The 144,179-nt window shown below is 38.1% G+C and overlaps 1 long non-coding RNA gene across 1 annotated transcript; it reads right to left on the bottom strand.

The window, feature by feature from the left end:
- Positions 1-44,839: 44,839 nt before the first annotated feature.
- LOC131875439 (uncharacterized) lies at positions 44,840-121,876 on the bottom strand. Its single transcript, XR_009372289.1, has 3 exons — positions 121,298-121,876; positions 121,070-121,173; positions 44,840-45,429 (listed from the first exon to the last, which is right to left on the bottom strand). It is a non-coding gene; the product is annotated as an uncharacterized LOC131875439 (long non-coding RNA).
- Positions 121,877-144,179: the final 22,303 nt, after the last annotated feature.

Below are 144,179 nucleotides of genomic sequence, written 5' to 3'. Positions count from 1 at the left end.
GCATATCGTTTAAATTCAAATACCCAACGATAAATATTTCACTTACTTCTCAATTACTCAAAAGATATGTTCTACGATAATATTTAACATCATCAATTAGTAATTACATCGTATTTCAACGATTTTCCAATAACATATTATTCTCTATAATTTTTAAACAATACTACCTCAATTAGCCAAATGCTCTAATCAGCTAGAAGGTAAGATCTAAATTTATTAATCCAAGATCAATCAGAATATAATCAATAATATTCAATTGCGAAAATTAACAGTTTTAGAACTTAATTAGGAAGAGTACAAAGTCATGAAATGAGATTGAATAATGATTAACCTATAAACTCCATTATAAAATTAATCAATACCAAAATAACATTTATCATGATATTGCCACCCTAATCCTAATTAAGAAACTAATTAAATCTTAACATTAAAATAGCTTACATTAAAATGATATTAAATATCATATGCATTTTTTTTTTTGAATAATAAAAAAAATACATTAAAAAAATTTTTTTTAAAAACTTTAAAAAAAAAAAACGCATTTTGAAAAGGCGAGGGCGGGGCCCACCTCCCAACGGGGATGGCTGGGCGCCCAAGCCCTAGCCGCAGGCGGCATTCGCGCGGGCGGCGCCACTGTGGTGCCCGCAGGTCCGCGACGCCCTGCGGCCACCACAGTGAGTCGCGGCCGCTGTGCGCAGCGAGCAAGAGAAAGGGGACGAGCGGGAGAGGGTAGGAGGAGCAGGTGGAGCTCGGTTCCCCGCCCTCCAACCCCAAACCAAGGGTTTCGCTGAAAAAAAAACGCAGAGTCCAGTTTTAAATATATATATTTTTTTTAAAACACAACTCAAAATTTGCTTTAAAAATTTCGGTTGAATAAGATCCGGTTTCAATGAAATTTGCTTTGGGTTTCCTAAATTCTTTGATGGTATTCAATTCCTCCAAACACAATGGGATTCAAACCACCCAAAAGGAAACATTAAGGGGTAACACAATCTCAAAACAAAATTTCCAGCCAATTCAAAATGGCCAAACAGGGAACTAATTTTACCACAATAATGCAACCAAAATTGTTTTCTTGAAGATCATAAGCAAATGAGCATAGATCCAAACCCATAAGTCCAAATCTAAAACTAAAATTCAATTTTAACAGAGTAGATCTTAACAACCAGCATTTGTTTTCTACCAACAGAACATATTTCCATGGCAACAACGAAGAACAGATAAGGTGATTCCTACCTTCATGCGCATTCCTGGAATAGCTGAAGGAGAGCCCAATCCTGTCAGGTCCAGAAGAACTTTCTTCCTCCCAAAACCCCCAAAATTTCTTTCCCAACCAAAAATTCTCCAAAAATGTCCATCCTCCAATTTTCCCCAAATTTTGGGTTATATGGAAGAGTTGACCAAAATTCCATTTTTGGAATTAAAATTCTTATTTACAAATAATTCTCAACATTTAATCCTTTTCTAACTATAACAACAAATTGACTTGCTTTTCAATTCAAAATCGATTTTCTCATTCAACTGAAATTTAATCTTTCTAATTTCAAAAGCCAACAGAATACAATCAGTCTATTGCGATAAAATACAAAACTTTCTTTTGAACAGCATATTCAAAATGCATTTAATATTCAAAATCAGTCATTTAATCGAACTCACTCCCAATTTAAAATGAGCAATCCAATATCAACGAAAATTGCATAACGAAATCCCGATTAATCTAGTCCATTAATCTCTAATGCACAAATACATATTTAATCAAAATAATTACTACGGACTAATTAATCAATTTATCCATACACACCAAGCACGCAAACCGAGAAGGTCAACCAAACAGACGACTCGCAAACCCAAACAAAAAAGGATACCGACGACGACTGACGATGCTCACCTGAGCACGACTAGGGTCAACTAGGGTCTTACGACCACCTAATCCAACTCTAAGGATTCAAGAGGTACACTCAAACCTGCAAATCCAGGTGAAGACGAACCTCGCACTCGTGCGACGTTGTACCTGAAATTTCCTGCAACCAAGAGTCATACATGCATACATATATAAAATTTAATGAAAGCGTTAGCCCGATATTAATACCACGAAATAGGTACACTAACAACTTGCATACAACTAGTGTGGAAACCACATCAACAGCTATGCGTTAAATCAACATTTGACTATAACATTATATTAAGATAATCTAACCAAGATTAAACCAAGATTAGAGATTGATTAGGGTAGGGGTACTACAGTCACAGGTGGAAGGGAATATCTACCCCCCTTCCCCAGCTTCCCCTTCGTCATGTTTTGGGTATTTCTCCCCCCACTTGAGTTGGGTTAGGTTGTTGCAGGTTTGACAAGTTGGTTTGTTTGGTCTATCCATCTTTGTTTGTTTGGGATTTGCACCCCTACTTGGTCTATTTAAATTTGATAGCCTTTTGGTTATGTAAAGGGTGAGCGCCCTAGTTAACGCTACTTTATTAATCAAAAACATATAATTTCTAATATATGATTGTATAAGGTCGAAAGGCCAATTAGACAATTATATTAGCTATATCGGCCCATAGAAGGAATCTGATCATAGCTACAAATATAAACACTCCCTCTTAGATAGAGAGGAATCCTTCTCGATGTCTAAGTCACATAGTGACATCCATCATGGATACTCCCAGGGGATGGGTTCATCATGGCCACTCTCATGTATGAAAAGAAAATGAACACAAATGCCCATCACGGAATCACTCAACGTGATGTCGTCATCTCATCATGACATTCACCATGGCTACTCCCAGAGGGTGAATAAATACAAGTGCTAAGTCATGAAACCTCTCACATGACATCCACCATAGCTACTCCCAGAGGATGGATCCACCATGGCTACTCCTAGAGGGTGGTGTAAGAATAGATATAACCTCACCGTGATATTAACCATCATGGCTTATCCATATATATCACCTAATGTGATATCCACCAATATGGCTTAAATAAAGATATCTCCTCACGTAATATCCACCATTATGGCTTGTCCACGGATACCACGTCTCATGATATCCACCATCATGGTATATCTAAAGATATTACTACATGGCATGTCCATGGATTTCACGTCACATGAAATCCACCATGAATATCTCTTTATGTAATATCCACCATTATAACTTATCCATGGATATCACATCTCATGATACCCACAATTATGTCATATCCATAGATATTACTCCTAGAGATATAAACCATTATGACATATCCATAGATATCACATCCCATGATATCCATCATAATGGTGTGATCGATCAATATCATAAGATCGTCACCTTACGATAATGATCAGATGTACAAGTGTTCACTATTGAGAGATCATCACTTCACAATAATGTTCACAGGGGCTCATCAAGCACTGAACCAATGTTGTCATGGAGTCACACACATGACACTAATCATGAACCATATCAGATTAATAAGACTGCATAATAAGAGTTCACTTTAAACATCTTAGAGGATACATTAGTACTATTAAAACAAATCAATGTTTTTGAGACTCAATCTCAACTAGGGCTACATTTTCTACCAAGCCAAGATTACCTTGAAAGTATGCAAACTTTAGTATAGAAAGAGGCTTGGTGAAGATATCTGCAGTTTGTTCATCTTTGCTAGTGTATCTCAACTGAATAGCATTCCTTTCGACCACGTTTCTAACATAGTGATGTTTGATCTCCACATGCTTCGTTCTGTCATGAAACACAAGATTGACAGAAAGCTTTCACATAGCTTTGGTTATCACAATGAATAACTGTGGGCTCCAATGATTGTACAAACAATCCTACAAGGAGCTTCTAAAGCCACACCACTTTACAAGTTGCCACACATGTTGTAACCCAATGAATCTATCTTGGTTCACACATGAACTTACTGAGAGTACTCACTACAAAGCAGATATGTGGTCTGGTGTTGACCAAATACATCAATGATCTAATCAACTAACAATACATAGAGGAATCTACCATATCTGAATTGGAAGGTGACTCGCTCAGCTTCTCCAGAATTATATCCATCAGCGTAGACATGGACTTACAATCCATCATGCCAAATCTCTTCAGGATGTCTATAGTGTACTTCCCCCGAGTCAAGAAGATATCATGCGGTCTTCTACCAAACTTTCAGTCCAGGAAAGTGTGCATAAGGCCAAGATCCTTCATTTCAAATTCAGAGGCTAACCTCCTCTGACACTGAATGATGAGCTTCTCTGCCCCAGTGAGAAATAGGTCATCAACATAAAGGACCAAAATCAATGCCTCACCATCAACAACCTTTATGTAAAGGTTGGAGTCTGCATCACTCTTGGTGAATCCCAAGTTCACCAAGTATCCATCTATCCATAAATATCACGACCTAGGTGACAGCATAAAACCTTCCAGCCTACACACATGGGACTCCATCCATGAATCATAGAGTCCTCTGATTGCTGATCACTAGAGAAACCATCTTGACATGGTCCACTCCCTCTAAACAAATATGACCAAGATCCTCGGAAGCCAATTGAAGCAGATCCTCTAGCTACTCCCTCTGTCATAGAAGCATACCCTTCGAAGTCCACTCCCTCTTAGTAGAAGAGCCCTCTTGTCTCAACTTTGCTTTGTAATCCTCGATGCTGCCATTACCTGCACAAATGCCTTAGCAGCATTCCTAATGTATTGTTCTTCTTTTTCTACAAAATCCATCCCCGAGGGCCAAGGAAAAGAACAAGAGCATAACTTTTATAGTACATATAGGAATATGGATAAGAGGTTGACTACGACAAGCAAATAAAAGAAATACTCGAGATAATAACCAAGAGAAAACATTTATCTCATTATCCAAGCTCCACCTGGCTTTGGATAAACTTGCAACCCTTGCAAGCAGTATAACAACAATCAAGCCTTAACTACTAAGTGTTCGAGTTTCAAGCAAATCCGAAGCAAATATGAACTAACAATTATATGCAGATTTAAATACAAAAGATAAAAAAATAAAACAGGACACAAATAACACAGAGATTTAACGTGGTTCACCCAGAATGAGTTACGTCGACCATACACAACCGTCCAATCTTTCTTATTATCCAGCAAAAATAGTACATCAACCTTACAATGCCTTAAGCATCTCAGCCGCTTATAACATATGTTTTTAGGGCAACAAACAAAGTCAGCATTTTTAGGGTTTTATTACAATGTCGATTTTCATCAACAAAAACGACAAAAAAAATTTCTTGGGGGTTGCCACCCTCGAACCCTCGCAGCGGGCTTTGGCCGCTTTCCCGGGGCCCGGCCTGACCCCGGACCCTGGTGAGAATATGTGCTGAGTGTACAGTACTTTGTTGATCAGTCGCCAAATATCAACAATCTCCCACTTGGAGACTGATCAAGCTCCACACCAAACAATCTCCCACTTGGAGACTGATACTAGATGACACCATTGTACTTGCAACATCCGCTGGATAAAACACTGGAACTTGACTGGTATAAATTCCACAATTATCAATCAAGAAGACCAACAGAAATTGATGAAGAAATCAGCATCTCCTGTGGAACTGCCTTCGTGAACATATCGACAGGATTCTCACTCGTGTGAATCTTCTCAAGCCGTAACTGACCCTCCTCCAAAACAGTGCGGATGAAGTGGTACCTGAGTTGAATGTGCTTTGTCCTTGAATGAAAAGCATAGTTCTTTGCAAGATGAATGGAACTCTAGCTAGCGGTATACAAAGGGCGATCCTCCTGTGTCTGACCCAATTCCTCCAGAAAATATTGTAACCAAATCATCTCCTTGCTGGCTTCTGTAGCAGCAACATACTCAGCTTCAGTGGTTGAAAGTGCAACAACCTTTTGCAGCCTAGAAATCCAACTGACTGCAGTTCCCCCTATAGTAAAAACATACCCTGTAGTACTCCTTCGTGAATCAATATCACCTGCCAGATCAAAGTCAACAAATCCACTTAGAGCAACATTAGATCCTTTGAAACACAATGTCTTTGTAGTAGTTCCTTTCAAATACCAAAGAATCCATTTCACAACATTTCAATGTTCTATACCCGGATTACTCATAAACTTGCTCACAACTCCCACTGCATGTACAATATTTGGCCTTGTGCATACCATTGCATACATCAAACTGCCAACAGCTGATGAATACGGGATGTTAGACATTTTATTAACCTCTTCCTGTGCCTTTGGGCACATCTCCTTAGTCAATTTGAAATGACTAGCCAAAGGTGTACTAACTGCTTTTGCATCCTGCATGTTAAATCTTTTCAACACCTTCTTTATATACTCACTTTGGGACAAATTCAAGGTTCTATTTTTCCTGTCCCGTGTAATCCTCATACCGAGAATTTGTTTAGCTGCACCCAAATCCTTCATAGCAAATGACCTGACTAATTTCTGTTTAATATCATTTATATGTTGCATGTTAGACCCAGCAACAAGCATGTCATCAACATAAAATAACAGGATAATATAACTGCCATTATCCAATCTCTTAAAATATACACAATAATCAGAATGACATCTATGATAATCGTATTCAGCCATTAAACTGTCAAATTTTAAATACCATTGTTGGGGTGCTTGCTTTAGGCCATACAAACTTTTCTTCAACCTGCACACCAAGTTCTCCTTACCTTTGACCTCATATCCCTATGGTTGCAACATGTAAATTTCCTCCCCCAAATCTCCATGGAGAAAAGTTGTTTTGACATCTAATTGTTCAAGATGTAAATCATCTGCAGCCACAAGACTAAGTACAGTTCTAATTGAAGTCATTTTTACAACTGGAGAAAATATTTCATCATAATCTATACCCTTTTTCTGTGCAAAACCTTTTACCACAAGTCTGGTCTTATATCTTTTCTGACCTCCTTCCTCCTCCTTCAGCCAATAAACCCATTTGTTAGGCGAGGCTCTTTTTTCTACAGGTAAAGGGACTAAGTCCCAAGTCTTTATTTTCATCAAAGACTCCATCTCCTCTTTCATTCCTAGCTCCTACTATTGTTTGGCATCCACTTGCATTGCTTCTTCATATTCTTCTGGTTCACCAGAATCAGTTAATAATATAGAATACAAAGAAGGATAAAATCTTTTAGGGGGTCTACTTGACCTTGTAGAACGTCTAACACTTGCAGGATTTTGTGGGACATTCTGTTGTTGCTGAGCATCAGGTACCTGTAGCATTTCATTTTTAAGAATCTCATCCAACACCACATATTCTTGCTTTTCTTGTTCATACTTCTTTTCCTGCATCTGTTCTTTATACATAACCTTCTCATTGAATATAACATCTCTACTTCTAATTATTTTCTTATTTTCAAAATTTCATAACCGATAGCCATATTCATCTATCCCATATCCAATGAAGGTACATTTCTGAGATTTAGCATCAAACTTGGTTTTGTTTTCTTTATCAACATGGACAAAAGATTCACAACCAAAAGTTTTCAGAAAAGAATAATTTACCTTTTTACCAGTCCATGCCTCCTCTGGAATACCACCATCCAAAGGGGTTGAAGGTCCTCTATTTATCAAATAGACAACAGTATGTACAACATCTGCCCAAAAATGTAAGGGCAATCCAGCATGCAATCTCATGCTCCTCGTGCGTTCCATGATAGTCCTATTCATTCTCTCTGACACACCATTTTCCTATGGAGTTCCTGGAACTGTCTTCTGCTTTCAAATCCCATTTAAGGAGCAGTAATCTTCAAATGTTTTGCTGCAATACTCACCTCCATTATTCGATCTGAGACACTTCAACTTTTTTCCTATCTCATTCTCAACCAAAGCTTTCCATTTCTTAAAAGTTTCAAAAACATCTGATTTTTGTTTTAGGAAATATACCCATGTTTTTCTGGTTGAGTCATCAATAAAAATAACATAATAACAAGAGCCACCAAGAGATGATACTTGAACCGATCCCCATACATCCTAATGTACAAGCTCTAACTTCTCATTTTTCTTTTATTTCCCAACCTTGAAAAATCTGACTTTTTTCTATTTACCATAAACACAGTTTTCACAGAACTCTAAATCAATCTTCTTTAGTCGTGGCAATAGATTTTTGGAGTGAATGGTTTTCATCCCTTTCTCACTCATGTGCCCAAGCCTATGGTGCCACATTATCAAATCTGTTCTTGCAACATCTATTGTTGTTGTCCCTACAGTAACTTTATCTGTAGCAGCTAGGGTAGAGTAAGTGTTACCAGTACACAGATATAATGTGCCTACCTTCGCACCTTTAGCTACTACTAATGATCTTTTAGTGACCTTCCACATACTATTTGAGAAGGTAACTATGCAACCTTCACTACCTAGTTTGCCCTGCAGAAATTAAATTTCTTCTTAAATTAGGAACATGTCTTACCTCATGTAGAAACCAGTCATTTCCATTCTGCAACTTGATCTTTATTTTTTCTTTTCCAACAATTTGACAGGGCTCGTCATCACCCAAATATACTTGTCCAAAATCACCTTGAACATAATTTAGAAAATATTTTCTATGGGGTGTAGCATGAAATGAAGCCCCAAAATCTATTACCCAGGAATCATTAACATTATCCAAACACAAGATTAAAGCATCTTGTAAAGTATTACTTGCAATATTAGCTTCCTTACTGTCATTTTCATTTTTGTCTCCTTCTTTGTTTTTTCAAGACCAACAATCTTTCTTTAGATGACCAGGATTTTCGCAGTACCAACAATCTTTCTTTCCTCTAGATTGATAGCGTCCTTTCTTTGACTTCCCTCGAGACTTCTCATTCCCAGGGTCTTTTCCTCTTTCCTTTTATCTTCTTCTGTTGTCCACATTCAAAACAATACCCAATGATGTTGGAGTCTCACTTGTGTTTTTCCTTCGCATTTCGTCGCTTAGGATAACACCAACAATATCATCATATACCAAAGTATTTTTACCAGAGACAGAGTTACTTACAGCCATAACCAAGCTATTCCATCTTTCTGGCAAAGAACATAAAATCAAGAGAGCCCTAACCTCTTCTGCAAAGGTATTTTTTGTCGAAGATAATTGACTAGTAATTGTATTAAATTCATTTAAGTGCTCCGCTACAGATCCTCCCTCACTCATTTTCAAATTAAACAAACGCTCCATAAGAAATACCTTATTCGAAGCCGAGGGTTTCTCATATAACTTAGCCATTGTTGCCATCAATTCTATAGTCGTTTTTGCTTCTGTTATATTGAATGCTACAAACGATGCAAGGCACAATCGAATGGATCTTAGTGCCTTTCTATCTAAAATGTCTCACTCTTCATCTGACATTGTGGTCGCTTTCTTTGCCTTTCCTTCCAATGGCCGCCACAAATCCTTTTGATACAGGTAATCCTCCATCTGCATTTTCCATAACTGATAGTTCTAGCCGTTAAACTTTTGGACATTGAATTTGGAATCCTCCATTGCTCCCACTCAAATCTGAAAGTCTTACCAATTTACAGAAAACCTCGCTTTGATACCAATTGTTAGAGTTTCAAGCGAATCCGAAGCAAATATGAACTAACAATTATATGCAGATTTAAATACAAAAGATAAAGAAATAAAATAGGACACAGATAACACAAAGATTTAACGTGGTTCACTCAGAATGGGTTACGTCCACCATACACAGCCGTCCAATCTTTCTTATTATCCAGCAAAAATAGTACATCAACCTTACAATGTCTTAAGCATCTCAGTCGCTTATAACATGCATTTTTAGGGCAACAAACAAAGTCGGCCTTTTTAGGGTTTTATTACAATGTCGGTTTTCATCAACAAAAACAGCAAAAAAAATTTCTCGGAGGCTGCCATCCCCGAACCCTCGCAGCGCGCTTTGCACGCTTTCCCAAGGCCCGAACCCGAACCCCGACGAGAATACGTGCTGAGTGTACAACACTTTGTTGATCAATCGCCACATATCAACACTAAGGTCTTCAAGTGTCCCCTACAATCACACATGCACTTGCACATACACTTGTAATAATCTGTTGTTAAATGTAGCTCATGATAATGATAAATTAGATGTCTTGAATTGTATGTAATCGTAGCTAAGGGCTACAGGACTCAATCTTGCACATGGGCAAATCTAGTCTCATGAACAGGAAGGCAACCATAAGTCCAAAGCATACAATAGATAAATAACATTAGCAGAAGCAATGCACCATATACTATCAGATAAATGTGGTCGTAGGTAGAAGACTTATCTGATCGATTTGGTTCTTTCATCCAATGAAGGTCCTGATCTCATATTTCAGTTGCCATCGACAAATGCAAATCTGCAGAGTTTCCAAGGGTGAAAATAGAAATGTCACTTCTATGAAGAGAATCATCAAAGTCTAGGTGGTAAGAAGTGGCCCCAAATTCCTTCTCATTATTCTTGGCATCGTCCTCAATTATAACCTGATTCAAGAATCTCTTTCTACTCAAACTAAAGATGATCTCTACCCCCTGTAATATCTTTCCACTCTTAAGCCAAATTATCAATATGATCACAAGCTTTGTGTTATTTATGTAGGCCCGTGGATTCCGACCACAAATACAATAAAATCAACAGGATTTTTCCTTCAAATATGTTATCGAGGCTTGGGGAATCTCTTAGAGAGAGATTGTTGGAGGAGGATCTTGGATCCCTCATTCTCCAATCATTACCTTTTCCTAGATTCTATTTTTGGAAGTTAATGACATTGGAGAAATGACACACAATGATGAAGAGGAACTAGATAGAAACACACGAGAGGAGTGTTAGATTCTGCAAGAAGCGAGAACTAAACCTTAATCTAATGTCGGTCGTAATCATATGCAACACCAAACAATAATTGATGGGAGATCAAAACAACTAAATGAAGAGAAATATAAAATGAGACAAATAGAGACAAAAAAAGAGAATTTTGAGAAGACTCTTAATAGTGTCACTAAGCTATCACTTAACTAGTGAAGGTGAGAGTAAAGTGCTAATTATATGGAGAAATAATAGCATATACATCCAGGGGGTGCATTAACTCCTACTCCACATTAAAAGTGAGAGGTTTTACCTACTTGGTAAAATGCCAAAACATGTGGCACAACCTCCTTACATGAAAACATGAAACAAGTTATGTAAGGTGGCAAATAAGGCTCAAAGAGGTTGAGAAATCCAACTACCCCATAAATCACTTAAGAAATGGCAAAATAGTGGTTATGTGAGCTGGTGCAACAAGCCAAAACAATGTGTGTAACACAACTACCCATGTGAGGGAGAGAGTTACACATGTAGCTGAAGTATTTCACCATGTGTTCTCATATTAACCACCCCTAATAACCTAAGGAAGCTTAAATAATATGTGTAGGATAAATAATTACCCCTTAACATAAAACAAAACAAAAAAAAAAAACATTAATAAGGAGATGGATTGGGAGATGATCTAGGTGGCAATGGGGAGGCCAAAGTAGAACAGATTGGAGGGAGTTTATCCTCTGAGGAGGGTGTGTCATCAATACCTAGAGAAAGCAAGATAAAAACACCAGGTTAAATCATAAAGAACAAAATCTAGAGGCAAGGGATGTGTTTTGACCTCGCTTGGGTTGTGAGAACAAGGCTTGAGTTGATGTTTGTAATCATTTTGCATAGATTGTAGAAATAAAATGCTCATTCTAGTTTTTCTAATTTGTCTCAAGATAGATATTGAAATGTTGTGTTGTGTTGCTCTATTAAATTTTTGATGTTTCTATCGCATTTATAAGTTAATGTCATTATTCCGAGTGCTTGTCACCATTAGCCGAGATAGTTAGCCCTTATTTTGGAAATAGCTTGCCATTATTTTGGTATCAGAGTAGTGAGATATTGGGAGCATGGCGATCAAACATAATACCACCAAAAAGAATGCACATAGGAGGTGCCAAAGGAGGTGGTCAAAGAGGTCATGAAGAAGGGATTCTTGAGTTGTTGCAAAAGCTATCAATGAGAATGGATTCTATGGAGCAAGGGCAAAGAAGTGTAGTCATTGATAATGTTAGTAACATTGAAGAAGAAGAGGAACCGCAAGCTATTGATGATGTTCAAGTAGAATTGGAAGGAGTTGAAGAAAGATTGATAAAAATAATCTTGGGTGTTAGATCCAAACCAAAGATAGATATTTCCACCTATTCAAGAAGCCTCAATGGAGAGGAACTCATTGATTAGATCAATGATCTTGACAAGTACTTTGGGTATGAAGCAGTCATAGAAGAGAGAAGAGTTATTTTTTCTTGTGCAAAGCTCAGAGGCCACACTACCATGTTGTGGGATTATGTTCAAAATCTGAAGTTGTAAGAATTTAGATATTCTTTTACTTTCTTATTGAATTACTTCAATGCTTAAGGAATATATTTAATCTTTTATTGTTTGTATTGACTATTCCTCCTTATATTGCAGATTGTTGTAGATAGCATTTGTTGATTTTGATGTTTACTACAACATCCTTCATGACAAATATATAGGCATAGCCTTGAAAGATCAAGGCATGCCTTGACCGGACATGTCTCTTGACAAGTCCAATCAAGACATGTCTTGATCAATCCAAGAGAGGTGCCTTTTCATTAAGAAAAATCGATAACTATAGGTTTATATAAATGTCGATAAATAACCGATCCCAATCGGTTTATGTCTAATGTTGTTTCAATCATAATCATAACCGATAACAAATCAGTTTATTTCCAATGCAATTTAATTATCATTTTAACCGATAACAAATGAGTTTATTTCCAATGCAATTTAATTATCATTTTAAATGATAACCAATTGGTTTATTCTTAATGCTATTAATGATAATCGATACCAAACATGGTAAGTGTAATTCGATTATGTAAATCAAATAGAGGATCTCTATAAGAGAAAAAGCAAGTTTATAAGATAACTATTATAGTTATCATATGACAACTATAATAGATATACAGATGCGATCACATTCACAACATAAGAAATATAACTGAAATCTCTACATAAGAAATATGATCATATCTTGATCGATAATACATTAGAAATACTTGAAACATGAAATGCATATAAAGATGATTATAACAAGTTCAATCAATCATGATGTCTACCATTAGCTTGTAGTCTCATCGACATAATAGATGACTGAATGAGAGATGAATGAAGTCTCTCATTCAATCATTTATTTTACCGAAGCTACATAGTCTCAACACTCCCTCTTAGCTAGGGAAGATAAATGAAGACCTACGTAAACATTGAAATAATCATCTAATTATATAGCATCACATTTCTCATAATAGAATGTATTACATGACCTCGTAATACAAAAGATCATGTCACATATGCTCATGACATGATGTATCACATAACACATGATACTGAAAATATATCAAATCATCTCATGATATAGAGATATCACATAGCACGTGATATCAACATCGCATAACATGTGATACCTTGGATATAGAATAATTAGAGAATATTGAATTCTCTTATATCCAGGTTATGGTATGTGCACTGACATTACGTCGCATAATGTCTACCATAACATATCATGGCACGTCCATGAGTCAAGATGATATCAAGTTAGCATGATATCAACATTACAAGATCGTCACCTTGCAATGTTCAGTACAAGTGTTCATTATCTAAAAGATCGTCACCTCTTAGAAATGTACACAAGTGGAGCCCATAAAGTCATAACATGACAAAAGAAGTTTACACATTAAGCATCTCATGTATTAGTACAGATTATAAAGCAAATTACAATTCAATCATACCAAGTCCTTTCCTAAAGTGTTCAACTTTCACTCTGGATAGAGGCTTGGTCAGTATGTCTATTGTCTGGTCTTCTGTACTGATATTCTGCAACTGAATCATATTCCTATCCACCATATCTCTCACACAGTGATAAGGAATCTCTATGTGTTTGGATCTATCATGAAATACAGGGTTCACGAAGAGTTTTATACAACTCTGATTATCACAATAAATTATAGTAGGCTTCAGTGGCTCTCCGAATAATCCCACAAGTAGTTTTCGTAGCCATACAACTTCTCGTGCAGCCATGGAAGTTGTGATATATTCGGCCTCTGTAGAACTCTGAGCTACTTAAGACTATTTCCTACTAATCCAAGATATCATGGTTGAACCCAAGCAGAAGCAACACCCTGAGGTGCTTTTACTGCCAGTCACACTTCCAACCCAATTTGAATCAATGAACCCGTGAAGATCCAAACCAACATTTTCATACTTGAGTCCATAGTTAAGAGTGCCTTGAAGGTATCTCATGATATGTTTTACAGCCATAAGATGAATCTCCTTAGGTTCACACATGAACTGACTCAAGGCATTTACTGGATAACAGATATCAGGTCTAGTATTGACCAGGTGCATTAATGATCCAATCATCTGTCTGTAGAGAGTAGGATCTACCAATGGGAAATTTGTTGTTGCCTCCTTCAGTTTGTGAAGATTAGTTTCCATAGGAGAAGTCATGGGTCTGCAATTCATCATAACAAATCTCTTCAATATGTCTAAGGTGTATTTTCCTTGATTAAGCATAATACTGTAAGAGTTTTGCCAAACTTCCAATCGAAGAAATTAATGTAGAAGGCCCAAATCCTTCATATCAAACTCTTTTTCAAGGTCTTTCTTACATTGAGCAATAAGGTGATCTTCTCCTGTAATCAAAAGATCATCAACATATAAGATCAATATCAGCATATCACCTTTTACTTTCTTGAAGTAAAGATTTGGATCTGCATCATTCTTTGAGAATCCCAATCCCAGGAGATAGCTGTCAATTATTTCATACCAGGCCCTAGGAGCTTGTTTTAGACCATATAGGGCTTTCTTTAATCTGCACACATGTGTCTCTGCATTGTGGATCTCAAACCCTTTTGGTTGTTCTAAGTATACTTCCTCCTCAATTTTACCATTCAAGAAAGCAATTTTCACATCCATCTGATGGACTTTCCAACCTTTGGTTGTTGCAATGGCCAGTACTGTTCTGACAAAGGTGTATCTAGCAACTGGAGAAAATGTCTCATCATAGTCTATTCCTTCTTTTTGTAAGAACCCCTGGGCAACAAATCCGGCTTTATGTTTCTTTATGCTACCATCTGCAACATGTTTGATTTTGAATAGCCACTTGGATGAGACAACGGATTTCCCTTTTGAACCAGGAACAATTTCCCACACATCATTGTTTAGGATGGATTTATATCCTTCATACTTGACATCTTTCCAAACTTGATGTTTAAGAGCTTCTGGTACACTAGAGGGTTCCGATTTGGAGAGAACATTCATTAGGGCTACGTAGCTAGTGAATCTTTGGGGCCTCTTACTTTCTCTAAAAGTCCCTGAAGGAGCTGCAAAGTCCCTTGCATCTTCCATTGTTTTGTGAGCCCATAGAGGTCTTTTCTTAGGGATTTCTTGGGGAGGAATTTGTATTTCATTTTCTTTTGAACACTCCCTCTGAATCTCAGGAGTGGGATCCTCTTCTAGGTCTGAAGATGGAGCATAGATTTTTGACTCAATAGAGTATCTAGCCCTTTTGAAGGCTGTCTTCGTCAAATATTACATCTCTACTAAGTTCAATATTGCTATGTCCAGGCACAAATATTATGTAGGCTTTAGAGGTTTCACTATATCCAACAAAGATTCCTTTTCTCCCAGAGGTATCTAGTTTTGTTATTTTCTCTTTAGGTATATGAAAGTAAATAGGGCATCCAAATATCCTAAAGTGGGAGATATCGGAATTTATCTCAGTGAAAACTTCTTCAGGAGTTGTGTGTTCAATGTGGGAGTGAGGACATCTATTTTGTATGTATACATCAATGTTGGAGGCTTCTACCCAAAGATAAGTTTCTAAGTTTTGATCAAGAAGCATGGCTTTGGCTACTTCTACAGTGGTTCTATTTTTCCTCTCAGCAGCCCCATTTTGTTGGGGGTTGTAAGGAACAGTGAACTCCCTCTTAATCCTAGCTTCTTTACAAAATTCCCTAAAAATGGCTGAAGTATATTCCCTCCCACTATCAGTCCTTAGGATTTTTATTTTCTTTCTAGAAGAGTTTTCAGAGAGAGATTTTAATTCCTTAAAGCTCTTGAGGATCTCTTCAGATTCTTTACGTTTAAGAAAGTAGATCCAGGTCTTCCTAGAGAAGTCATCAATGAATATTACATAATAAAGGAACCCTCCTAATGATGGTATAGACATTGGCCCACATAGGTCAGAGTGAACTAGTTCTAAAACATTGCTTGTTTTCCTAGAACTATTCGGAAAGGAACTCTTAGTATTTTTGCCTAGGGCAAACCCCTTACATGTACCCAAATGGTATTGTTTTAACTTAGGCAAACCAATTACTAATTTTTTCATTGAACATGAAGCACGAAAGTTTAAATGACCTAATCTTCTATGCCAAATTTCATTAGAATCTGCAATCTCATGAAGTAGGGCTAGGTTAGATTCAGTACATACCTCGTACAAATAGCCTTTTCTATGCCCTATGGTTATAGCCTTCTTGATGGAAGAGTTTTGTGCCCATGCTAGAACTTTACCATTCATGAAGGTTATTATGTACCCATCATCTTCAAATACAGATACAAAGATTAAGTTCCTCTTGATGTTGGGAGCGAATAGGACTCTGGTGAGTTGGAGGGACATGCATGTCTTCAGCTTAATGGTGCGGGTACCGACACCTTTCACTAGATGTGCAGAGTCGTCACCAATGGTTACTTCTTCATCAAATTCTTCTAACATGGAATCCAATAATTCTCTATACCCAGTGATGTGTCTTGAAGACCCACTGTCAATGATCCAGGTGTTAGATTTATTGGATACTTGGCTAGAGAGGGCAGAGTAAAATACATGCTTCTCGGAGTCATGTTCTTCCCTTTTCACTTTTGCAAATGTAGCTTGTTGTTTGATTCTATCCGGACATTTTGATGCATAGTGCCCATATTGATCACACCTAAAGCACAGAATGTGGGAGATGTCTTTCTTAGATGACCCTTTCTCATGTTGGTTCTTTCTCTTCTTGAAATGTTTCTTCCTTGTTTTCTTGTTGGAGTTTGTATTTAGAACATGGATATCTTCATCTATGTTCTTTTGCTTGATCCCCTTCTTATTTAACCTTGACTCCTCTTGAAGACAATCTACTCTTAGCCTTTCAAATTTCAGATATTTAGCCCTTGCACTAATGCCTTGGATGAATGTTTCCCATGTACTAGGTAACCCATCTAGAGCAATGAACGTTAGCTCTTTGCTTTGGATCTCATATCCAAGCGTTGCCAGTTCATCCCTTAGGGTTGATATCCACATAAAGTATGCATTGATTGACTCTCCTTTGTTCATACTTATATGATTTATTTCCCTTTTAAGAGCCAAGGTTCTACTTGCATAGGTTATCTCAATTGCACTTTCGAGTGCTTTGAGCATATGATAGGCAGTCTCATGCTTTGTTATTATTGGCATAATATGATTTCTCGCTCCATCCACTATGATCTTCATGGCGTTTTCATTTCCCTCAATCCATGTCGATTTTTCAAGTTCATTCTCTGGTTCTTTAGATTCAACTCTTACAAATGATTCAACTTTATTCTCTTTTAAAATCATCTTAATTTTGAATTTCCATGCTGAGAAATTATCGCCTCCTTCAAGTCTATCCTCAAATCTGATAGCATTAGCCATGGGAAATGTGATGTTTATATCCTCGATTTGAACTTCTCAAATTTGAATGTCTTAGGTTCAATCAACCGGCTCTGATACCATGTAAATGTAATTCAAATTTATGTTCAAAATCTGAAGTTGTAAGAATTGAGATATTCTTTTACTTTCTTATTGAATTACTTCAATGCTTAAGGAATATATTTAATCTTTTATTGTTTGTATTGACTATTCCTTCTTATATTGCAGATTGTTGTAGATAACACTTATTGATTTCGATGTTTACTACAGCATCCTTCCTGGCAAATATATAGGCATAGCCTTGAAAGATCAAGGCATTCCTTGATCGGACATGTCTCTTGACATGTCCGATCAAGACATGTCTTGATCAATCCAAGAGAGGTGCCTTTTCATTAAGAAAAATCGATAACTATCGATTTATATAAATGCTGATAAATAACCGATCCCAATCGGTTTATGTCTAATGTTGTTTCAATCATAATCATAACTGATAACAAATCAATTTATTTCCAATGCAATTTAATTATCATTTTAACCGACAACCAATCGGTTTATTCTTAATGCTATTAATGATAATCGATACCAAACATGGTAAGTGTAATTCGATTATGTAAATCAAATAGAGGATCAATATAAGAGCAAAAGAAAGTTTATAAGATAACTATTATAGTTATCATATGACAACACTAATTAGTGTTGTCATATGACAACTATAATAGATATACATATCTGATCACATTCACATCATATGAAATATAACTGAAATCTCTGCATAAGAAATGCGATCATATCTCGATCGATAATAGATTAGAAATACTTGAAACATGAAATGCATATAAAGATGATTATAACAAGTTCAATCAATCATGATGTCTACCATTAGCTTGTAGTCTTATCGATAGAATAGATGATTGAATGAGAGATGAATGAAGTCTCCCATTCAATCATTTATCTTACCGAAGCTACATAGTCTCAACACAAGAGTTTTACAAACTAGTGATTAGATCAAGCCATAATGAAGAAGATAAGGATAAGGTAGCAAGATGCCTAAATGGTTTGAGATATATTTTGCAAGATGAACTGAGTTTAGTGTCCCCTAGATCACTTGAGGAAGCATATCAATTTGTTATTAAAGCGGAAGAGAAGATAATGGGAAAGCAAAATTGGCACAAAAAAGTTAGAGGAAGAGGACAACATGCTAGTCGAGGATAACAACATTATCAAGATGAAGGGACCAATAGTTTTGGTATACTAGTCAATTCAGAAATAGGAGGTTATCAAAACAAAGGAGGAAGATCATTTGGAAGAGGTGGTTATCAAGGAAGAGGAAGAGGATTCTTTGGTAAGTGTTTTAAGTGCAACCAATTTGTTGGTCATAAAAGTTGGGAGTGTCATATTCCTACAAGAAGGATGCACAAGGCCTAAAAGAAGTAATCAGATTGTGCAAGAATACCAAGAAAGTGTAGGATCACCTTCTCATCACAATCAGAAACATGAGGTAAGAGAGTCTTTTTTGTTCAAAAGACTGTTGTTGAAGCCACTAAAGGAGAGTCAAAAGTTGGTACAAAGAAGAGATTTATTTAAGACAAAGTGCAAGGCTAAAGGTAAGTGTTGCAAACTTATTATAGGCAATAGTAGTATTGATAATATTGTGGTTATTGAAGAGTTAGGTCTTAATATATTCAACACAGGTTATGTGATGGATTATTATGTAGTTTATGGTGATGCAGTATGTGATGTTACATTCTTATCTATATAATATGGTATGATGACCTACCATGTGGTTTTACACGATGGATTCTACTACAGGATATGCACCTAGGACTTGTGTCCTTTTTGTCTGTCATTGTACTCAGAATTTTGGCACAAGACTACTTATGGAGAGACAAGAAATTATGGATGAATTAATCGATGAATAGATAGAAGAATGGAAATGATGTCATCTTGTGCTTATTGTAGTGCTATATCATCATGGAGCTTATTATGGCAAATGGACCTAACCATCTAAATATGAGTTAGACCTAGACGGCCCACATACCATTTGGAAGAATAGAAGACACTTTTAGACAATAAGGAATGCCCTTTTCCACACTAGACTCGTAGGTTCTCAATGAGCATAAACAATCACAACCTGGGACAAGTCATAACATTACTAGAGAACCCACAAACAACAATTAAATGATCATGCCCCATCCTTGCTCAATGATGATAATGTGTTGCACTACAAATAAAGGCAAAGAAGAGTATTCATCACCATCATTCACTATCATCATCAATCATATTAGTTCATTTCATTAAGATTGACTCATGTATCATCATCAATCGTAGCATTTCATTTTCTCATCTCATCATGTTGATTTTATCTCAACGATCATTTTCTCATCTAACATATTCTACTAGCAATGATTTCATTTCAACTTCTACTCACTCACATTTTTCTGATTCTATCTCAAATCATTTCCGCATATCAACTAATCTATCTATCAATCAATTATTCTTCACTTTCATCATATTTTGATCTATCATTTGTCTTACACAAGATTAGTCCTTCCTGAAACCAGACATGATCATCTATCTTCATCTTATATAGGATGTATCCTTCTTGAAACCGGACGTTTTAATCATCTTTGTCTTATACAGGATGTGACCTTCCTGAAACCTAACTTTATCTTCATCAGATCAATCCCATCAATCCTATCAATCTTATCATTCAGTCAATCTTCAAATCATTCTAATTATTTCTTCTATCTAATCAAACCAATTCATAAGTTAATCATTCTCCATCTTTCATATAACATTCTTCTTCTTTCGAGAGATCATTAATGCCTTTAATGCACAAACAATCTCCCAAGGGGGCATTATACCCATAACATTATTGGGGCATAATTTTTTTGTTTTCTTTGAAACAATGTTATCTCGACATTGTGTCAAAGAGAGCCAAATGTAGACACCTAAAAATGTCTCATTACTCATACACTAATTATTCGTCTAGTTAATTAAGTAATTCTTTAATTTTTTAATTAAGCTAATTATTCTTCTAAACTAACTCAATCATTATTATTCATTTTTCTTACTAATTACTAATTTTTATCTATTACTCAATTCATCATCAACTCCCTTTCTCAAATATTAATCAATTATTTATTATGATTAATTTCCTTAATTAAATAATCTTTATTATTTAATTAATTCTATTTCTAATGTTTAAATAATTTAATTTAAATTAATTAACTTATTCCTACAAATCTCCAAATTTGAATTTCAAATAATTCCATCTAATTTCATTTCTCTCAAATTCACAATTCCCCAAATTCGGATTTTAATTAATTTCATCTAATTTCAAATCATCAAATTCACATTTCACCAAATCTAAATTTCAATGAATTTCAGTAAATTTCATGTGCATTTCAACATTTGAAAACCCAAATTCAAATGCAAATTGAAAATGAAAATCAAATTCAACTTCAAAATCCTGCAACACATGTTGAAAATCATAGCTGATTGATCAAATCAGTTAACTCGGTTAACTCTTCAATCTCCCCTTTTCATTCTAAATCACCTTTTCTGACTAATCAATCAATTCAGTCATCTCCTCAATCTATCCAGTCAACTGACTAATCTATTCAATTCACTATCCAATCTATCTAGTTGACTACTCAATCAAATGAGTTAACAAGTCAATCAATCTAAGTTAACAAATCAATCAACTCTATTAACTGGTCAATCTAAATCAGTTCACTCCCAATCAGAACTTGAATTCAAAATCCCTGCCCATGTCTTATAAAAATCTATAAATTCAACCCCATTTCACATCAATTTTCCTAGAATTAAGAATCAAAGATCACACTCTTCAAAACAATTGCCATCTTTATGTAGGAAAACCCAATGCAATACCTGGGAGCCACCTACATCAACAATTTGGAGAAGAACAATGGAAGTACAAATCTGGAATATGGAGTTTGAATTTGTTTAATTCTTTCAATTCTAGCATTTATTTCATTGTCTTGTGTTTGATTGTAGCTAGATTAGTTAAGGATTTGTGATCGCCCTTATTTCCTAATTAGCTTATTAATTTACATGATTTCAAGCATGAAAACATGTGGTACCAATAATCCAATTCCAATACTGCGTCAAGGAGATGTACTCAGCTAGGGATAGGGCATGTCTATTATGGGAAAAGCAAAGGTTACAAATATTTATTATGGAAGGGTGGCAAGGTGAGATGTCGAATGATAGAACAATATCAAGCCATTATAGATGGGTTAGGTTTACTACAAAGTGGAAAAGTCTAAAGATATAGGATAGAATGGTCAAATGGAATCCCAAAGGAGGGAGGAGCGAAGTCACTACACATGGCATTGTTTGCCTAGTTTTCACCATAGTACTTGCTCAAGGCACCACTGAAGCGGTTTTCACCATAGGACAAAATATTTCTCTTTACTTTTTTTCTTTTTTTTTTGTATTTTATATTTTTTTTTTTATATTTGACATTTTTATATTTTTTTGTTTATATATATATATATTTATTTTTATTTTGCATTTCAGACATAAAATTGGGTTCCTGGAGTGTTAGGTGTAAAATATGCAAAGGTGCATGTTGTTGATGGGATTTACAGGTAGTTCACCTTCAAGAGTAGCCAATTGATATGCTCAAGAGCCATGAACTATTGTAATAACATAGGAACCCAACCAATTAGGTTTGAACTTGCCCTTCTTTTTTTTGTCTTGCTATTTTTTAGGATTAAGGATAAGATAACCTATCTCAAATGTTTGTGGCTTGACTTTGTGACTGTATCTCCAACACATGAACTATTGATATGCTCGAAGATGGTTAAAAGCATTTTGTTGATGCTCATCTAATAACTCTAAATCTTTTAGTCTAGAGACTCGATATTCTTCATCATTAATGAGATTATGCAAAGAGACGCATAAGATGATAACTCGACCTCAATTGGTAAGATGACTTCAACTCCGTAGACAAGAGAGTATCATATACCCACAAGGAAGGGCTGAAATAAATGTGTCAATTACGACCACCTTTAGTGATTGCCTTTTTAAGGATTTTGATGATGGTTTTATTAGAAGCCTCAACTTGACCATTACCTTGGGGGTAGTATGGAGAGGAAAATCGGTGTTGGATATGGAACTTATCACAAAGCTCACAAACATCTTGGTTTTTGAAAGGACACCCATTATCTATGATGATGGACATGGAAACACGATATCAACATATGATGTAATTGAGGATAAACGTAGAAATTTCTTTATAAGTGGCACGTGTAAGGGGAACAACTTCAATCCACTTTGTGAAGCACTCAGAGGTGGTGATGAGGAATTTATGGCCATTGGAGGAAGGAGGGTAAATCTTACCCACAAGGTTGAGTCCCCATTGACAGAAGGGCCAAAGTGTAGTGATCAGTTGTAGCTCTTATGCAAGCACATGTATCAAGTCTTTTTGAATTTGACACTGTTTGCATTTCTTCTCAAAGTGATAAGCATTTTTTTCCATAGTGGGTTAGTAATATCTAGTTCGCATAAGTTTCTTAGCCAAGCTTGGACTAGTAGAGTGAACCCCACATATACCTTTGTGTACTTCTTACAACATGTTTTGGACTTCCTCATGCTCTAGACATCATAGGAAAGTACCATCTAAGCTTGTTCGATATAGGGTATCGACAATTATTATATAACAGGAGTTTTGACGGATAAAGGTATGATGTTCATTGTTAGAAATGTTAGGTTGAAGAATGTTGTTGCGAAGGTGGTGTAGATTTGACCATACCAAGGGGAGTTAGGACCAACGTTTGGCATACAAGTTTGGACCAAGGAACCTCATAGGTGAGAATCAAGACTTATTCCACGAAGAACTCATAGCATGTAATATTATGTGGCATATCAATGAGAGATGCAATAGCGGTCATGACATATGTGGCTTTGTTATTGGCCCTTGGAATTTGCTCAAAAGTGATCAAGATGTAAAAAAAAAAAATCATCTACCATGCATTTATATGGCATCAGTTTCTCATCTTTTGTTTGAAGACAAATTGGAAATCACCATAGATTTGTATCTCTCGTATTTTCCACTAAACAACCATCCTGAGTCTTGTGATGAGTGCCTCATATTTTTCAATATTGTGTGTACACGGGAATTCTAATCGACATGATCTAAGAATACAATCATCTCATGGTGTGACAAATAAGATATCGAAACCTACTTTATGTTGTGTAAAAGAACCATCAAAGTATAATTACCATAACTATGTAGTTGTGATGGAGAAGATTGACTCATTCTTGAAAATATGACACTAGCGAGTGATAGATGATCATAGGTGCATCTACAAGTTGATTTGTTATGTCTTTTCCCTTGATATATTTTTTGTCAACATACTCTATATCGAATTCCTTGATGATCATAACCCATTTCGCAAGGCGTCCTATGAGAACAACTTTGTTAAGTATTTTATTGGATCAATTTTAGCTATGAGCTTTCTTCGATGGTTAAGCATATAATATCAATTTTTTTATGAAGCAAATATTATGGCAAGACATGCACACTCAATAGGAGTACAATTTAGCTCATATCTAACCAAAATATAATTTATGTAGTAGATAGCTCTTTCTTTTCCATCATGGTCATTTTGTGCAAGTAATGCTCCCAGTGTTGTAGTTGTTGATATGTATAGGAGCAATGGTTTTCCCTTAATAGGTGGCATGAGAATAGGAGGAGCCATTAGATATCCCTTGAGTAACTGAATGCTCGTTCGCTTTTATCAATCCATTTGAAAGTGACATTCTTATGTAGCAAATGTATACAGGGATGAAACTTGTTAGCTAGCTAAGCTATGAATCATTGGATGGATTGTAATTTTCCTTGTAGTGATAAGAGTTGACTGATGTTTTTAGGTGGAGACATCTCAATTATTGCTTTTACCTTTGTTAAATCAACCTCTATGCCATTAGAAGAGACAATGTGTCCTAGGAGTTTCCTAGAGGTTACCCTGAAGATGCATTTCTTTGGATTTAACCAAACTTTGTATCTCTCAAGTCATATGAAATTTTATCCAAGATGTGCAAATGATCATCCCTTGTTAATGGTTTTCCCAAGAAGTCATTGACATAGTCTTCCATCAAAGTATGCATCATATCAAGAAAAATGGTGGTCATTCCTCTTTGATATGTATCTCCTACATTCTTTAGGCCAAAAGGCATGACATTCCAACAATAAGTTCCCCAAGGATAGGTCAATATTATTTTGTATCAATCTTCGAGAGCTATCTTTATTTGGTTATAACTAGAGAATCCATCCATTAATGATAACATTGTGTGTCCAGTTGTGAGATCAACAATTAAATCTACATTAGGAAAGGGGAAATCATCCTTAGGGCAATATTTGTTGGGTTCTCTAAAATCTATACACACTCTAATACTGTCATCTACTTTTGTTATAGGTACAACATTTGAGACCCATTCAACATAGTCGATATGCCTAATAAAGCCAACATCTCGCAATTTCTTAAAATCAACTTTGACCAAGAGTGTTATCTGCGGCTGCATTTTTCAAACTTTTTGTTTTACTAGTTTGGCACATGGTGCTACTCCCAAATGATGCATAACAAGATCAGGGTCCAACCTCAGAATGTTTGCATATATGACAATGCAAAGTTGATTTGACCCTCTCGAAAGAATGTGATGAAATTTGCACATTCTTCTTTTGTTAGGAATTATGTTATATGAACGATGCAAGGATTGTCCTTAGTCCCAATATTGGTTCCTTAAGTCTTCTCTACCAATACAATTCATTGCTCATGATGTGATGCTTGGGAGGGGATTTCAAGTCTTTCATCCTTGGGCACCTCAAGGAGGTTCTCACCCTTGGATACGTCTTTTGTTTTTACTTTTTCTTGATAGAAACGTGTCACAATGCAGTTTTCACTAGAAGATCTATTATTTATTTTTATATTTTTACAACTAAAAGGCTTTGCTTCCTCTTCAAAATAAGCAACACTATTGAGTTCTATGATAAAGCTATATATGTGATCCTCAATTGGTAGGTCATATTTAAGTATGAGGCAATCAATAATAACTTCATTATTTTGGAACATTTCTAATTTGGAGGGTCTTTGTTGGTCTCGGTCCATAATTTTTGGATGGATGAGGGGAAGGCTATCGATGGTTTGGTCAAAGTCGAATGCTTGAATCGTAAATATGACATAATCTTCAAAGAGGTTAATGGTATCGTAAATGTAATTTATGGTACTCTCCTCATCAATTTCAATTGTAAGAGAAGTTTGTTGTACACTACTAGAAGCACCCTCAGTACTTGGAGTTGTCGATCCTTGTGGAACATGTCCTAGACTTGGTATCATCTGGATTCCACAAAGTTTCTATCCATGCCCGGTCATCCTCATGTTTGTCTACCCAAATAACTTCCTTATGAGACTAATTTTGTTGAAGAGTTTTTCTTAGGAGTGCCCAACATTAATGGTGTGAATCCCAATCCTTTATTCTATTATTTTTTGGGGATAAGTTGGGGTTGAAGAGGTTCCACAATTTCTTTTTTTTTTAAACCCAAAGAACCACTGCCTTCATAACCCATGCATGCTAAAAGGGTGAAGTCTTTACTATATTTCTCAACTAGAATTTTGGCATTAAGTGACTCTTTATTTGGTTCCTCCTCCTCATCTTTGTATAGTCATTTTAAGAGGTCTTCCTTTTCCATTTCTTCATATAAATCAACCCATTTTGTGAAACTAGTTGACTTCCCCTTTATAACAATAGTAGTAGGCATTTGCTAAGACGGTTGTGGTTTGCCATGAATTTTAGGGTAATGTAATAACTGTTAGATGTACAATGTCTGTTGAACGTTATACTCTCCCATCCTTGCTCTTGGATATTAGCCTTGACCTTGGATTTATAAGGTTTTTATGTAGAGGTCTTTGAGAGTGAATTTAAATCAACATGTGATGTAGAAGGAATAGCTTCCCAATTGGTAGGTATTATTATTTTAAGGTTTCGCATGAGGTTATTGCAATATAGGTGTGGAGTTAGATCACCTGGAATAGTTATCTCCACACTCTTATGCAAAAAATTTAGGCATTGGTGATATTTAGAGAGAACAACTTGCATATAATGGATTCGAGGTTGACCAAAGGGGAGGTTATACGTGAGGTCAAGATCCAAAACCTAACAAACCACATCTTTCACTACTAGCTCCACTTTGATTGGTAAGATAATAGAACCCTTAGATGTGTGTTCCTCATCATCATATGCTTTAATTGTTATCTTCTTGTTGGAATCTACAACCCCTTCAAAGAACCCAAGTTTCATGACTAATTTTAAGGTGCAAATGTTAAGACTCGCTCCTCCATTTATAAGGAGTTGTTTGGCACGATGCTTGTGTATGAAGGCTTTGATATATGATGGTGCATTATGATACTAGTGATGTACCATCGTGATCAATAAATGTAAGGTTATGTGTGGATGCTAGGTCACCAGCCATGTCTTGTAATTGATTTGCATTAGGTCGATTAGGTTTGACATTTCTTGTAGAGCTTTTTGAAGAATAGCCTTGTGAGAGGGTGATATATATGCAAAAGATCAAGGATAGATATAAGGGAAAGTGTTTTGCCAAGCTATTTGATAAGACTGTACTGGTTAGATGAAGAATTAAGGTTTCTACCATAGAAGGATGAAAGCCACTAATTTTTACATGGGGAAAAGCCTTTCGGGAGAAAAACCCCACACTCCAAAAGTCGCCCAATATATTATTCGGCAATCAAAACATATTACAATATACTTGCAGTGCAAGCTCTTCGCATGAGTACCACTAATCAGAGATTCAGAGGTAACTCAATAGCCATAAGACTCTTACACACAATCTCTATCTCACGCACCTCATTTATTGGAGATACAATACAAGAAACTGTCAAATGGTATTACAAAACCATGGGATAAAACCACCCAATAAGGTGTAACCGACCTTATCTCCCTTCTAGATGCCCTATGATGTGTCCCTCCCTTTTTACAACTCATTTATGTGTCTTATGTATTTTATATTTCATATTTCAGGAGTACAAACTTCTAGAGGTCATAACTTGAGAACTGTGTGGCCTATTGACGAACCGTTTGAAGCGTCGAAAAGCTCACCAGGTGCTCTATTACCTCATAAATGGCTATGTCATTTATGCCCACTTTTCAGGGCATTTCAGGGCCTCTAAAGTCCTCAAAATCAAATTTAAACCTTTCATTGGACCCCTCCAAAATGGAAAATTTAATATCTTCAAAACTAGCTGTGATCTTGCGACGTAACTTTACCAGAATGCCTATCTAGCCAACCAAAAGCTTCAAGGAGAATTTCGCACCATTTCGTGCTCAAATGAAAACTTACTATAAATAGCAACCTCATGTAAATGTAAGGTTGAGACACCATTTTCCCAACAACAATGAGCTATAGTCATCAGATCGAGTCATGGACCTAGATTTGAGGATTATAAGAGTATTCAGACCTATTCCCAGAAGGAGCTCTTGATTAGTCGGGATCGTAACGACAATCGCTCTGGTCCTTTGCACTTTTTGCACTCCAATGGGGGATCTAGGTCAATTTACCGATTAGGTTGACCTCCAACGGTCACATAGAGCCACCAAATTCATTTCTCACTGAAGAGGTAGGTCTCATCCCTCCCTTAAAAATTGGGTCCCATTGAGGGGGACTAGCGTGCTAAGGGACCAACATTTGGCCCAGAGAGGAGGACACCCCTCCAAAGAGTCATTTTGTAGGTGTATTGTGGCATAAAAATTGGATTTAAAGCAATGAACGGACCTGGATAGGAGATGAGGGGGAGACATGCTAAAGTAGGAGCACAAATATGAGGTGTAAATTGCCCCGATGATAATTTATGACACTACATTTAGCCCCCACTTTAGCAAGAGTATGAGCCTACACAAATCTTCACGATAAAGTAGATGAAAGAGAGATGAAGGAGAGGAGGAAAGGAGCACAATCACAAGGAGTATAAGACATCGCTAATTTTGAGGAACTAAGCCCCCAATATTAGGATCTTAACTCACTCAAACGCATGCAAGAGCACACAAAACAAAAACAAGAAGGCAAACAAAAGACAACAAAGACAAACAAAGGCAAAGGCAAAAGACACACACAAAGACTAAAAACAAAAGACAACAAAGACAAACAAAGGCAAAGGCAAAAGACACACACAAAGACTAAAAACAAAAGACAACAAAGACAACAAAGGCAAAAGGCAAAGGCAAAATAAGACCTCAAGTCAACTAGCCAAAGAGACCTTGATATCAAAATGTCTCAACCACTAATATAATTCTTGAAAAATGTTATCTCAAGAATGCAAGTGATCACCTAAAAGAGCAAGAGCACACATCATCAATGAACCACCAATAGAAAAGCTATGAGTTCATGAGAAGAAGGAAAGATAGAGCATGGATACATGCTAGATGTGTTTTTCTAGGTGATCCATGAGAAGAATGATGAGAAAGGACATGGATACATACTCTAGATGTGCTTTTCTAGGTGATCCATGTTAGGAAGTGAAGAACACAAGTGGACATTGAGAGGGGGGTGAATCGGTGTATTTTAAAAAAAAATTTAACTATGTGTGCTAATATTGAGACTGCAAATTAATCAAGAATACACACACACATAAAACGAACCACAACACCAAATTTACGAGGAAAACCCAATGTGGGAAAAGCCTCGGTGAGAATAGTTGTTGGAGTCTACTGCTCCAATCCAGCCTCACAGTAAATAACAATTTACAATGTTTAGGGAACCAACCCAAGGAGCACCAAGCCCTGATTTTATGATCACCTACTCAGAGGAGTACCTATCCCTGCTCTGAGCACCCACTCAGAGATTTACAGTGATTGATCAAGTTTACAATGCAATGATAAAGCCTTGTTACAAATGAGTTTTGTAACACTAACGAAATTCTCATATCTTGAGAATAACTTTCTCTGCCTGCTGAAGTTTCTTCTTTGTTTCTTCTTATTTGTCTGTCTCGGTGGATGTCTTTCTTTCCTCTCTCTATTTCTGAAAATTACACTCTGTCAACTCTCTTCAGCAATAGGCCTATCTTCAGCACTCCACTTCACTGTACAATCGACTAGTGGAGCTTTCTTTATTTCCACCTCTATCTCTATCTCAATCACCACACCTAGTGATGTCGAATCACATTTACAGTCCTGCACCATCAACTTTGCATCGAGAAATGTTTTTTCCCTTTAATATTGTAATTAATTCATTTTCTTTTCTGGGATTCGGTCTGCAGTAGATTGTATTTCTTTCTTGGATCGACCACCTGCATTAAATGACTCTTCTCTATTTTTTCTAAAAGTTCCCTGTACTAAGTTGCTACTTTTAGCAACCCCAATCTATCTAATAGATTTAATTCTGCCTTCGTTGATTTCGTTGAGCTCATCAACCATCTGCAACTCAGTCACCATTAATGCATTCTCCATCCTCTGTCGACCTACCCAGACAAAATCGACAAAACTACCATACTGAAATCCACCATCAATGACTTATGCATATTGGATTCGTTCTTTGTCCACCAAGAAACCACATGTCTTCATATTCTTCATCCAGATCACTCAATCGAGGTCGGTTGGCCTCCACATAAAACCCTTGTGTCAATTGGCATGCGCAGGTATCATCCAAAGTCTTTAGAAATGACAACCAAGTCACATGGTCAACCATAGTCAACCACCACGTGGACAATCGTCCTTATCGGGCTGCCAATGTGTTGACTAAAACACCTCAAATGGTCATGATGACCTTAACCTCTGTCACTACAGTATGGCGGGATGCACCATCTTCTTGTTTTAACTTACCCCACGAGATCCTTTTGCAAGTTGTGGTATAGCAAGATCCTTCACTCGCTACATTGTCTTATCCTGTGCGACCATCGCCCATCCATCTTGTATGGTGCAGGATAGCGGGGACCATCCCTTGCATCATCTCTTGTTTCCTCTTGAGCTCATTTTACTTCAGCTTCTCTTCATGCGGGATAGCAGGAGACATCTCTCCCTTTACCATTTTTATCCTGCATGACCAATTTGTTTTGGTCATCCATGCTACAGAATAGCGGGGGATGTGACCGCATTATCTTTTCTTAACCCCACGCGACCCTTCTTCTTTGGTCTTCACCAATACGGGATAGCGAGAGACATTTCTCGTTTATCCTTGTGTGTTATCCCGCGAGGTAACCACTCTTTCATCCTTCACAGTGCGGGATGGTGGGATAGACCATTTTCCTCTGATTTTGTTACCCCTCAGGGTCATTTGGCTACCTTCCAACTCACCATGAGGTAGCGAAATGCCTACTCATACATTATGGGTCCCACATGAACACAACACATCATAAGTGAACCACTGAGCCACCAACACGTGATCAGATGGGGACCACTCGAATCCAAGATGACCTTTCCAATAAAACACGATGCCCTGATAAGCGACCGAGGTTGTTTAGTCGAACTACCATACGGGTCGAACTACCATGAATGGACAAAACTAACTTTGTGGTCCTCTTGTATCAAACCCGATGGGTCCAACACACTATGTGGCATATATAGATCAGCACCAATGTTGACTTGTACTTTGTAACCCATGTTCGTCTACAACCTACAACATTTGTGTGGCTGTATAGCATAACCTACGTGTTATGCACATTACTTGCTACCTGCTTCTCTGCAACCTCTTAACATCCATGTAACAATTATTGACATCAATGACAATAATGCCAAGAGGGAGGAGAGTAGGAATAGTCTAGTTGTGTTTTGCTAGTTCCACTCATCCTCATGCATGTGTGCAAGTGATATTTGGTTTCAAGTATATAACACCCCATATAAGAGTTTGTTTTCTCTGGTTTTGAGCGTGTATCAACTTGTTTAAGACATATAATGCAAATGCAAATGCCAAGGGGTGAATGTCTAGTTTTGAGAACATCTCGTTTAATAGTTCGTTTTCTCTAGTTTCGAGAATGTGTAACCCCGTTTAAGACAAATACATGCCCGGTTTTGAGGACATCCCATGTAAGAATTTGTTTTCTCTGGTTTCGTTGATGTATACCTCATCTAAGACATATATCAAATGTTGTGTTTGGATTCGGACATGAAGCATCTTGTACAAGATTTTGTTTTCTCTTGTTCCAAGTCTGAACACCCCATTCAAGACATGCAAGGATATGGTATCAACATATCCCTAAGTTGATATCTTAAGCAAGCTAGAAACAAGGATACTCGTATTCAATCAACAAGGAGACATCCTTTAGGCAACACTACTCATAAATCCAAGCTAAAGAGGGAATACTCTTATAAGCAAGGATAAGATATTTGAAAAAGAGATATCGTGCAACGAGTGTAAAGAGGATCCTTGGAGGAGAAGAGATCTTTGCTCAAAAGACATCTACCTCCAAGAGGAGTTTTTTAACAAACATAACATCTTCTACCAAAAGAAAGGAAGGAGAACAAGAATGCATACCTTCCCCATATTACTGGGTGAAAGAGATTCTTGATAAAGGATAACAAACTTTTAACCTGATGTGAGGGGTAAGTCTATAATAGACATACATTCCCAAGTGAAAAAGAGGTTGTAGCCAAGGATATATGCCCCTTGAATAAAAGAGAATCCTTGAGAAAATAACAACTTCACACAAGAAATGGCATCAAATCATAAATAAAGGCCACCTAACATAGAAAAAATGGATCCTTAGAAATGATAAGAAAGAAATATCATTGCCCCCCAAGTGCAAGGACATGAAAGAATATTCAATGTAAGAAAAGACATTATATGTAAAATGCAACTCCAAAGAAAAGATAATCTTCAAAGGGAAAGAGAGAAGATTAGAAGGAAAGATCACATATTTCATTAAAGAGAGGAATTAATCATAAAAGACATACCACTTTATGAAAGAAAGGATATGAAAACATGAAAAATGCAACCCCTAAAGGGAATAGTGATATTTTAGATAGAGAGAAATAAAAGATGTTGCACCAAAATGTTTGGCATTGAAAAAACATCATCTCTTATGACAAAGAGCCCCCAATTAAGTTAACTACTTATGTCATAGGGTGAGGACCAACATGAAGGGTGAGAAGAGTGACAAGGCACTACTTTCTCACCAAGAAAGAGAGCAATATCAACTAAAGATCTATTTGAGCCCTATCAAATTGTTCTCAAACAAATTCCTTAAATGCCTTACATTTTCTAAGAGAATGAGAACCACCATGATGAAAAAGACAATGCTCACTACCTTCTTTATGCTTCTTGTTAAAATTTACGAAAGGAAAAACAACATTCTTATTGTACTTTAATTTCCAAAAGATTCTAGTTGCTAATCTTCCCTTATCATCAATAGGATTAAGTCTTGTCTCTTGTGATGTAGGACAAGGATTGTCATCTATGATTTTAATTATGCCTCTATCAATGAGTCCTTGCATTCAATTTTGAAAACCACGACAAACATTGGTAGTGTGATCATTAGTTTGGTGATATGAGCAAAAATGTGTTTTTAAAGAAGAAGCACTTTTAGCTGAATGATAGCTTTTTTGTTTTTCAAGATGATATTTGAAGTCTTGAATCCTAAGGAGATCATCCATAGAAGAATTATGACAATGTCCTAGGCCTTTTGTGCTAGCTTGTGCAGGAGGGTTTATAGGGACTCTAATTCCTTATTCAAATTTTCCAAGTCCTTGTCCTCTGAAACCTTGTTTTGATATTATGTTAAAGCCACTCCTATAAGAATATCTTGATTGGAAAAGAGGAGGAACATTATAATAAATTTCTTTGAAATTTGTATTGTAAGTGTATTCATATCCTCTTTGGTAGATTGGGAAGGAAGACTCTTATCATCTAAGGCCTCATCTTTGCTTAATGTCATATTCGGAGACAGATCATAAATAAAATGCATAACATCATCTTCTCTACAAATGTTTTGATGACTAAGATAGGCTCTAGAAGAATAAGGAAGATCTAGAGAGATTGAATCACCAATATTTTGATCTTTACCCCCTTGCGCTAGGGTATGCAGATGAGAAGAAGATGGTGCTATGTTTCTCTTCAATGCTTGCTCTTGTAGTGTCATAAAATTGCACCTCCTACAATTTTAACCACATTTGAGGTCCTCATTTTGGCGACGACACCCTCCTTCTTGACCGAGTCCTCTTTCTCCATTTTCACCCCTTGACCCCTTCTTTTTTGAGCCCTGAGATAGCCTCATGACCCTATCTGGGGCCCAAGATAGGGAAGGATAGGGGCATGGTGCCCTTCTCCCCCCTTGGACAGGGGTGGCCCCAAGATAGGTCCCCCCAGCCCTATCTGCACTTCGGGATCCCAAATCTCCTCGATGTCGGCCTTTGGTGAGATGAATTTATCTTCTAAGGCATGTATAAAAAGGGAATTGGTCTTCTCATTTGCAAGGACAAGGAATTCAAGTAGAAGGTCTTCATTATTGTCATCAAGCATTCATCAAGTCTTCTTTCTTCATGTGTCTTCTTCATTCATCCATTGGAGCAATATTACAACATTCATTTGCAAGTATGTGTGTGTGTTAGGGTTTTGTCATGTTACATGCCATTTCATGCAACACTTGTGATTACATTCAAGAAGCAAAGCAATCATCATCCATAAATTGCAGATCTACAAGGTATACATTTCCATTGTTTACATTCAAGCATTTACAATTACTTTCTTTCAAGGCCGATTCTTCAATCGGGGTTTGACTGAGGCAAACCCCTATCCACAACCCTTCTTCCCCTCTTTTCTATTTGCAGGTTGCAGGTGTACAACTGTAATTGCAAGTTTGGGCTTCATTTGCAGAGACAAAAGAACCCTTCTCATTTCGTGGATTTTGTGGAGGACAATATACACTATCCCCACGGTCCCGACAACTTTTCTCAAAATTTGCTAGGCAAATCCATATCAATCTAATTAGCTCAGATTTGAAGTTACAACGCGATCCCGAACCGGTAACTCCTCATTTCACTCATTTTCTCTCTTTTCCACATAGTCAACAAGTCAACATATCTATTACAAAAGAGAGAAAATTGCATTCCAACACTTGCAATCCACTTAGAATTCACATCCTTGTTTCCCTTGGATTTGGATCTAGTGGATTCAACCCCTCTTTTGAATGTAAAGTATCTCCAAGTGAAAATCATCCTAGTGATTTCATTTCTCTCTCCTAGGTGGGGAATCACTAGGGTTCAATTTTCCACTTTACATTTTGGTGAACCCCGCGTCCTACATCTTAATTCTGATTTCTCATTATTAGATATGATTACTTGCTTTTTCAATTTAAAATTTTCATTTCCAAGTTTGATCTATTTTAGAGGTTAATTACATAAAAACCCTAATTTTTCATTTTCAGCAAATTAAGTTTGTGAAGTGCAACTTTTTAATTGTTTGTTTCAGATCTGATTTCTATTTCAAAATTGCAATTCAAATATCTCTTTATTCTGAAAATTCAGTGGTTAAATCATAAAACCCTATTTTTTAAGATTCTTTTATTTTCGACCTTTGACTGCGACTTTGACCGATCTGGACATCTCCAAATCAGTTGTTTTTTTGGATTCCTCATTAAAATCACAATTTCTATCATCCCTGAAAATTTCAAAAAAAGTAGGTCGAACCGTGTGCACTCTCGCCACGGTCGGTTTTTTTTTCCAAAATTTTGTTGAGACAAAATTCACTATATTTTTCTACTCAAATCTAGAAAATCGGCGTACTTTATCAGTTTTAACACCCTCTAAGGTCGAACACAAATTCAAATTTCAAATTTCAAGTTCAGATTCCATTTTCCCTCCTTTATTAAATTTTTTATGCATGTATGGGGTGAACATTATTTTGGTTAAATGACATATGAGTTTCTTGTTTGATCATAAGTGCATATGGAGTTCTTATCTTATTTTGCTAATTCAATTTCAAGTTACATTAAAGATGTTCATGGTGTTCCCTTTCATGCATATGATGGTAGTTTAGTTATCCCTTTCATTCATACCTATGATTTACCCTCTCCCAAAATTGATCTCATTAATGGGGGCACATTGGTGCAAAAAGGGAATATGAACACTTCTTTCAAAGATCTCCCTCCTAAAGATGAATCTTTGGAGAATTGTGTTCCTTTTTCTCCTAAAAAGTACCTCCCCAATAAGGATTATTTGGTGCAAGGGGATGATATTATGGCTACTTATCCTAGTGATACCATACCTTTTTTCATGATCTTCCCTCTAAAGATGAAGCATTAATTACGTATGATAGTCATTTTTCTAATGAGTGTCTTGAACAAAAAGATACCTTAGAACAAGAGAATGATATTATTTCTCATCATAATGCTCTCTCCCAAAAATCAAGAGCCTAACACAAATCAAATCAATTCCATTAATGTTCCTAGGAAACTAAAAATTCTTCTTGATTATCATGTTGTGCCTTATACTAATGAGGTAGGTGATGAGAACATACGTGAAGCATCATATGATTTCTTAGTTCCTACAATCCTCTCTTCAATTTACTCAAATACACCATCTCCTACCAAAGAAGTGCCTAAAGAAGGACTCTTAGAGGATGATTGGGGGTCTTTCGATATCACTCCTACCTTGTCTAGAAAGTCTAAGATGCCTGAATTTCATATTCTAAATTTTTCTCTTAACACATATCTTGCAATTGATTCAAGCATGTTAAAAATAACACTTGACAATGAATGGCATATTCATCATGATCATTTAAAATAACATTCAAGTTTCTATTATGTTGCTCCTCACTATGTGACATAGTTAGCCTACTTATTGGGGGCTCCTTGTCATTCATGGTGGTACAATTGGAGGTGCAATCATACTTAGTGAGCAGCATAATAGCCTATTTATTCTTGCCTCTATGCTTGGGGGCCAAGAATATTCCTTTTCCTTTTTCTAAGGTTTCACTACTTTCTTCATGGAGTACATTATTCATAAACTTGATGTCCTTTCTTGCATGGAATTTTCCTTCATGCGAGCGCATGTCTGTTGTGTGAGTGGGATCTTCTCTTTGCTTGAAGCGGTACATCTATTATGAACAATCTCTCCTCATAGAACTTTTGTGAACCTTCTTCTTTCTCTCTCTTTGTAAATTACCTCGTCTATTGTGTTATTCATAACTTGATGTCCTTTCTTGAATGGAGTTATCCTTCATGTGAGTGCATGTTTGTTCCTTGGTTAGGATGTACTCCTTGCTTGAAATGGTACGTCTCTTATGAATAATATCTCTCTAGAAGTTATGTAATTCTTCTCGTTGTCCTACACTTGGGGGGCAATGATCTCTCTCTTCTCTTTATCTAAGGATCCACTTTTCCCTATTGTGTGGATGGTGTGAGCTTTATTACTTGATATGCTTCCTTGTGTGAAATTGTTGGTTGTTTGCTCAAGGGTTCTCTCTCATACAAGAGGTATGAGTCCTTGACTACAACCTCTTTTCCACTTGGTAATGCACATCTATGATAAATTCACCCATCCCTCTAGGAGATAAAAGTAAGTCATCCCTCATCGAGAATCCCTTTCACCTAGGAATAGGAGGAAGGATTGCATTCTTGTTCTCTTCTTTTCTTTGTTCTAGAAGATGTTATATTTGTCTAAGACAAACTCCTTTTGGGGGTAGATGTCTTTTGAACAAAGATCTCTTCTCCTTCAAGGATCGCCTTTACACTTATAACAAGATATCTCTTTTCAACTATCTTATCCTTGCTTGAAGAGTATTCTCCTCTCTTGCTTGGATTCAAGGCATTGTTGCATAGCGGATATCTTCTTTGTGATGAAGGTAGGTATCCTCATTCTACTTTCCTTAAGATATCAACATCAACCTATGTTGACATCTTAAGGGGGGGGCACCCACACTGCTCCTTTGTACCATACTTCTCTCATGCATTGTACAGTGGGACATTCTTCAAACTAGAGGGCGGCCTCTTAGAGCAAGATGTCATCACTTTTCTTGTACAGTGGGACATTCTTGGAACCAGAGGGAAGCCTCTTAGAGAAAGATGTCGTCACTTTTCTTTTGTACAGTAGATCCTTCTCGGAACCAGAGCACAAACTCTTAGAGCGAGAGGATGCTACTTTTTCCTAGTACAGTGGGTCATTCTCAGAACCAGAGCACATACTCTTAGAGCGAGATGACGCCACTTTTCTCTTATGCAGGGTGATTATTATCGGAACCAGAGCACAGACTCTTAGAGCGAGATGTGACACCTTTCTTGACATTTGTACTATACATCTTATATAGGTTGTAGCGTACTCGGGCATAGACTTCTATGAGGCGCTTCAAACCTCACTTGCACACACATGCGCTTGAGGTTGGGTGGAACTAACGGTGTTCCCACTCTTCCCTATTTACATGGATCACCCAGACAGGCACTGGGGGCTATATTTTCATGTCCTTCTCTCCATGGATCACCTAGTTTTAGGGGCGAGATGTCCATGGTTTCTCTCTTGTTTGCCTTTCTTCTCATGGATCACCAAAGTGTCTATTCACATCTTCTCTCACCTTCCTCTCATGAACCCATAGTTTTGCTATTGATGGTTCATGGATGATGTCAACTTTTCTCTTTAATGTGATCACTTCTATATATGTGGTGGCATTTGTCTTTGTTTCAATTAGTTGTTGTGACATTTGGATATCGAGGTCTCTTCGACTAGTTGGTTTGTCGTCTTGTGTCTTGTCTTGTCGTGTGTCTTTTGCGCTTTGTTTTTGTTTTGTGCGTCTTGTTCCTTTTGTTTTGTGTGCTCTTGCATATGTTTGAGTGAGTTAAGATCCTAGGATTGGGGGCTTTTGTTCCTCGAGATTAGTGATGTCTTATACTCCTTGTGGTATTGCTCTGCATCTCTCATCTTCATCTCTATTTCTTCTACTTTACCGACAGTAGTGGCATAAGCCATACTCCCGCTAAAGTTGGGGCTAAATGTAGTGTCATAAAATTGCACCTCCTACAATTTTAACCACATTTGAGGTCCTCACCTTGGCGATGACACCCTCCTTCCTGACCGATACCTCTTTCTACATTTTCACCCCTTGACCCCTTCCTGTTTAAGCCCTGAGATAGCCTCAGGACCTTGTTCGGACCCCAAGATAGGGCAGGACAAGGGCATGGTGCCCCTGTCCCACCCTCTTAGGGTGGCCCCAAGATAGGTCCCCTCGGCCCTATCTGCACTTCGGGATCCCAAATCTCCCCGATGTCGGCCTTTGGTGAGATCAATTAATCTTCTAAGGCATGTATAAAAAGGGAATTGGTTTTCTCATTTGCAAGGACAAGGAATTCAAGTAGAAGGTCTTCATTATCATCATCAAGCATTCATCAAGTCTTCTTTCATGTCAATGTGTCTTCTGCATTCATCCATTGGAGCAATATTACAACATTCATTTGCAAGTATGTGTGTGTGTGTGTTAGGGTTTTGTCATGTTACATGCCATTTCATGAAACACTTGTGATTGCATTCAAGAAGCAAAACAATCATCGTCGACAAATTGCAAATCTACAAGGTATACATTTCCATTGTTTACATTCAAGCATTTGCAATTACTTTCTTTCAAGGTTGATTCCTCAACTGGGGTTTGACTAAGGCAAACCTCTATCCACAACCTTTATTCCCCTCTTTTGTGTGTGCAGGTTGTAGGTCCGTAGCTGTAATTGCAGGTTTGGGCTTCACTTGCAGAGACGGAAGAACCCTTTTTCGTTTCGCAGATTTTGTGGAGGACCATGTACACTATCGCCACGATCCCGACGAATTTTCTCCAAATTTGCAGGACAGATCCATATCAATCTAATTAACTCAGATCCGAAGTTAAAGCGGGATCCCAAACTGATAGCTCCTCATTTCACTCATTTTCTTTTTCTTTTCCACATAGTAGGGCAAATTACATTCCAACACTTGCAATCCACTTAGAATTCGCATCATTGTTTCCCTTGGATTTGGATCTAGTGGATTCAACCCCTCTTTTGAATGTAAAGTATCTCCAAGTGAAAATCATCCTAGTGATTTTCTTTCTCTCTCCTAGGTGGGGAATCACTAGGGTTCAATTTTCCACTTTACAACTCTCCACTAGAGAGATCATTGATAGGAGTATTAGTTTGTTCTTCATTCACATTAGATACCCTAGGAGAGGTACAAGTATTATGTTTTCCATTAACATCTCTAGGATTGAGATCTACAAAAGCTTTAATGTGATCTATATATGCAATGCATTTTCCTAGAAATATCACAATTAAACAACATGCACTATAAATGAAAGCTACACATGATTATGATAAATATAAGTGAAAAGAAAAGTAATCATATGTGAAATAGAAAATAAATCACATCTATTAAGTGCCATTATGAATGTTTAAAATCATATCTGAAAAATTGATTTGAAAATTTCAGCAACCCATAAATCAAGTTAACAAAAATAAATTAGGGTTTTTGTGAATGAACCTCAATTTATGTAATTTGATTAAAATGAGATCTATGAATGTGAATTTGGAAATTGAAATGTTTCTAAAGAAGATCTAAAACAATTAATCCAAAATAGACAACCCACAAGCTCAATTTTAGAATTATAAATTAGGGTTTTTGTTAAATTAACCTCTAAAATTTTTAAATATAATTGGAAATTAAATTTGTAAATGTAAATTTGAATTTTAAATTGCATAGACACTCAAATCTGAGCACATAAATTATAATTAAAGGTGTAAGGAGTCAAGTTCACCAAGATGTATTGGTGAAAAGTTAGGGGATCTACCATAGAAGGATGAAAGCCACTATTTTTTACTTAGGGACCAATGCATTAGGGAAAGATAGGAATTTGATAGATCTCAACCTAGGAGGTCTAAATGTTGATCAAATTCTAGGGTCTTCGATAAGCCTCTTCTTTCCTTTGAGATGAATTGATTTGTTGATGATGTTGAAATTAGGGCAAATAGGCTGAAATTAAAATAATTATGTGCAAACAGTGAGTTAAAGTTGTCGGATCGAGCCACAAACCTGGAACTAGGGATTATAAGAGTATTCAGACATGTTTCTAGAAGGAGCTCCTGATTTGTCGGGACCGTAGCGACGATCACTGTAAATAAATCCAACTTTAAAGATCGCAACTTCATACTTGTTTATGAGCACACTCGAGAAGGGAAACAAGTTGGTAAATAGAGGTTTGCCTAAGTCAAACCACGGTTTAGGAATTAACCTTGAATGAAATATTGCAAATACTGAAATAACTAATGGAAAGATGTACCTTAGATCTACAATGACTGATAATAATGCTTTTCTTCTTGAATGTAATCACATATGTTGCATGAAATGGTATGAACATGACAAAACCCTAATCACACACACATGCTTGAATATGGATGATGTAATTTGCTCCACAAAGGTTGAATGAAGAACATGCAACCTTCAAGATCTCTAGAAATGCTTGAACACTTGAATGCTTGATTGCTTGGATATGGAGACTTAGATTGAAATGAATTGATCAAATGTCTTTATATATGAGGATCTAGATCAATTTACCAATTAGGTCGACCTGCAATGGTCACATAGAGCCACAAATTTCATTTTCCCCTAGAGAGATAGGTCCCATCCCTCCCTTGAAAATTGGGTCCCATTAAGGGGGATCCACAGGGGCTTCACTTAGTGAACCTTGGTTATAGCACTGCATTCATGGCATACTAAAGAACCCCCCTATTTTCAAAAAATATTGCCCTAAACTCCTTTTCTATCACCCCCTCCAAATATAGAGCCCAAATTAAAAGCCCCCATATTTTCAACAAATATTGTATTTTTCATAGTCGGAATTAAAAACCCCCCTATTTTTACTAATAGGCAATATATTGCACCCTCATTTTTTGGATATTAAACCTCCCAATATGAATGCATGTGATATAATATTGCCTAGCCAGTGAAGCCCTCGTGGGCGGACCAGGGCGCTAGTTCCCTAGTCCTCCTCAATTAGGGACCAAACTTTTAGCCCAACGAGGAGGACACCCCTCCAGAGAGTTAATTGATAGGTGTATGTGGCATAAAAATTGGTGTTAAGGCACTAAACAAACCCGGATAGGAGAGGAGGGGGACATGCGCTAAAGTAGGGACACAAACATGAGGTGTAAATTGGCTCAATGACAATTTACAATGCTACAGGTTGTGACTTGGTTGTCCACTTTAGTAATATGGTTGTAGGATAAATTGGCATAACTTGTATTGTAGTCATTAGACTTTCCTGAACAAGTGGATTTTCCTTTTTCATGAATAGGAAAAGGATTCTTAAATACCAGATGTTTGTCATTGGATGAATGACCTTCTACCACAACAATTTCTCCTTGGTTGATAAGGTCTTGTATAAAGTTATTCAATCTATGGCAATCATTGGTCTTATGTCCTTTGTTTCGATGGTATTCACAATATTTTGAGTCACTCCACCATCAAGGTTTAACTTTTCGTTCAAAAGGTCTAGACTTAGAAATTGTGACAAGATTGGAGGCACCGATTTTCTTGAAAGTAGATTCTATTGATTCTCCCAAAATTGTGTACTTTCTTCGTGGTGGAATAGGAGCTTTTGAATTTGATCTCTAATAGGATTTAAGAATCTTAAGATGCTCAAGGTGTTCTCCAATAATGTGTTTAGAGTAATCCTTGACTCAATGAAAAGGTTTAAGAATATTAAGACACTCAAAGTGTTCACCAATGAACTGAATCCGTTCTCCTTGCTGCTAGGAGAGCTAGCATAGCTAGAGTGAATTCAGGTGATGTTGGGTGAGTCATTGGGGATGAGAAACTTGCCTCCACTCAAAACCCTCACCTCACTAAAGGAGCTTCATTTGTCTAAAACGCATCTCGCCTATTGGCTTTCTCTGTTTCTTTACATATTTCTTGCTTGAAATCACTTCTACACCTATAATTTTGTCACCTCTCCGTTTTGTAAGTATATTTCTTAGTTACAATGTTTCCACTTACATAATTTAATGAATTTGCTTCCTAATTTTGTTTTGCACATCTTCGAACTTATTATTCTTTACCTACTTTCCTCACCTATTGAGCATTGAGTTATCTTAAGTTGTCTCTTCTCTCTCCTTTTGGAACTTTGTTTTCTCTTTACACATCTTTAAGCTTCTTGGTTTTGGCCCACTCCAGTGATCTCTTGGACATTTAGTTTTCTTTAAACATTCTCTTTTTTCTTTGGTTCTTTGGTTCTTTGTTTTTTCCTAAATAAGTATCAAGAATTTAAAATTTCTTTTTGTGAATGTCATACTTGCTTTTTCTTCATATGAAGTTACCAAATCTAAAACTACGTGTTCAAATCCTCTTACCCTTTTTATGAGATTCTAGTCTGTCCTATTTCAAGTTTCCAAAGGCAATGATCGGTCACTCTTGCTTTCATAAAATCTCTCATTCTATTTTTTTAAAAGTGTGTATATTATGTTTGAAATTTTTATACTCTTGTCAACAAAATGCTTACCTGTGATCAGGTACTTCTTGTAAAAAATAGAGAATCATGCAACTTATCCACATAGGCATTCTAGAAGATAATGAATTATGCAAGCCTTAATGATTAGGTAAATCGCAGACTCACTTCTGGACAAGAAGAGAACTCTGCAAAGTAGGTTTGAACAAGAATTAAATCCAACAAAAAATGATTTAGTAAGGGAGAATTTTGGAGAAACACTTTCGCGTGAATGATGAACATCTATACGATTTGTCATTTTAAACAAACAAAATCTTTCAAGTATTCAATCTGATAGGAGTTAAAAGAGACATCCTATTTTTACTACCTTTTTATTTTTTTGAAAAGGAGGGATGTTTAGTTTGTAATTGTCACTTCAATGTATGTCCTTCTTGTAGAATTCTTTTTAGCATGTTTAATTAGTCATATCTGAGAATCATCACTACTATGGAGAATTAAGGCATTTGAGACTAACATCATGATTTACTGTGCTGTTTTTCTACTGTATCTTTTTGCTGGACATATGCATCCTATGACACAAAATATTGGTGAGAACGCTTACCAGCTTTTTCCAAAATTTGACAGTTTAGAGGAGGTTTGTCAATATTAGATATCATTTACTTGATTCAAAGATAGGAATTGAAAATCCTTTTAATGTATAAGAGTAACGAGATTTGGCCTATCGTTTATAGGATGAGCATCTAAGTCTTTCAACTCCAATATAATTTGCATTTTTGCTATACGTGAAATCATATCAACTAAACATGATTTTTCAACTTCTTTGAAAATTTTAAAGTACTACAGTCTGGACAAAAATGCATGACATTTTTGTGTTAATGTTTGGTGTTCCTTGGGACCTATTTACTTCTACCAGATGTTCAGGATGTTCTGGGAGCTAGTGGGGATGTACCAGTTGAACTATGATTTAGACACTAACAGCAAGAACAAAAAAAACATCTATAGATAGATCATGATAATCAACCAAGCTTTGCTCGCATGCTGACTAAGCCTTGAGACAAGCCTCTAGTTGCCAAGTGAAGGTATTCCAAGGATGACAATAAGAAATAGCTTCCATTAGTAAAGGTTCAAGGAGATGTCTACATGCTATGCTTCTGGTTGCTACTATTCCTTCTCATTCTTTTGGTTGACTCTCACTGCTTTATTCTAAACATTTGGTTGACATTGCAATCTCCTACTTAGACTTTGGCATCTATTGCTACCATCATTCTTGCATTTCAACCCTGGTCTCTACTCTACTAGGGCATCTTGGGAAGGCAAGTTTAGTTGGGGTTGCCTTTTTTGAGGCGACAAATGCAAAGATGGGAACCACAATGCTGATGGTGTGGTTAAGAAAGCCATCTCTTTATATTTGCAGCCCATTCCTATAATCCAAAAATTGCATCCATTAATTTGGATGCCTCGATCTTTAGTTTGAGAGTTGTAATGTTACAAGATTTTACTTAAAGATTGTTGGTAAAAGATCTCAAATCCTTTCATGACTGTGTCTGATGACCAAAATCTCTTGAGTTTCTTACCATTACACAAGACCGCCAAACTGCTGCCCTCAGGCTCAAATTACCCTTTTTTTAAAGCCTCAATTTGTCCAAACATTCATTTTGAGAATAGGAGAGTTGGGTGCAGATATTGATCACTTTATAGTTATTTCAATCATAATTTTTTTTAAGTTGTTACAATTTCCAATATTAGTGAAGGAACAACTTGTAATAAGAATGCTAAAATATGCCTAAGATACCAGGAGTATCTTTCTTTATTCGGGGCATTTTGTGTCATCTATCCATAATGTGGAGAGATTTTGTTTCTAATGGATGGATGAACTGTAAGTGCAAAAGGTGTGTCATCAATCAATGAATTTTCAAATTGGTCAGTGCGTGGGATATGATACGAATTATTATGTTTGGCTTTCAAAAATTTCAAGGAAGAGAAAGCAAGTACAAATTCTGTTTTTACATCTCATATTCTTGAACTTCTATTGAAACAAATACCACATAACCAGTGCATAAAAGGGAAAGATTTCTTGATCCTCTTCATGTGCTGGCTTCTGAACCTGACTCGAATTCTGTGAAACAAGCTTTACCCAAAACTTGACAATTTAATAAAAAGCTAAGTTGCAGGGTTCGCCAAGATCACGGCCTGGTACTGGTTCGGTCCGGTTCAGGTTCAGGTCTTGGTCCGGTTCACCTTTGGGTTCGGCCAAGGTTCGTGCCTAGACAATCTGGTTCGTTTGGGGCGAACCCAGACGTCTGGTGCCCAAATTTACGTTTCTTTTTTTGCAAAATTGAATGTCCAGCTGATTATGACTATTGTAGCTCCCATAGAAGCCATATGCACAGTGCACCAGATTGCAGCAACAAATGTCCATGTCAGTTGAAATTGTAAAAATGGTAATATTCTAGGACACCTTGCAAAAGATAGTTGTAAAAATGGTAATATTCTGGACAGTTTACAAAAGATAGTTGTCAAACTGCTTGAAATCTTGATTAGTGATAATGGAGATCTAGCTATCTCAACTGTGATACCAGGTATCCAACACTGTGAAACAAAGCAAGAAATTTATAACAAGAAAACATTCATGGCAATGTTTGAACTTCACAGGTAGGTTAAGCTCCCTGAGAATAATGACTAATCAGTCAGAAACTTTATAGCCATAGGCTATTTGGGAATTGAAAATTTAAATAACTATTTCAAGGCTACACATCAATTCCAAAATTCAACCGCACACAAAATTTAAAATAGCATATCTAGCAAAGCAACTATGATAATGATTTCAAAGACATGTTTAATGTAGCATATAGTATATACACTCAGTGCAAAAGCTATGTGACATTCTAATTTTAACTCATGCCTCTAGGCTATATATATATATATATATATAATAATAATGAACCCAAACTCCTTTTCAAAATTTTGCCGAACCAGGTTCTTGAACCCAAGCCAGTACCCAAACCCAAACCAGCAACTTAGATTAAAAAGTATAATATACAAAGAATTGATTATAATGTTTTAAAAATATTTTTAATTGGTTATCTATTTTATATTTATGGCAGAATTATCTAGACATTCATTTGGTCTAGGAAGATTGTAGAGCTAGAGAGTTTCTGCAAACTCGCAGGTCCTACCAAGCAAATTCTGCTGAGTCCATGAGTCAAGTCTGCAGAATGCAGACATGTGAAGATCCACTTAATCTGTGATTCAAAATGCAAACTTATTTTTTTGAAAACCCTAAACTTTACCTGTACTCTGTTTTTCCCCAAAACCTAACTCTAACCTGATTTTTTGCTTATTAAATCATGATACTTTATAAAATAATTTATTTTTTTGTTTGCCGATTTATTCCTGGGGATGATTCTTGCAACTATAGACTTCAAATAATAGCAGTATTGACATTAGTCAGACTGATAACGATTATGTGTCAACTTTCAGAGATGCCTATTCCATTTGTCTACTAAGAACAAAGTACTCCTTACATTCTTTGAAAACATAAATTAAACAGCTATTAACTTTGAAAATTTATAATGAAAACATGATTTCAGTTCTTTTGCTAACCCATTTGAATGCTTTTACAGGTTTCTTCCATCAGATGGAAGAGCTTGACCTATCTTTCAAAAAAACTGAAGACTTTACCCAACAGTATTGCTGACATCATATATATATGTGTGTGTGTGTGTGTGTGTGTGTGTATAAGTATGTGTGTGTGTGTATATATATATATACACATATATACATATATATACATCCTTGAATCCTTGAAAGTAGCAAGCAATAAACTGGTGGAGTTACCACTTAGTATTCTAATTTATCAAGCCTGACAACTGCCGATGCATCAAATAATAGATTGACATCTTTGCAACCCCTGGAGTTGTTTTCCATGAAAGCTCACAGAAAACTGCATGTACAGGTAAACATTGCTTTCATCAAACTTTTATCATTTACATTGTTGGCATCATTGTTTTTTGATTAATATCTGAGAAAACTATATCAGGTTCGAAGTACTCCAAAGTTAAGACTGCTACATTGAGCTTCTTTTCTATCTCTTACACATTCTTCCATCTAATGCCTCATATCTCAGACTATGTTTAGGAAAAGTAATGTTATTTATTAGTTTTTTTTATTCTGCAACTTTTCAACATTCTCATGATTTCGGTTTATTATAATAAGAAGACACTTTGACAGATAAACTGACAGTGACTGGCCACTGAACTGATCGAACGTGAATTGGATGACACAATTAAATTGATGAGGAATGGTCGAACCGTAGTTATAGTGTACCCAGCCATCGATGCTATGTTGCATCATGATGGCTAGATAGCCGCTTCCATGAGGAACTAGCTTACTGGGTTTCAATCAAGAATAGTGTTGAAAAGTTAGAATCATGTTCCTGGGAGAGATTCCTTGCTCTTCATACTGAATCAGGACAATGCATTATGCAAGAAACAATCACTGAATTCTCCAGTAGTGGAGCTCTTTGGTAATCAGATAGAGATATGTTAAGGCAATCCTATCAATATTTGGAGGTACCTATAATGTTGAAGCACGTGTGAATGATACTAGAGAAGCAGTAATAGTGCAACATCCTCCAAGTGCACATGAGATGCATTTGGTTTTGAGTGCAAGAATAGAGCTTGCATCTAGTGCATCAGCTTTTTCTTTGGCACATGTGGTGGGTGTTGACTGGAAAACAAATGTCTTAACTCTTACCAGACGAGATAAGTTTACTGTTGGGATCTGTATAAGATATAGAAATTTCAGCGGGGACACATGATGGACATGCTTTCTTTTTGTTTGATTTGATGATTGTGCATGTCCACCTGAGGGACAAAATACTTGAGCTTGTAAAAAGGAACGAAGTGGCGAAACCCTTTGGAAGCAAAATTACAGATTAAGGTTTCATACATGGCACAAACATTGGTCTGATAAGTACTCTTCATGTTAGTGCCAGGCAAGGATCTGCAAGAGAAATTTTCAGTCATTTTCCTAAAGCAGAAATCTGCGCACCTTAGCTGATTCATCCTCCAAGTCCCTTTCTTACCTCCAGGATAATGTACATACTGACAGTGAATGGAATTCCCAAGGAGTACCTGTGGAGTATTCGATTCTGGATATTTCTGTTGCATCAGTTGAGAATGCTCAGAGAAATTAGTTGCACTTTCTGTTGGCAACACTGGTATCAGAGCTTGTGTATACAGTAGTGTTGGAGAGTCAATATGTGAGGCATATGCTTAAGTTATTGTGGGATTCCCTCATCCATAAGATTGAATTTTATAAAGGCCCGGCTTGGTGTTGGCCATGAAATGTCTGTATTCCTCAAATCATCAAAGGGGGACTCGCTTTCAAAAGACATTGTAGAAGATCAAGACAAAAATCTTTGGTCTCTTCATGCGAGTAACTATGGTTTACACAAAAATAACATTGGTTCTGTATCAACACTCCATTGACATTAGTAAGCTTTTGTTGGCTTGAATATAAGAAAGTAATGAAATAGAATATGAAAAGGTTGAAAAGGATGAAGATAATGATGCTACAAACAGTGGCAAATAAACACAGGGCGTTAAGGACAGCTTAAGGCATTCAACATATGGAAAGTCATTAACATGGATATTGACAAGTAAAGACAGCACTATATAATGGAGGTCTTAGTGAATGCAAGAGGGTATCACATAGTAGAAAGCTTTAAAAGGAAAAGCCCTTGGACAAAACACAATACACAGTCAAAAGGGCAGTGTAAGACGAGTAAGGACAGTCCAAAATGGCAGATTTGCTTCAAATTGGTGAATGTCAAATTTCTTAATAGAGTGGGCGGTGCTGAGAAAGCTTAGAATATGTAAACAGAGGCAAAGGCAAATACAACTGCATAAATTGAAATATTGAGGGCTCTTGTCCAAGAATCAAAAGAGAATGGCAGAAATATAAATGTTGATGATATTAGGCTAACAGAAAAGGCTGGAGGATTACCTGAAAACCTCTACCAACCCTTACAACCATACCATGAAGTACAGAGAAGATTTCTTATCCCTATTTATATCAGATTGAGTGCATGTTGTTTCCTTATTTTACTTCATATTGATAATAGAAAATGTAGGATGTACAAGGTTTCATAAGGCCTTAGAGAGTTCTTGGGGTTGTTGAGTATCCACCGCTAAATTATTTGGACATCATTACACTCAGCTTCTTTAGGGACTGCCTATCACCAAAACCTTTGCATGATTAATGATAGATTATTTTAAATCTAGTCTTGCCGAGCTATCTTAATACAAGTAAAATAAAGACTACCCTTTAAAGTTCTTGTTATAGTGAAGATAGTGGGAAGATGTAGGAACATAAAATGCAAGAAGGACAACACATAGAGATCAAAAGATTTACTGGTCATTAGGAAAGGTCTGCATACATGATATAATGGATGATGGTGAGAATGAAGGAAAAAAATAAAGGATATATAATAGATCAATCAAAGATTGTAAATGTTCTTGCATACAAAGGAATAGAGGTTAAGGGCAGGTATGAGTGATAAAAATATGTGACGGTCAAGGGGGCTCTCATTAGTCCAAAATATGAAATAAACTTGCATGGATTAAAAGATGACGGTCCAAAGGAAAAGAATGGGGCAGAGTGCTGCACCATGCAGGTATAAGAGTGCTTCTTAAGAGAAACAATGAATGGTGACAAGATAAGCATTAAAGCCAGCATTCATGAAGGATAGTGTTGTTTTCAATAAAGAGATAGTGCTGCATGACACTGAGAAGCAAGTGGTAATGTTCTAAAAAGATAGTGGAGATACTTTGTTGATAGTTTAAGAGAGAGTGAACGCACAGGGTCTACAGGCATGCAAGGTAGTGGCAGCTATCATGATGAAGTGCAGTCATAAAAAGCTAAATACTGTCATGCTACAGTCAAAAGGCTAGAAAAGGAGATAAATCTTGAAGGAGAATCAAAAGAACAGTCCAAGCTAGAGAAGTAGAGCTCATCAAGCATTTCACCAATAGCATTCAACTTTGAAATTCACTAGACAGGAATGTCAAAATATAATACTAAATCAATAATTACAGTACAAAAAAGACACATTGACAGAGGAAATTCATTACATGTTGAAGATGAATTTAACTCTGCCATGAAGTGATAAAGATAGAGCAATGTCAATGATAGTGGCAATGTTATGGTGTTCCAATCTTCATGGCAGTGGCAGTCCTCATTCCCAAAAGAAAGTCTTATTTTGAGTGATTAGGCATTGTTTTGCACATAATAATGTGCTATCTACAAGGCATGGTGAGAAGATGATAGTTAGGGAAGGCTAATCAGATGCGATGAGGATCGTTTTAATAGACTCCAAGGTAGCACAATTGAGGGGGCAGTATAGGACAAACACAAAGACAATACAGTACACATAGAAGGGAAGATTGTGATTCATGAAAAGATAATTTAATAGCAATAAAAGTGATATTTTATTACGAATTCCATGTGACAGTGATACCATTAATTGAAGACAATCATTCCAAATGATAAAAGACAGATGGAAGTTGTGGACAGTCAACGAGGAAAGGAGAGGTCAATGACAGAAATAAGAGTCCAAAGTGTTCATTGCATATAACAGTCACCATGGTATGAACTATTATGAAGTAAAGGTAAAAGAGAAAAATTCTTGAAGAGATGAAAGAGACTGTGCTAAAGGTAATCAAAATAATGGCAAGAAGATAAGAATAGTAAGCTGGGTATGACAGTAAATTAGGCAGTCATGTGCAAATTAGGCAGGACAGTAATGAAAAACAAAATAAAGAAACAATCAGAGGGCAGTAGATTGAGAGACATGACATTTGACTGGGAAGTATGATATTCTTGAAGATACTAAACATGGAGGACACTTGTTGTTGAAGGACATTTGTCAAGTCAAATTGATGAATTGATGTGGTCAATGAGTGGATACTGCGAATAGCATGTGGTGGTGCTACAAGAAGATGATAGTTCAAGGGATAGCACACAATTCAGACAAGAAAGACAACAAATTTCTAACGTCCTGTGGGATGTTTGTTCAAAACAAAAGAACAAAGACAGTCCCTACACTTTTGCATAGTGACAAGGAAGGTATCGAATCCTTTTAACAAGGCATGTTAAGATGTGAGTAATGCATGGTACTTAGCAAGACATGGTTTACAAGATAAAGATATAATTTGATTGTCATACGACAAAGGACACAAAGTGAGAGTCATTTAACAAGCATATAAGATGGACAATCACAACTACAAAATAATAAAAAAAGGACACAGACAGCCATGAAGCTAAGAGGTAGTTACATGAAAATCTCCAAAACATAGTCATGAAGACATACTAAGAACATTTACAGTCAGAGTCATAGGGAGATGAAACATGATGCAAGCTATCAAGCAAAGAGAATAAAGACAGTCCTAAGAGCTAAAGGAATGACAGGCCCATGGAAGTGTGAGATTCATCGAGAAGGGCTTACAAGCTCAAGACATCCACATATTGTGACAATCATCAAAGAAAGCAAGATGCAACACTACGAAAGGACAGCAGTCAATAGGATTAGACAAATAGTAAGATTCAAGCAAGCTTTATTGTGGTTGAATGCAAAGTTATAAAAGTGATCATTCCTCATGATAATCGTGAGGAGGGTATGGAGTCTGAACATCCATTAAATTACATAAATGATTAGCGAGCTTCATTAGATGCTGTGGTTGCTAATTCCCTGGTAGATGTATATGCAAAATTTAAAGAGTCACTTGACAGCATGTGTGTATGAATGTATGAGACCCTTAGAAGTTGAAGAAAACAAAGATTCCATAGATGAAAGCCATGGGGTCAAATCCTTAAAGATAAAGCAATAAGTAGCTTGTGTTTAACTGGTTAAGGGTAAAATTTAAGTTGTGACAACATTTCCAGCTCCTTCTAAATGTTGTCTTTGACATATTGAACCTAGTTATGAAACATTTATGTAAAGACATGAATTTCTAACTTGTGTTTGTTGAGGTTTAAAGTTGCTAATAAAATTGTGTATTTCAAACAAGTACAAGTCACATAATCATTTGGTGCAATCACCCCGCTGTTGTCTTTGTTTTCATTCTAAGCCATCTCCTTCCCTTTTCCCAATAATTTAAGTTAGATTAGGTGAGCTCCAAGGCAACCAGCCTTCTTTCATCGGCCATATCCAAAAGAACAAGCTATTGCTCTCATCCAAAATAACCCATTAACAGCAAGTTATCAATATGTAGAATATGCTTATCATCCATCCACCCCTGCACAATCTTATTGGCAGCCTGCATATGAGTTTAGTCAACCCCAATTCATCTCTAACCAGCGTAGTTCTCTCATAATCAACCTCAAAATTTTCACAACCTAAGTATAAAAGATATAATGAGCTTTCAAGACCAATTGAAGGCTTTTAAACAAAGTTGCATGGACACGGATACGAATACAAATATGGATACGGATACAGCCAGTTTTTAAGACACCCAATATGGATACAGCTGTATACGACATTCATAAAAAACACATATACATATATTTAACACAATTTTCTAAGTTATTAGAGGAGCTTTTGATTAATACAAAAGCAATATAGACACATAAATTGGTACATAAAAAATTATAAGTTGATTTAACAATGTACAATATGCAAAAATAGTAGAGTTGCCTTGGAAGATAACCCAAAAAAATGGGTTGCTGAAATAGAAAAATATGTCATTTGTCTTTCTCATTTGGTGTAGGTTTTGTTTATAGTAATTTTTTTTTTTTTAAATTGCATGAATGAATTTTTTTTAAATTAAATTTAGGAAGATTCATGTCAAATTTAAAAAAAAATCAAATCACATAGTATTTGGCATCGTTGGAAAATCAAGGTTTCTTGGGCACATGTGGGTACAATATTTGACATGTATCCGGGTAGTATCAAATACATATCCGTTTTGCATATGGGGATATGCACACCCAAGGAAGGAAAGAGGAGCATCTGGCTACTTTGCTTTTAAAAGAGAGCAAGAGTGTAATTTGCTGTAGGGGAAGTTGGTTTACCTTGTTTATCAACACTAGCAGGAGGTGGAGTTGCAAAGCATGAAGTATGATGAATCTCTTACAAGGGAGGTGTTGATGTGTTTTTCATGCATATCCGAACACAGAATAAAATACCCAAAAGTATCTTATCCTCTCTTGAATAAAGTTTCTCAAATGCTAAAGATTAGCTTAAGGATCACTTGAGACAACTCCAAGGTTCTCATATGTTGGGCATGACGTGTGGCAAAGCATAAGATAGATATTCCTGATGGATACGGTATGCTTTTAAGCAGAGATTGGTCAAGAAGGCTGAATGGATATAATTCCACAAACTTTTCTCACATGTGGCTGCCATGGAAGGGAGTTCCTATAGCACACCAAGGCTCAAGCTAATAATTATAGAATATGGAGAAAACAATGAAATATTGTTTCTCGAAACAGACTTAGGTTCCTATAAACCTAAGGTGAATGAAGTTTTGATGTTGCATGCATCATCCAGTGGAAAGGATGCTTAAGGAAGATCGGAATCTGCAATAATAGAAGATCGAAACAAAGGTGAAAGGCTATTTGAAAGTTATAGCAACTTTATTTGGACAAGTATAAGCCAAAGAGAAAAATTGAGAAGTAGAATTCACGAACTGGTGTTGGATCCATGACACATCTCATTCAAAGTTTACATGCAATATGTGTCACAAAGCCATTAAGAAAGCTCATCAAATGCTTCTACAATTTGCTGATCCTGATGAGATTAGAGAAGAAAGCAATCCTGAGAGTAAGGAAGACCATCAAAAACATGGATCTCAGGAACATATAGCTAAAAGTGTTGAGGCAAACCAAACACAAAGTAGATATGAGCAGGATGCTACTGATACACAGGCTCAATTACCCTCTCAGCCAATAGAACAAGTTTAGACCCTAAGGTTTGATGGATCTTGTTCAAAGAAAGGAGCAGAAGCTAGTTTCGAGTTAGTCGGTCCTAATGAAGAAGCATACCTTGCAGCTCACAGAGTCCAGTTTCCTTGCACTTTTAATGTCACAGAATATGAATCATTGGTTCATGGGTTATTGCTAGCTATAAGTAAAGGAGCCAAAGTCCTGCATGCTTTTGGAGATTCAGAGATAGTGGTGAAATAAGTAAGAAAACAGTACATCTACCATGATAAGAGGTTGTCTCATTATTGTAATAGGGTCTTGGATCTCATTGAGAGCTTTGAGGCTTTCAATATTCAGTCGGTGAGCCAATCAAACAATCAAGTTGCAAATCCTTTCACGCAACCAGCTAGTTCATTAGAGCCCCATTGCCATGGATGGCATGAACCAATTTACAGTGGAATTATCATCAATACCATCAATCTCGAACAATGTCACAAATTTCCAGGTGTTCGATGATGATGACCATATTATGAATTTTTGACAAGTTTAGATGTCTTCGCAACACAGATACTTGATGAGGATGAAATAACAAAGGAAGCCAAGTTTGATGATGACGGCATTATGAATTTAAGGACCAATGTCATTCCCAGAGGGATGATACAACTAGAGAGAATGTTTGATCAGGACCAGATTAATGAAATAAAGAATCAAAAGATTGATGGTGACCAATATGAAAAAGTGAATGTGGGAACCAAAGATGAGGTTAGAAATATATGCATAGGCAAAGTCTGTATGCCAAAAGAAAAGGTTGGGATAATTCAAAGCCTTAAGAAATTTGTTGATGTCGTAGCATGGAGCTATGAAGATTTAAAACTTATGACACTTCTATCATCACACATACAATTCCTCTCAAGTAGGAAAGCAAGCCGTTTAGACAGTGCCAAAGGCCAGTTAACCCAATATTGGAACCTCTCATTTATCAGGAGTTCAAAAAACTATTATCAGCAAGAATCATATTTCCAATACGCCATTCAATGTGGGTCGCCAACCTGGTCCCAGTCCAAAAGAAAAATGGGGAAATCAGACTATGTGTTGATTTCCGGAATTTAAACAGAGCCTCATAAAAGACAATTACCCATTGCCGTCACTCGATGAAGTTTTGCAAATTGTGAATGGATCACAGATGATGTCCTTTTTGGACGGATATTCAGGGTACAATCAAGTGCTTGTTGAATATGCAGATAGAATAAAAACGGCATTCACCACAAAATGGGGAACCTTTGCCTACAAAAGAATACCCTTTGGGTTAATCAATGAAGGGGCCACATTTCAGAGGGCCATGGACATCGCTCGCCTTTAAAGACCTGATTGGGAAATTTATAATCATTTACATGGATGATCTAACTGTATTCTCAAAGAAGAGAGAAGATCATGTTCAAGACCTAGGGAAGGTATTCCAAGGATGTCGGAGGTATGGGATTTCTTCCAAGGATGTCGGAGGTATGGGATTTCCTTAAATCCAAAGAAATGCATATTCGGAGTCACCGAAGGTAAATTGTTGGGGCACCTGATCACTGAGAAAGGTATATTGGTTGATCATGAACTTATAGAGACAATTTCAAGAATCAATTTGCTTGCCAGCCAAAAGGAATTCAGATCTTTCTTCAGGAAGATTAATTTCGTCAAAAAATTTATCACCAGATTTGCTGAAATAGTAAAACCTTTAAATGAAATGTTGAAAAAGAATGCCAAGATGGAGTGGACACCACCGGCAAGGAGAGCCTTTGAAGAAATCAAGCAAGCCATAGCTTATGCTCCTATCTCGGTTAGTCCAAATTACACAAAACCATTTTACCTATATTCTTTCGCATCAGAGCATTCTTGTGAAGCAATACTCAAGCAGTGAACAGAGGAGAAGGATGAGCATCCTATAGCTTTCATGAGCTCACCTCTCAAGGATGCAGAATTAAGGTACCCCAGCATTGAAAAACAGGCCTATGCATTGGTCAAGGCCATAAAGAAATTCACACACTATATTTTAAGCAAAAATTTTGCCATCATTACTGATGTTGCAGTTAAAACACTCCTGATGCAAAACGAGCTAGGAGAGAGACGAGGAAAGTGGGTCGCCACTATCCAGGAGTATGATATTGAGCTACAGCCAATGAAGTTAGTGTTAGGTCCTGGAGACAACTGAGAGGGGAGGGGGGGGTGAATCAGTTGTCTAATAAATTTAAAACAAAAACAACTTAACCAATTTACTGCTTAATACCGGTGAACCAGTCTGTTATACCGGTGGACAGATTTAACAGATAATTGCAATACCGGTAAAGATTAATGCATGAAACAAAAAGGCAAAGTCATCCATGACACATAACACCAATATTTGTACATGGAAACCCTGTAAGGGAAAAAAACCACGGTGGTAAACCTTACCCACAATCAGATGATACTACTGCAGATAGTAAGTGTACATAAATGGGGTCTGCACATGCAGAAAGGCCAAGCGCCTAGAGCTCACTGCTCAAACACAAATGGGAGTCACACTGACTACAATTGGATGGTTAAATCCAATAAGAATGTACTGCTCAAAATAGCATCTTCATATGTTGGATTCAGTACCGGTGTAGTTCTGATATGCTTTCACAAAAACCTAGCTTCACCTTCAAATGATGTTTGCGTGTATAACTCTGCTTAATCTCGTATATACCTTCTTACAACTCTTTTCTGCATTCCACATTCGATCTTACAAATAAGACCTTACATTTATACCATAACCTAAGACCAATTTTAGTAGGTCGGCTCTACAAGATATTACAATAAAATCATTTTACAAACAATACAATATCCGATGCAATAACCAATACAACATGTCGGCTTAATGCATTTACAACAATAATTAATCATCTCCATAGTGTGTCGTGCAGATCTGGAAAAGATAAACCTGTCGGTGCATAACCTGGACCTATTTGCCGGTAACAGCAAATATGCAAATATGAATATGCCAATAAACAATTCTCCAAGATAAGATGTCCAAACAATGTCTTCGACATTACCAAGTGTTTTCCATGCCATTTCAAGTGCCGGTGAACATTATATCCTGCCGGTGTACCATATACCGGTGATTGTGCAACAGTCACTTGCTTGCCAGTGAATGTTGCTGGATCTCCAAAGTGCTAGAGTTTTAGTAGGTGTTTACATCAATGACAAAACCATACCAAAATACCAACAATCTCCCCCTTTGGCATTGATGGCAACACAAGATGGAAAAACCATCAAAGTGCCAAAACAGAAATGCCAAATACAAAAACCAACAATCTCCCTAAAGTAATAATCTCTCCCCCTGAGAGTAACATGAATTTCCTTATGTTTTTCTGTACCAATCTCTCCCAAAAGATAATGTGTTTTTCCATAGATATCACTCCCCCTTTGACATCAAGTGCCAAAGTTACAACAAAACCAAGTTCATATACAAAATACCAATCAAGTCAATATGCCAACTACTCCCCCTAAGAAGTACCTTCCTCATCAAAGCCGGAGTAAAATATTTCTCTGTTAATTCTACTGGTTGATGACAAGTATCAACTCTCTAAGTATCTACCGGTGGGGGTATGACCCCAAGCTGTTCTCTAAGATATTCAGAAGTCTCCTTAGGCAGAGGTTTAGTGAAAATATCTGCAAGTTGTTTTTTAGTATTCACATAAACCAGTTTTATTTCTTTTGCTTCAACATTTTCCCTTAGAAAATTCAGTTTGATAGAAACATGTTTTGTTTTAGAATGTAATACCGGATTCTTAGAAATATCAATTGACATTGTGTTATCATAGTAGATAGTTATAGGTTCCTTGCATTTTACCTTTAAATCTTTCAACATTTGTTTAAGCCATAGTACCTATGTGATAACTCAATGATGAACCAATAGTACCAAACCGGTACTGAGAGGGGGGGGGGTGAATCAGTACACACAAAAAATACAGTCCAAAACCGGTTTGACAGCAAATACTTCAAATGATTGGCAAGCAGTGATATTAGCTGAAACCAAAGAAACGGGGCTCGGACTCGGCTCGGACTCGGCAAGGCCGACTTGGACTCGGCTCCAGACTCGGCTGGACTCGGGATAGTGAAAAACTCAAGAAATTTAGAGATTTTTAAATATTTAAAACTTGTTTCAGACACCCTTTATTGAATACACCTTAAAGACACAATAACATCATCGAACTTGGCTCATTTGATTACATACATAAGCATAAATGCAAATTGTAGCTGAAGAAAATAACAAACATAGATATATAAATATTGTCAAATGTATACAATATTACAAAACTCATGGAATATAAAATCCATGTCATCATATGATCATCATCAAATGTTTCATACAAATACCAAAGGTAAATACAACTACAAGTCTATGGCTCAGAGGAGCCTACACCCTCCGCCTCGGCCCCCTGCGAAGGCGTCTAAGGTAGGTCCTGGATGATTCGACTGCCATAGCCGCTCCCCGTGACACCATGCCATGCTCACCAACATTAGGAACATCCGTGTCACTATCTGCCTCTGAATCTCCTGTCTGTGCTCGTGCTCTCCGCTCCTCCTCTGCCATGGCTACAGTCTCAACCTCTATATCTACCTGGTCGATCCAATTAGTGTCAGACTCGGAGGTTAAATTTTCTCTACTTCTATCGACGCAATTTCCCCCATATTTTTCGACGGGGGTTTGGGGGCAACGCCCCCAAGGTGGGGTCAAGGGGCAGCGCTCCCTGTCACGATACAGGGCGAGGTCGAGGGGCAGCGCCCCGCGAGGCCAAAAAAACTTATTACAAGTCTGAATTAGGGTTTCTTTGAGAGTCTTCCTTAGGGCCTGGTTTTGCTCTTGTTGCTAATTGGGTCTTGCTTGGTGAGTGAGTATCATTCTTGAAGGTCCAAGCTAGGACAAGTTGGTGAGTGATAAAGTCTGGAATGTCATCCTGATCTTCAAATGCCCTGAAATTTGGCTAAGTCTGGAATGTCCTGATCCTGAAATTTGACTAAGTCTGGAAAACTGAAGAATCCTCCAAAAACTACATTTTGCAATATAACTCCTGGAGGCCCGAAACCACTCTCAAACATCCTGACAGTATATATGGAATATAACTTAAAGTATATTCTTATACTTAAATGTTATATTCCATAAAATAATCCTGACGGAGAGACCAAAATGTCAAATTTCGCCCTTCCAAAAAAACTTATTACTTTTAAAAAAAACTTTTTAAAATGTTTTTTTTTTTGTCATTTTATTAACCCAGCCAGTAGCCGAGTCTGGGGCTCAGGACTCGCCGAGTCTGGAGATTTTGAGCCAAACTCGCCAACTCGGCGAGTCTGGCGAGTTTACTCCCCAGACTCGCCGAGCATGACTCGTACTCGGACTCGCCGAGTTTGGGCGAGTCCGAGCGAGTCCCGTTTCTCTGGCTGAACCAGAGTGCAACCGGTAAGACCCAAAACTACTAAAACAATCATAAACCGGTCACTCACTAAGCTTTCCTCTTAGCTCAATACTACAATACCATTACACCCTCATGCATGAACAGGTAAACTGTCATCTGATCTTCAAAACAGTTGGTTCAGTATGTTTTATAGACAGGCATAAAACACAGAACCATCATATGCTCAACAGGTAATAAGAAAGCATCACAAGACAGAAGCAACACACACGACACACATATTTTTCACGTGGAAACCCAACTAGGAAAAACCACGGTGGGGATGAATACCCAATATCTGCTTTTGAACTCTTTAGAAGTCTGCTCTGTTAGGAGCCTTGTCCGGTTAAAGACATTACAATAGGTTCTGCTAGGAACCGATCCTGTTAGGGATCACCCGGTTAAGGGATGGCTACAATACCCGGTTAAGGGTTAAACCCGGTTAGGGTTACCTTGTTAGAGGATTTCAAGAACTCAATAGCTAAAGGATCTCCAGAGCTCTATAGCTTCCCAGAACTCATTAACTTCGAGTTACCCGGTTAAGGGATTTGAATCAAGCCGGTTAAAGCTACCCTATTAAGGGATTTGTATCAAGCCAGTTAAGGCTACCCTGTTAAGGGATTTCACAACTGTTGAAGTGGTTAGAGATCAACAAGAATTACAATGATCTGGTAACAACACTCAATGCTAATGCAGATCCGTTTTGGCTCCTCTTCACCTTTTGCATATTCACTTTGCAGGTATCTCTTTCTCTCCTTTGGTCTGGCAAGAATCACGTATCACTTCCCTTGGATACACACTCACAACTTTTGCCAACAACCTTAGAAAGAAACACAACATCGACCTTATAGGAAACAAACAGGTCGGTAGCAAAACCCCTAAACCCTAAACCTGTTAGGTTAAGCAATTCAAGCGGTTCAATCCTAACCGTTGAATCATACTGCATTAAATGCAACAGTCTTGAATCAATCTCAAGACATTCTCCATCGTCCATTATCCACCGATTTCATGGCGGCTAATAACCCATCACGCGTTATCACCGTTTGACGAACTTCGCACATTCCCGAGGTAGATAGGAATAGTCTTCTTCATGCAAGATCCTTCACGCGCATAGAGCTTACGTGGCAACATGACCTGTTCTTCGTTATACTGTTAACTCATCACACACAGATTACCGATTGAGTCACATAGGCTTGAGGTACTCCAACCGGAAATCCTAAAGTGGAAACTACCTATCAACCGATAGTCACACAATGCTTCCATGTGCCGGTTCATCTTGAACAAATATACCGCTTCACTTTGGCATATATACCGGTTCACACATATGCCGATTCTCTCTTCTCACATATCACATATGCCGGTTCACTTCATATCACATATTGACATCAATGACAACATACAATATCATTATGTCCTTATACCGGTTCACATAATGCCAACAATCTCCCCCTTTGGCATTGATGGCAATATACAAAGATATCTCTCCGCCTCACATCTTCTCCCCCATTTGCTGCAGATATCTTTTCCGCTTCACTCCTTCTCCCCCTTTGACAACAATGCCAAAGTGGAGGCACAAGCAACCCTGTTACATTATGTTACTCCCCCTGAGGAGTAGCATCCTTCAACATATCAATCAACAAAAATTTGACTATAAAATACCTGACTGATGTGGAACAAATACTTTTAGTTCACCTCCTAAAGGGGCAGTACCCCCAATTCACCTCTTAAATGCACAAATGTAGTCTTTGGAAGAGGCTTGGTGAATATGTTTGCTAACTGCTCCTTACTGGAAACATATTCTAGTGCAATCTCTTTATTCTTAACCTTTTCCCTCAAGAAATGATACTTAAGCTCAAAATGCTTGGTTCTAGAATGTAAAACCGGATTCTTTGAAATATTGATAGCACTTGTGTTATCACAGAATATACTTACTGGTTCAGATACAAGGATTTTGAAGCCTTCCAGTACATGCTTCATCCAAATTGTTTGAGTGCAGTTCATGAAAGTTGCAACATACTCCGCTTCCGCTGTAGACTGAGAGATGCAACTTTGTTTTTTACTCATCCATGAGACCAGCCTACCACCGAGAAAGAATGCACCACCGGTTGTGCTTTTCCGGTCATCCACATTACCTGCCCAATCAGCATCTGTGAACACTTTCAGATTGAAATCATTGTTGTATGGGTACCACAATCCATAGTCAATTGTTCCCTTCAGATACCTAAGAATCCGGTTGACTGCAATCAAGTGGGATTCTCTTGGACTTTTCTGGAACCTTGCAGTAATGCCAACTGCATGTGCAATATCCGGTCTGCTATGCACTACATAATGCAACTTACCAATCATTGATCAGTATTCCTTCTCATCAACCAGTGCGGAATCATCCTCTTTTGTCAATTTGCAACCGGTCACCATTGGTGTACCAACCGATTTGCTATCTTCCATGCCAAAAGTCTTCAACACCTCTTTGACATATTTGGACTGAGTGATAAAAAATTCCATCTTTCATCTGTTGGATCTGCAGTCCAATGAAGAACTTAATCTCCCCTATGAGTGACATCTCAAACTCTTTCTTCATCTCATCAGCAAACTCATGACTCATCTTGTCATCTCCACCAAAGATAATGTCATCAACCAAAACCTCACAGATCAGGATCTGATCTCCTTCAGACTTCAAGTAGATATTGCTATCTTCACTTGTTCTCTCAAATCCAATCTTCACAAGATGGAAATGTAGGCGCTCATACCATGCCCTAGGTGCTTGCTTTAGACCATACAAGGCTTTATGTAGCCTGCACACCATATCACTGTCTTCAAATAGGGAAAACCCATCTGGTTGCTCTATATATACCTCCTCTTCAAGTACACCATTTAGAAATGCAGATTTTACATCCATTTGATATACTTTGAACCTTTTAAAAGCTGCATATGCAAGAAGCTACGAACTCCTTCCAATCTGGCTACAAGAGCAAAGGTTTCTCCATAGTCTTCTCCTTCTTCTTGAGAATATCCTTTGCACACCAATCTGGCTTTATTCCTAATCACTGTGCCATCCTCATTCAGCTTGTTTCTGAACACCCATTTGGTGCCAATGACATTTTTATGCTCCGGTCTGGGTACCAAGGACCATGTACCATTTTTCTCTATCTGATCAAGTTCCTCTTCCATTGCCTTGATCCGGTCTTCATCTTTATGAGCCTCTTTGAATGATTTAGGCTCAAATTCAGAGATCATACATGAGTTTTCTCTGATCTTTCTCCTTGTAAGGATTCCTGCATCCTTATCTCCTATGATCTGCTTAGGATCATAATTCAACTTGACATACCGAGGAATGGTCTTGATTGGTTCTTCTTGCTTTTCCTCTTCATCCTCATCTTCAACAGTATCAGCATTCACCGGTTCAAGAACACTATTAATGGTATTTGGTTGACTGGAAACCGGTTCCCAGAAGGTTGCAACTGGTTCATTCACAGCTTGCTCACTGCCAGTTTCCTCAATTTTCTCAGAGGATTCATCAATTCTTACATTGATACTTTCCATAATTCTCTGAGTCCTATTGTTGTAACACTTGAAAGCTTTACTCTTGGTGGAATATCCTAGAAATATTCCCTCATCACATTTAGCTTCAAATTTGCCCTGATGTTCACTCCTCTTGATGTAACATTTGCTACCAAATACCCTAAAGTAGCTGACCACAGGTGTCTTACCGGTCCAATACTCATAAGGAGTTTTGTCCTTACCTTTCTTGATGAGTACCCAGTTCATAGTGTAGACTGCAATGCTCACCGCTTCTCTCCAAAAGGTGTGAGCTACTTTTCCTTAAATCAACATGGTTCTAGCTGCTTCAACCGCAGCAATTATTCCTCTCTGCTAGGCCATTCTGTTGTGGAGTCCGGGGGGCAGACAGTTGCCTTTGATGCCAAATTCTTCACAGTACTTGTTGAATTCACCAGAAGCGAATTCCCCTCCTTGATCAGTTCTGAGACACTTGATTCTTTTACTGCTTTCCTTCTCCACTAATGCTCTGAAAGCCTTGAATTTCACGAAGGCTTCAGACTTGTCTTTCAAGAATGTGACCCACATCATTCTTGAGCAGTCATCAGTGAGAATCATGAAGTACCTATCACCCTGCACACTTCTAGTTTTCATAGGACCACACAAATCAGTATGCACAAGATCAAGCAAGTTGTCAGCAGTGAAAGATTTACCTTTAAAGGTTGAGGAAGACATTTTCCCCAATTGACACTCTCTGCACAAGGTATTATCCGGTTTGCTTAGCACCGGCAGCCCTCTAACTGCCTTGATCTTACTAGCCTTCACAGTGTTATCAAAGTTTACATGACAGAGTCTCCGATGCCATATCCAGCTATCATCAATTTTAGCCATAAGACATGTACTTATATTTAAATTCAGATGAAATAGGTTACCTTTGGTCTGCATGCCAGTGGCCACCAATTTACCATCTTTTCTTTTGATTCTGCAAACTCCATTCTTGAATTCCAGAGTGAGGCCACTGTCGTTTAACTGGGCAACACTCAGAAGGTTGTGTCTGAGACCATCAACCCATTACACATTGTCAGCACTGCTCTTTCCATTTAGAGAGATGGACCCTCTGCCTTTGACCATGCATGGTGCATCATTGCCAAAGCGAACCACACCACCATCATACTCCTCCAGGGATAGAAACTTGCTCCGGTCACCTATCATATGGTGAGAACAGCCACTGTCAATGATCCACTCATTGGAATTATCAAACCGGGAGACAAGAGCCTTCTTGTCTGCCACATCTTCCTTTACAGCAACAAACAAAATGTCTTCATTCTCTTCATCTTCTGATTCCTCATCTATGACACCTTCATCAACTGCCACAAAACAGTTTCTCCGATTTCCTCCTTTGAATTTCCTGAACCTTTCTGGTTTGTCCTTGTTATCACCATTAGGACAGTTTATAGCAATATGTCCTATCCGGTTACAAGAAAAGCATTTCAAAGGTAGCTTACCTTTGTATTTACCGGTTCCTTTAGGAAGTTTCCTGGCAAGGAGAGCTTCAAATGCCATCAGAATCTCCTCATCATTCATTTCTCTGTTCTGACTAGGTTCCCCACTAGTGCTAGCTTCTTTTCCTTTTCTGGATGGTATAGCAGAGGCTTTGAATGCTGATTCAGTCTTTTGAATACTACCATCAAAACTATTTAGCTCATAGGCTGTTAACTTGGCTATGATGGAGTCCAAGGATACCTTAGACTTGTCTATTGATCTCAGCTCCTGGATAGCAGCAACCCTTATTGCATAGACCGGCAATAGGGATCTCAGGACTTTGCTTACCACAGTGGAATCTTCTATTTTACCACCTGCACTCTTGATTTCTCCAACAACTGTTTTGATTCTTATTCCATACTGTTGAATGGTCTCACCTTCAACCATCCGCATATCTTCAAACTTCTCTCTCAGGCTTTCTTCCTTAGCCTGTTTTACATGTTCATCACCACCATAGATATTTTCAAGAGTATCCCATACCTCTTTGGGATTTACCTTGTCCTGAACATCAATAAACTCAATGTCGGATAGACTACTGATGAGGGCTTCCATGACTTGCCCATTTTCTTGTATCTTTCTCTTTTGGTCATCGATGAGAGAACCGGTAGGGACAACATAGACATTCTCAACATAACTCCAATGTTGAGCACCCATGCTTCTGATGAATATTTTCATCCTATCTTTCCATATACCAAAATTTTCCCTGTTAAACTTTGGACCTTCCCTCTTCATCATTTGACTAGGATCTTTACCTCAAGCGGTTAAGCTTACAAGACAGAAGACCTAGAGTGCTCTGATACCAATTGATAACTCAATGATGAACCAATAGTACCAAACCGGTACTGAGAGGGGGGGGGTGAATCAGTACACACAAAAATACAGTCCAAAACCGGTTTGACAGCAAATACTTTAAATGACTGGCAAGCAGTGATATTAGCTGAAACAAAGTGCAACCGGTAAGACCCAGAACTACTAAAACAATCATAAACCAATCACTCACTAAGCTTTCCTCTTAGCTCAATACTACAATACCATTACACCCTCATGCATGAACAGGTAAACTGTCATCTGATCTTCACAACAGTTGGTTCAGTATGTTTTATAGACAGGCATAAAACACAGAACCATCATATGCTCAACAGCTAATAACAAAGCATCACAAGATAGAAGCAACACACATGACACGCATATTTTTCACGTGGAAACCCAACTGGGAAAAACCACGGTGAGGATGAATACCCACAATCTGCTTTTGAACTCTTTAGAAGTCCGCTTAGGAGCCTTGTCCAGTTAAAGACATTGCAATAGGTTCTGCTAGGAACCGATCCTGTTAGGGATCACCCGGTTAAGGGATGGCTACAATACCCGGTCAAGGGTTAAACCCGGTTAGGGTTACCTTGTTAGAGGATTTCAAGAACTCAATAGCTAAAGGATCTCTAGAGCTCTATAGCTTCCCAGAACTCATTAACTTTGAGTTACCCGATTAAGGGATTTGAATCAAGCCAGTTAAAGCTACCCTATTAAGGGATTTGTATCAAGCCAGTTAAGGCTACCCTGTTAAGGGATTTCACAACTGTTGAAGTGGTTAGAGATCAACAGGAATTACAATGATCTGGTAACAGCACTCAATGCTAATGCAGATCCGTTTTGGCTCCTCTTCACCTTCTGCATATTCACTTTGCAGGTATCTCTTTCTCTCCTTTGGTCTGGCAAGAATCACGTATCACTTCCCTTGGATACACACTCACAACTTTTGCCAACAACCTTAGAAAGAAACACAACATCAACCTTATAGGAAACAGATAGGTCGGTAGCAAAAACCCTAAACCCTAAACCTGTTAAGTTAAGCAATTCAAGCGGTTCAATCCTGACCGTTGAATCATACTGCGTTAAATGCAACAGTCTTGAATCGATCTCAAGACATTCTCCATCGTCCATTATCCACCGATTTCATGGCGGCTGATAACCCATCACGCGTTATCACCATTTGACAAACTTTGCACATTCCCGAGGTAGATAGGAATAGTCTTCTTCATGCAAGATCCTTCACGTGCACAAAGCTTACGTGGCAACACGACCTGTTCTTCGTTATACTGTTAACTCATCACACACAGATTACCGATTGAGTCACACAGGCTTGAGGTACTCCAACCAGAAATCCTGAAGTGGAAACTACCTATCAACCGGTAGTCACACAATGCTTCCATGTGCCGGTTCATCTTGCACAAATATACCGCTTCACTTTGGCATATATACCGGTTCACACATATGCCTGTTCTCTCTTCTCACATATCACGTATGTCGGTTCACTTCATATCACATATTGACATCAATGACAACATACAATATCATTATCTCCTTATACCGGTTCACATAATGCCAACACTGTGTACAGTTAGTTGGTGTTGCAACATATTCTGATTTTGTTGTTGATAAAGATGTACAACTCTGTTTCTTACTTAACCAAGAAACTAATCTGCTTCCAAGAAAAAATGCTTTGTCAGTGGTGCTTTTTCTATCATCCACATCTCCTGCCCAATTTGCATCTGTGTATGCACATAGTTCAAAATTTTCATCTCTAGGATACCATAATCTAAGATTTGTAGTGCCTTGTAAGTACCGGAAAATCTTTTTTACTGTTGATTCATGATTTTCTCTAGGATTACTCTGAAATCTTAAAACAATACATACTGCATTCATAATATCAGGTCTAGTTTGTGTTAAGTACAGTAAACCTCCTATCATAGATTTGTACCTAGTTGGATTAAGAGGTGTAGATTCATCCCTTAAAGATAGTTTGTCATTTGTAGTCATAGGTGTGCTTACCGGTTTAGAGTTCTCCATCCCAAATTTATTTAATAACTCTTTCAAGTATTTTGATTGACTCAAGAATATACCTTTATCAGTCTGTGAAATCTACAATCCTAAAAAGAATCTTATTTCACCAATCATAGACATTCCAAATTCTTGCTGCATTTTAATAGAAAAGTCTTTACACAATCCATCTTCTCCTCCAAAGATTATATCATCAACAAAAACTTCTATAGCCAAGATGTCATCATTAGTCACTTTATAGTATAAGTTGCTGTCAACATTACCTTTAGAAAAACCAATTTTCAAAAGATACTTATCCAATCTTGCATACCAAGCTCTTGGAGCTTGCTTCAATCCATACAAAACTTTCCTTAACCTGCAAACCATATCTTTGTCATCTGTCAAAGAAAATCCATCAGGTTGTTCAATGTAAACCTCCTCTTCAAGATCTTCATTTAGAAATGCACATTTGATATCCATTTGATATACTTTGCAGTTCTTATGTGCTGCAAAAGCCAAAAATAATCTGAATGCCTCAATTCTAGATACCGGTGCAAAGGTTTTATTATAATCAATTCCTTCTTTCTGAGAATATCCCTTACACACTAGTCTTGCTTTATTTCTGATAACCTTACCATCTTCATTAAGTTTGTTTCTGAATACCCATTTTGTTCCAATTATATTTTTATCTTTAGACCAGGGAACTAATGTCCAAGTGTTATTCTTCTCAATTTGTTCTAATTCTTCTTCCATAGCTTTAGTCCAATATTTATCTTGACATGCCTCATTAACTGATGATGGTTCAATTTGAGAAATAAGACATACCTCTTCATTTGCCAATCTTCCTCTTGTCATAACTCCTTTATGCTTGTTTCCAATTATCTGGTCTTCAAAATGATTCAATCTTACATACCGGGGTGTCTTTGTTTGCTGTTGTTCCTTAGTGACAGTGGAATTTTCAGATGATACCAGTGTAACTGGATCTTCACTTTGTACCGGTGGATTCAGTGTACGTTCATTTGTTAGAATTTCTATTGCCGGTTCAGAATCTATATACCTTGAAGTTCCTCTGAATTGTTCATCAATCTTTACATTTGTACTCTCAACAATTTTCTGCAATCTCTTGTTAAAACATCTATATGCTTTACTCTTAGATGAATAACCAAAAAATATTCCTTCATCACTTCTAGGATCAAATTTCTCAATATACTCATCTCTTCTAATGTAACATTTACTTCCAAATATTCTGAAATATTTAAGAGTAGGAGTAATACCAAACCATAGTTCATGAGGGGTCTTACTGGTTTCACCTTTGATGTGAACTTTGTTGAATGTATAGATCATTGTACTTACTGCCTCTCTCCAATACACGTGGTAGATTTGCTTCTGATAACATACTTCTAGCTGCATCCAAGATAGTTTTGTTTTTCCTTTCAACAACTTCATTCTGTTGTGGTGTCCGAGGTGCTGATAAACCCACCATCATCAACACAACATAGATATATTTTGACTGTAACTGATTACTACACTAGGTGGTTTGATGCTCAAGCCCTGAAGAATTGTACAACAAATGTCATAACTAAGTTCTTAGAAGAACACATTATCACGAGATTTAGATGCCCTAATGCTCTAGTGTGTGACAATGGTTCTACCTTCACCTCTCCGAAATTTTCAAACTGGGCATTCGATTATGGAATCACCTTGAAGTTTTCCTCAAATTATTACCCCCAAGGTAATGGTTTGGCAGAGTCCACAAACAAGAGTTTACTCAATGTCATCAAGAAATTACTAGAGAAGAATCCAAAAGACTGGCATACTCTCAGCTTAAGTTTGCTCTATGGATGGACAGAACGAGAGCCAAGAGATCTTTGGGCACTTCTCCATATCATCTAGTCTATGGACAGGACCCAGTTTTTCCAATCCAACTGAGGATTCTGATGCTGAAATTTATGCAAGTGTACTTAAACCGAGAAGAAAGAGTTCAGATTCATCTTTCACAGCTATTACTACTGGAGGAACAAAGAGATCAAGCCCTCAAAAATTTTGCAAAACATCAGGGGGTAGTCAAACAATGGTTTGAGAGACGTGCTACAATAAAGGCTTTCAAAATCTCCGATCTAGTCCTTTATTGGGACAAATCCCATGAACGAAGGGGAGACCACAACAAGTTCGAAAACTTGTGGAAAGGACCATATCAAATTGCAGAAATATTGGGAGAGAACGCATTCAGGTTGAAAACACTAACAGGAGATGGCATCCCCTTGCCAGTTAACGGGCAGTTTCCAAAACAATATTTCAAGCCTTGAGTTCCATGATGGAACTTGTTTGTACATAGTTGGAATAGTTTCTTTTGTTTTTCTTTTGCTTTTGTCAGTTCAGTTCTTGTTTTCTTAGATTAGTTTGCTTATGTTTGCTTAGTTGTCTTTGTGTTTGCTTGCTTCCATTTGCTTTAGGTTAGTTTTGAATAAAGAGGATTCCCATTAGCAAAAGGGTGATGTTGCTTGCACGCACACTCTGGATTGACCCTGCTGAGTATGTTTGGGTTATTCCTTTAGTAAATATTTGTGGACAACTTTTGAATCCTAGATTAATTATTTCTAAAGTATCTTAAAGTTAAGGATTAGTACTTGACTAGAAAAGGAATCATCTATTGTATCTTGACACTGAATCTTTCAATCATTATATCATACACACTTAATGAATTCTCTGAATCATTATGGTTTCCTAGGTGAAATCATGGCTAAGTATAAAGAAAATCATCAAAGGTCTTACTTCAGTGCCACTATAATACTCAAGCCCAAGCGAGCTTCATTGCTTGCGAGCAAAAGTGTGGAAATATGTGAAAAGAAAAGAATATCAAAATGAATGGAAAGAAAAGAAGAAAAAATCAGAACACTTGGCTTTGGGTGTGCGGAAATCTCTATAGGTGTACCCTCAATAACAGAGAAAAATAAATCGCTGGAAGTAGAGCAATTTCCGTGAGATTATAGAGATAACCTTGCTGGAGCTATGAATGTTCACTGGCAACGAGGCTCTATCCAAGGATGCTTTTGGAGTTAAGACAAACTGTGTGGCTTGCCATGATGGAACCGAAGAATCATCTTGTTCTTTTGAGACGAAAATGAATGCATCTACACACACTTGTAATTGAAGGATGAAAGATCTTGATACAGTTTAAGATTCCTCTTCCTTTTTTAGTACCCTTCCTAACCAACGGTTAAGTTAGCTAGAATTAATCTCAGATTCTAGGTTTGAAACAAGTTTTATTTTAAGAATGTTCAGGAACATTTCCTACGTGGAGTCACCAAATGTTGTGACCTTTTTCACACATCACCCCATTGAGAATGGGGACCCTCGTTTTTTCTTTTTAGGGTTTTGTTAGAGCCTTGTAGCTTCCTGGCCCCAACTTTGTCAGTTTTGAAAGATCCAACTTTTGGAGAGTCATAAGTCCCTGCTGGAAAGGTTTACTGTCTTGTTTGAGAGGAATTGTCTGTGTGATGATAGAAGTATAATAGGTTCTCAAGTCTTCATAGCTCCATGCTATGACGCCAACATATTCTTCTAAAGCCTGAATTATTCCAGCACTTTCTTCTGGTGTATAGACTTTGCCTATGTACAGATTTCTAACATTGTCCCTAGTTCCCATGTTGACTTTCTCAAATTGGTCACCATCAGTCTTTTGACTCTTTAATTTATTGATTTGGTCTTGATCAAACATTCTCTCCAACTGTATGTTGTGACCATTTCACACATCACCCCATTTGAAATGGGGACCCCCTCTTTTTGCTTGTTTTTCGCTCGCCTTTCGCTTCGTTTTTTAGGGTTTTGTTAGTCAGTCAATTGTTTGGATTTAGGGTCAAGCCTTAGGGTTTTAATTGTCGTCTTTTCAGGCCAGAACCCAGTCAATTTTGAGAGCTTTTTGAGCTTCCTTTTGTAGGATGCAATTTTGAATGAAATGAATTCGCCATAGTGGTCTATTTTCAATTGGAATTTTTGAGTGCTGAGCTTAAATTTGTCTAAGTGTTGATGATGAAATGTGAATTTTTGTCCAAATGAGTAATTTTGACCAAATTTTGACTTTTTTGATTTTTGATCCCGGGCATTGGGAATGATTTGTTTTTGCCTCGTGAAGTGATTAAATGTGCAAAATCATGATATTTTGACCTGTAGGAGCAAAATCACTCCTGTCCCTCAGTGAAGGACCGGAGCTCGTTTTCAAATATCTTACTGTCCCTACAGAGTCAAGATGAATTTCGAATTGCAAGTGATGAAGAATGGCGTGATCTTTCCGTTGAATATAAATTGAAGAATTTCACGAACACGGAAGTGCCTCCAGGAGTCAAAATCGCTCCTGTCCCTCAGTGAAGGACTGGAGCTACAAATCAAATATTACCTTGTCCTTGCAAGATTTTAACGACTTGACGATTTGAAGAGATCCAAGGAGATGCATTTTACCAAATGAATATAACTTGAAGTGCCGACATGAAGGAGAATGACCCAGAATGCCAAAATCGCTCGTGTCCCTCAGTCAGGGACCAAGGCGAAATTCTTTGTAGCTCCCGTCCCTCTCCTAGGGACCAGAGCGAAGTTCTTCATAGGGCACGCACTGGGCAAAGATCAAGTCAGTTTTACGTTCAAAGGCAAGAAAGGAGATGAATTGAACCCATTGAAGACAAATTGAAGATTATCAAACGTCAACAAGGGACCTAAATACCTAAGTTCGCTCCTGTCCCTCAGGCAGGGACCAGAGCGATTTTTACTTTAGATGATTTTCTTGCTCAATTTGAATGGACCCCAAGGCATGGGTAAATGGAATGGAACATTACGAATCCGTTGAAGGTAGTTTTCGAAGATGATAAAGTGAAATGAAGACCACAAGGCCAGGATCGCTCCTGTCCCTCTCCAAGGGACCAGGGCGATATAATGATTATATTGCTATTCCTCCAAGTTCAAACCACTTCAAGACGGAGAACAAGGTGGCAAGGACGTCTTAAGGCATCTCCATCAAGCACAAAGCATCAAGGGTCGTCAACATTGAAAGATTTGTACAAAATACCCTAGTTCGCTCCTGTCCCTCAGGAAGGGACCAGAGCGAAATTTGCATAAAGGCATAGATTTCGAAAGTTAAACAAGCATCAAGTGACCAAGAAGGATCAAGGGACTACGTTTTGCCCAAGGAAGATGATTGCAAGTTGGAGAACGCAAGCATGAACCCAAAAACTTGAAGTTCGCTCCTGTCCCTCAGGAAGGGACCAGAGCGATATTGAATATATTGACCAATTCATGCAAAAATCACGTTAAGTCAAGACTTTACAAGGTCGTAAAAGGTTCAAGGCGTCCTTTGAAGGTCATATACCAAGGTGTTGAACGTTAAAATGCTACCAATTTGTACAAAAGGCCTATATCGCTCCTGTCCTTTGGACAAGGACCAAAGCGATTTTTACTAAAACACTCATGTCCCGTCAAAACCAAGACAAGGCAAGGATAGGCAATATCAAGGACGCTATTTCGAAGGTGATGAACAAAGAACCAAGATCAAAAGTTTGCAAATTTGAGCCAAGACACATGGATCGCTCCTGTCCCTCTCCAAGGGACAAGGGCGATGATCCTTCCAACGTTTAAATGTCTTGTGAAATTCAAGCGAAATGAGCATGGAATGAAAGAATAGCATTGTTTGTCCTTCACAAAGATGATTGAGGCTCGAATTTACAAAGGTCAAGGAGAAATTATGAGGATCGCTCCTGTCCCTCTCCAAGGGACCAGGGCGATATTTGCCAAAACACTTATTATCCTTCGAAGATCATAACAAAACAAGTTGTAAAGGGTCTAAAACGCCATTTGGAAGGCAATGAACAAAGAGTTAGAATCAAAAATGATGAATTTCAAGCTAGAAGACAAGGATCGCTCCTGTCCCTCTCCAAGGGACCAGGGCGATATCACATTTAAAGACATTCCTTCGCACAAACAAGTCAATCAAACTCGAAGGACCCAGCTAAAATGTCGATTTGAACGTGGAGATGAAGACTTTGGACGTCAAAAATGCAAAGATCAAGACCAAATTGATGGATCGCTCCTGTCCCTCAGTCAGGGACCAGGGCGATGAGGTATGTATATTTCATTTTCAAATTTTGGTGCACAAAATAAATATTTTTGAATTTATTTTAAATGCTAAAATTCGATATGTTTTGAAAATTCAATTAAATGGCATTTAAATATTGCGCTTGGTATTATTTTATTATTTTGCCTTGTAAAAATCGAAGTCTATTAATTAAAAATGAAGGCATTTAATAATTAATTGTTAAATTATTATTAATAATTAAATATTGCGCTTGGTATATAAAGGTCGGCTTTGTTATTTGTTTAAAAAATCGTTTAAATTGCCTTATTATTTACCAAGTCGGCCTATATGGGGGTGAGAGGTAAGCGCTATAAAAGGAGGGTGAAAATCTTCATTTTCACATCATCATTTTTTGCCATTTCACATGCGATTTGGAAGACAAAGGGAGAAGTGCGAAATTGAGTTCAAGTGCGAATTTCATTTCAAGTTAGGGGGTGCGAATTCATATCCAAAGGAAGGCGCTAATATCATCAAAGGAGTGCGAACTTAGTTTTCACTTGAGCGAATTGATAAAGGATCGATCATTTAAAGGAGATCACGTCAAGGGCATCTCCAAAGGTGGCGAAGTTGCTTTTTGAAGAAGAAATCACATCAAAGCTATCTAACGTCAATTTTGCCTAGGCGAATTTTATTCATTTTGCATTCTAGAGTTAGCTCTCTATTGAGGTATGGCGATTTTTGCTTTATTGTTTTAATCTTGATTGTTGATCGTCATTGCTTCAAATTTTGAATTTTGAAATTTTGAATTTTGAAATTTTGAATTTTGAAATTTTGAATTTTGAATTCCTAGCTCAATCGTCATTTTTAGGAAATGATAACTCAAAGACTTATCATGAAGTTTCCTAAAATTTATTCTCTAATCTATGTTATTTATTGCAAAATCTAGCTTCTCATTATGAAATGTTGTGTAGGTATGGCAACCCCGAAGGCGGGAGCATCCACCAGTCGTTCAGCTCTCATGAAAGAAGATTAGAAGACTGAAGAAGTGGAGACTAAGATCGTGTCCAAGTGGAGCAACATTGGAGGTACAAACTTAGGCAACTTTAGCACGAAGAAATTCCGAGAGGTCCCTTACATTGGCAAACCATCACCTGTCGCCCGGAGAATAATCGAGAGTGGCATCATTAAGGCGGCCGGCTTTCCTCCAGCTGTTCAGTGCCATGAGTTGATGATCGAGTGTGCTCGTCACTATGATCCACAGTCCAGAACGATCGTATCCAATGAGGGAAACACTTTGGCGTACCTTTCAGAGGAAGCTATAAGTGAAGCTTTCCATCTTCCAGAGCACAGGGACATGATATATAAGAGCTTAGAAGGAGCCAGGTCAATGTACGAAGATGTCCAGATGCTTGTCTAAGCATAATCAATAAGAACTGGTTACTCAAGAGTCGTCCCCGTCTGAGTAAGATCCTGAACACACCGCACAGGATTGATTTCCAGGAGGAGTACAGAGATTTGATTACTATGCTCAACCTAGTTACAGGAGCCCCTCATGCCTTCTATTTTGAGAAATGGATGTTTTACTTCATCCAGGTGATTGTTCAAGGGAAAGGTACGATACATTGGGCTAGGATTATTAGCCATTGCTTGGACATACAGTTGAGAAGACTCAAGGCTACCAAGTCCTTCCACATGAGTTCATATGTCATCTATGCCTTGATTAGGAGTGTTGAATATGCAGGACTACCTCACAGAGGAGTGATTGGAAGAGGACCCGGCGAGGTCAGAGCTTGTGATTCCTATGCCTACTTGCATCATCCGCCAGGAAGTAACTACAAGTTAGTTAATGATACCTTCACGATGAACATCACAAGGTCGTTGCAAGATGGAATTCACAACAGGTTATCTCAGGATGCACAGGAATTCATAAAGAGGTACGGTGCCTGGTTCATTCAGTTTCCCAAGTTCACTTATATTAGGGTGCATGGATGTCCTTTACCTCCATACATGTTGCCGAGATATCCGACAGACAGAATTGTGTTACTTGAAGTAACAAGACAGTTGGCAGCATATGCGAAGGCATTCAGACACAGACATCAGAATGGAGTTCTAGTACCTATCATTTTGGGCAATTCAGTTGAGGTATGTCCTAATGCTTTAGCCATGGATGACGCAGAGAAGGAGTTAGCCTTGTATTCTTTTTCATCTTTTTCTTTGAGAGAAAGCTTTGATCCACATGGACATTTAGAGGAGACAGTCGGCAGAAAGTTTAAACATGAGTACCAGATTGAAGATTTTATGATGAATCTCTTAGATGATCTTGAAGTGAAACGAAAAATGCATTCTAGATTGCCTTTGGATTTCATCAGGAAATGTAGGATTTACAGAGTGGCCGACCAAGCTCAGGACAGTGGCAGACATATCCAGTCTTCCTATGATCGAGAAAGCAAAACAATAAGGTTGGATTGGAATGAGCCCGAGGTCATGGATTTAGATACTTTGATGGCACCAGTCTTGTCTTGTACTCGCAGATGGGTTGACATACAGCATCAGAAATTGAGAGAACAAGGCATAGCTATGTCTTTCACTTTGGAAGAGAAACCAGCCGAAGGTGGAGCTAGTATGAGTGAAGGCAATCCTAATCCTAGAAATTCAGGAGAAGGTAACCTTCGATGTGCCAGTGAGGGCAATCTCCATCCAAGAGGTTCGAAGAGGAAAGAGAGACCTGGAAAGAGAGAATCTTCCAAGAAGAAACAAGAGGCCAACCAAGATCGATCATCCGGTACTTATTCTAGACCAGAGAAGAGGACAATTCAAGTGGAAGAATCCATGGAGTCGATGGTACAGAATGACAGGCAGGAAGAAGGACAGGCACAGCATGGTTCACCAGATGGATCTCTCCAGGACTATGAGTTACATGAAGATAAAGAAGACAATGAAATGACATCTCCTCCCAGACAAGAAGAAATAGTGCACAAAGAGATTCAAGTTCAGGAAACAAGATCGATTATCCCGGATTGGTTGAAGGAAAGATTAACCAAGGTGATCGTAGTGGAGGACGAGGACAATGCTATTGATTTAGAGAGCCTTGTTGGACGTTCACACGAAGTAGCAGAGAAAAGAAAGGCTACCAAGATGTCCAAGATGATTCAAGATGAGACTGGATCCAGAAAACTGTAGATAGCTACACCGGCAGTAGACAAATATGAAGGTGAGATCCTAGCAGAGGAATATGACATACAGACATTTGAGTTAGGACCATCTACAGCAGAGTAGACTTTAGATGATGCTACCGACTCATTTGAGGCATTGAAAGACAAGCTTAGAGAAGAAATGGAGAAGAATAGAAAGCTTGAGAGAGAGGTCGGTGCATGGAGGACATATTTCAGTCACATCAATGAACCTTTGGGACATCAGGATCCAGCTAGATCACCAGTGCAAGCACTTCCACTTCAATCAATCAATGAGGCAGAAAGATTCAGGAACATGGTCCAACGTACAAGTAATTGGATGGATAGATCTCATACAGTGGCCATAGAATTTGTAACAAGGATGATGAAGATCATTCATCAAGCTATCCAGGTTCTTGAGATAATCCACAATTTGATGATAACAGTAGCCGCATTTGCTCATACCAAGGATGTTGTCATTCCTATCTTGAAGGTAATTAGACACACATCAAGGAAAGTTTTAGCGCAAGAGAAGATCTTGGATGGAGAATCTCACAGTTTGTTTCAGTGGTCAACCTTACTCCATATGAAGAGTGTTTTCTTCGAGGACATTAGTGTTAGATGTGGCCAAGTTGAAGAGGTGATCAATCCGATCCAGGACAGAGTATTTGAGGTACTTCGTACCATTCTTGGCAGAAGGATCGAGGTCGAGACAGATGTGGATATGCAGGAATTAGAGGATAGAATCAAGGTCATCTTTTGCAAGGACGCAAATGTTACAGATGAGCAATATGATCAGATGTTTGCCACCATGCTCCTGATTGAAAGAACGAAGGAACTTGAATCTACTTGGGACGCAACTCTTCTAGATGCATTCGATCAGGTCATCCACTTGGAAGAGAGTATGAAGAATCTTCCCGAGATTCCAATTGCAGAAATCGAAGGAATCGTGACAAGATTCATTGCATATGCCAAAAAAGAACATTGGAAAGGGAATAAGATTCTAGATGAAAGGTTGTTATAGATGACATGGCATCTTGTTTGTCATTGGTTTATGTCTCCTAGGTTTTTGTGCCAAATTTAATATTTGGCTATGTATTTAATATTGTTCAGTAAAAAAGGAGGCCATTTGTAACAAACCCTAATTAGGGTTTAGGTGTCATGATCTTGACCGTTGATCTACTTTCGATTTGGACCTTTCATTGTAATTGGGGATGCTATTTATACCCCCATTTTCCATTTCATTTGGAAAATAGTCAATAATTAGATTTCAGAGAGTTTGTTGTATTAGAGAGATTAGAGTTAGAAGCAATTTTATTTTGTAGCAATATTGAGTTTTGAAGAGAGGAATTCAAGCAATTGTTGTACATGATGACTTGGAAATCAATAAAATATTGAAGTTATGGTGTTTTGTTGCAACTTTCTTGGTTATCTTCATGGTTGTTTAATCTACTTGAATCATGCTCAATCAAGGTAGTGTGTTAATTTGAAGGACATAGTGTGAGACTCAATTTTTGGTAGGATTCGCTTTCCATACCACTAGCTTCTTGCTGATTGTAGGAACGCCTTGCGTGGTCGACTGGAGAATACTTTGAGTCCCTTAATCTTCAATCATTATTGTATCTTGGATATGTACCTTCGTGGTAGTGTCCTTGACCTTTGATGTATTGAATATCATTTTATTACCTTAGAAGATCGCATCAATTTCAATTGAGTTGTTATCTTATGGCAAAATTGAAGTTGGTTGAATCTTGCCAAGTCTTGTCCATACTAAGTCATTCATAGGGTTAGACTAGATTAGACCTCTTGAAAACCCTACTCTTTTGTTATTTTTGAATAGTTTCTTAGTTTAGCAAATCTTTAGCTTTCGGAATGTGTAAGACCCCTTGAAGGAAACAGCAAATCACATCATACCGCTGGAAGCTTGTCCACACGTAGAGACCCTACTAACCAGAACCTTGGAGTCTTCCTAACTGATCCTTTATGCGAATCTTCAGCAGTTAGAGGCTTTTTCTCAAGAGAGGATAAGATGCCTATTGGTATTTTATTCTGTGTATGATGGTGTATAAAATACACGTCAACACTGTATCATTCCTCTGGGATGAAGTTTGTTTTCAGATTTAAGATTCCATCGTCATCTAGTTTTGTTTCTTCTTATGTTTCTTCATCATCAATCATCTGGGTTGTAAATACATCTAAGCTTGTCAAAAATTCGTGAATTTGATCATCATCCCCAAATACCTAGAAATTCGTGATATTCTCTGGGATTGAGGGATTAAATGACAGCTCTATGGAAAGATGTTCCATGTTTTCTATGGCACGGAGCTCAAGTGAACTGGTTGCTTGAGCTAAGGTATTGGCAATTTGATTATCTGCTCGCCCTACTAACCAGATGTTGAAAGCATCAAAGCTTTCGAGGAGATCCCAGATCCTGTTACTGTAATGAGATAGTATCTTATCATGGCAGACATATTGCTTCCTCACTTGCAGGGAAACTGGAGTCGGCGAGCTACATTATTTGTGCAGGGAAACTGGAATCAGCGAGCTACAAGAAATGTCTCCCCATCAGGACTAGTCAATTTAAATCCGGCTCCTGCTCCTTTCTTTGAATAGGATCCGTCAAACCTTAGGATCCATGCTTGAGCTTCCTATTGAGACAAACTGAAATTTGTTCCTCCTTTTTCTACGGAGGTGGCAAAGCTTGAATCTCTATGATATTTTGATTCAGCTCTTCCAACACTTGGTTGATTTCACCTTCAATTTCTTGTTTGATTGTCCGGTAGGATGATGAGGCTTGTATTTCAATGGCACGCTTACGACGATCTTGCATTTGATCTACTTCTGAATATTCAACTATATTTTGTTTAGGTTCATGCTTTTGACGAGCTTGTCTACTCTCAGTATCACTTTCAGGATTTGCAAACTGTTGGAGCATCTAACGAACTTCCTTGATCGCTTTGTGGCATTCTTTACAAGTGAACTCTGAATGAGATGTGTCATGAACTTGACACCAATTGGTCAGCAATAATTCATGAATCTTACTCCTTATCTCTGCCCTTCGACATACACTTGTCCAGATGAACTCTTTGAAACTCTTGAATAGTTTCTCCTCTTTGTCTGGATTGTCAAGTAATGTGAGGTCTGATCAGTTTTCAATTGCTTCTCCTATGGAGGAGGCTTGTAGTGTCAAGACTTCATTTACTCTAGGTGTATAAGAATCTAGGTCTGTCTCGAGAAACAATATTTCGTTGTTCTCTCCATATTTTGTAATTATCAGTTTAACTCTTGGGGTGCTATCGATTTTGATTTGATTTGGAACCCCCTTCCACGACAACCACATATGAGAAAATTCTATGGAAATGTATCCATTTAGTCTTCTGGACCAATCCCTACTTAACAGCATGCCATATCCATCTGCAATGTCTACAACAAAAATGTCGATGCAACTTTGCACTCTTGGGTCTGCTGCTAACTGCATGTGGATATTGTTGAGCTCTCCCATCACGGGTACCTCGGTCTTATCTAGCTGTGTAACTTTCTTATTAGTCCTTGCCGGAACAAGTCCTAACTTTTGATAAACGGCTAGTAGCATTACATTGCTAGAGGCACCGGAATCTACTAGGCAATTGTGTAACATCTTGCCAAATATTCTTACTAACAACAAGAATGGAGCAGGTTCATCCTTGCCTTGGTAGAACCTGAAAGAATTCTCTGATGTTATCGCATGGGGATACGAGGATTTGAAAACCTATGATACTTCTCTCTTCACCCACACATTTCCATTAAAGCCAGGAAGCAAGCCTTTTTGGCAGAGACAGAGGCCTGTGAATCCATTGTTGGAACCACTGATTTATCAAGAAGTTAAGAAACTACTCTCAGCAAGGATAATATTTCCAGTCAGGCATTCGACGTGGGTCACCAATTTGGTTCCGGTGAGGAAGAAAAATGGAGAAATAAGGTTATGTATAGACTTCCAAAATCTGAATAGGGCTTCCGAGTAGATAATTACCCCCTACCATCTTTGGACGAGGTGTTGCAAATCGTCAATGGATCTCAAATGTTGTCGATCCTAGATGGATACTTTGGATATAACCAAGTTCTGGTGGAAGAGGAGGACAGACTAAAGACAGCTTTTACCACCAAGTGGGGCACCTTCACCTACAGAAGAATGCCATTTGGCTTTATCAATGCAAGAGCCACCTTCCAAAGGGCAATGGACATTGCATTTCGTGATTTAGTAGGAAAATGCATAATAATCTACATGGATGACCTCACAATATTTTCCAAAAGAAGGGAAGATCATGTTGATGATTTGAGGAAAATATTCCAACGCTGCAGAAGGTACGGGATATCTTTGAATCCCAAGAAATGCATGTTTGTCGTTACTGAGGGGAAACTTCTTGGACACGTTATTTCCGAGAAAGGAATTTCTATTGATCCAGAGCGCATTGAGGCCATTTCAAGGATCGGCCTGCCCGCCAGTCAAAGAGAACTGAAATCATTCTTTGGTAAGATTAACTTCGTCAGGAAGTTTATTATTGGATTCACTGAGATCGTGAAGCCACTGAATGACATGTTGAAGAAAGGAGCAAAGATCGAATGGACGAGTCCAACAAAGCAAGCGTTTGAAGAAATAAGGCAAGCAATTGTTAATGCTCCGATCCTGGTCAGCCCTAATAATACCAAATCTTTCTATTTGTATTCCTTTGCTTCAGAGCATACCTGAGCAACAATCCTCACCCAGAGGATTGAAGAGAAAGATGAACATCCAATTGCCTTTATGAGTTCTCCGTCGAAAGATGCGGAGTTGAGGTATCCGAATGTGGAGAAACAAGCCTATGCATTGGTCAAAGGTATTAAGAAGTTCAGACATTATTTATTAAGAAGCAAGGTGTTCGCCATTGTCCCTGATGCAGCCATGAAGACTTTATTGATGCAAAATGAATTGGGTGAAAGGAGAGGCAAGTGGGTCGCCACGATCCAAGAATATGACATCTAAATACAACCAATGAAGATAGTCTGAGGTCAAGCATTAGCACAGACAATTGCCACGACAGGACCTGGACTTATACAACTGACTTATATTCTGGAAGAGGTATCTCTTGGAGAATGGTACGATGAAGTTGTTTTCTATCTATTGAACCACAGATGCCCTCCACATTTGAAACCTGTCCAGAAGAGAGCATTAATAATGAAGAGCCAGAAATACATGTTGCAAGGAGCTGTCCTATACAAGAAGAATCATGAAGGAATATACTTAAGATGTGTAGGCAAAGAAGAAGCCAAACAAATTATGGAACATTTTCATGGTAGATTTGGAACCAGTCACGGAGGTAGTTTGGCCACAGTACATTAGATTGCCAGAGTAGGATATTATTAGCCCACACTGTTTAAGGATGCATACCAACATGTGAAGGCATGTCACACGTGTCAGACGGCCGTTGTTCGAGAAAAGAATCTTGCTATGCCACTTCAGCCAGTTATTGAAGTAAGGCCATTTGCTCAATGGGGATTGGATTTTATTGGAGCAATCACCCCCCTTCAGCCCAGCACAAATACATCCTTGCTGCCACAGACTATTGCACTAGGTAGTCCGAAGCCCAAGCCCTGAAACTGTGTACCTCTGATGTGGTAATCAAATTCCTCGAAGAGAACATTATTACAAGATTTGGATGTCCACACGTCTTGGTGTGCAACAATGGCCCTGCATTCTCATCATTAAAGTTTTCTAACTGGGCCTTCGAGTACGGAATCACATTGAAATTCTCCTCGAATTACTATCCCCAGGGAAATGGGCTGGCAAAATCAACAAATAAGAATCTGTTGAGTGCTATCAAGAAGTTGTTAGACAAGAATCCCAAGGACTGGCATACGCAGCTAAGGTTTGCTCTTTGGGAAGACAGGACACGAGTGAAGAATTCCTTGGGAACATCTCCCTATCATCTAGTCTACGGACAAGATCCGGTGTTTCCCGTCCAGCTGAGAATCCCGACTTTGCAGTTCTTGCAAGAATATTTGGATGGTGAAGATGCGGTTCAGACACGTCTCTCATAGTTACTACACCTTGAGGAGAAAAGGGACCAAGCATTAGACAACTTTGCAAAGCATCAGGGAGTGGTCAAACAATGGTTTGACAAACAGGCCAAGGTCAAATGTTTCCATATTTCTGACTTGGTTTTGTACAGAGATAAGGCCCATGAAAGAAGAGGTGATCATGACAAGTTTGACAAGCTATGGATGGGTCCTTATCAGATTTCCGAGATCCGCGAGGACAATGCATTCAGATTAAAGGCTTTGACTGGAGAGGATGTCCCATTGCCCGTCAATGGGCAGTTCCTTAAGCATTATTTCCAATCATAGGCCTTCCTATGAGGCCTTCTTTGTACCATATTAGTTTAGGGTTTGAGTTCTTTCCTTTTGGTGTGTTTTGCTTTCTTTTGCTTTGGTTTTGGTTTGCGGCTTTCGGTGCCAGTTTCCCTCGAGCTTGTCCGCTCGTGTGGTTTTTGCTTTGGTCTTGGGTTTTTGGGTGGCCTTAAAGTATTCGGAGTCTCCGTCTGTTGGTGGGGTGGTGATGTTGTTGTGCCTATCTTTTCCACGATACCCGGACCTCTATCCTAAGCCATTTAGATCTTTTAGGAGAAGTTATGGTTGGTGAAAACTTTACATCTTGCTTCAGCGCCACTGGAATCTCCAAACCCATAGTAGGCTTCACTGCTTACAAGCCAAAGGAATTGACGGGAACAAAATGAAATACCAAAAGAGAAAGAAAGAAAGATGAAAAATAAAAGAAATATCAAAATATGCGGATAACTCCACCGGGGCTATGGACGCTCGGCCGGCAATGGAGCTATGTTCGTGGATTTCCAGAGACAACCTCATCGGGGCTATGGACGCCTGACTGGCAGCGAGGCAATGTCCCTGATGCTTTTGAAGTATAGATACCACAAGCCTGCCATAACTGATTTTAAGAGTTTTTGATGATCTCCTGGAATAAGGTTGGTGTCCATGCACTTGAATTTTACTCTGGGTTCAAATCCTGAAGTGTTTCTCAACACTTGAAGTGTTTTTCAACACTTCACCCGTGGAGTCGCCAGATGTTGTGACCTAATCACACATCACCCCATCCCAGATAGGGACCCCCCTAGCTTTTAGGCCCTTTCGATCGTTTGGTCTTGGTTTTTAGTGTGTCTTGGTGGCAATCTCTTCAATCTCTCCACTTTGCGGATGTTCGAGGGTCAGTTAGAGGTGATCAGCTTCTCTGTCGAGCGAATTCTATGAAGTCTAGGGCCTGTTTTGTCCCTTTTTAGGGTTTATGCCTTCTGTCCTAGATTTTAGGGGGTTTCTGTTAGGGTTTTGGGAAAACTGAACATACAACTGGAATCAGGACCCTTCAAGGAACCTCCCAATAAAATTTGAGCCCAAACAGAGCAACTTTCTATTTTTGGAAAGTCCCTATTTTTTAGGGATTTTTTCGGGTCCCGGAATGTCATCATTTTGCCAAAAATCAAACTTACTATTTTTAGTAATTTCTATTTTTAGTAAGTTTCTATTTATAGTAAGTCATTCCTGCACCCTGTCTAGGGGTCTAACACTGACACTTTGAAGGTTTCTATTTTTGGAAAGTCAGTACTGGCAGGGTCAATCAGACAAGGCGACAAGGATCAAACATTCGCAGACATTTCCAGTTCCGAAAAGTCAAATAGCAGACAGAGAAAGCCAGAAATTGGTCAAATGCTGGAAGCCTATGCCTAAAATGGAAGGCTCAGAAATTCACCAAGGTTCAGAAAGTCATTCAAAAATTGCAAAGGGGTCAAATTGTCCTAGGTCTGAGAAAATCGAACTACAAATTTCATGAATCCTTGGCCCATGAGAAAATCTGCCCAGATGTGGACTTGGGCGCCAAAATGGAGGAGGCAAGGATAAGCGGACAAATTTCATGAATCCTTGGCCCATGAGAAAATCTGCCCAAATGTGGTCTTGGGCGCCAAAATGGAGGCAAGGATAAGCGAACAAATTTCATGAATCCTTGGCCCATGAGAAAATCCGCCCAAATGTGGACTTGGGCGCCAAAATGGAGGAGGCAAGGATAAGCGGACAAATTTCATGAATCCTTGGCCCATGAGAAAATCCGCCCAGATGTGGACTTGGGCGCCAAAATGGAGGAGAGATTATTGTCTGAGATTGTTGCATCAGGATTGTGAAGTAGCCAACTTAATGCATTGTTCCATTTGATGGTGTATTCTTGTTCTACTTTGGCAATCTGCATGGTCTTGCTCTCTTCAATTAGATTAGATTTGCTTATGAGTTGTTAGAAGAACTGGATTTGATAGGAGAACTTGTTGCAGAATCCGAGCTCATACTTTTGGTGTGCAGCTAATTGTTGTATGTCGTGCAAAGTTAGCCTGAGCCTGTTGATGTGTATGCATTTGACTTCAGTCATCAATAGAGATTGTTTGATCCGATGGTCTGTATTGATGATCTGAAAATCCTCCACGCACCCTTTGAAGATTGCACCGCCTTCGTGTAGTTGTGCTTTGCTGGCGAAACGAAGAGTGGTTTGATTTTGCATAAGCAATCTCGTCTCCTATTCTTAGGATTAAGTTAGTTTTAGCATAGATTTTCTCTACCCTATTCCTATTTACTTTCCACATAATTCAAAACCCCAAAGATCCAAAACCAGAACTTTCATTGCAAATCATCCGTACAAAAATCCTTGAGCTTACATAAGTCTTCTCCAATTGAACACGCATAAGGCCCCTTGGGTTATCAACAAACCCATCAAACATCTGAGTCACGTCCATGCACTGAAGGAAACTTGGAATTAGTCGTTTGAACTTTAAGAAATCCTAGCATACAGACTAATCTTGATCAAGAGAGGAAAAGGTGACCGTTGGTGACTTTATTCTGTGTTACACGCTGTCATAAAAAACACGTCAACACCATTGTCCTGCTTCGATCACGATCAAGATGTTCCAAGTTTTGACCTAAAAAACTAAGTTCTTACATTTTAGGGGTCATGACACTTCAAATGGTTTGCCTGAGTATGGATTTCAAATTTCAAGTTGATCTGGTTAAAATTGAAGAAATTGTGGAATTTTGAAGTTTTTTTTCCAAATATTTTCTAAGTCTGGCTAATGATTGATGGTGAGTGTTATGGCAGGTGATGAAAAGTCCGCCTTGTGGAAAGAGCATGAGAAACTCCGCCCTATGTGGAGATGTCTTCAAAGTCCGCCTTGGAGGTAGCCACTCATAAGTCCGCCATGGTGATAGCCTAAAAAGTGAACATGATAAACTCCACCCTGATGTCAAGTCCAAAAGTCCGCCCTCTTGGTGGTTATTGAAAACCCCAGCCTATGCAAAGAGTCGTGAAAGTCCGCCTTAGATGGTCTTAAAAGTCCGCCCTCTTGGGGCCTTCCAAACTCCGCCCGAGGTGCTAATGAGTAGATGTCTAAGAAAGTCTTCCATCCTTGGTGAAGGCTCAAAAGTCCGCCCTCCGTGAAGTTGCCAAGCCTTCAAAAGTCCACCCTATGGATGAAGTGAAAGGTAGTCTAAGGCAAAGAAAGTCTGCCCTTGGAGATGTCTAAAAGTCTGCCCTCTTGGTAGTCCAAAACTCCGCCTATGGTGATCTCTCAAAACTCCGCCCTATGCAAAGAGTCACTAGGAAGTCAGCCTTGGTCATTAAAAACTCCGCCCAAGCATGATGATGGAGGTGACCTCAAACTCCGCCCTACTTGGTGACCTTCCAAAAGTGCACCCTAGGGGGTAGTATGAAAGTCCGCCCATGAAAAAGGTAGTCTTAAACTCTGCATATGATCATAAACAAGTTAAAATCCGCCTTAGGAAACATGCATACCTCCAAAAGTCTGCCATCAAGTTGATGAAGCTTTCAAAGTCCACCTTGGAGGTAGACTAAAAGTCCGCCCTACTTGGTGAAGCCTCCAAACTCCGCCCGAGGTGTTGATGAGTGGATGTCTAAGAAAGTCCGCCCTCTGAAGAGATGCTCCAAAAGTCCGCCCTATGGATAAAGAAAAAGGTGTTCAAGGCAAGAAAGTTCGCCTTAGGGTGAGGAGATAGCAAGCATGATGATGAAGTTCTCAAATGCCAAGTGGTGGTCTTCCAAAAGACCGCCCTAGTCTTGGAGATAGAAGAAAAGTCCGCCCTCCATGATGCCAAGTCTCTAAAGTCCGCCTTGGAGGAAGAAGAAAAGTCCGCCATCCTTGGTGAAGCAAAAGTCCGCCCTCCAAGCAACAAGAAAGATGCTTCAAAAGTCCACCTAAATCAAAGATTAAACCAATACTTGTTAGAGTATTGTGAACAAGGAATATTCTTTGGTGATGTCATCCAAATCTTCATGGAACTCAAACTGAATCCCAAATTAGAAAGTTTCTAGGAGGATATTTGAAAGATCAAGTTCGGATATATAGACTTAAATCAATTTAGAAACTTGCACAAGAATAAGATTTTGAACTTAAGGAGATGACAAGCCAACTGAGGTATAAAATGGAAACTTTCTCTGTGGATACAATGGACTAAGGATGAATTAGAAACATGAATTGGAAAAGATCTGTGTTTCTAATTGCAGATTTGAACTTCATTACAAATACATTCTTCACTTCTTCATTCTCACACAAAAGTTCGAACTTTTTGAGCAAGCTAAGAGAAACATTGAGAGTTATTTTGCAGATTGAGGGTCATTTCGAAGAAGATTTTATAGATTGAGGGAAATTTTGATTTATCCACTTCATTCTTATCAAATCTCTGCAGATTTTTGGAGTTGAACCAGCTGATAGAAGGCAGATTCGTCAAATTTTCAAAGTTTTCTTGAAATTCCTTCTATCCTCTCACCTTATTCTCATTCATTCGAAGATTTCAGGCAGGATGAAGTTCCAAGTAGACAAGGATGCTCCTCTTGAATCGAGAATGAACTCAAAATGAAAGAATATCAGCAATACCAACCTCGGGCATATCGATCTGAGGAAGTTTAAGAAGCGGATGTTTGGCTTAGATAACCTTGTGCCTACCGTGACCGCGCGAAAGATGATGAAGAGTGGTATCGTGCACCCTGTCGGCTTCCTCCCTACCATGCAGTGCACAAAGTTGGTAGCTGCATGCGCTAGGCACTACAACCCTGTCAGTAGGGATATTGTCCCACCAGATGGAAGAGTGTTGGCAAACATCAACAATGAGGCCATAAGGGAAGCTTTCAGAATTCCAGAATATCATAATGCTATATATGTGACCAAGGATGAGGTTGATTGAATGTATCAAGATCATTTGGAGGAGTACGACGCCATCATCAATCATTCCTGGCTGGACAAGCCAAGGAAGGGTGCTTCCAAACTACTTGGACAGCCAGCTAAGAAATCTAGAGGCGGATAGGACCTTTTACATGAGCTCATACTTTTTCTATTCCTTGGCTAGAACCTACTAATATAGAGGCCTCACCTATAGAGGGGAAGTGGGAAATAAAGAAAATCAATTTCTTGTCTATGACTGTTATCCCCAGCTTCACATGGAAGAAAAGTTTCATTTCAAGAGGGTAAATGACACATTCTTGATGCACATCACACGAACACTACAGGGTGGATTGCATCAAAGACTCTCTCAAGAGTCTATGTACCTCATAAGCAGATTCGGTTATTGGTATATTCAATACCCGAAGTTCACCTATATCAAAATTCAGGGGTTTTCCGGATCTCCCTATAAGCTTCCAGCCTACCCTACCAACCGAGTTGTGCTACTGTAAGTTGTGAGGCAACTAGAGGGCAATATGACAGTTCAAAGAGATAAGAAGAAGGCAGGAACCTCCTCTCACAATTGGAAATGGACTAGAAGTGTGCCCGTCATCACAAGCCACTGCCACTGCAGAGAAAGAGTTGGCTTGGTACCCTTTCTACCAGTACAAAGCAAGAAAGAACTTTGATTTATTCCATAAGATTAAAAGGGTAGAAGGGATGGCATTCGAGCACAGCGCTGATTTGGAAGATTATTGGGCTAAAGCAGACGATAGTTTTGAAATCAGGAGGAGATTTTGGTCAAGGATTCCCTTGAGCATGGTGAGAGGAACGGAAGTATTCAAAGTTGCTGATTACAAGGGTTGGAGGGCAGAGAGTGTTAGGTCCCGGAAAAGGAAGGAATTAGTTGGAAACTCTAGAAAGGCCAGGGGAAAGAAAGTTGTTGGGGAGAGACGTGAGTCCAACGAAGGTCATTCCATTATGAGTGCCACATCTGTTGTGCCTGACCAGAATGTAGTTGAAGAGCAAGAGATGGACACGGATATGGGGAATAATGAAGTGAGAGTGCCTTCTCCTTCAATCGAAGAAATAATGAGAGAAGTTGTCCAAAGCCCGAACAAGGAACAAGTTTTAAATGCAACCACAGAAGTTGAAGAGCCTGAGCCCCCAGTAGTTTTCCTTGATGGTATAGTTACTGGACCAGGAGGGACAGATGATGGATTTGATCAAAATACTATGGAGCAGTCAACCATTCCTGATTGGTTGAGAGAAAGAATAAGGGCTAAAGTTCCTAATGAAACCCATTCTGAAGAGAATACAGCAGCATTTCTGGCAAAGGTGAACGAACCAGTCATAGTTGAGCCGCCTAAGCCAGCTGGAAAATTCTCTTTGATTCAGAGGGATAGTGCAAGGTTTAGGACAGTTCAGATAGTTGTGCCAAAAGAAGGAAAAACGCGGGACAATATTGCCCCGGAGGATTATAAGATCACTACTGTAGAGTTGGGTAAGCCTACCCAGGACCAAGAAGTCCAGTACTTTGACCACTCTTGCAACGCCCTCAAGGCAAGGCTAGCCCAGGAGAAGGAGAAAAGAAAGAAGGTTGAGGAAGAGAATCAGTAGTGGAGGAAATATGTTCTCAATCTAACCAGGCCACTCAATCATGAGATACCAATCACCCCGCCGCAACCTCTTCAGCAAGAGTCAATGAAAGATTACGAGGACATGAAGGGCACATTCACACAGGCTAAGGAATGGATCTTCGACGTTTCAGAACGTGTTGGCATACTTGTAGAAAATTTAGTATTAGCACATGAGTCGGCTTCTTCATTGATCAGCCAAATTCAGGACTTAGCTACAAATTGGGAAGATGTTGAAGGAATTCAAGATGAAATACTTCCACAATTGAAGGTTGTCCGAGGTCTGTCGAAACGAAGATTGGTAGATGCAGGTGTCATACAGGCTAGGGATAGGTATGACTTTAACACTTGGTATTATGCCTTGGTCACCAGGATTGAAGTCCTGAAGAAATCCGAAATTAGGTGTTTTGAGACAGAGAAAAGTGTCAGAGAAATTTTGAGTAAGGTGTTTCGTTTAGCATCAAAGATCTAGAAAAAAGAGGGTATATGAGAAAAAACACCTGCAGACAGAGAACTTGAGAGCCAAAATTCAATCGAGCTTTTTCAAAGACTTGGAGATGATTGATAAGGGTGATCTCTCAAGGATTGCAAGTTCTCTTCATTGACAAGAATTTTCTTGTCCAGGCAGTTGAGTGGGAAGGTATCCTCGCCACGTGTACTGATGATTTGCGATATTGTCGACTTCCAGATTAGTAACCTGCCAAGTGTCACTATGGAAGAGGTTAGGCTCATCGTGTCCAGATACATTGAATCTGCAAAGGGGGAAACTGGACACTCACCTCAGTGACAATAGCAGCTGTGCCGCTTGTCATGTTCTCATTCTTTCAAACTGATAGTCTTGGGAAACCCTAATTAGGGTTTGTAGCTTTCAATCTAGGCCCTTGATCACTGTTTAATCTCAGTCATTCATTACTTTTCTGAAAACTATATAAGGCTACCTCCTCTCATTTGGAGAGTGTGAGGTTTTTGATATATTGTTGCGTGAAGGTCATATTTTCAAATAATATATTGCATGTGCGCTTTCTCTTAAGGCTTTGTAATCTTTGTTGTTTGAGTGATTAGCATAGTTTCAATTTCCTCAACACATTAGTTAAAGTTAATTTAGATTTGCTTTCATGTTGTTAAAATTGAATGAAGGATTCGATAAGTGTTAATTGACGGTGTATCTCTACTCATACTTTTGGTGAATGGATGATTTCCATTTCACTATGCAAAGTAAGTCTGAGCCAATCCCCTATGCATGCCAAAACATCGATCATAAGCACAACCCGTTGAAGATTGCACCCGCTTTGTGTAGATGTCCTCAATGTGGTGAAGCAAAGTGTGGTTTTCTGAGAACACCTATTAATACCGTCTCCAGAATTCGTAGGATTAAATCAGCTTTCTTAAACCCTATCCATTTTTCCCTTTTTGAAAGTCTAAATCCCGAAAAATTCAAAAAAAAAAAAAAGAAAGAGCCTAAAATTGATAAATCTATCTAAGTCCAAAAGCTTAAAAGACATTTGTTAACATAAGTCCCCCTTGAGATTTTCAGCAAACACTACCTGAGTAGCTTGTCCACTAAAGTCGCTTGTTCACACATATAGACCTTGGAATCAGTAGTGATTTTTCAGGAGAGGATAGAATACCTTTGGGTATCTTATTCTAATGTTTGGTAGATGATAAAACAAACACCAACAAGATAAAGTATATTTCAAACTCAAAATTAAAAATTAATTATAGCTAACTTATCCGTCAGCCCAAAAGGGCATTCAAAAAGGAAAGAGTAATCCTAAATTGTATCAAGATCTTTCATCCTTCAATTATAAGTGTGTGCAAAATGCTTTCATTCCTGACTCTTAAGACCATTATGACTCTTGGGTTCCACCATGACAAGTCGCATAATTTAAGTGCTCTGTCTTAACTCCAAAAGCATCCTTGGATAGAGCCTCGCTGCCTGCGAGCGTCCATAGCCCCAACGAGGTTATCTCTATAATCTCACAGAGATTGCTCTACTTCCTACGATTTATGTTTTAATTTGAGGGGTACACCTATAGAGATTTCCGCACACCCAAAAGACAAGTATTTTGATTTTCTTCATTTTCTTTCTTTTATTCTTTCTTGGTATTCTTTTCTTTTCTTTTCACATATTTCCACACTTTGGCTTGTAAGCAATGAAGCTTACCATGGGCTTGAGCATTATAACGGCACTAAAGTAAAACTTTTGACAAATTTCTTTATGTTTCTTGCCATAACTTCACTTCGGGAGACCAAAAACACTCGGAGAATTTTTTAAGTGTATAAGATATAATGACTGAAAGACTCAAAGTCGAGATACAATTGATGATTCCCTTTCTAGTCAAATGCTCATCCTAACTTTGAGATACTTTAGAAACAATTAATCTAAAATCTAGAAGCTCTCCACAAATATTTATCAGAGGAATACCCCAAACATAACTTAACGGGGTCAAACCGGAGTGCGCATTAGGGCTTGCCCCCGGACTAGTTTCATTGGTTGCAACTCAATATCATATTCTTGGATAGTGGCGACCCACTTTCGTCACCTTTCCCCCAGCTCGTTCTGCATCAGGAGTGTCTTAACAGCAGCGTGAGGCACAATGGCGAAGATTTTGCTCCTTAAAATATAGTGCCTAAACTTCTTAATAGCCTTCACTAATGCATAAGCCTTCTTTTCAACACTTGGATACCTTAGCTCCGCATCCTTAAGGGGTGAGCTCATAAAAGCTATAGGATGCTCTTCTTTTTCCTTCGTCCGCTGTGCAAGTATTGCGGCATATGAATGTTCGGATGCAAAGGAAAAAAGTAGAATGGTTTGGTGTAGTCCGGACTGACCAGAACAGGAGCGTCAGCTATAGCCTGCTTGATTTCTTCAAACGCTCTCCTTGACTATGATGTCCACTCCATCTTTGCACCCTTTTTCAAACAAAATTGATCTTCCCGAAGAAAGACCTTAGCTCCTTTTGACTAGAGGGGAGATTGATTCTTGAAATAGCCTCAATATGCTTAGGATCAATTAGTATACCCTTTCTGTGATTAGATGTCCTAACAACTTGCCTTCAGTGACTCCCAATATGCACTTCTTTGGATTTAAGGAAATCCCATACCTTCGACACCTCTGGAATATCTTTCTTCGGTCTTTGACATGATTCTCCCTTTCTTTTGAGAATACAGTTAGGTCATCCATGTAAATGATTATACTCCTCCCAATTAGTTCCCTGAAGGCAATATCCATGGCCCTCTAAAATGTGGCTCCTGCGTCGATCAACCCAAAGGGCATCCTTTTGTAGGCAAATGTTCCTCATTTTGTTGTGAATGCAGTCTTCAGTCTATCTTCATATTCAACAAGTACCTGATTATAGCCTGAGTATGTGTCCAAAAAGGATATCATCTGTGACCCATTCACAATTTGTAAAACTTCATCAAGGGATGGCAGGGGGTAATTGTCCTTTTTAGAGGCTTTGTTCAAATTTTGAAAATCAACACATAATCTGATTTCCCCACTCTTCTTTCTAACTGGGACCAAGTTGGCGACCCACGTTGAATGGCGTACTGGGAATATGATTCCGACTGCTAACAATTTTTTTACTTCTTGGTATATGAGAGGTTCCAATAATGGGTTAACTGGCCTCTGACGTTGTCGGAAAGGTTTACTGTCTTGTTTGAGAGGAATTGTGTGTGTGATGGTAGAAGTATCATAGGTTCTCAAGTCTTCATAGCTCCATGCTATCACGTCAGCATATTCTTCTAAAGCGTGAATTATTCCAGCCCTTTCTTCTGGTGTACAAACTTTGCCTATGTACACATTTCTAACATCATCCCTGGTTCCCATGTTGACTTTCTCAAATTGGTCACCATCAGTCTTTTGACTCTTTATTTCATTGATTTGGTCTTGATCAAACATTCTCTCCAACTGTATCATTCCTCTGGGGATGAAGTTTGTTTTCAGGTTTAAGATTCCATCGTCATCTAGTTTTGTTTTTTCATCATCAATCATCTAGGTTGTAAATACATCTGAGCTTGTCAAAAATTCGTGAATTCGATCATCATCCTTAAATACCTGGAAATTTGTGATATTATCTGGGATTGAGGGATTTAATGACAGCTCTATGGAAAGATGATCCATGTTTTCTATGGCAAGGGGCTCAAGTGAACTGGCTGCTTGAACTAAGGTATTGGCAATTTGATTCTCCACCCGCCCTACTGACCGGATGTTGAAGGCATCAAAGCTTTTGAGAAGATCCTGTTACGGTAATGGGATTGGGATAGTCTCTTATCATGGCAAACATATTGCTTTCTCACTTGTTTTACTACTATCTCTGAATCACCGAAGGCATGTACAATTTTAGCCCCTTTACTTATGGTGAACAACAACCCGTGTACTAGTGACTCATACTCGGCTAAATTATTTGTGTAGGGAAATTGGAGTCGACGAGCTACCAGAAACGTCTCCCCATTGGGACTAGTTAATTTGAATCCGGCTCCTGCTCCTTTCTTTGAATAGGATCCGTCAAACCTTAGGACCCATGTTTGCTCTCCATGCTGGGACCACACTGAAACTTGTTCTTCCTTCTCCTGCAGAGGTGTCAAAGCTTGAACCTCTATGATATTTCGATTAAGCTCTTCCAACACTTGGTTGATTTCACCTTCAATTTTTTGTTTGATCGTCCGATAGGATGATGAGGCTTGTATTTCAATGGTGCGCTTACGGCGATCTTGCAATTGATCTTCTTCTGTATATTCAACTATGTTTTGCTTAAGTTCATGCTTTTGACGAACTTGTCTACTCTCAGTATCACTTTCAGGATCTGCAAACTATTGGAGCATCTAACAAACTTCCTTGATTGCTTTGTGGCATTCTTTACAAGTGAACTCTAAATGAGATGTGTCGTGAACTCGACACCAATTGGTTAGCATTAATTCATGAATCTTGCTCCTCATCTCTTCCCTTTGACATACACTTGTCCAGATGAACTCTTTGAAACTCTTGAATAGTTTCTCCAATTTGTCTAGATCGTCAAATAATGTGAGGTCTGATCCGTTTTCAATTGCTTCTCCTATGGAGGAGGCCTGTAGTGTCAAGACTTCATTTACTCTAGGTGTATAAGAACCTAGGTCTGTCTAGAGAAAAAATATTTCGTTGTTCTCTCCATATTCTGTAATCATCAGCTTAAGTCTCGGGGTGCTATCGATTTTGATTTGATTTGGAACCCCCTTCCACGGCAGCCACATAAGAGAAAAGTCGGTGGAAATGTATCCATTTAGTCTTCTGGACCAATCCCTACTTAACAGCATGCGATATCCATCTGGGATGTCTACGACAAAAATGTCAATACAACTTTGCACTCTTGGGTCCACTACTAACTGCATGTGGATATTGTTGAGCTCTCCCATCACGGGTACCTCGGTTTTATCTAGCTGTATAACTTTCTTATTAGTCCTCGCTGGAAAAAGTCCTAACTTTTGACAAACGGCTAGTGGCATTACATTGTTGGAGGCACCGGAATCTACTAGGCAATTGTGTAACATCTTGCCAAATATTCTTATTGACAACAAGAATGGAGCAGGTCCATCCTTTCCTTGGTAGAAAACTACTTGGTTTTTTCTTGTTTCTCTTCCTGCGCCTTGAAGGGAAAATCTTCCCTTTGTGAGGTCTCTTGGTTTTCAACTGATGTATGTATCATTCCTACAAAATTGGGAGGTTTTTGTGGAACATTGAATGATACAACATTGGTATTAGCAAGAGTATTGGCTACTCTGTTTACTGTATTTTGCGGAGGAGTTCTCAGTGCAATAGCTTCAGTTACACTACCAAAAAAATTTTCTCTAATTTCAGGAATTTTCATCAACTCAATCAAAGGCAGACTGACTTTTATCTTCTTGAATTCCTCTAATCCAAATGAACTTAACCTCTTCAACTCATCTTTAGGACCGTCTTTTGCTTGAGTTTGAACTAGCTCTAGTTGGGGAATTGTTGGTCGCCTTTGGTCAACTTGAGGAGAGTTGACGGGTCTTGTTCCATTGGGTTGGACATTCTGTTGGCGACATTCAAGAGAATCCCTAGGAAAAATTGGTACATTGGTGGCGTTGGCATTTGGTGGGGTTTGGAAGCTATTGGGAGGAATAGACATGGTTAAAGGCTCATTATACCGAGTATTCCTCTGGTGTACCCCGGGTTGATTTCCAGATGTTTACTAGAATGCTTGCACTTCTCTAGTTCCTTCTACCAAAACACTATCATATAATGGGGGAAAACTATAGCCATTAATTGTGGTCAGCTGGTTCGATGCCAATTAGACTTCAGGCTTGATTTGACCTTGTGGTGCTTCCACGGGGCTATTAGTAGATGCAGGTGGAAATCTTTGACTGGGCTGGTATGATGAGCCGTTCTGGGATGGGGATTTGACATTTTCTATGACTAAAGCTTGGTCATACCTTGTTACGGGAACAATCTCATATCCAATCGTTGGAGCCTCTTATGATTCTGAATTCCTTTTCTCGCTCCGGAAAAAAAAACCTCTGCTACTTGAAACTCATGGCATTGTAACTCAGAATGTTGATCAGTATTGTGCAACCTACACCACCCTCGTAATGCAGCTTCGGCTAGGAATACTTTGTCCACAGGTTGATTGTTTGCAACGGGCTAGCTATCCAAGGGAGATGGCACAGTACCATTGTTAGGCCTAGTGTTCCATGTCCTCTTCTGGGAAACTTGATTATTATTCCGGAAACTTTGGTTATTCCCTTGGTAATTTTGGTTATCTCTTTGGAAATTTTGACCATCTCTTGCATATCCGGAAGAACCTTGCCCTTGAAGATTCCCTTGATAACTTCTTTGCATATTTTGTATTTGGTTGTTCTGACCTTTCAAATAGGTCACTTCTACTAACAGTTTCTTTACTTGATTGATTAATTCCCTCATTTCTTCTTTCTCCCCCTGGGTTTGACTTGAAGTTGTCACATTTTGGAGATATATCGGTTTTGGTGGAGGTACTTGCGATACAGGAGTTCCAGGATGGAGAACCAACTGATTACTGGCTATGGGAATCGGGTTCATCACTGGCGTATTTTGAGACAACGCTCTTTTGATATTTTGAATCTGTCCTTGCGCAACGGGATTTCCTAGATAGTTCAAGGGTCCTGTAGCAGTACCTACTTCCAAATCATTGCTAATTGAAATAGCCGAAGCATATGCTTCTTTCAAATTAGTTAGGGGGGTGCCTTTTGACTTTACAAACATGGAAGTGAGGCGATCTAAAGCTGCATAGTAAATAAGCAGTGTCGCAGCATTATTCAAATTGTAAGGATCTCTCAACCTTGTATAAGCCTTGTGAAATCTATTGTTAAAGGTGCTAATAGGCTCATGCTCTTGTCTTCTTATTTCTAAAAATTGCCGATATAATTCAGATGGATAAATTAGTGATCTGAATTTTTCTAAGAAAATGTCTTTCATCTCTTGCCAATTATGGATAGAGTCGGTTGGAAAGTGGATATACCAATGAGAGGCTTCTTCATCAAAAGTGTAAGGAAACAACCTACAGGCCACATCCTCGTGCAGGATATCTCTACTATGCAGAAGATCTTCAAAAATCTTTATATGCACATCAGCTGAGCGACTTAGGTCACAACTGTGAAACTTGGAACAAAAGTGCTCGGGGCTCTTTGGCATTGCATTATAGATTGTTAAAACCATAGGAGATGCATTGGTCGGGCACCACGCCATTGGGACGTTTGTTTGGGAAACTCCTTGTTGAACTTGTTGGATAGTTGGTGGTAAAGACACTGGAGGTGAAGACCTTTGAATTGGAGTGCTTGGAACTTAAGAGGCGGGGGTTTGGAATAAATTGAAAATATCTTCCTCTTCTAGCCTATCTTCTACTTGACTTTCTCCTTTCTTTGGTGAAACTACCCTCTTCTGTCTGGATCTTGTGGGTCATTCTAACTCCACAAACTCCTTGGATGAACTCTGGGCTGATCTGAGGATCCTTTGAAATTTATCTAGGGAGAAAGAACTTATGCGATCCAGCGTAGCGTCTACTCTTGTTGAGGCAGTGCGGGAGCAGGTTCTGGAGCTGGATCAACTTCTTGTTGTTCCCTTTGATTTTGTGCGTCAATGCAATCAGCAATTTCTTCTTCTTCTTCAAGAATGAAGCACATTCGACGCCAGTCAGGATAATTTCTTTTCACAGACCAGGCCAAGCTATATAACTCGATGATGATGTTTTCTTGTTCGTCGTTGAAACTCAAGTCTAGCTGTAGTACTGGTTCAGGATCTCTTCCTGGTTCAGGAGGAATGATTGGCAGGCCCATCTCTTACCATGTTAGTGGACTGGAAAGAAAATTGTCGGATTTCTTTAAAAACTTGCTTGTGAATGGCAAAAATCCTTTGTCTCTCTAGATTTTCCTTGTCTGAATTGAGAATAACTTACTTGTCTGAATTGAGAATAACTTACTTTTGATTTCCAAGCAAGTGTTCATAACTGATCTGCAATATATGAGTGATTCAGTCCTTGTTCAGGTTGTTCAAGAGGCAGATCGAATGAGAATTCATGCAGCAATACCATGCTGCATCATATCTACTATCCAGAATAGGTAACTTCAATTGTTCAAGACTTGATAGTGATCAAGCCCTCCTTCTAGCACCATTTTATGTTGCGTGTGGGAGGAGGGTTAAAAAGCTATGGGCAATTTCTTGCAAATATGAATTGGTATGATCTTAAGTCTAGCTGTTTAGAAATTTGTTCATTGTGAAAAGCCCTCCTTCTAGCGCCATTTTATGTTGTGCTTGGGAGGAGGGTTAAAAAAGTCCTTAAAATTGCTCCCCCAAACACGAATTGATAGAATCTGGATATCAATTGTCCAAGCGTTCATCGCGATCAGCCCTCCTTCTAGCGCCATTTTATGTTGGTGTTTGTTTTATCATCTACCAAACATTAGAATAAGATACCCAAAGGTATTCTATCCTCTCCTGAAAAATCACTACTGATTCCAAGGTCTATATGTGCGAACAAGCGACTTTAGTGGGATAGCTACTCGGGTAGTGTTTGCTGAAAATCTCAAGGGGGACTTACGTTAACAAATGTCTTTTAAGCTTTTGGACTTAAATAGATTTATCAATTTTAGGCTCTTTCTTTTTTGGATTTTCCAGATTTAGACTTTCAAAAAAGGGAAAACGGGATAGGATTTAAGAAAGCTGATCTAACCCTACAAATTCTGGAGACGGTATTAACTGGGTGCTCTCGAGGAACCACACTTTGCTTCACCACATTGAGGACAACTACACAAAGCGGGCCCGATCTTCAACGGGTTGTGCTTATGATTGAAGTTTTGGCATGCACAGAGGATAGGCTCAGACTAACTTTGCACAGTGAAATAGAAATCATCCATTCACCAAAAGTATGAGCAGAGATACACCGTCAATTAACACTTATCAAATCCTTCATTCAATTTTGACAACATGAAAGCAAATCTACATTAACTTTAACAAATGTGTTGAGGAAATTGAAACCATGCTAATCACTCAAACAACAGAGAGGAGGTGGCCTTATATAGTTTTCATGAAAATAATGAACGGCCGAGATCAAACAGTGATCAAGGGCCCACATTGAAAGCTATAAACCCTAATTAGGGTTTCCCAAGACTATCAATTTGAAAGAATGAGAACATGACAAGTGGTACAGCTGCTATTGTCACTGAGGTGAGTGTCCAGTTTCCCCTTTTAAAGATTCAATGTATCTGGACACAATGAGCCTAACCTCTTCCATAGTGACACTTGGCAGGTTACTAATCTGGAAGTTGACAATATCCACATCATTAGTACACGTGGCGAGGATGCCTTCCCACTCAACTGCCTGGACAAGAAAATTCTTGTCAATGAAGAGAAAACTTGCAATCCTTGAGAGATCACCCTTATCAATCATCCCCGAGTCTTTGAAAAAGCTCGAATGAATTTTGGCTCTCAAGTTCTCTGCCTGCAGGTGTTTTTCTCGTATACCCTCTTTCTTCCAGATATCTGATGCTACACAAAACACCTTACTCAAAATTTCTCTGACACTTTTCTCTGTCTCAAAACACTTAGTTTCGGATTTCTTTAGGACTTCAATCCTGGTGACCAAAGCATAATACCAAGTGTTAAAATCATACCTATCCCCAGCCTGTATGACACCTGCATCTACCAAGCTTTGTTTTGACAGACCTCGGATAACCTTCAATTGTGGAAGTATTTCATCTTGAATTTCTTCAACATCTTCCCAATTTGCAGCTAAGTTCTGAATTCGGCTTACCGATGAAGAAGTCGACTCTTGTGTTGATACTAAATTTTCTACAAGTATGTCAGCACGTGCCCAAGCATCTGAGATCCATTCCTTAGCCTGTGTGAATGTGCCCTTCGTGTCCTCGTAATCTTTCATTGACTCTTGTTGAAGAGGTTGCGGCGGGGTGACTGGTATCTCATGATTGAGTGGTCTAGTTAGATGGAGAACATATTTCCTCCACTACTGATTCTCTTCCTCAACATTCTTTCTTTACTCCTCCTGGGCTAGCATTGCCTTGAGGGCGTTGCAAGAGTCGTCAAAGTACTGGACTTCTTGGTCCTGGGTAGGCTTACCCAACTCTACAGTAGTGATATTATAATCCTCCGAGGCAATATTCTCCCGTGTTTTTCCTTCCTTTGGCATAGCTATCTGAATTGTCCTAAACCCTGCACTATCCCTCTGAATCAAAGAGAATTTTCTAGCTGGCTTAGGCGCCTAAACTACGACTGGTTCGTTCACCTTTGCCAGAAATGTTGTTGTAATCTCTTCAGAATGGGTTTCATTAGGAACTTTAGCCCTTATCCTTTCTCTCAACCAATCAGGAATGGTTGACTACTTCACAGTATTATGATCAAATCCATCATCTGTCCCTCCTGGTCCAGTAACTATACCATCAAAGAAAAAACTACTAGGGGCTTAGGCTCTTCAACTTTTGTGGCTGCATTTAAAACTTGTTCCTTGTCCAGGCTTTGGACAGCTTCTCTCATTATTTCTTCGATCGAAGGAGAAGGCACTCACTTCATTATTCCCTATATCTGTGTTCATCTCTTGCTCTTCAACTACATTCTAGTCAGGCACAGCAGATGCGACACTCAGAATGGAATGACCTTCGTTGGACTCACATCTCTCCCCGACAACTTTCTTTCCCCTAGCCTTTCCAGAGTTTCCAACTAATTCCTTCCTTTTCCGGAACCCAACACTCTCTGTCCTCCAACCCTTGTAATCAACAACTCTGAATACTTACATTCCTCTCACCATGCTCAAGGGAATCCTTGACCAAAATCTCCTCCTGATTTATCCTTGACCAAAATCTCCTCCTGATTTCGAAACTATCATCTGCGTTAGCCCAATAATCTTCCAAATCAGCGTTGTGCTCGAATGCCATCTCTTCTACCCTTTTCATCTTATGGAATGGATCACAGTTTTTTCTTGCTTTGTACTGGTAGAAAGGGTACCAAGCCACCTCTTTCTCTGCAGTGGCAGTGGCTTGTGATGAAGGGCACGTCTCTAGTCCATTTCCAATTGTGAGAGAGGAGGTTCCTGCCTTCTTCTTCTTATCTCTTTAAATTGTCATATAGCCCTCTAGTTGTCTTACAACTTCCAGTAGCACAACTCGGTTGGTAGGTGTTGTGACCTTTTTCACACATCGCCCCATTGCAAATGGGGACCCTCTCTTTTTCTGCTTTCTAGGGTTTTTGTTAGTATCCCATGGCCTTCCGCTTCAGTTTTGTCAAGGCTTGGTCAGTTTTGAACGGTTTGAGTCCTAAGAATTGAAAGTTAGTTTTTGCAAACCATGTGATTCTAGAGTCAAGACACCGTCAAAGTACCTGGAAAGGCCAAAGGACGAAGATCGCAATTGATTTGGATGAATTTGGGCAACTTTCTATTTTTAGAAAGTTTTTTTTTTTGTTTTTCCTATTTTTTAGGAAGGTTTGTTTTTGGCATTTTTAGCCCGATCCCCGATATGGCTATTTTTTAGAAAGTTTTTCCTATTTTTTAGGGATGTTTGCTTTTTGCTTTTTCAGAATGGGAATCTAGGGTTTTCACTGGTAGCACTCACCTGTTTCGACCGGGATCCAAAATTTCCAAGTTTTGACTTAAAAAGCCAATTCCCTACATTTTAGGGGTCATAATGCTTCAGATGATCTGCCTAAGTATGAATTTCAAATTTCAACTTAATCTAGTTAAATTTGGTTAAAATGTGAAATTTTGAAATTTCCCAAAACATTTTCTAAGTCTGGCTAATGGATAAGGTTGAGTGTCATGACAGGTGTTCAGAAACTCCGCCCAAGCAAAAGAGATGCTCAAAGTCCGCCATGATGAGGTAACATCAAAGTCCGCCCAAGATGCTAGCAATGGAGAGGTTCACCTTGAAGAGGGAGTATCAAAGTCCACCATGGTAAAGGGAGTCAAAAGTCCGCCCTAGTGGAACACTCTAAACTCTGCCCTATGCCTTGGGTGGGGTCACTTCAAAAAGTCTGCCTTGATTGGGGTAGCTTCAAGAGTCCGCCTTGAAGAAGGAAGGATGAAGGCCTTCCAAAGTTTGCCATAGAGGATGAGGGAGATGCGTTCAAAAGTCTGCCCCCTTGGTGATAGACCAAAGTCCGCCCTCCTTGATGCCTTCAAAACTCCGCCTTGGTAGCCTTGTCTCTAAAACTCTGCCTTGATAGTCATGCTTTCAAAAGTCCACCCTCCTTGATGTCTCATGAAAGTCCACCTTGAAGAGGGATGGAGGAGGCCTTCTAAAGTCTGCCCTCCATGATGCCTTCCAAAGTTCGCCCCCTTGGTGATAGACCAAAGTCCGCCCTCCATGATGCCTTCAAACTTCACCATGCTTGGTAGAGGTGTTCCCAAACTCCGCCCATGAAGTTGAAGACCATTAAAGTTCGCCATGTGTTAGAGAGGCCAAGAAGAGGGAGCTCAAAACTCCACCCTCCTTGGTGTCCTTCCTAAACTCCGCCCAAGATGTAATGTTGGAGGTGTTCAAAAAGTCCGCCCTACGCCTTGAGGAGGTAGACCAAAAGTCCACCCAAGTGTGATCTCAAAGGAGATGGTGGAGTCATAAAAGTCCGCCCAAGCATGAGATTAAAGACAAGTAAACATGTTAGAGAGCCTCCAAAAGTCCGCCCAAACATTAAGATGAACACTAAAACCCCGCCCTACTCTTGGAAGTCAAACAAAGTCAATAAAATGTGAGTGATGTCATCAAATCTTCCAAAGAAAATCGAACTCCTAATCAAATTAGAAAGTTGGAAAAAGAGATTTTCAAAGATCATCAAGTTGGAAAGTCAGAATGGGAAACTCAAAATTAAAATTGGAAAGAAGATATTTGCAAATCAAAAGGATTTTCAGACTGAGTTCCAAATTAAAAAACTTTATGGAAGATACTATTTTATGAGCCTAGTTCGAATTAATCAACTAAAAACAATTTAGAAACTTGCACAAACAAAAGATTTTTGAACTAGAGAAGATGACAACACTTTCCCAAAGGTTCGAGTTAGATTTAGAAACATGAGTTGGAGGAGTTCGCATGTTTCTAATTGGGAATTCAACTTCATTTACAAATACTTCATTTGTAACTTCATTTTTACACTAAGAAGTTCGAAGTTCTTGAGGAGAGCATAGCAAAGTGTTTGCAGATTGGAGTCAATCTGAAGAATTTTGATATTGCTTGCAGTTTGGCAAGCTTCTTGACCAAGAATTCGCAGATTTTTGAGTGAAGCCAGTTGGTATAAGGAAGAATTGTTAATTCTTTCTGAGTTTTGAGAAATTTCCAACCTTACTTCAATCTTTTCGAAGGTGAAATTGAATTTATGATGTAGATTTGTGTATTTTCTGAGTATTTTCAGAGTTATGGAAAATGATTTTTAATGGATTTATTCGAATTTCTAGTGAAGGAAAATCATTTTTTTGACTAAGTATAAGAGAGTTTTTGAGTTATAGCACGCAGTGTGGTATTGTGATCACAACCATCCTTGAGATTGAAGAATTTATATACAACAATCCATTTTATTTTTGGCTAAGTATGAGGAAAAAATAATGAAATCTTCAAACATTTAGCCATTCGCAGCCCCTATTTTCTTCGATCCACGAATTAATTTCTAACTTAAATTTCATTGTCTGGTTGCAGATCCTAGGCACTAAGAAATTTCAAGTGGATAAAGACGCTCCTCCGGAGTCAAGGATGACTTCAAAGTGGAAGAATGTTAGCGACACCAACCTCAGGCACATCAATCTGAGGGAATTTAAGAAGAGGATGTTTGGTTTGGACAACCTTGTGTCTACCACAACCGCGCAAAAGATGATGAAGAGTGGGCATCATGCATGCTACTGGTTTGCTCCCCACCATGCAATGCATCGAATTAGTAGTTGAATGTGCTAAGCATTACAACCCCACCAGTAAGGACATCATTGCACCTGATGGAAGAGTGCTGGCGAACATCAGCGATGCGGCCATCAAAGAAGCCTTCAGGATCCCAGAGTATCATAACATTATGTACGTGACCAAGGACAAAGCTGATAGCATGTATCAAGACCACTTGGAGGAGTTTGACGCCATCGTTAATCATTCCTGGTTGGATAAGCCAAGGAAAGGCGCCTCCAAACTTCAAAGTAAGAGCTTGGTGAGAGCATACTTCAAAGAAGACATTGGAGACATGATCGTTCTGCTGAACAGGATAATGGGAAATCCTCAAGGTGCTCCATTCGAGCTTTGGATGTATTATTTCATTAATGAAATAATGAATGGAGTGAAAATGATAGACTAGGCCCGGATGATAAGTGACAACTTGGACAACTAGCTAAGGAACCTAGAAGCAAATAGGACCTTCTTCATGAGCTCGTACCTGTTTTATTCCTTGGCCAAAACCTACAGATATAGAGGTCTCACTTGCAGAGGGGAAGTGGGAAACAAAGAAACCAGTTTCCAGTCTATGATTGTTATCCCCAGCTCCACATGGAAGAAAATAACCATTTTAAAAGAGTGAATGATACCTTCCTCGTGTACATCACACGGACGTTGCAAGATGGACTGCACCAAAGACTCTCTCGAGATTCTATGGACTTCATCAGTAGATTTGGATATTGGTATATCCAATACCCGAAGTTCACCTACCTCAGAATTCAAGGGTTTACTGGGTCTCTCTATAAGCTTCCAACTTACCCTACCAACCGAGTTGTGTTACTCGAGGTTGTGAGGCAACTGGAGGGGTACATGACGATTCAAAGAGATAAAAAGAAGAAGGCAGGAACTTCCTCTCTCACCATTGGTAATGGGCTGGAAACATGCCCATCGTCACAAGCTGCTACGACTGCTGAGAAGGAGTTGGTTTGGTATCCCTTTTATCAGTAGAAGGCGAGGAAGAATTTTGATCCGTTCCGCAAAATAAAAAGGGTTGAAGGGATGACATTTGAGCACAGAGCTGATCTAGAAGATTATTGGGCTAATGTAGCCAATAGTTTCGAAATCAGGAAGAGATTTTGGTCGAGGATTCCCTTGAGCCTGGTAAGAGCGATGGAGATGTTTAGAGTTGCTGACCAAGTAGAGGACAGTCTTGAGCTTCAGCAGCCAGGCTTCCAAAAGATGAAGAATGAACCACTAGCCTTGATAGATTGGGCAGAGGGAGAGAAATTAAATCTAGCAGACCTCATGAGGTCGGTGGTTGAGTATTCTAGGTGGTGGACATCTAAAAGGACAAAGCAATTAAAGTCTAAAGGTGTGATCGTGACCTATGAATTGATGGGAGTAGATGACTCTTTGTCCTCCAACCCTTGTATCTCTGCAGGTAATGCCCGGAATTCAGAGAGTGTTGGGTCTCGGAAGAGGAAGGAGTTAGTTGGAAGCTCTAGAAAGGTCATAGGAAAGAATTTGTAGGGGAAAGGCGGGAATCCAACGAAGGTCATTCCATCCTAAGTGCCGCATCTATCGTACCTGATCAAAATGCAATCGAGGAGCAAGAGATGGACATATGTATGATTAATAATGAAGTGAGAGTGTCTTCTCCTTCGATCGAGGAAATAATGAAAGCAGTCGTCCAAAGTCTGAACAGAGAGCAAATTGAAACGCCTACATCTCCAGTAATCTTCTTGGATGGTATAGCTACGAACCCAGAAGGGACAGATGATGGGTTTGATCAGTATAACGTAGAGCAATCAACTATCCCTAATTGGCTAACGGAGAGGATAAAGGCTAAGGTCCCCAAGGAAGCCTATTCTGAAGAGATCACAGCAACATTTCTGGAGAAGGTGAATGAGCCAATCATAGCCAAACCGCCCAAGCCAGCCAGATAGTGTGGGATTCAGGACAGTTCAAATAGTCGTGCCGAAGGAAGGGAAAACTCGGGACAGTGTTGCCCCAGAGGACTACAAGATCACCACTATAGAGCTAGGTAAGCCCACCCAAGACCAAGAGGTCCGGTACTTTGATGACTCTTGTAACGCCCTGAAGGCAAGTTTAGCTCAAGAGAGAGAGAAGAGAAAGAAGGTTGAAGAAGAAAACCAGCAATGGAGAAAGTATGTTCTCCATCTTACCAGGCCACTTAACCATGAGATCCCGGTTACCCCTCCACAACCTCTTCAGCAGGAGTCTATGAAGGATTATGAGGATATGAAGGGCACGTTCACACAGGCCAAGGAGTGGATTTCAGATGCTTCAGCACGTGCTGATATACTAGTAGAAATTTTAGTGTCAGCACATGAGTCGGCCTCTTCGCTGGTCAATCGTATCCAGGACCTAGCTACCAATTGGGAGGACGTGGAGGAAATCCAAGATGAAATACTTCCGCATCTAAAAGTTATCTAAGGCTTGTCAAAGAGAAGTCTAGTGGATGCAAGTGTCATACAGGCCGGAGATAGGTATGACTTCAATACCTGGTATTATGCCTTGGTCACTTAGATTGAAGTTTTGAAGAAATCTGAGACTAAGTGCTTTGAGACAGAGGAGAGTGTCAAGGAGATCTTGAGCAAGGTGTTTCATGTAGCGTCTGAGATTTGGAAGAAAGAGAGTATAAGGGAGAAGCATTTGCAGGTAGAGAACCTGAGAGCCGGGATTCAGTCAAGCTTCTTCAAGGACTCAAGGATGATTGACAAGGGCGATCTTTCGAAGATTGCAAACTTTCTCTTCATCGATGAAAACTTTCTTGCCCAAGCGGTTGAGTGGGAAAGCATCCTTGCCACATGTACCGATGATGTGGACATCATCGACTTCCAAAATAGCAGCTTGCCAAGTGTCACTATGGAGGAGGTCAGGCTTATTGTGTCCAGGTACATCGAATCTGCGAAAGAGGGAAAGTGGACACTCACCTCAGTGAAATTAACAGTTGTGCCACATGTCACTTTCTTATTCATTAAGCTGATGATGTTTTGGGAAACCCTAATTAGGGATTATAGCTTTCAATCTTGGCCCTTGATCACTGTTTTGATCTCGGTCGTTCATTTATTTTTGAGAAACTATATAAGGTTACCTCCTCTCATTTGGAGAGTGAGGTTTTTGATGTATTGTTGCGTAAGGTCATTTCCAGATAATATATTGCATGTGCGCTTTCTTTTAAGGCTTTGTAATCCCTATTGTTTGAATGATTTGCATGGTTTCAATTTCCTCGACACTTAGTTAAAGTGAATTTAGATTTGCTTTCATTGTTGTTAATTTGAATGAAGGATTTGATAAGTGTCAATTGATGGTGTACCTCCGCTCATACTTTTGGTGAATGGATGATTTCCATTTCACCGTGTAAAGTTAATCTGAGCCCATCCTCTGTGCATCCCAACATCTTAATCACAAGCACAATCCATTGAAGATTGCACCAGCTTTGTGTAGTTGTCCCTAGTGTGGCGAAGCAAAGTTTGGTTTTCCCGAGAGCACCCAATTGATTCCGTCTACGGAATTCATAGGATTAGATTAGCTTTCCTAAACCCTATCTCTTTTCTCCTTTTTGAAAGTCTAAATCCCAGAAAATCTAAAAAAAAAAAAAGAGAGAGCCTAAAATTGCTAAATCCATCTAAGTCCAACAGTTCAAGACAGTTGTTAAATGTAGTCCCCCTTGAGATTTTCAACATACACTACTGAAGAAGCTATTTCACTAAAGTCGCTTGTTCGCACATATAGACCTTGGAATCAGTAGTGATTTTTCAAGAGAGGATAGAATACCTTCGGATATCCTATTCTAATGTTTGGTAGATGATAAAACAAATACCAATAGTAGGGTAGGCTGGAAGCTTATAGGGAGATCCGGAAAACCCCTGAATTCTGACATAGGTGAACTTCGGGTATTGAATATACCAATACCCGAATCTACTTATGAAGTCCATAGACTCTTGAGAGAGTCTCTGATGCAATCCACCCTGCAGTGCTCGTGTGATGTGCATCAAGAATGTGTCATTTACCCTCTTGAAATGAAACTTTTCTTCATGTGAAGTTGGGGATAACAATCATAGACAAGAAATTGATTCTCTTTATTTCCCACTTCCCCTCTACAAGTGAGACCTCTATATCTGTAGGTTCTAACCAGGGAATAGAACAAGTATGAGCTCATGTAAAAGGTCCTATCCACCTCCACATTCTCAGCTGGCTGTCCAAGTTATTGCTTATCATCCGAGCTCAGTCTATCATCTTGACTCCACTCATTATTTCATTTATGAAATAATACATCCAAGGCTCAAATGGAGCGCCTTGGGGATTACCCATTATCTTGTTCAACGGGACAATCATATCTCCAATATCCTCTTTGAAATATGCCCTTACCAAGCTCTTTTCTCTATAGTTTGGAGGCACCCTTCCTTGGCTTGTCCAGCCAGGAATGATTGATGATGGCATCGTACTCCTCCAAATGATCTTGATACATTCGATCAGCCTCATCCTTGGTCACGTATATAGCATTATGATATTCTGGAATTTTGAAAGCTTCCCTTATGGCCTCATCGTTGATGTTTGCCAACACTTCCATCTGGTGCGACAATATCCCTACTAACAAGGTTGTAGTGCCTAGCGCACTCAGCTACCAACTCTGTGCACTGCATGGTAGGGAGGAAGTCGGCAGCGTGCATGATACCACTCTTCATCATCTTTCGCGCGGTCACGGTAGGCACAAGGTTATCTAAGCCGAACATCCGCTTCTTGAACTCCCTCAAATTGTTATGCCCGAGGTTGGTATTGCTGATATTCTTCCATTTTGAGTTCATTCTTGATTCAAGAGGAGCATCCTTGTCTACTTGGAACTTCATCGTGCCTAAACTCTGCGAATAAACATGAAGCTTAAGTTAGAAATCAAAACTTAGATTAAAAATTCGAGGTTGCGAATGGCTAAGTGTTTGGAGTTTTTTTAATTTCATTTTCATACTTAGGCTTGTAAATGGAATTTTCACATGTAAACTCCCCAATCTAGGAAAATTTATGATTGCCATCCAAAAACCAAGTTTTATAGCTTTGAAAATCCTTATCCCATTTAGTCCAAAAATGATCTTTCTTACTGAAAATTTGGATAAATCCACAAAATCACTTCCAACGAATCTGGAAAACTCAGAAAATGTAACAAATCTGCATTTAAAACCAACTTCAACATTGAATGAATGAGAATAAGGCGAGAGGATAGAAGAAATTTCAAGAAAACTCAGAAAATTTGACGAATTTGCTTTCTATCAGCTGGTTCAACTCCAAAAATCTGCAGATATTTGATAAGAATGAAGTGGATAAATCAAAATTCCTTAAAAAACTCGCTCAACCTGCAAGAGATCACCTTGCAACACCTCCAATATATAAAATCTTCTTCGAAATGACCCTCAATCTGCAAAATAACTCTCAATGTTTCTCTTAGCTTGCTCAGAAAGTTCGAACTTTTGTGTGAGAATTAAGAAGTGAAGAATGTATTTGTAATGAAGTTCAAATCTGCAATTAGAAACACACAGATCTTTTCTAGTTCATGTTTCTAATTCAACCTCAGTCCATTGTATCCACAAAGAAAGTTTCTATTTTATACTTCAGTTGGCTTGTCATCTCCTTAAGTTCAAAATTCTTATTCTTGTGCAAATTTCTAAATTGATTTTAGTCTATATATCCGAACTTGATCTTTCAAATATCCTCCTAAAAACTTTCTAATTTGGGATTCAATTCGAGTTCCATGAAGATTTGGATGACATCACCAAAGAATCTTCCTTGTTCTCAATACTCTAACAAGTATTGGTTTAACCTTTGACTTAGGCGGACTTTTGAAGCATCTTTCTTGTTGCTTGGAGGGAGGACTTTTGCTTCACCAAGGATGGCAGACTTTTCTTCTTCCTCCAAGGCAGACTTTAGAGACTTGGCATCATGGAGGGCGGACTTTTCTTCTACCTCCAAGACTAGGGCGGACTTTTGAAAGACCACCACTTGGCATTTGAGAACTTCACGATCATGCTTGTTATCTCCTCACCCTAAGGCAGACTTTCTTGCCTTGAACACCTTTTCACTTTATCCATAGGGCGGACTTTTGGGAGACCACCATGGGCGAAGTTTTGGACTAGCTCCATCATGATGCTTGGGCGGAGTTTGGAGAGACATGCTTCAAGGCGAAGTTTTGTTTGCCTTAGACTATCCATAGGGCGGACTTTTGAAGGCACGGTAATTTCATGGAGGGCGGACTTTTGAGCCTTCACCAAGGATAGCGGACTTTAAAGACTCTTTGCATAAGGCGGAGTTTCATAGACATCATGACTCTTTGCCAGGGTGGACTTTTGGAAGGCCTCAAGAGGGCGGACTTTTAAGACCATCTAAGGCGGACTTTCATGACTCTTTGCATAGGGCGGAGTTTTCAATGACCACCAAGAGGGCAGACTTTTGAACTTGGCATCAAGGCAGAGTTTATCATGTTCACTTTTTAGGCTATGACCATGGCGGACTTATGAGTGGCTACCTCCAAGGTGGACTTTGAAGGCATCTCCACATAGGGCGGAGTTTCTCATGCTCTTTCCACAAGGCGGACTTTTCATCACTTGCCATAACACTCACCATCAATCATTAGCCAAAATTAGAAAAAAAAAAATTTTAAACTTCAAAATTCCACAATTTCTTCAATTTTAACCAAATCAACTTGAAATTTGGAATCCATACTCAAGCAAACCATCTGAAGTGTCATAACCCCTAAAATGTAGGAGTCATAAGTCCGTTTGAGAAAACCATGGTCAAAACAAAGTCTTGACACCCTTAGTGTGCTTAGAAAGTCCGAAGGACGAAGATTGCAATTGATTTGGGTCAATCTGGACAACTTTCTATTTATGGAAAAAATTTCTTTTTTAGATTTTCCTATTTTTAGGAAATTTCGTTTTTGGCACTTTAAGTGAGATCCCCGAAATGGCTATTTTTAGTAAGTTTTTCCTTTTTTTTAGGGATACTTGCTTTTTTCTAGTCTGGGGTTTGCACTTTTGACAAAGAGTTATGGTGAAAATGATCGAGAATATCACCTAAAATTCAAAATTTGATTCAAAATAATCAAGTCCCTAAATTTGTGGGATTTGAAAGGATTCAAGGGCATAATAATGGAAGACTTTAAAAGTTCAAGGTCATATGAGCAAAATTTGGTGAAGAATGAAGGGTTTCATTTTCTTGCAAAAATCTGATTTTAATGAGGAATGTTTCTCACAAAGTCCGCCTAGGATGAAGAGTTTGATCAAGTCCGCCATCTTACTAGGAGAGATTTCCCATTAAGTCTACCCTCATGTGGAGTGAATCACTTGAAGTCATCTTGGGATGCTTATGCTAAGGAAAAGGTTAAGTCCACCTAGGGTGAAGGACTCACTTGCATGACTTTGCTCAAGTCCGCCCTTCATGTGGAAAGAGTTTGATCAAGTCCGCCTTGATTTGGAGGAAACAAGATGAAGTCCACCTTAATTGGGAGGGAGAAGGCCAAATTCCGCTTGAGAAAGAGATGTGTTGAGGAGAAGTGGAGATGACGTCCACCCAAAAACTACACAGTTAAACCCTGATAGCAATATCATAGTTTGACTTGTTGTGGAAAATACCTCCTACTTATCAATTGATGAGCTAAAGGGGCTCTATAACGAATGGTTCATAAGGCACGACACTTGCTGAAGGTTTTGCCAATGGGGTTGCAAGCTAAGTGGGTTTAACCTTGGAGGGAACTCCGTGGTTAAGCGCGCTTGAGTTGGAGTAGTACTGGGATGGGTAACCTCCTGAGAAGTCCCAATGCTTCACCCCAATAAGCATCACCTAGATGCAACGAGTGCTAAGTGGAGCATTCATTCTCATTATATAAAGTAGTCAGTAGCTCCTAAATCAAATAATATAGATACATTGCTACCTCTGATCATACCTGAAGCCTCAATGACTGTGGCCTGGTGCTCTGCCTGGCGGTTATCAACCGCTACGAAGACTCTATGGGACTTGCCCATATCTCCAACTGTAACCTCTGATGTCGCCATCCTCTGATTTCCTGCCATCTGACCCTGAGGACACCCCCTCGCCATGTGCCCCATGGCTCCACATGTGAAACACACACCGCGTGCCTGAAACTGGACACCCTGAGGCCTAGAGAAAGGCTGTCCCCCTGTCTTGCTAGAACCACTGTACCCACCCTTGGAGGACTGCTGAGTTCTCGCCAGAGGTGTGTAAGGAACCTAAGATCGCTGATCTTGCCTCTAACCCTGAGACTGCCACTGCTTGGCCTTTGCGCCCTGCTGACTCTGCGGAGGCCTCTGCCTCTGGTTCTGCTGTGATTGCCGCGGAGGAGGGGGTTTGGAGAACCCCGATGTGTGTCTGTTATTACCCTTCCAATGGGGTTTCTGAAACCCGTATGTCTGGGGTATAGGGTTTCGGTTCTGGAACCGATCCCTTGTATCCTGTGGCCTGACCTGAATCTCCTCTACTATCAAGGCCTTCTCCATGGCAACTCGAAGGCTCCTTGGAGCGGCCATCCTCACTGGTCCTGCTATGCCGGCATTCAGCCCTCTAATAAAACGGTTGACGAGAAGCTTCTCGTCTTTCAGGGAGTCCACATATGGCAAGAGCTCGAAGAACTTGCTCTCGTACTGGGTCACTGAGAGACCCTTCTGCTGGAGGTCATGGAACTCATCTATCCTACGCTGTCTGTAATGCTCTGACAAGTACCTCTCCCTGAACCTCTCTCTAAAAATCTCCCATGTGAGGGTATCTGCAACTAAACCACACTTGTATTCCTCCTGTCTCCACCATGTGGAGGTCGTTCCTCTCAATAGGTGGACTGCTACAAGTGCCTTTAGATTGATCTCGTAGGAGCACAATGCAAAGCACCTATCTAGGCTCAAAAGCCAAGCCTTAGCTTCTACCCCGTCGGTAGATCCCCCAAAAGATGGTGGCTGGAGGCGCATAACCTCTCTGATTAGATCCCCTGGATCCTGACATGATCTCTCATGATACACTGGCTCTGCTACTGGAGGTGGTCCTGGTAGGTGGACGGACTCGGGCTCATGCCCAGCCTGACTCTCTACGGGATTAAGAGGTGGACTCCTACTCCATACCCTATCTGCCGATCTATGGCTACCTGAGTTTTGGTTTTCAACATGATGATCTCCTGCTGGAAGCCTATCCTGGACTATACCAATCAAGTTCTGGAGTGCTAATAAGATATCTCGGTTTGGGTCAACCGGCCGTTCGGGAGGAGCCTCTGGGTTCCTTTCCGGAACCGATTCCTCCCTATCGACCTCTTCGCGTGCCATGCGTACACGCCTAGGACCCCTCCCACGCTTGCGAGCTTGTCGCGTAGTCGGAGGCATCCTTATGAGAAAATAAAATAAAATGAATTAAATAAATAATTTTTCGAAGAAATATTTAATTAATTAATTAAAATTAAATATCATAAAAATTAATATAATATAATTAATTAAATAATTAAAGCGAAACGTAATGGAGAAAGGTTCCTAGTGTTGGAAACCTTGCTTTGATACCAAAATGTCATGCCCAAACTTTTGGGCACAAATAGAATAAATTTGTTTTTAGAAACATAACCTAATAACGCTAAGTTTGCTAAAATAATGCAGTATCAAGTCTTGTCTTAACTACGTTTGAATTCTTCTTCAACTAAAGTTAATTTAAACAACTATATCAAGTAAGCGGGATAATCTAAATTACATGCAGAAAATTAACTCTCCAAAGGATTTAATAATATCTCTGGTCAATTAATTTAGGGGTTTTTGCTTAAATGTATTTATTATTTATTAATTGATGAGATAATAATAAATCCTTTGGAGAGTTAATTTTCCGCATGTAATTTAGATTATCCCGCTTACTTGATATAGTTGTTTAAATTAACTTTAGTTGTTTAAATTAACTTTAGTTGAAGAAAAATTCAAATGTAGTTAAGACAGGACTTGATACTGCATTATTTTAGCAAACTTAGCGTTATTAGGTTATGTTTTTAAAAAAAAAATTATTCCGTTTGTGCCCAAAAGTTTGGGCATGACATACTGGGATGGGTAACCTCCTGAGAAGTCCCAATGCTTCACCCCTATGAGCATTACCTAGATGCAACGAGTGCTAAGTGGAGCATTCATTCTCATTAGAGATGGATTCTTGTGAACCACTACTCATGAAACATGGGTCAATGAGTTTGACTCAAAAACTACACAATTGAACCCTGATAACAATATCATAGTTTGACTTGTTGTGGAAAATACCTCCTACTTATCAATTGATGAGCTAAAGGGGTTCTATAATAAATGGTTCATAAGGCACAACACTTGCTAAAGGTTTTGCAAATGGGGTTGCAAGTTGAGTGGGTTTAACCTTGGAGGGAACTCCGTAGCGTGCTTGAGTTGGAGTAGTACTGGGATGGGTGACCTCCCGGGAAGTCCCAATGCTTCACCCCTGTGACCATCACCTAGATGCAATGAGTGCTAAGTGGATCATTCATTCTCATGAGAGATGGGTTCTTGTGAACCACTACTCACGAAACATGGGTCAATGAGTTTGACTCAAAAACTACACAGTGGAACTCTGATAGCAATATCATAGTTTAACTTGCTATGGAATATCTCCTACTTATCAATAGTTACAGTCCAATAAAAACACATTGACAAAGGAAATTCATTGCATGTTGAAGGTGAATTTAACTATGCCATGACAATGATAAAGATAGAGAAATTTCAATGATAATGGCAATGTTATGGTGTTCTAGCCTTCATGGTAGTGGCAGTCCTCATGACCAAAAGACAGTCTCATTTTGAGTGATTAGGCATTATTTCCACATAATAAGGCGCTATATGCAAGGCATGGTGAGAAGATGATAGTTAGGGAAGGCTAAGTGATGAGGACCGTTTTGATAGACTCCAAGATAGCATAGTTGAGGGGACAACCTAGGACACAATCATATAGACAATACATCGAACACAGAAGAGAAGACCAAGGGGACAACCTAGGACACAATCATATAGACAATACACTGAACACAGAAGAGAAGACCATGAATCATGAAAAGACAATTTAGTGGCAGTTAAGGTGAGATTTTATCATGAATTCCATGTGACAGTGATCTCATGAGTTAAAGACAATCATTCCAAATGATAAAAGACAGATGCAAGTTGCAGACAGTCAAAGAGGATAGGAGAGGTCAATGACAAAATAAGAGGCCAAAAGTCTTCATTGCATGATACTCACCATGGTATGAACTATTACAAAGCAAAGGTGAAAAAGCTGAATCTTTTAAGAGGTGAAAGAGATGGTGCTAAAGGCAATCAAAATAATAAAAAGAAGATAGAAATAGTAAGCTGGGTATGACAGTAAATTAGGCAGTCATGTGCAAATTAGGTGGGACAGTAATGAAGAACAAAATAAAGAAACAATCAAAGGGCAGTAAACTGAGCGACATGACATTTGACAATGTAAAGACATGGCATAGAGCATAGACGTGGCATAGAACCATTGTTGAAGGACATTTGTGAAGTCAAATTGATGAATTGATGTGGTCAATGAGTGGATATTGCTAATAGCATGTGGTGATGCTACAAGAAGATGACAGTTCAGAGGATAGCATGCAAGTCAGACAAGAAAGACAACAAATTTCTAACCTCCTATCCGATGTTTGTTCAAAAACAAAAGAATAAAAACAGTCCCCACAGTCTTGCATACTGACAAGGACAGTATTGAATCCTCTTAACAAGGAATGTTAAAATATGAGAGTAATGCATGGTACTTGGCAAGACATGGTTTACAAGATTAAAATTTAATTTGTTTATCATAATAGAAAGGACACAAAGTGGCGGTCATTTAACAAGCATATGATATGGATGGTGGCAACTACAAAATAATTTTAAAAATGACAAAGACAGTCATGAAGCTAAGAGGTAGCTACATAAAAATCTCCCAAACATAGTCATGAAGACCTACTAAGGACATTTCCAGTCACAGTCATGGGACATGAAGCATGATGCAAGCCAACATAAAAAGAGAATAAAGAATCATTGAAAAGGACTTACAAGCTCTGGACATCCACATATTGTGACAGTCATCAAAGAAAGCAAGATGCATAACAGTACAAAAGGGCAGGAGTCAATAAGGTTAGAAGAATAATAAGATTCATATAAGCTTTATTGTGGTTGAAGGAAAAGTTATTAAAAGGATTGCTCCGCATGATAGTCATGAACAGGGTACGGACATCCATCAAATTGCATAGATGATAGAAGACTTTCATTGGATGTTGTGGTTGCTACTTCCCTTGTAGATGTATATGCAAAAATTAAAGAGTCACTTGACAGCATGTGTGCATGAATCTGTGAGTCCCTTGGGAGTTGAAGAAAACAGAGGTTCCATAGATGAAAGCCATGGGGCAAGTCCTTGAAGATAAAGCCACTAGTAGCAGGTTAGACACAGATCAACAAAAGGAGCCTATCAACATAGCTCACTGGTCTAGGTCAGCATACAGTGAAAAAAATTCAAATGGACAGTATTGAGAAAGAATGTCATGGAGATAAAAAGGGTAGAAGATTGTGGAAACAAAATATTAGTACCCTGCCAATTCTTGTCATTGTCATAAACCTATTAAGAGTCTATATACCTTCAAGTGACAGTCATCAAGTTTTAGAGATAACAAAGAGCAAGCATATGGTGTTAAAATCCTGTCATATCAGGGTTAGAGGTGTGGACAGTCATATAATAAGAAACATTTTTCAGGGAAAGAAAGTTAGAGGTAGAAGACCAATGAATTATTAGAAGGCATGAACAAATTGAGACAGTAGACAGTCTTCTTGGTTAAGTAATGAGTATCTTGATGAGGGAGTCATGTTATGGATGAAGAACACACAGTCATGAACAGTGCATAAAATGGGTATAGAGTTTATCTTTTGAAGACATTCCTTATTGTTGTCAAGGTCCTTTAGTTTTGTTTGGGATATGGAGAACTTGTAAAATGTCAAGACCTTTGTCAAAGATCCTGCTGCTACTTAAATTGAGGGAATAGTATACATCACTAACAAAGATCACTATGACAACCCTTAGAGAGCTATAGGACAGTGAGAAAAAAAAAATGACGGTGGACAACATGAAGACTAGCATAAGTCAAGGGTATACTAAGCAATGTATAAGTCAATGAATGAAAAATGTTGAAAGTTGAAACATGTCTAAAGACATCCCATGCCTAGGAGGTCTTCCATACACTCCAAACCTTCTTTACACATGCCCTATGACCATGTGAAGAGGTTGAAAACAGTTGGATGATTAAAAATCAGTTATGCAACATGTGGAGAGGGTATAGGGCAAGTTGGTAACTTGTTCAAGTGGTTGAGGAGTTTGAGGAGGCAGTTTTGACCCAGTTAGAGCTAGTTGAGAGCATCTAGGAGCTAATTGAGGGGCACCATCAATGGATGGGTCAAAACAGGAGACCTTTCTTCATTCTTCCATCATTTTGGAGTACTTTTGGGGCCTCAAAAGTTGGGACACATTAGTTGGATGCCAAAGGAGGAGTTGACCAAGCAAATTGATGTATCACTTGTCTTTCTTTCTCAAGCACATGTTCCTTTATTGTTGCAAGCTGTTGCATTGCATAAAAAAAATCATTAGACTTCCTTTTGTAGTTAGTTATTGCATTTTTTATAAAGGATTGTAACCAAAAACAAGGTTCTCTCACATATACCTTCTATCATAACTCATCATAACTCAGTTTTAGACTGAGAAGCAAACATTTCAAACCTGTATAGTTGTTCGAAGCACCTTTTAATCAATAAAGATAGACTATTTTACCTTCTTAGAGCTGTTACATTGTGTGAAAAATCTTCAAGATAGTTAAAGTAATCTTGTGATGATGTCTTTTTTCTGCTTGACTTCTATCCTATTTTCACTGCCTTTATGCAGAAGAATATGTATTTTGCAGGTCATAGCTTGTGTTTAACCAATTAAGGGCAGAATTTAAGTTGTGATAACAAGTACCATTCCTTAAAATTCTCTTTCTACTCTATTTCAAACAAAATTATACTAAGGTTGTATCCACTTGAAATAATTTTATGAATGTGGTTAAATGTCTGATTCCAAAATGAGTAGATTTTAAGATAGATTAGAAATAGAGGTGTATGTCCTTGACATGGAAGATAAAATAGCACTGTGTGCATACTTTAATATGCATGCATAAAACAAATAAAGAAAGAGGGGGTATTTTCGTTGACCTAGAAGATAAAATAATATTATGTGCATATTTCAAAATATATACATATATAACATTGTAGGTCAATGCTCTTTTATGTGTTTCAATATTAGGATAAAAAATCATGCAAGCAATAAACATATCAGTTCCTGCTTTCATTGTGTTAGGCTTGAAAGTGAGCTAACAAGAGCTTAATCAGAGCAGGTCATGGTAAATGGGGACATCATGCCATCTCCCTAATGGGAAATGCAAGTCCAACAATGGGGTCGTGGCCCCTACATGAGACCCAGCCTCTCACTATGGAACTGACCCGCTCCCTCTACCTGCTAAATGGTGTTGACCTTCTCCTTAAAAAAAAGAGTATAGATATAGCCTTCCTACCTTAACCCTAGCCTCCTTGACCCCTCTTTCATGATGTGGCATAGAACACCATCTTCACCATCATCCTCTAGGGGTGGCACCTGATCCACAATCACCTAGCTGATGGGAAATGAATGAAAAATTTAAAAAAAAATAATAATGATAAAAGGATAACATACTCAACCACACTCCTATGTCATGGTGGACTTTGTCTTTTCAATTCCCCACTTCGCTTGCTATAACTTACAGTCTCAATGAGGGTTCTTGCGAGCCCTGTTTTCTATTCTATTAAAATTATAAACACACAAGATAAAGAACTCGAGCCTTGCAGAGGAGAGAAAGTAAAGAAATGAGGAAAGGTAAATAATAAATATTAGGGCTTTTTTAGCTTATGGTGATAACATCATCCCTTGTAAGACAGAAGTCTGCCTTATCTATCTTTTGGATAGTGGCGTGGTGGGTCTCCCCTCCTGAGCACATTGCTTGTCCTATGTGCTAGATGCTTATATAGGACTAAAACTAGCATACCTATATTTTTTTTTTAAATATGTAAAAGGTGCTGAGAGATAATAAAAGAACTCAAAAATTTATGCTATAACTTAGAGTCTCAATGAGGGTTCTTGTGAGCCCTGTTTTCTATTCTATTAAAATTATAAACACACAAGATAAAGAACTCGAGCCCTGCAGAGGATAGAAAGTAAAGAAATGAGGAAAGGTAACTAATAAATATTAGGGCTTTTTTTGCTTATGGTGATAACATCACCCCTTGTAAGACAGAAGTCTGCCTTATCTATCTTTTGGTTAGTGGCCTGGTGGATCTTCCCTCCTGAGCACATTGCTTGTCCTATGTGCTAGATGCTTATAGCTATAGGACTAAAACTAGCATTCCTATATTTTTTTTAAAATTATGTAAAAGATGCTGAGAGATAATAAAAGAACTCAAAGAATTTATGTCTTCAAAGAAAATAGATTATTATGCATTCATAAGAAGACAGTAATCATGGTTGTCCTTCATCGTTCATTAGACTACCCAAAAACACAAAATAAATAATTTAAAATATAATATTATTCAATTTATACTAATAATTAATATTTTTTTCTGTAAAATGTTTTTATACATAAATTCTCTTAAAAATGATGTATACCAATAATATTTGTCACTTGTTCAATATGGTTATATTGTAAAAGGCAATGCATGAATAAGTAAATTGCAATAACAAAACCATGTGTATCTATTTCTTATAAGTAATAATGAATATGAATTGTTAATCTTGGCGGTACTCTGCAAGCTCTCATGTTATAAAGTTGCCGATGCCCTTCATTATTAAAAAGTTTCTTGAGTTGGTGACCGTTTGGACTCTCACAAAGAAATTCTTTTATTGGTGATGCTGCAGGTTTTGTTATTGGAAAGAATCTGAGATTTCTCCCTGTTAATTTTAACACTTTCAGATTGACATAACTTAGAATTTAGACTTAGTTTCTAATTAGTTTGTTTAACTGAAAGAAAATGACAATATAGAAATGAACAAATTGAGAGCAATTCACAGTTACCCTGGGAAAACCTCCTAGGAGGAAAAACCCAGCCAGAAAAGATCCTTAGATCTGATTATGGATTATAGTTATGTAATCATTACAACACTTATCTCATGTATTTGCAGGTTCAGATGTTGCTGTCCAAGAGGTATGAGGTGACTGCCTTCAACATTCACTTGCTGTCATATGAAGAATAGATGCTGCTGCTCCCTTCTCCAGATTGTAGGCTTTTAAGGGATTTGCTGTGTATGACCTAGATGGCAGTCCTTCAAACAGTTCACTTTGTATACATAAATGACTGTCCTTCAAGTAATTCGCTGGATATGTATGAATGGTAGATCTCCAATCAGTTTGCTGTGCATACACTGAATGTTGCCAATACCTTAAGATGAATTTCGCACCTCCTAATGGTGGATGAGGGTTGCTGTAATTGTAGATGACTGAAGTTCGCACTTATGCAAGCATAAGGATTTTCGCATAAGATAAGGGAGCTCACTTGACTTGGATGGATAACAATGAATCTTAATCTTTATTTATATGAGGAGCGAAACCCCTTAGCTAGGTCGGCTTTCCCAAATAATTAAGTTTTAATTATTTCCTTTTAATTGCCTTTATTTAATAGGGTCGGCCCTATTGGACAGCACGTTCAATGTTTGGGTTGATGTGTGGGTTGTAGCGTGAGGGATAGGGCCACGTTTGAGGGAAAAGGGGCCAGCCCCTTTTTGGGCGGATTCCAATGTTGCCCAAGGCAATATGAATCCACCCTTCCCTAATTAATATCAACACTCCCTTCATTGGATCTCATTCTTCAGACCATTTACAGGTCAGATTCTATTTTTTGTTCTTGGGCTATAAACTAAGTTTTTGAGGGCTTCTGCAAACCTTTTAATATCATTTTTCTTTCCCATAATTTGGAGGCACGCATGTAGTTGGGTATCAGTGATTTGTAGGAAGAAAATGCAGATTTACAAGCATATGTTGAACGAATAAGAAAGGAATTAATAAGCTATGAAAGCTTAAATGTCATGAGATTAAAAAATGAAGATTTGAGACAGCCTCCAGAGGCTTTAAATCAGCACTTGTCTGTATTTGATACCATAAATTTATATGCCGAAAATAAAAAATCCCTAGTGGACTTAGTTGTGAAGACTTACTTCGCAACGACTTTTTTATGAATGGTCCTTTCTTCCGCTGGCTGTGGATTAAAATGCAGAATACTGGAGTTGTTGCTTCTCAATTCAAATTTGTGCTTGAAATCCTGTCATATAATGCTAAAGTGTATTAAGCATGGGATTGATGCAAATCTTCCTGTGTTAAGGTCTTAATAAATGAGTTGATGATGGATCGCAAATACTACAAAAAAAGCTCAAAAAACGTCATACCTGAAACTATGTTTGTAAGTTGTGCCTCTCTATGATAAATCACTGGTATCCGATGTCTATAATAGAAGACCTGGACCCTGAAATTGCCTCTGAAACTGTGAAGTCAGTCTTCAAAATCCTTGATGGGCAGACATCGATGGAGCGAGAAGATCCAGGAGCATTCAACTTTTAGGTCGTCAGATATTCTGTAGCACGACGCCCAGGGAATTCAAGAGCTTTTGGCAATGTTGATGAGAAAATATGAGTAATGTCTCTTCTTTAAATAAAAATCTACATGCAATTGAGTAAAACTGATATAGAAAGTTGCCTCTAATATACAGCGATTTTAAAACAAAAAATCATTGTGCTTTTGTTTTTTAACATATTTGCACGTAATATCCTCCTCGACTTCCAAAAAACAACTTTGTGAAAGACATCCGGACGAAAACGGTATATATACAGGCCAGTTCACCACATTTGCTGTGTCTGTGCACAGGGAGATGACAGTGCCTTGGATAGGCTGTAGCATAAGAAAAAACAGAAATTGGACAATCATTTCCTGTCATGAATGCGAACATTTTAAGTATCGTACTTTCCAGATTGTGGATAAAGAATGTAATTTTAAATTGGAATATGCTGATGAAACAATTTGGGATTTTTAGTTCCGTAAAAGAAGAAAAAAAAATTTCCAATGTTATTATATTTATTAGTTTTCAGCCGCCAAACTCTCCAGCCTAATTTAAATGATTTTTAAATAAAAATAATGGTTGGGTTTTCTTTTCTTTAATATTTTGAAATAAAAAATTGTATTCATATATATTATATAATAATATAATAACTAGTATACTTTAAAATTTATTATTTATCAAAAAACAAAAACGTAAAATAATGCTAGACGATATCATATAATTGTCTTGCATGTTTTTTAGTTGTCAAGAAGGACATGAAGCTGAATAATGTTACATTCTTTCACTCTCATTAAAGATGTAACAGTTTCATATACTTAGAGACTAAGTCACCGCGTTCGAGTTCGAGTTTGAATTCGTCAACAATAAAATTTGGATGAAATTCGAAAAAAAAAATCATCATTAAATTTGCTTTATATAAATTTAATTTTTTTAAAAATATAATAATATATCTAAAAAATATCAAAATAAATAATAATAAATTTGTTTAATTTAATTTATATAGTTTAATTTAAATTTGTCAATTTTTATATATAAATAATTAAAAATTTGAATACTCGTTCATGGTTCCCTAGGGTTAATCATGTGTGCAGTGTTCATGATTTTGTTGAAGTGAGTTGGTCAAAACCCAAGAGGGGTTGGCTGAAGATTAACTTTGATGGGACCTCAAGGGGGAATTTGGGCACTTCAGGTGCGAGGTGTGTGGTCTGTAATGATGAGGGGAAGATTCTCTTCACGAGTGCTAAAAGATTAAAGGATGGAACTAATAATGAAGTGGAGGTTCAAGCGGCATTGTTAGTTATTGACTTGGTAGTGAACATGAAGGCTACCAAAGTCCACTTGGAGGGGGATTCCCAAGTGGTGGTTAATGCTCAGGTGGCACCCCGTGCTAGAAATTGAATAAGTTCACAAATATTATTTGTGCAAAATTAAAATCCTTCCAAGATTTTTGTATCTCCCATGTTAAACGAAGTGGCAATGCCATTGCTAATGGCATGTCCAACGTGGCGTGTGAGCTATCCAAAGGTAAGGTGAGGTGGTGGGATAGTAATGATAGCATTGTGCGATGGAGTTAAGATAGCTTGCCAAGTACAATACTTCTGCAAATTTGATGTGTGACTTGTGGCTTGCTTTTTATCCAAAGCGTTGAGTGTGGTTCGTGTTTATGGGCATTTAATGTGGAATGTTTTTTGAAATGGCGACGGTTGTGGAGCATGCCTTCTTTATTGCTAAAATTGGTATTTTTGATCATTTAATGTGGTTGTCGGACGAGTTTGGTGGGGAAGAATACGATTTTTTAGCAGAGCTAGATGGTTTTGAGGGGCCACCAGCATGGAAGCAAATTTTACTCTGAAATCTTTGAAGCTAATGTCGGCTTTCTGGGGTCTTGTTCATGCAAAGAGGCTCGAGAATATGTTTTTGGCAAAGGACCCTCTATTCTTGAAAGCGGTTCAACTAGTTCTTGGTGAGGAGGTGGTGGTAATTGGCCATAGATATCGTTCGAGGGTTGATATCTATTCCCTCATCATGGCTCGGGGACTAGACTTAGGTCATTCATGCGAGGAGGTTAGGAAGGTGATGAGGAAGATTGTTTCGAGTGCATATCTGTTAAACTTGGAGTCTTTGTTGGAATGGGTTGTTCTGGGTTAGGGCTTCAATGTCTTTGAAGGCATTCCAGAGAATAATGTTGAGCTCCAGGGTAGACACTCGCGAATTTCATTTTTGCGACGTCATGAGGAGGTCAAAGCCCAGTCCCGAGATGACGTGAGGCAAGGGTGGGAGGGTCTGGTAGTCTACATTGAGATAATGGAGCTGGAATAAATTATCAAACAAGCGGGTGAGGAGGTTAGGATGGTGGATGAGGTGCAAAGAAGGAGGTTGATCACCAGATAGCTCTCTACAGAGTTGGCAAGACAAGTCGAGTTGGGCAGGGTGGTGCGTAGTTTGAACGGAGGATGCATCATGCTCACATAATGTTGCTCATGAATGAGAATCATGGCGAACAGTGGTACGAGCCTTGGTACAAAATCTTTTGTTTTAAATTATCTCGTGTTTCTTTTTTCTGATGAACAGTTTATGCCATTTTGGCACATTGTAATTGAACATACTTTTTACAGTGGGGATGGGGGAGGTTTTTTTTGTTTTAGTTTGATGAACAACATGGTTTTGATAGGGTGGTTTGGAGTTCAGATGGTGGTTTTGCGTGGATGATGGTTTAGCATGTACTATCTTTTATATTTTTTGGGGCAAATTAAAGTTTCTTTAATTTTAACATTTGTATTCTTCTCTCAAATGACTCGTCGCTACTGCTCCTGAAAAACCCTACTCTCTTTATTGCTTCTGGAGCTTCCACCCATGCCCATGTTGCTTCATCGACCCCGACGGGTCAAACATCCAACCTTCAACCACTAATGGAAAACTGCATGGCCAAGGTTGCAGCTGTCTACAAACCCTATTGACACAAAGGCATAGCGTTAACCTTACGCGGCCCTAATACCTCTCGAGGGCAACAATGAACTGACCATCCGTTGACAACAAAAACCTTTGCATGATATCCTGCAAATTTTAAATGATTTTTTTGAATTCCATACGTTTTTCATGAGTTCACCAAATTTCGAACCAGAAGTCAAAAATTCGGCGAACACAGTGACTAAGCTTAGAGACAAGTGCCAATGATTCTATTTTATTCAGTAATAAAATAATACTTATAGAGAAATTGAAACATGCATGCATTTATCTGTCATTTACACGTCAAATTTATTCAAAACCAATTTTTTGTTTGCGGATATTTGTATGTCATTGTAAATGCCTCTCGACATAATTATATATTAATATTATAATATATAAAAATTATTAATTTTAATTGTCAATATATTAGATTTATGCAAGAGGTGTAACACTACAATGACACCCAAAAAAGTAAAATGTAAGAAAAATAAAACACCATAAAATCAGTTTCTTTTTTATTTTTATTGAATAAAAAATAAAAAAAATTAAAAAACCAAAAATCCAATTCGTCGAAGTGCCACCAGCTTATTTTCTTGCTTTTAAAACTTTAAAATAAATTAAACATTAAATTAAGATACTTATAGACCATAAATTAAGAAAATTGAAACTTTCTTTATTTTTAAAGTAAATTTTTAGTTTTTAATTTAAATTTAAATACATAATTAAAAAATAATATACCTTAATTTTTCAAAAATTAAAGTCATTTCAGAGCGGAGCGAAATGGCGGCACTGGATGGCAGCAAGATCGACACTGGTGATAGGAGCATGGTTACTGATGTGTGCTATTCTGGCGCTCAATATTCGAAGGTTAGATCTTGGAGTGATGAAGCAGACATTGCTTTCCCCATCGAGACAGGTAGATTTCAGGTTGTTCAGAAACTGATTAATACTAGGAAAACAGATATGGTCTAGTGCAACAGACATTCTAGACCGCGGTTAAACTTTGGAAATCCTTACTCAAATGGCAACCAGTGCCCTATTGATTCGCATAAGTGGAAGGATAATGGTTTCATTTGGAATAACAAAGGTTGGTTTTGTAAGGCTAAACATCCCGCATCCGAGGCTCCCCGAAACTAGTATCCACTGCCTGAACCTAGCATTTTCGGTGTGGCACCCGAGAGAGGCAATCCTCACACTGACTCTTATTTGGTTCCCCCGATTAATCATGGTAATCCCCAAAAGCAGAATGGGCACTTCAGACAATACAACTCAAGGGCAGACCAAGCTAGGTTCTGGAGATCCAATTTTCGCCCTAACAATCAGAACCCTTGGTTGAGCCACAAAAGACGCCCTGACTTTCGAAGAGCAGCCTCCCTCCCTCAACGACCCCGTTTTCATAAACCGGTAAGAAAAACCTCAAGACCCACCATCTTTTTGGATGAGAATAAAATTAATTCTACTAGGTCAAATTTGCTTGAGTCTTTCCTTTTCATCAAGTGGGGTGGTGGAAGGCAGGTTAAGAATAACTTTGAATCCTGATGTAGAGCGCAGTGGGGTAAGGATATTAACATTAATATCCTCTCGAATGATTTATATATGATTGAATTTATGAGCAATAAGGATAAATGGCAAGCAAAAAATAAAGGTCAATACATCTTAGATGGCATTGAATTTCACACCATTAATTGGTAGCCCAATTTCAACCCCCGAACGTATGTACTTCCAGACAACAAGGTATTGATAAGACTATATAATTGTCCCTCAAATTATTGGCACATTGATGTCATCAAGGATATATGCAAAGACCTTGGCACCTTTGTATTGGCAGATGATATCTTGGACGATAAATTATGGGGAAGCTTCCTCATAATTTGTATTAGCACGGATCAAATCACCAAGATTCCCAACGAAGTCAAAATTATTGGGGCAGGGAAGATCTGGATCCAAAAGATTGATAGAGAAGATCAACTGCATATTTGTCCTAAATGTTTTTCCTTAGATCATACCGGTATTAGTTGTGATGTTTTGGCTATGATACAGCGAAGTTATTCCTGTATGCAATCTCCTATTGAGGTAAATCTGCAACCGGAACCTTCTATTGCCTTTGACACCGAGGAAGCTATTTGCAACAACACTCTTGACAATGAGAATGTTCCACTGATGTAAGTAACCCCTTTGATCATAATTCCTCCCTCCTCTGGTCAACGCAAGAGTCAACAAGATCTTCTCACACTTTTGGAGAAGACCAAAACCCTACAGGAAGATATTGAACCCAAGTTAGTAGATTCACTTCCACCCTCCCCCTGTGTGCCCAGGAATCAACTGGTAATTGAAGATGGAAATCTTCACTCTCAGATTATGGAGACTGGCACTTTGAGGGAGATGGGAGGACAGATCTGTTCCTTGACAGGCATTGAGCTGGAAGATGGTGAAATTGAAACCTCTGCCGCAGAGGGGGAGGAAGACTTTGAATCGGACTCGGATCTTATACTGGAGGGTACTCCAAAAGGTTTTGGTAAATCAGATTTAACTATTGACAAACCTAATTTTAAGCCAAAAGGTGTGCGGGGGCGCAAGTCCAAAAAATTTATGCTTGAAGTGGCTGGTGTTGCCTGTGGTCAAACCAACTTAATTTAGGGAAGGGAAATACCCTTCCCCAGGAGCAATGAAACTTCTATCTTGGAATGTCAGGGGTTGCTTGATTAAGCACTAGATTGATGACACTAAAGGAGATATTTGGCTACTTCAGGAAACTAAATGGAGCATGGCTTAGACTGCTGCTAAAATGAGAGTTTGGAAACAATGGAATGGGCTTTTTAGGCAATCGGTTGGAGCCTCTGGTGGCTTGGGTATCATTTGGAACCCCATGAATGTTAAGATCTCACTTGTAGGGGAAGATAAGTATTGGCAACACTGCTCGGTTACCATTCTTGGAATGAATGAGAATTTCGATCTTTTCAATGTGTACAAACCATCTACTGCCAGTGATAAACAAGCTCTCTGGGCTCTCTTATCCAACAAACTAAATAGTATTACCGATGGTAATTGCGTGGTAGCCGGGGACTTCAATACGACCCTCTCTGACACTGAGAAAAGTGGGGGTATTCAGAGAACTGGTATGTCCCAAAAGGATTTTTTAGATTTTGTTGAGCAGAATCACCTTTTAGACATTGTTCCAAAAAATGGTATTTTCACATGGACGAATCGGAGAGCAGGTTTTACTAATATTGTTGAACGACTTGACTAGTTTCTTGTCTCTGGTGAGTGGTTAGGACAAAATTTAGCCTTAGAATTGTTGATTCTCCTGCTTATCGGATCATATCACTACCCGATCCGTCTAGAGGTCGCCTTGGGTCAAGCGGAGGGGGGCACCCCATTTCGATTTGAGAAAATGCGGTTTAGAGTGCCTGAACTATATAACCTTATAGCTGCTTGGTGGAATGAACTAGTTTTGGGGAATTATTCGAGACTTCTCATTCTCAATAAAAATCTCAAGTATATTAAGGTCAAGATCAAAGAATGGAATAAGAGCCATTTCAAGAATATTCATATGGAGAAATTAAGAATTAAGGTTGAACTGGCAGACTTAACCAGCTTTGTTATCGCTTCTGGAATGACTGAGGATCTATTTATCAAAGAAAATTCTCTCAAAGTCTAACCTAAATGAAATCCTTCGGTGTGAGGAAATTCACTGGTGTCAAAAATCAAGGGAGTTATGGCTTAAGGAAGGTGACAAAAACACCAAATTCTTCCATCACTCGGCCATTGCCTATCGAAATAGAAACAAAATATCAGAGATTATGAGACTGGACGGAGTTACTGTCAGGAATTATGAGGACATTGCACATGAAGTTGTAAGATTCTTTAACTCTTTGTTGAACAGGGTCCATCAGATCGATCATGAAGAAAGAGCCAAAATTCTGAACTCAATCCCATCTGTTATATCTGGTGGTCAAAATACAACTCTTTGTACTCCTATTTCAATTGATGAGGTAAGGATTACCACCTTCTAGCTAAAACCGGATAAGACTCCTGGCCCAGATGGCTTCCCTATTGCATTCTTTCATTATTTCTGAGATATCATTGCTCGAGATCTACATCTTGCAGTAGAAGAATCAAGAAAGAAGAAGACTATGTTAGGGGCTTTCAATCACACCTTTTTGACTCTAATTCCGAAGAAGCAAAATCCACAACAGATGAGTGACTTTAGGCTCATTGCTCTATGCAACACTGTATATATGATTGTAACAAAGATCATAGCTAACAAATTGAAGCCCCTCCTTAATCACATCATATCAGATGAACAAAGTGGTTTTGCCCCTAGAAGATCCATTATGGAAGGCATTATCATTGCTCATGAAATGCTTCACATAGCCAGGAAGACTAAGGACTCTTGTATGGTTTTAAAACTGGACATCTTGAAAGCTTATGACATGGTGGACATGGTTTTCTTATTTGATGTTCTTAATAAATTTGGCTTCTACAAGGAATGGCTCACTTAGGTCACGAGTTGTCTTTCTTCCCCCAAATTCTTTGTTCTAGTTAATGGCTCATCCCATGGTTTTTTCTCTTCAACAAGAGGAATCAGACAAGGTGATCCATTATCACCATTTTTGTTTATCATAATGGTTGAAGCTCTAGGTCGATCTATTAGAGCTCTTTAGCAAGATGACCATTGGGTTGGAGTTAATGTGGCAACAGGGGTTGAAAAAATGACCCATCTCCAGTTTGTTGATGACACCATTATGTTCGGTTAGGCTTGTAGGAGGGAAGCTAGAACTATTAAATCATGCCTTGATGATTACTATTTGGCTTCCGGGGAGAAAATCAACTTGCATAAATCTGAAGTGTTTTTTGTCAACACCCCGCTTAACCTACAAGCAGTATTATCAAGTATTTTTGATCTCAGAGTCACTAACTTCCCTGGAAAATTTTCTTGGTACTCCCCTCTTCACTGGTAGCAACAAATCTCACTACTAGAAGCATCTTATTGATAAGTGCAAATCCAAACTTGGATCTTGGAAAGGCAAGTGGTTATCCTCTTTTGGGAAGCTTACTATGATAAAATCGGTTCTTTCAGCGCTACCGGTTTTTTCCATGGCTTGCTTGAGATTATCGGTGGCAATTGAAGATGAATTGATTTCTCTAATGAGAAACTTCCTTTGGAATGGTTCGGATGACAAAGGTAAATTCCCTTTGATAGCCTGGAAAAAGATCTGCCAACCAAAAAAGGCAGGAGGTGCTGTCATTCGCCAAATCTCGATTATGAATTTAGCAATGGGTGCTAAGTTGGTTTGGGAGATCTGTAGTGGCGGGAAGCAAAAATGGGTAAGGCTCTTGAAACATAAATATCTGGATTCCCTGGAGCCTAAAAGGATTCTGACTATCAACAATCCTCCCAGAGGATCGACTATCTGGAACTTCATTATGGACAATAGGGAAATCATTAGTGATCAAGTTACCTGGGCTGTTAGGAATGGCAAGGATGCCTCCTTTTGGTTTGATTCTTGGTCTGGTGAAGCTGCCCTATGCCACAACCCCTCTCTACAACCTATTATGGAAGAAACATTTCACCTTTGGGGGCACAATATCTGTGATTATGGTTATTCAATCCAAGAAAATGGTATTGCCAAATGGAAATGGAACTCTTTGGATCAGCTGGACTTGGATCAACATCAAAAGGACTTGTTTACTGACATTCTCAACAAAAGGTTTATTTTCCCTTCCCCTGATAAGGACATTATTAGGTGGTGCGGCTCCTCCGATGGCAAATACAAAGTATGTTTCGGTTACAAACTGAAAGAAGCAGCTATCGACAAACAAGACTGGCCTTTTAATCTTTTTTGGCATCAACATTTTCTTCCCAAAGCGGGCTCCTTTTGTAAAGCGGAAAAATCGAACCCTAGTTGTTCTCCCTCCCCAACTCCAAGGAGAGAGAAGGGAGAGTCACTAGGGTTGATGGTTTTCACTTAGGAGAGACTTTACATTCAAAAGAGGGGTTGAAACCCACAAGATCCAATCCCACGCAATGCAAGATTGGATTCTAAATGAGTTTCAAGGGTTAAGACATCAAGGATACCCTCTTTTGTAAAGAATGTAGATAGAAGGATTGAATTAGGAATGCATGTAAAGTAGAAAAGATTCGCTTAGAAACAGAGATAGGGATATGGGATGAAGCTGCGGACCTGGAATTAGTAGTAAAATGTCGAGACGGTGCTGTTCTGCAAATTTGAGCGAAAGTTGACAGGACGATGGCGCCCGGCGTGCACACGGTCCTCCGAAAAATCCGCGAAACAAAGGTGGATTTGTTCGTCTCTGCACAAGGATTCCAAATCTTCAATTACAGTCGCGTACCTGCAACCTACACACAGAAAAGAGAGGATGATTGGGGGGTTAGGGATGAGGGGTTTGCCTTTAGGTCAAACCCCGGTTTTGGAATTAACCAAGAAATGAGAAATTGCTGTAAATGTAAATGATTGTAATGTAAAACAAGTACTAGTACCTTGTTGTAAGAATGTTTGTATTCTTACCTGCGAAGGTGTAGATGTTGTTGTATGTTGTATGTAGTATGTGATCTCCTCTTCAATGGTTGAGTCCTTGTATTGAATGCAACACTTAGCCTTGAACGGAGACTTAGAATGCTCAATTGCTTGAAGGAATGCTTGAATGCTTGAATGCTTCAATGTTTGTCTAGTGCTTTCGCCTCTTTTCCATGTTACCAAAATGGGAGAGGAAATGTAGTTTATATACTTGTCAATTAGGGTTGAAAGACTGATTTTCCCGACCTTAGGCTGACCAGGAAGTATTATTTTCCAATTTGCAAACATAAAGACCTGAGACCCAAAAGAGACCGGGCCCAAAAATAGGGCCAAGGACTAGGGCGCTGGGCGCCATGGTCCTGGGGGACCAGGGCGCTGGGCGCCCTAGTCCTGAAGGACTAGGGCGCTGGGCGCCATTGTCCCACCTCCAGGGACAGCAGGGTGCAAGGAGGATCAGGCCAGGGTGCTGAAAAATGTAGTTTTTGGTGTCATGAACAAGTTTCGGGGTCTCCATTCAGGTTCAGTGTTGCAACGCCATCGTGAAGACCCAAATGCGGTCGAAATTGCAAGTGTCACAATTTTAGGACGCTACACCTTTGTCTGGCTGGCTTGTTAGAGAAAAATCTTGACTCAAGAAAGGCTCCAATCAATGGGTATCAATGGACCCAACAGATGTCCTTTATGTTTTGAACAAGAAGAGACTGTGGATCATCTTCTTCTCCACTGCAAATTCTCCAGTCACTATTGGTGGCATTTCATGGGTAAACTGCGAATCTTTGGCCCCTTCCCAATAGGGCTGGACAACTGGTTTTTGCAATGGCCTAAACCAGCAGGTAAGGTTGTTTTTGCTGATTTTCTTTTTATCCCCCATCTCTTCTGATCTGGGAAATCTGGAAAGAAAGGAACCACAAAATCTTCCAGGGTAAAGAAATGAGCCTATTGTTTCTTTGTGGGAAAATTGAGAACCATTTGACTGAACTCCTGAGTGAGGCTGCCCAATCCAAATCATTAAAGAAAAATTTGTTCACAGACTGGGATTGTAAGATTAAGCTAGTTCTTTCAAACCTCCTCATCCCTCCGATCTTTGAACTGGGTACCCCAGTGGATCAGATCAATCCAAGAGTGGGGGTGAAATGGAATGCACCAGAGGTTGGGTGGTGCAAGGTAAACTTTGATGGTGCGTATGGAGGAAATCTGGGTCAAAGTGGAGTTGGTTGTATTCTGAGGGACTTTGATGGTCTATGTTTAAAAGAAATCTCTTAAAAGATTGGTGTGGCCACTAATAATGAAGCGGAATTCAGAGCGGTTTTCAAAGGACTTCAGTTAGGGAAGGAGCTAGGGGTGTAGAGGATTCATTTGGAGGGAAACTCATTAAATGTTATTAACGCGATCCATTGTAATAGCATCCCTAGTTGGCGTCTTAACCAGTGGCTTCAACCAATCTTGGCGCTGCTAGCTACCTTTGAGGAATTTTGGGTTAGCCACATCTACAGGGAAGGTAATGGTGAAGCTGATAGACTTTCTAAATTGGCTATAGCCTTAGGTGACCCCACCTGAATATACACCGATGATGTTTTTTGGGGCCGGTTGGTGATGTGGCATTGGTTCCACCGGTTGACATGCTATCCTCACTCTTCGTTTAGGGGGACGCTCTCTAGTTGGGTCTATTGATGGTTGTGCACTCTCTAGTTCATTCTGCAACTTTCAGCTGTGGAGCAAATTGCTTCTTTTCTCCCTGGTAGCTGCTTTACCCCATCATGGTTTCCGGTGGAGAGATCAACTATTTGCCCTATTTACCTGTCATGGTCTCTTCTTACCAACGTGATGTGATGCTTTGCCGACATCATTGATTAGTGTCGATTTTGGCCTCGAGGCAATTAAATATAAGTGTACTTTAAAATCTAGTCACAACTAGATTCTCTCAAGATTTGTTTTCAATCACTTGATGCTTAAAGTCGGTCGACACCAAGTTGAGGAGCTTTGGCGTAGATGGTTTGTGGATATTGGCAGCTTTCGTGTGCAGATATTTATTGGGTATGAATTGCTTGCAGGGTTCCATATTCTCGGGTTTGATGTCGCGCTATTTAACAATGGTATACCCTTCTTTCCATCAAACAATTGCTTTTGGTGATTCACTATGGAGACCCCAATCCTCCTTGAAGCTACTTGTCGCCAGATGGCTTTCCTGGGCAAAATCACAAATAGACGTTTGCAAGAGGTCCTCTTCTCTCGACATCCTCTCATTCTCCACAGCGTTAAAAGGATTCTGGGAAAGGAATTCCTCATGGCGTATCACAAGTACAGAGCCAACGCCGATATCCCAGCTTTTTTTCTTGCAATGATAATTTACATGGGTACTAGTAAGTAGAAAACAAAATTGTTAACACAAATGATATTTAAGCATCGCCTATTGGGGGAAATAGATGTTGTATTGGACAATATTGATGCCAATCTTAGAATTTCGCTACCCAAAATTACTATATGTAACTAGGCAACAGAGTGGAAGTTAAGAAGCTTGTGATTATTAATTCTCTGGATTTCGAGTCTCTCCAAGCAACCTAGCCTGGCATCTCCAGGAACATTGATTTCTTGTTTAGAGTGGCTGGCATACAAAGCAGTTTCACTTCGGAATGGTGGGCAAAATTTCTCTATGATGAAGATATAGCGGGTATCGATGACTTTGGGATTTTGGAGAATGAAGATCTGGTGGATGGAAATGACTGGGCTTTTAGGTTGGGCAAAGAGTGGATCCCAAACAACTACCACTCCCAAAGGAGAAGGCAAAATCAATTGCTCATTCGAATTGTGGCACGAAATGTCCCATTGTTCTGGATGCGGCTAATGCGCTAGTGGATGATGCTTTTGAAGACTCTCTTTGACTCCGGTTGTCACTAGGCCCTCCGATCTCTTTGCTTTTTGAGCTTGTATGCTTTTGACTTAAAACCTTCATTTCTGTAAGAGGTTGGTTTATGTTTGTACTCTTCCAGCCCTCAAGGCTGGTCTTTCTTGTCTTAGACTTGAGCTATGGTAGGGGGTTTTCTTCCTGGTTCTTTCCCCCTACCGCTCTTTTTGAATCAGGCCTTGTATCCTCCTTTTTGTTTAATACAAGGGTGTTGCCCCTATGCAGCTATTTACTTATTAAAAAAAATAAAATATAATATACCTTATGATATAATATATTTTAATAGAATCAACTGATACATTTTAATTTTTAGTTTTTAATAAGATTTCTTTCTTTCTTTTATATATATATTTTTTATGAATAAATTAGATAAGTAAAAATAAAAATTTATGGATAAAAATATTTCTATATTTATCAATATCAAAATACTAACAAAATTATTAATTTTAAATATCTATTTGTTGTCATTACATTTAATTATCAATTCCATGATGTTTCTATACTTTAATTTTTATTAAAAAAACTTCTATATTTCTAAATATTAATATAGTAACAAAATTATTATTTTTTAAAAATCTATAAAATATTTATTTCTTTCTATTATATAATTAAAACTTTAAAGATAAATTAAATATATAAATTAAGAAAATTGTAGCTTTCTTTATTTTTTAATGATTTTTTTTTAGTTTTTAATTTAAATTTATTTATGTATAAAATACAGAATCAACTAATATATCTTAAATATAATATCTTAAATATAATATATTTTAATATAATCAAATAATATATTTTAAGTTTTAGTTTTTAATAATTTTTCTTTCTTTCTTTCTTATATAATCTTTTATGAATAAAATAGATAAGTTATATAAAAGATATGTGAATAAAGATGTTTCCTTATTTATCAATCAATATATTAATAAAATTATTATTTTTAAATATCTATTTATTGTCATTACATCAATTATCAATTCCTCGATATTTTTATATTTTAATTTCTATTAAAAAGAATTTTTATATTTCTAAATACTAGTATACCTATCTTTAGAGAAATATAGGTAAACTATGTCGAAAGATATCATATTTGTTTATTATTCCACTTAAAATATTATTATATTATAATTAATATTAATTTATTATTATATTATGATATTGTAATCAATATTATATAGTCAGATACTTGGGGATTCCCTTCGCCATCTCCCCCTCTCTCAAGGAGATGTGGATATGGGTTAGAGGCAAAATTGACAAGAAGCTCAATAAATGTAATAATAGATATCTATCGCTTGTTGGTAGAGTGCAAGTTTGTCAAAAAATTCTATCCTCATACAACATTTACTATTCCTATGTTTGGATGCTCTCCACCTATCAAATCCTGGAAATACAAAAAGCTATAAGGGATTTCCTATGGTTTGACGAGAAAGGAAATAAGAAGATACACTCTATTAAGTTGGGGTGGTGCCACATAGAGAAGAGTCTGGGAGGGCTTGGGTTAAAAGACTTGAGAATACAAGGGGTTGCTCTTGCTGCAAAAAGGATCTTCCAGGCATTTGATGGCAGTGAACCATGGAAAATTCTAGTCAGAAACAACATCATGAGAGTTTTTCCTAAGAAGGATAAATCCTAGAAATCTGTACCCTTTTGTGACCTAGTGGTTGGAGGATTTGTAGTCTCAGTGCAAGGTTCGAGTGTCTTTAAGTCTATTTGGAAAGCCTGGGAAAGTATTAGACCTTACATCAGTAATAGTAGGGCCAGCAACAATGATCACATCCATGGGGAGAGGTCCATCTGGTGGAACCTTTTCCATTCTTCTAAACCTCTTGCGCTTACTCAAGGGTGCTCTTCTAAGTCTTGGGCCATTAAAGGCATTTGTTGCTTTAAAGATATTATTGAGAATGATATTGGGATACCCTTAGAGTTAGATATGATCTGAAGACTTCCCAAAAGAGAACCTACAATATGGTGAAACATGACTGTACAGATTTGCATTTGCCTAAAAACTGTAAGATAAATAATGAAAGATGTACTGATCTTATGTGGAATAATATTTGTTTCCAATATCAAAGATATTAATGTTTATAATACCCTCTCATATGATGAATCTATTATAAAGTATGCTAACACTTTGTGGTATGCAGACCTCTTTGTGAAACAATGGCAGAAGATATTCTCACGACTATGGAGCGGCCCTACTACACCCAAGAAAAAATGTTTTAAATGGTTGATGATTATTAATAGGCTGCCATTTAGAAAAGATCATAATAATAGTGATATCTGCAACATGTGTAGAGTACCTGAGTCTGTCAGGCACATTTTCTTTGAGTGTAATATTGCTAGAGAAATTTGGTTGTTGTTTGGTATTTCTATTCCTAGTCAGATTCTTATTCTAGATGTTTTCACTGGGTATATTAAGGGCTTGAAAAAGGATACTAACCTATTTTGGCATATTCTATCCACTGAAATTTTATGGTATATATGGAAAATTAGAAATGAAGATAAGTTCCAAGGTAACACTAGGGCCCTTACTGAGTCATTTCGTGGACTCACTCTTCATCGCATCTTTTTGTAGGTATTTGTTATAGTGAACATTGAGAAGAACAAATTTCTTAGATTCCTTAATGACAGACAAGCCAAGATGTTCGTACATGAGTTAGAGAATGGGTACAAATGGAGGCAGGCCGCAGGGGAACACCAGTCTGCTGATTTAGCATTGGAGAGTCTTGGGTTAGAGATTGGGAAAACTAGAGACCCAGTGATGGAACACATTCAAATGCTTAGTTAGTTACTTGAGGGAAAGTAGGTCATGTGGATGGAAGGCCCTCTGGGGTGGACGACCTAGATGGAGGCCTTTCAGGACCACGAGCAGATGTGATCTGGCTTATCCATTCCATTAGCACATCCATGTGATCTGGATACTTCATACTACATACTAGTGTCTTCTTTATAGATATATACATAGTCTTTTTATAGTTTTTTGTAGTCTTCTATAGTTTTTTGGATCAACAATCCATATGTACACACACCTATAATTAGTAAGGTACTGGTAAAGACAGTCTTTTTTTGTATCAGTTCACTCCTTATATGCAATATAAAAAAAAATCAATGTTATATTATTATTAAGATATTACTATAATTTTAATATTTTAATATTTCTATTAAACTTCAAAAAAATCTATTAAGACTAATTATTATTATTATATTATCATATATTTATATTATTATTATTATAATATTATTTTGACTAAGTTAACTATTAGTATGGTGGAGATAAGAATTGATTAATAGTTAAGTGAGGAGAAAATAAATAAAATATTTTTTTTGGTTTTTCATGCATTTATTTTAATTCAAGTTATTTAAATTATTTTAATTTAAGTAATAGTAAAACTAATTGTAATTATGACAGGTGTCATACAATATGATGGGTGTCAATTTTAATCAGAGGGGGTTTTGAATCTTGCATATCTATCAATCCATTATGTGAGTATTAATACGCCTTTCAACGTATTTAATATAGTAACAAAATTCTTATTTAAAAAAAATCTATTAAAGATTTTTTTCTTTCTATTATATAAAATCTTTTATAAACAAGTGCCACATAGTGGCGAGTATTGTCGTATTGTAATAAAAATATGTGTTCTAATTTTTAATTATCATACATTGAATCATTGCTTTAAAATTATATCTTTTAAATATATTTATATAATATTAATTATAACTCTTATTTTAATAAAATAATTATAATATAATACAAATTTTATAGTGAAAATTTAATCTTTTTCTTAAAATCATAATCCTCATTTAATTTAAAAATTTTCTATAATCATAATTATAATAAAATTAATCTCAAATTTAATTATTAATTTGTAGTGTAATATTATATTATTTTTTATATTTATGTAATATTAATTATAATTGATCTTAATTAAATAACTATTTATAATTATCAAAGTGAAAATAGAATTTTTTTGAATAACTTAATGAAAAATATTTAAATTTATGATTAAAAGTTATTATATTATTTTGTATATTTTAAAATAATTGAAAATTTATGATTTTCAAAAAGTATTAAAAAATAGAACAATTTCAAAAAGATATATAAAATATAATTATAAAGAACACATATAATGATTAGATTTTTTTTAATAAAATAGTTGTATTTATTTTTTTATTGAATTTAATTTAAATTGAATCAAGCCCCTATAATTGGTTTTATTATCTATATTTTGAGATAAAAAGGAATTTAAAAAAAAATTATATCTATTTAGAAAAAATATTTCATTTATGATATTATAAATAATAAAAATGAAAATAACTATTTAAAATAAACATTTTTTTTAAAATAAAAAGGAAATAAAAAAAAAATCTATCATTCCTAAAAATTTGCTCCTATAACACCTTTTTAAAAAACCAATCATAGTGTTGATAAATATATCTTAAATTAAAAAATATAAATCTCAACTTTACAAAAACTAAGTTTGTTTTGAAAGCAAAAATAATAATCACGTTTGATTGGTGCAAACTAAGTGAATAAAAGTGCTTAAGTGAATGCAATGGTATTGCCTACGACAAGTACTAATAAATTAGATAAGTTGTATAAAAAATGTAATAAAAGAGAATAAAGATGTTGATGATGGCACTGGACAACAAAACATATCTTTCATCAATGCGTGCAAGAATAGGCCTCAATATATGGAGCCTATATCGCTTATTGATGTTGTATAATCACAAAATTATAACCACAAAAAGAAAGGTCAAAACATATGGACTGGACTAGGAAAATAGAAATTATTGTTAGAGTCTTTCCAAGGTTCCCAATGGTTCCATCTCATCACTCAAACAAATAGATAGATTTTTTCTTTTCCAGAACTCTTTCTTTACAAACCCTTTTGTTACATCCAAATGAACATTGGTCATAACAATGAAACAATAGTAGCAATGCGGGATAGTTTCAAAAATAATCAATGGCACTTATAAAGAAGACTTGTTTCAGAAAATACTGAAGATGACACACATTTGAAATCTGAAGATACCAATAACGTCCAAGGCAATACTATAGAATATGAATGGGAAATTATATCAACATTTCATCATCAACATACGTGTATCAGATCTGGACAACCCTTCAAGATAAAATTCTAACTATTGGTAACCTCAGAAAAAGAGGTATTTGTATGCCTAGTGTTTGTTTTCTTTGTATGCAGAATGAGGAGACCATTAACCACTTGCTCTTTCATTGTCCCTTCTCTGCTGATATCTGGGGAAGATGTCTAGATCACTTCAATATTAGTTGGAGTTTCCCGAAATCAATTCAAGAGGTTTTTAGTTCTTGGCAACACCCATCAAGGAATAAGTCTACAATCTTGTTATGAAAATTGGCCTTACCCCACATATGCTGGGGTATATGGAAAGAGAGAAATGAAAGAGTGTTCAGAGAGAAGGTGTCTAAGGCTCAAATTGTGTTTAAGAAAATAAAAATAAACATATTGGAAAATATTAATATCATAGGTGGTATTGCTAACCCTCAAGACAAGGATGATCAAATAATCTTCAAGAAGTGGAGATTAAAAGGATGAGATTACTTTCACACTAATCCTAGAGAGGGTCGGAAATGGGAATGCCCTCCCAATGGTTGGATGAAAATCAACTTTGATGGAGCTTCAAAGGGTAACCCTAGTACTGCGGGATGTGGTGTGGTCCTAAGGGACAAATGGGGAAAATGCAAAATCATTAAATGCATACCTATAGGAAATCAAACTAATCATGTTGTTGAGGCTATGGCAGCTTATCATGGGATGGTCCTACCAAAGGAAGCCAACTGCACCAGAGTCTGGTTTGAAGGAGACTCTTTGAATATAATAAATTGTTTGAACAAGGAGTTCCCGCCATCTTGGTCAATAAAAAATGCTATTAAAGCAGGGAAGAAAATAAGTGACACATTTGAAATGTGTGTTTTCACACACGTGTACATGGAAGCTAATTCATGTGCCAACTGGGCCGCCAACTTGGCCTGTCGAATTGAGGAAATCATTACTATTAATGGTGAGAGCGAACTTGCATGTGAAGTGAAATCCTTGCTCAATCTAGACCGTACCCAGGTGAGGCAACATGGCATCATTAACCATAATTTCTAAATGCTTATTCCACTTATTTCGGTGAAGGCTTACAACGGTGATGATGAGCATTTATTTAAGTGTCTTTTTAGAATTGCTTGGCATAGATTCAGGGTTGTTTTTCAGGGTAACAATAGAAACCAGAGAAAAAGAATTAGAGCCAAGAGTAGGAAATTCAATGATTGTGAAGGAAAAATGGGAGGGAACAAAAAAAGGTTCGAACCTACCTCTTGTTCGGAATGGAGGAAGAATAGAGAGGTCTAGGATATTCTTCAGGAGGGGGGTTTAAGTGTATTTATGGAGAGGCTTAGTGGGAAAGATCCAATGGTCACTAAGCATTTTATCAAGAATTGGAAGAATGGCAAAGTTTTGGTGGGGACCTAGATGATGACTGTGGATGCAGAGATTATTGCTGAAGCCATGAGGATGATGACAGAGGGCTTGAAATTCTATAGAGATCATAGTATCTCTGATAAGGCAGTGGACAAATTTCCTGTCATGGAAGGTGAGAAGAAGAAAATGGTGAAGGTCGACAACTCCTATCACTCTCCAAAACGTATATGCAGGCCATGGAGGTTCGTTTTGTTTGCTACAATTACCTATATAACGTTGGATGATAGATTTATGAGAGCTTATGGGCACCACTTTGTGTTGCTCAACCATTTGTGCCATGGGGAAAAGGTTATCCTGTCATACTATCTTGCATGTTCCATAGACCATACTATCAAAGAGATACAGAAAGACCCCAAGGGCGACCATGCTCTTCATCAGGGTCTTATGGCTCTTGTGTATAAATTGTTGAAAGGGAAATGCATTGAAAAACCTATTAAAGGTAAAAATGCAAGGGATGAGGAAATAAAGAGTGAGGTTAGTGGTTTTAACTTCAACTCAAAAATTGAAAGCGAGTCGGAGGAGATAAGTAAAAAGGAAAGGAACAAGGGAAAGAGGAAGATGATAGTGGTGGATTCAGATATTTCAGAGTTTGAGGCCAAGTCCTTCGAAGGTAAATTCATCAAAAGCAAGAAAGGTAAAGGTACCGGAAAGCAAACCCAAAGGAAGAAGAACATCAGAAGGGGAGGTAACAAAGATATTAATTAAATTTTGATTGACTCTAATGAGGAGGTAGAGGAGGATAAAAATGATAAGGGGAAGGGTAAGGAGGGGGATGATATCCCAGTTGTGGGCAGCAATGAGGATTTGAATACTCAAGGTCAGCAGAAAGAGGATCAAGAGGACAAAAGGGGCAAATCTAGTGATTGTGTTGGAGAAAATGAGAATATTAAGGGTTTATGTGATATTGTCAGCATAATGGTGAAATACATAGGCAGCCTGAAGAAGGATATGAATGTTGTCAAAATTGCCATGATAGGTGACAAACCTATGTTTGAAAATGTCAAAAAATTGGCGGAGACAATTAATAATGCTGAAGCCATTGAAAACATGGTGAGTAAAATTATTGAAATTGAAAAAAAGGTTAAGGAGATGGAAGGAAATAAAGAGGTGAAAGGGATGGAAATTGCTATGAACAATCCGAGTAGTAGAGTTGAAAGGATGGAACTCATAGTTAAGAAGATAGCTGAATAGAACTTCCAAATTCTCAAAGCCTCGGTGGACAATATGAAAATTTTGATTAACACATTTGATAACACCAAAGACAAAGAGGGCGACAAGGATCAGTTGGACAAAAAAGGTCACAAGAAGAAGACTAGAGCCAACACTAGGAATAAAGGTGACATCAAGGGTCGAGAGCTGGATGAGTTAAAGACCTCTGCAAACAACATGAAGCAGATGGCGGTCCACGCTGAAGATATCATGAAAAATATCTAGCTGTCTCGGTCTCAGTCTCGATCTTAGTCTATGTGTTGTCTTTTTGCTTTCCTTTTGCTATCTTTTTATGGTTCTTCTTGTTAAGTGTGTTGAGATCCCTTTTTGTCTGGGTGGGATCGGTTTTTGTTGTTGGAGTGATCAGGCACGGTTCTTTCAAACTCTATTGCTCTCCTGATTTGTAAAAGGTCTGGGTTCCTTTCAAAAACTCATTTTTACTTAATCAAAACATACGTGTATCAGAAATAGATATGCTAGATAGAAGAGATATCGATCGACAAACAAATTGATCTTTTTAATTTCAAGGTGAAGAATACATAAATCTAGCCTCAAACTTCATTAAGAGGATGAGAGATAGTGGTGGATTGATCTATGCTGACATACTAGAAAATGTCAACTATGAAAAACTCAATGACAAACAAAGAAAGACACTAAACATTATAGTGACACCACTATCTCTCATCCTCTTAATGAAGTTTGAGGCTAGATTTTGGTATTCTTCACCTTGAAATTTAGAAGACTAATTTGTCTATTAATCGATATCTCTTGAACCCAACATTTCTATTTACAATACATGTAGTATCTATTGATGATGAAGTGTTGATATATTTTATCACTCATGTTTTATAGTCTTGGGCATTATTGTTATCTTTAGATTTTAAATCTATGTCATCTTCAATATTTTCTAAACAAGTCTTCTTTGTAAGTGTCATTGATTATATTTGAAACTATACCACGTTACTACTATTGTTTCGTCATTATGGCCAATGTTCATTTGGATGTCCGAAAGGGTTCGTAAAGAAAGAGTTTTGAAAAGAAAAAATCTATCCATTTGTTTGAGTGATGAGCTGGATTCGTTGGGAACCTTGGAAAGACTATAACAATAGTTGTTGTTTTCCTTGGAGTCCATATGTTTTGAACTTTTTTTTTGTGGTTATAATTCCATGATTTTGCATTATCAATAAGCGATATAGGCTCCATAATGAATTGAAGAATGTCCATCAATAAAAACTCTCTTGATTAAAATTGATTAAAAATGTCAATCAATAAAAACTCTCTTGATTAAAATTGATGCAGTCTATAGTTATTATTATTTTTTATTTTGTTTCTAATTTCATATTTCATGTAAGAAAAATAAAAAAATTAATAATAGAAAAATAGACAATATGGACATTCTATTTAGAACATTTAATTGCATAGTGGATTTGAATCAACAAAAACTTTTTTGATTAAAATTGATGCCCATCTATAATTATTTTTCTTTTTTTGCTTGGTAATGGGTCAAAGCCTAATCACTTTTGATTGGAGCTATGAACGAGTGAGACCACATTTCTGAGGGGCTTCATCCTCATATTTGCTCGGCAATAACACCTTTATATCTCCTTGTGTTGTCCTATCTTTCATGCCCAGACATCACCTTATCTCTCCATTGCCTATGTGTGGGACACATGGGCCTCAAGCAGACTTGAACCTAAGACCTCCCATGTAGAAGGCTCATAGCTAACCACTGCGTTGTGGATTCATCCCCCCCATCTATGATTATTATTACTTTTGATTTTGTTTCCAATTTCCTATTCCACATAAGAAAAATAAAAAAATTAATAATAAAGAAAGTAGACAATATGGGCATGTTTCTATTTAGAACATTTACTTTCATATTGAATTAAAAAATTTATATTGGAATTGATTTGTTTCTAATTTCTCCTAATGCAAAAAATAGATTTGAAATTCCACATTGGATTTGATTTAATTTTTATTTTTATTGTATAAAGTGGAAAGCATGGGCATATTTCCATTTAAAAATATTGTTATTTTATATTAGATTTGATTTGAATTTAATTTAGTCTTAAGATTCGTTAACATAATATAATAATAACCTAATATCCATTTAAATATAATAATATAATTTTTTAATGAAATAATGAACAAATAAAATATTTATTTTAATAGTGAAATATATCCATAGCTTTAACATATTTTTTTCTAATTTGTATCATTTAAATGAAAATTGAGGATAAGAGCATTGTTTTCTTCTTATCCAATTAGAAATGGCAATGTCCTCTACTACCTCTTTTTACCTACCAAACACGAAACACGAAATATAGGATAAGGATAATGGCTTTGAATTCAACCAGGAAGTCTCCATTGATTTTTGAACAAATGATTACTCCAACATATTGAGAAAATCATGCCCTAGTATTATGCAATTCTAACATTTTTTTGCAAATTGTAGTTGGTATTTTGTATCTCAAATCAAATTTGTAAGTGTGAAGACAACTATGAGATACTATGTAGTCTCTGTATGTTTTCCTCTTATGACAGATCCAATGTGGTCTTTGTCTAGTTAATTTTGTTAATAGTTGTAAATCTATCATTTTCTATAGAATTTGTTGTTAA

This window comes from Cryptomeria japonica, chromosome 4, assembly GCF_030272615.1.
Source record: "Cryptomeria japonica chromosome 4, Sugi_1.0, whole genome shotgun sequence".
NCBI lineage: Eukaryota > Viridiplantae > Streptophyta > Pinopsida > Cupressales > Cupressaceae > Cryptomeria > Cryptomeria japonica.
The sequence above is the reverse complement of the archived record's forward strand: the minus strand, read 5'-3'. Positions and strand labels throughout refer to the sequence as shown.